The sequence below is a fragment of the Astatotilapia calliptera genome, chromosome 5 (assembly GCF_964374335.1).
Source record: "Astatotilapia calliptera chromosome 5, fAstCal68.1, whole genome shotgun sequence".
Taxonomy (NCBI): Eukaryota; Metazoa; Chordata; class Actinopteri; order Cichliformes; family Cichlidae; genus Astatotilapia; species Astatotilapia calliptera.
Genome location: NC_137426.1, coordinates 28,350,831 through 28,495,009, shown reverse-complemented (window position 1 = coordinate 28,495,009; position 144,179 = coordinate 28,350,831). Strand labels below are relative to the sequence as shown.

The window sequence follows — 144,179 nt, the reverse complement described above, 5'->3', positions numbered from 1 at the left end:
CTCCTGAAAGAACATATGCAGACATCCACTCCGAAGCCAAGGCATTACACGCCACTCGCTCCCCAGATTTCGAGCAGGTGCTGCTGCTGTTGTTTGTAGCAGCGTTTGGCAGCACAGTCTTGGATTGCAGCATTTCTCTCCATCTGTATCAGCTTGATACAAGCCGTTACGTGTTCCTGGTGGTATGCTGCAACTCACAGAGCCCAACTGTTCCAGCGCAGGGTTTCTCAATCTGAATCAGGAGTCATACAAATGTTTTATGACTCTTACAGAATGTCTGTTTGCGCATGACGCCATAGCTATCTAAATGTATTCAATATCTTTACACGTGTGTGCGCTTGTGTGCACTTGTGCATCCGCACACTTTAATGGGCTTCTGCAAGTGAATGTACAGCAAGTGAGGTTGTTTGTGCGGCTAAACTACGTCACCTTATGTGTGAAAGAAAACAGCGTGCGTTCCGTCAAGGTTTCTGAAAAGGAGTCACGCAGCGGCACACGTTGAAGCACTGCTGCTGATTTGTGGAGTGAAGAGAAAGCTGTAAAGCTCACCTTAAAAAAATAAATAAATAAAAACAAGCTTACAACCAAGCTGTGTGACCGGCGTAAAAATAGGCAGTTCTGTGTGCAGACTGTCTGCTTCTAAGACATTAAAAAGCAGATTATTTATTTTATTCATGAGGTCAGACGGGGGGTTTGTTCCTCACCCGTAGGTGAGTGAATATCTGCCTCGGATTGAGTGCGCTCATGCATGAGTGTGGAGTAATTTTCTCCCGCTTAGAGCCTGATGGGCTGTGCACGTTGGACTCGAGGTGTGCACATGACAAGTGAATGGTACACTAGCCTGTACCTGTATCCACAGATACAGGCTAGTGGTACATCAGTATCAGTATTGATATCAGCCAGTATTGCTGATATCAATACCGATTCTCATTATTTTAACCTATGGAGGCAGCTCAAGTACGGCAGAGCAGTGTGTCATGATTTATGAGATGATTCATCATCAATTTGCAAATTCTGAACACCTTTTAATGACCACGAAATCACTGAGATTTTTACTTTCCATAATAATTAGTTTCAACAACCACACACACCTTTAAGCTTTTCATGTATTTTGAAACTGGGCTGACCTGGAATGTAAATGTGTCTGTCAGTGCGCCCCAGGGTGGCTGTGGCTACAATGTAGCTTGCCATCACCAGTGTGTGAATGGGTGCATGACTGGATGTGTAAAGCGCTTTGGGGTCCTCAGGGACTAGACTAAAGCGCCATATAAATACAGGCCATTTACCATTTAAAGCACTTTGGGTCAATGTCTGATGTTTAAATATGCTATAGGTTAAAGATCAAATATAGGAAATGGTCAATACAAAAAAGGTTCAGACTCACCTGTCTCGCTTCTTTTAATGCACAGCACTTACATAATACACACTGCTAAAACAAACAAACAACAACAAGTAAACATCTCTGCAAGTTAGCATCCTGCAAACTAACTTGTGGCGGAGGCGTGGCCCCGGGCGCAGCTGCAGGGGAGGAGTGCAGCAGAAGGCTCAACAGGGCGGCGCTGCGAGGCCGGTAAGAACAGCTGATGGTGTTTATGTACTGATGATGGTCTCCCTCCGCTGTTTTTATAGTGAGACGGGGAGGGGCGGCCAGAGGAGAGATCAGCTGGGCTCGTGAGCTGTCAGACTGTACGACTGAGTCAGCTGTCAAAACTCAAAGCTTCAATAAATGTGGAAGTTGGCAGTACATACCTGTGTGTGCGTGTGTCTGTGCCTGGTGTATTCTACATAACTGTTTAACGTAGCTTCTTCCACACTGCTGTGTTTCTGTTTTACTTCTGAATTTTGAAGTTCTCAACTCTGAAATGATCAATAATTGTTTGCAGCACATACATAGCACAGAGGGATTTTGCAATCTAGGCATCATAATTTACATCTCTGTAAGGGTGTTTCATTTATTTAGCAGATTATGGAGTCAGAATGTCAATTAGCCTGGCATCGTGGTTCATATGCTGTTTCGCACCCTGCTGGAGGTGACACTTTCCAGCTAATTAACTGGATAATTGCTCTAGAAAACAACTAAACAATCAAAATAGCTAACGAGCACATGGTCTGCTAAATTACATCACTTTTTAATGCACAGTATGGATGTGCATAAGAATACCTACCTACCTTCCTCTCGCCCTCTCTACAGATTCTTCTTATTATCCCACAAAAAATAAGAAGTTTTTGTTGCATTCAGATGTCCAGAGAACAAGCCGTGACAAATGACTTGCGCCTTGTGTGAAGATATGTGGAAGATAATAGCAGTGTTGGAGCACAGAGGGATGAAACCACAGGTGTTAAACAGCTAAGCGCTTTAGCCGCTTCAGGGGAAAAGATGTTATTGAACCAGGAAGCTTCTTCCACCGGCCCCTCTCTGCAGGGCAGCTCAAAGCCCAGGGGTCAAAGGTCGGTGTCAGCAGAAATAGAAGCCATTTGTTTGGTTGTCGGCTCAACAGGTGAGCCCTGGGTGGGGGACTGGGCTTCTTAAAACATCTCATCCGACAAGAAGAAAGAAAAAAAAAGCTGTCTAAATATCAGGAATGTCCACCGCATACGGTCAGTCACTCACCACACACACGTCACAACAACCTGTGTTTACCCTTATTTCTGCCACTACTGTGTTTGCTTTGTAGCTTTGTAAGAAACTGTTATAGAGAGAAGCAGAAAAAAAGGAAAGAATGGCCACCATTGGTGCATACCTCAGTGTTTGTTTGCGTGTCACAGGGTCAAGTTTTGTTCTTGTTTCGTTCTTTTCTTTTTTGTGCTGAATGAGAGACAGCAGAGCTGCACCTGTGCTTCAAGAGCATGTGGTAGCTTTCCCCTCTGGCTGTGTTGTTTTGTATAGGGATCCAACCTGTGGGTTTGGGCCCCAGCAAGACACTGAACACATTTGTGCACACATGCCTCCTCCTTTAAGCCTATTGAACAAACTGTGTGGCCAGTGAAGCATTCTATATACAAGCACCACAGCTCATTTATGAAGCCGTGGGTGACTTACTGTACCGAGCCTCACAATGAAGCCTGATTGCTTAGTGGTGACAAGTCATTTAAAGCTAATTGTTTGTTATATCCCACACTTACGAGGAAATGATTCATTTCAGTTCATCAGTACATACAAGCTCTTTTGAACCATTCATAGAAAGGAAATGCAATGTCAAGAATACTGTAAAGAAATAAATACAGTCATGTGAAAAAGAACGTTTTTCTATGCAATCCCACGAGAAATAAGTGAGCACACTTTATGATTCAATAAACTTTTTAAATGCAGTGTCAATTAAGCCAATATTGATCTTTAGCCTTGTCCCATGCAGACAGAGATTTCTCCAGATTATCAGAGACTTTTGATGCTGTTATGTACTTCAGATGTGCTGTAGCTTTTCCATCCTTTTGTTGCCCTTATTCCAACTTCTTTTAGATGTGCCATCAAATTCAAATGACCCCCTTTTTTTGTTTAAAAGTACAATATGTTTTCCACGTTCTATTGTGAAAAAAATACAGGTTTATGTTTTAATACGTTTTGGCAAAACACAGCATTCTGTTTTTATTTCTATTTTACACAGCCTCCCAACTTTTTTATTTTTTATTTTTTTTGGCTAGTGTAGGTTCAAATAAAGTTTGGTAATAAATTGACAGAATAAAGAAATAATAAAAATTGAAGAAATTAAATCCACATGTGTTCATCTTGTTCAACATCTGCTGCTTCCAAGGGTAAGAGGCAATGCACTTTTACTTAAATAAAACTCTAGTGGCCGGGACTTTTATTTGAAATGGAGCAATTCTCCATCACAGGTCTGCTGCTTTTGCTTATGTGAGTGGTCAGGGAACTTGCACCACTGACTAACGGCTGTCAATGTATATGTACAGGCATCATACAAGCCCCTAAACTCAAAATGACCTGCTCTTTCAGACAGCACTAACAAGCATGAAGTTACGGTCCAAAGCTGAACACGGCAGGGCATTAGATGAATTATCAGAAGGGGCCTGTGACTATTACAAAGCTGTAAAAACAAGGAGGTACACATGAAAACATCTGCTGCGTGTGCTGGACTGAGAGAGTGAAAAATATAACAATTTAAGACCAAGAAAAATACTTGGAACATCATCATCTCAATTTTCGAGCAGTCCCCAGGCTCAGCAGCACATGTGAACGCGAACACACGTGCACACACGCACATACATACACACAGATGTCCTATGTTGTCCTGTCTTGATGGGCTGTGCAATGGAGATAATTATGTTTAAATACAGGCGGTTAAAGATAAATGAGCAATAGTAGGTAATGATGGCTTATTTCCCATCTGTCGGTGCATTGCAAGGCAGCTGAGCCTTGTGAATGAACATCACTGTTCTGAGCGCACACAACTACTTCTGAGCGGCAATTTATCTCACCCATTACGAGCACGTCATGTTAAGTAAACAGCAATTCAGCGATTGTGTTGTACCCTAGAAACCTTCCCGTTTTCTTGGGAGGAAATTCTCACCTTTTGGGAGAAAGATGTTTATTTCGTGCTTAATAATGTGAATGAAAAACAGAAAGCGTGGACTTGTTGTCCTTTGTTACCACAACAGTCTTCCTGGTTGTGCGTCACTGGCCTGTAAACCAAATAGTGAGAAAAGAGTATTTAAGGAGGGCTTTTAATGCTTCGCACGCTGACAGAAACCAGGTCATTGACATGCAGGAGAGCGTTGTTGGGTGATTGAAAAAGCAACTGCGCAGAGAGAAAATAAAAGGACTGAGCAGGGGGGAGGCCTCAGAAAACATCCTGCAAGCACTTTAAAAGAAACTTTACAGCTACTCCCAGAGGGAGTGAGGAGGAAAATGGAGCCTTCGCCGTGTCGATACGTTATTCTGTTTGTATTTGTCTAACTGTCACCTCTTTTACTGTCTACTTCCTCTAAATCTTAATCTCCTTTTTTTTCCTCCCCTCATTTTCCGTGGGGCGGTTTTTCTTACTCCCTTTTCACTCTTCTTGAACACGAGCACACACACCAAACACATCTAGGGCATGCAGGTGCGACGGTTGTGTAAGCGACTTATTCCAGGTGCAGCTGTTTCTGCTATGACAAACTGCATTTCCACATTCCAGTACATTATGAAGCTTCTGTTTCATTCTAATCATTTGAAAAGCTGAGCGCTGAACTGCAGATCTGAAATTCTGAGGCATCTGTTGTTTATGTCATGCGATACAGAGCCTTCAAAAGATTTCTTGACAAGGTTAAGCTGGCTGTTTAATCTGTTTGGGAAAAGAATGAAAAGTCATTTCTTACGTTTTCAGGTCAGTTGTGTTAAAGTAAACGTGCGCTTGCCTGGAGTTTTTAGGCAACTTCCTCACCAGCAAACAAGAGCACTCAGAGAGCACAACTCCCTCTAAAGGGCAAGGGCCATATTCTCAATCTTTGATGTTTTATGACGCTTTTATTACAGCATGTTGACGTCAGCCAGTTATGGTGTCATTGTGACGTCCTAGTGAGTCGTATTGACAAAATATAATATAATAAGGTGTGTCGTGCAGCTCTTTCCATGCCCCTTCATATAATATATTACACTCCATATGTTTTCTTGAAATTTTCTTTTCAAGGTCAACTTTGAACTTAATAAAAATGAGGGTTAAGGTCAAATGCTTAGCCAGCCTAGGTACTCTGTCTCCCAAGGCCTAGTACATTGTTGTAAAGTTTGAAGAAAATATATAAAAACTGTACGTAATATAAAGTTTTTAATTATTTTCACATTGGTGAGGGGAGACTAAACTAAACATGTCTCAATAAAAGCAGATCTGAGAGGTTTTCTGGTCTGGAGCATTTAGGTGTGTTTAAGACGATGTCAATCAAGAAAAGACGTCCACCATGGGGGATAAGTCTATTTTAAACTGTTTTTTTAGTCCATTATTCTACAGTGACAAAGAGGGGTGGTAAGTTTGGCTTATTTTGCAGTCACAGTACCTGCACCTTGCAGTCTTTGAGCCGACCATGCAGTTCTCTTCATACCAAAGAATTCTAGACAGGCAGATGTGAGGTCATCTGTCCAACAGCTAAAGCATGGATGAAACTGGATCTCGCAACAGGACAATAATCCAAAGCACAGCATCAAATCTATGAAAGAATGCCTGAAAACTAAAAGAATCTATGTGTTGTAATGGCTCTGTCAAAGTGCAGAAGTAAATCTGGTTAATCTGGAGAAAAAAGGCAAATAAGAAGAAAGAAAAAAGTGGACTTAAAGTCGTCTACAATGATATGTGAAACTGAGAAAGACACAGAAAAGGTGCAGAGTGTGTACTATCTTTTACTATGACTAACCAAATTACCAAAATAAAAATCATAATTATAATCATAATTTGATATAAATATTCAGGAGGAGCTGTTAACAACTTTGCTCACTAGTCACTAGTCAACTAGCACTACTATCACACTAAACTTTTATTCAAAGGTTTAATCCGCCAACAGTCCAATGAGCTAGTTTGAAAATGACAGCAGTAAACATCTGGAGAATTCACAGAAAGTGACTCAGTGTGCTAAATACAATACTCTTTGCCTGGGTGCCACCCCTCACCTAAAAGACATCGTCATCAGGCCTCTAACCTGGACAATCTGCTGACAAAGGGCTGGGACTCTTGACCTAATTCCCCTGACACTGTCTGTAGTTCATGTATGAAAAAGGCTGAGGTAAACGTTAGCACTCTGAAAACGCTAAGGCAACAATGGTGAGCATGGTACCAAAAATTATACCAGCATATTGACTTCAATAGCCTTTTTAGCTCAAAGCGCCTGTGCCTGACAGAGCAGCTAAGGTGGTTGTAGCCTACTGTTGTTTCCATTGTAATTTGCTGAACAGATTACCTAGCCAAAGCATTTTTTCCATCTCTTTAACAATCAGAAAGGATACACACAGCAAGGGAGTGTATCTCTTTACATTCTTTAATCTTCTCATCTTTCTTCGACAGCTGGCAGAAGCTTCACTAATCTTTCCAATCAGGCAAGCATTTCCTGTCTGATCCACTGTCAAACAGAGCAAAAAAAAAAAAAAAAAGAACAAAAAAGAAAAAGAAGAGGAAGAGGGAAGAGAAAGATGAAAACCCACTGTGAGACGGAATAAACTCTTCCAGGAATCATTGGTGTCATTATTGCATTTGACTGTGCACGTCTGCAGGCACGCAAGCACATTTTCACACCTGCAAATGGGTCTGCAACTCACAGAGCAAATGTTCCCTCACATGCCGGCATGTAAGCATTCATGCATGTTGACATACTGTGTATACAGACACACATAGCAGGCAGGGCATGTGGAGAAACGCAATACGGCAGGCACACACGGCCATAAAAATCTGAAAGACAGAAAAGGTAAATACACCGTACTTTCACTATGGAATCATACTTTCAAACTACATCAACAACAAATAGATGTCCCTTTTCATTAGGAAGAGCTCCAATTAATTTGCTCGAGCTAAGTATGATAGTGTAAGACGGGGCCCTCGTCCAAACAAGATGAAATGTGAGACGAGGCAATCAATCTGCTCCACTCGGTGACTGCCAGACTTAAGGGCTCCACATCTCACCTCAACTCGAAATGTGATTTCCACTGCAAATATCCTGCTATAGTCATGTTTTAATCAACTTTGTGTGTTTGACTTGGAAGCGAGTGATTATTATTAGGATATTATACTGACGTCTCACTACATGAGGGACAGGCAGTTGCCGGGACACTCAAAATGCCTGTTTAAAAAGAAAATAAAGCCAAGTGTCATTATAAAGATTTCATTTCCTAGTGCATCATCAGTCTTTACCATTACTAAGTTCGAACAGACCGAGGGAAACAAAGAGAGCAGGTTAGAAAACAAGGGACAGAGAGAAACTGCAAGTGTCTGTTCGGAATTAGATATGCAGAACTGAGGCGCATCTGTCCTGTCACGCTTCTGGTCTCCAACAGCCGGAGGTGCCCACGCTAAATAAGCACAACAAATTCACCACAGGAGTGTGTGTGTGTGAGCAGGAATGGGAAACATCAGGAAGCTCTGGCGCGTAGCAGCACCTTTCCGGTAAAAACAAATTCAGCTGGACGTGTCTGCAATGCCAAAGGTTAAACTGATCTACAGGAGTTAAGTTGGAGGTGGAAAAGATCCAGAAGAGTTTGAGTTTGAAGAGTTTGGGAGTTTGAACGACAGTTTGTCGCTGTCAGCAGCTGTAATGAACTAACGAGGAATAAATGCAACCTGTTGAATGAGCTCAGCTCTGAAGTAAAATGATGTTTACAGCACGGGCCTCAGATGTCCATATCTCACTGTCAGCTCAGATCTAACGTCTCTGCTTCTCCACACATGCAGACATCTGCTGCATGTTCATGGTTACGACGAATGTTGAGCAACCAGAACCACCAAGAAGCGACTAATTCGTGGGTGTTTTGTGGCTTTTTTTTTTTTTTTTTTTTTTTGCATCATGCCAAATGCTACAAGGCAGATGGAAGAGATCGTGAAGATGTTGTGCAATGCGAGATGTTAAGTTATTACATTTGAAGATGGGGTAAATTTGATTTTGGAAAATTTAGTTTGCATAGCGTTTCAAATTTGCACGATGCTGCATGCCCTGCTGCTGATTTGTTTATCTTTTCATCAATGATATTTTATGACCCTGACAGACTGACAACCTGTGACAGCTGAGATGGACTAAAGCTCCCACCCCTGCTGCAATCCTGAGTAGGGCTAGTGGTTAAAAAAAAGGCTGTATAGATGGCTGGATGATTTATTATTCTTGAATTTGACATGTGCGGCAGTGTGCAGGGAATGTGCAGAACTCATATGTGTCTTCAGGTGTGGATGATAGAAGTTGCATGTGTTTGTTTGCCCATATGTGAGTTTATGGAGTCAGGTTGGATTTCTGAACTCCAGCATTCTTCGAGCTCGAGCTCCAAGGGATTAAAGCGTAGGCGTATGATAAAGTGTCATGAGTGTCCATGCCTGCTCTTTTACAGAGGTGAGAGCAGTGAGAGTTTCCCCTTTTGAATCATTCCCCATCATACACATACCTACAGTCTTTCTGCGAGAACAACTGTCCCGTGTCGCTTTAAGAACAGAAAAAAAGCAAACATCTGTTATGTAGGTTAAAAAGCACCTTAAAAAAAAACACCTGGCTGAAATTCAGAAAAGCTCCCCAAGGTCTTAAGTTATTGTCCATTTTTCTTCCTTCAATAAACAGAAGCAGATAAATGGAACATATTTTCAGTGCCCTATAAATCCGCCTCTATCTCACTTGGTTCACCCTTCAGTAACAAGTGAATCCAGCCTGTAGAAGTGTCAGCGATTTTTTATCCAACATCTTACTTACCTCAAAAAATTACTCAAGTTTGTTTGTTTAAAAAAAAAAAAAAAACATCTATAAACTCTTATAAATGCTCCTCAGGGGCTAAAAACCCAGATGTCCCCAGCCCCGGTGCTGAAACGTTAAAGATAATTCACTCCTCCTGCAATCCCCACAAAGTAATTTTACATAATTTTAAAGACGTCCTGCATCCCCATCTCCACCCCCCAAACAGACAAACCAAGCACACACACACACACAGACACATTGACACACACACACATGTATGCACACAGCCCTCAGCGCTGCTCTGTGGGTCTTAAGTGTGCATAACATGGCAGCCATTATCCTATTAGCAGCAACAGTGGCCTGGGGGCAGGTAAGGGAGCAAAGGAAGGAGGAAAGGAACCGGCACTAAAGAAAAAAACAGGAGCTGCAGCCGGTGGAAGGAGGGTAAAGCAACAGTTCGTAGGTAAAGGGAGAGTATGAATGTAAAGTGCACGGGGAAGGAAAACAAGCTGACATGCATTTTAGCAGCTGTGGCAGCGCAGCAGTGTGGTTGGAGCTGTGGAAAGAAAAAAAAGATTAATAAGCGGAGAAGATAGATGCAAAAATTGACTAAAAATAGAAGCAGGGGTTTTACCCACGGCAATCTTCAGAAGAAAGAATTGGGAGGCCCTCTGTGTGCACATCATTACTTTACCTGGCATGCATTGGAAAGCTCTTTAAATGACTCATATTCTCTTTGAGCTTCAACAGACGCCCTGCCGAGCTTGATTTGGCCACCATTTGCAGATCCCAGCTCCAAAGTCAATCTCTCACTTTGAACTGCCCAAATAATGGACTTCAACCGCTTCACTACCGCATGCTAATTTCCTTTATGATAAACCAAGTTGCTCTTCTTCGCTGTCACACACCAGCCCCAAGAGCTGCGTGCACAGCAGGGGTGTTAGCGACGATGTGCTTATGCAAACCCCACATACCCTCTCTGCTCCCAATTAATCCCCCACCGCACCAACCTCCTCTTTATTCCCCCCCTTTCCTTCCTTCCTTACCTAACTTCCATTCCTCACTTTCTCTCTCATTATTCAGCTGCCCTGTCCAGGCTCTTTTCACAAGGTCTCTATTGAAGTCAGGGGAAAAAAGGCTCAGCAGCAGCTGGCCACTCTTTTCTCCAGAGCAGGTATAGAGGAGCTGAGAGCTCTCTGCATGAGCGAGCCCCATTCCTCCAGCTCTATTCAACTCTGCCTTTGCCTCCACTATTCACCAAGGCTCTACTTTGTCAAGAGCAAGGGAGCAAAGGAAGAAGGAAAAAAAAAAGGAGGGATCAGCCTTTTCACTCTTTGTACTCCACATGGCTATACAAGCATTTCCAAAGCCTCCACTAATGAGTTGGCCACAGCGTTGTGTGAGCGGAGAGAGAGTTAGAAACAGGTTTGCAAAAGAGAAAAGGTTTGATTAATACGGGTTCATTCTTTTCTCTGATGGAATGCCGGTCTTACGTTCATCAGCCTACATGGGTGGCTTCACTTTATAAGTCCATTTGTGTCACGTATAACCAGCTCCGGGATATTTAGAGGGAAAGCGCAGCAATTAAAGATGATAATAAATGTACAAGTGCAAATGCAGTGGAGTGTGATTTCACTCAATCACTGTAATTTATGTGGTTCAGAGGGAAAATGTTTTGTGCCCGAGCTGTGAAGTGGCTGGTAAACATGCAGTCTTTGTGGCAGCAGTTAACACGCCGTCTAATTGCCATTTCTCCAGTTAATGATACACTCAAGATAAAGTAATGATGCTGAATGAATTGCTCGTAAACATATACAACGCATAACAAGAGGGAGGCCATTTGGCTCACTAGTGAATGGGTATCCAGTTACTTCAAATAAATTGAATTTTCCACCTCTGGTCTGCGGTGCCATTGAGTGTGTTTGAAGACCTAATTGAATTGAGACTTTCAGACCATTCTGATTTCGCTAGCTAATTAAACCGCTCACTGGCTATCTAAATGCCAGGCCGGTGGGTAACCAGCCGTGAAATGTGACAGATCAAACGTAGGCCTAGCGATTTTAAATCCGTGGATTTGAATCAAGTCGTTTTAAAAGCTTTTTTGCTTTAAGAAAAACGTGCACGGTGGAGACAGGTCACCGAGTTCGGTAATTCCAACTGTTTTATAGCTATATTCCACACAAACAACAAAAGCTGTGTTTAATCCCATTCAGAGCCTGAAGAGAGAGCAAAAGACAAGGGCAAGGGAGAGAAAAGACAGAATGAGATCTCTTTTTTTCGTACAAACGTGTTTGCACTAAAAAACACAGAAACAAAAAGCGCTGGCAGACTGAAAGCTGTTTGGCTGCTGCAGCCCTGCACCACCTTTCAAAAAGTGAAACAAGCACATTCCTCTGCTAGGACAGAACAAAAACTGTTCCGGGCCATTGCTTCTTTTATGAAATATTCTATTGACAAGGCCTATTAAAACAACCACAGCCGAATACACAAGAGAGTCACCTTTCCCCACCCTGTCTGTCAAAGTAGCTGTAAACCGACAAGCCGTGGCTTCGACTTCGCAGGGCGAGGATGTGAGCAATGTAGACACAAGCAAACACCTGTTGAAAGGACCTGGAAACTAACTGCCATTTTGGGCCCCACTTTCAACAATGCATGCCTTCACTGCAGCTGACACTGTGGGCTTGAAATGTAAGCATAGTAGACAAGGTGTGCGCTTCTCGCCACGCCTACCTCGTGATGGAACAGGTTAGAGAGCTGGTATGGTTTGTCTCTCATCGCTCGCCGTTGGGCTGCAAAGCTGCGAGTCTTACCTACTGACAGGAACTTGGCATGGCACAGCCTGATTCACCCTCGTCATAAGGAAAACAGTGATGTGAACTGTGAAGGTTAGCTCACTTTCTATGCAGTGAGAAAAAAACAGGAGAATAGCTGGAGCTATGGTGTTTAGACACCTGCAGGTTGCACCACACTTGAAGCTTCTTTGTTATTGTCTTTCATATACCCGTGGTTTAGTTCATTATCTGGTGAAATACTGATTCCTCTCGACGTAGCTATCACTCCTAGCTTATTTCTTTACTACAGGTGTAAATTTCAGGGGTAGTGAAGTGGCACGGTGGTTAGCACTGTTGCCCTACAGTTCTAGGTTTAAATCCACCATGTCGGCATGGCTTTCTCTCAGTGTCTGCATGAGTTCTCTCCATGCACTTCTTCCCAACGGTGTGCCCTGCCTCTTGTACCTGAGTAACTGGCATTGGCTCCAGTAACTTCCCTTGACCCTGGTAAGGCCAAGTGTAGGAGATGGATGCATGGTTGTTCTCTGTGCATTTTCATAATGATAGCGTTTTACACATGAATATCTGTTTGGTTTGTTGCCAGGTCAGTGGAGACTGTACGGTGGCCCTGAAAGGTCAAACGCAATGCAACTTAACAACACCAGGAAATAGAAAAATGCTGTAAAAGCACGAAAAGTTGAAGTTGAAAAAAACACAGCAGAAATACAAAAAAAAAAAAACAACCCACTGTGATCATAAAAAAAATAATGCAAAACTAATGGGGAGATGATAATGTAACTGAGTAGCTGGGGAAGTGACAATGTAGCAGTAAAAAACAAATAGCAAGCATGTATCTAAAGTAATTGTGCAATTAAAACACACATTACCTGCATCCTTTTCTCTCTCACAGCACTGAAAAATGCTCTACTCCATTAAATGTATGTGAGTGTAGCCTGTCGCATGCTTTGGTTTTATATCTTTACATTTATTTACAACACATATCTTCTTCAGACTTTTAAAATTTATAAAAATAAGTAGTCATCAAGTAATCAGTGATTATTCCTAATTTTGAGGAAACCCTAAGGTAGATCAGAGTCAAGGCCAGAGTCTTTCATCCAAAATGTCTTGCACGTGGAGTGTTTATAGACATCCTGCACCTTCTTGCCTTTACATTTTTCTTTCTCTGCATCTGTCACGCTTTCCTCTTCCCCCTCTTCACTCACGTCCTCTGCCTTGTAGGCCACGTAATCACGCCACTTAGCAGGCAGTCTGGTATCGACACAAGTGCCCAAACTGTTTCTGCTTCCTATTAGCCAGGCATCTCTGCACTCCTGCAACACCCGTTAGCCATCTAGTCCCAGTTTGATGAGTTGGCTGCGTTTCACGCCTCTCCACTTTATAGTTGATGAATAGCTGCAGCAGATGGTTTGTTATCTTTGAAGATTCCAGTAAGATGAGCGTGATGAATCGCTCCAGGCCTCGCACGTCCACCCCTCCTCTCCCCTCCTCTCGCCATCACGTTACCCCTCCAGCACTGAAATAAAGTGAAATGTGAACAATGTGTATTTGACTCATCGTGAACACATAAGAAGCTACTGCCTGCACTTCTCATACCGGCCCTGAAATCTGTGGACGTGTCTTTATGGACACTTTGATTTTGTTCCAGCTGCATAAACACCAATATGAATGGTGTTAAAATCATAAAAAACAGATATAAAAAAGAAGAAGACAAGGGCTCATCTGGTGCAATCGTTATCTTCTTTAGAATGGACTCTCATGACAGGAACATGTCCACTAACACAGACAAGAATGGGCGTGGGGTGAGTCTGAGGAGTTTCCCAGTTGTGATAGAAAAGGCCGTTAATGCTTTTCTTACAATGTAACATCGTTGTTTGACTGTCAGTTTAATGAACGGCAAAAGTAGTGCCAAAACATATGCTATCAAAGTAAAGAAATATCTGCTACTGAAATAAGAATTTGGAGGAAAAAATATGAGAAGAAATATTTCTCATTAGTTTAACTTGCTGTCTGCCTGCTGCACTAGTAGACATTATATGACCAGATAAATCACATTAAGAGACAAGTCAACAGTCCACTCAAAATAGAGCCCCAAAGTACCTGGTCCACATACCCTGTTTGTTGGGCTGGGCATTTGTGGCATTGCTGCGATGGTATATATGAATAAGGACATTTAAATAGCAGTTCAGTGGCTGGAAGTCCAATATAATAAACTCTAGCAATTTGATATTTATATATTTTACTATTGATATATTATATTACTGAGTATCAATTAAAAATATACTGAAAAAAAGACACGATTTAATACTACACCATATATTCCTAAGAAATAGAATTATATAACTGGAATTTACTTTCTAAATACATTTCTTATCAAACGAATAGATATAAATACCATATTATATTTTAAAGTTGAAAGTTTGTGAGATATCAAGCATTTAAAATATTTGAATGATTTTCACAACTCCAAAGAACAGTCTAAAAGAAATGCAGTTTCTGGACAAAACTATAGAAATTTGCAGTTCTCCATCACCATCGAAGTCATGTTTTAACAGTGTCTCATTTTGCAGATATTTTCCTCGCTTCCAAGAGCCAGAGGCCTCACCTGTAGGCCACAGCGCTCACTCATACACATGGTGCAATGTGAAACCTTTGCTTATTCACTGGAAAGGAACCGCGCTGCTAAACTGCCTGCAGTGCTCCAGGTGTGAATATCTATGTCCTTGCTACTGTGATTAATAGCAAAGAAATCTGGGACTTCTCCCAACACGAAGCGATCACAATAGCTCCGACAGAGTCAATCAATACTTATCTTTCAGTGCTGAGAAAAGAAATGTGATGAGAAAAAGAAGAAAAAAAAGCGTACAAGGGGCCGGGAGGCTGACGGGGGCATTGATTTATCACAGATGTGCATTTTTGAGGCACAGGGCAAATATGATTTCAACATTTGGGAAAATTTTTCTGCTATCATGTGGCCATTACTGGGCATGCTCAAATGGTGAACGATTATTCTGGATGGACAAATGACACACATGTGTATGGGTGTGTTTGCAGGCCCATACACACATACAATTATACACATCCACTTTGCGTGCGATTGTGTATGCAAATTGTCAGGTACATGTACACAAAACATTTGCAGCTTTTCGCGGATGGTTATGAAAAAGGTTCTTTACTTAATCACAACTAATTTTAAAGACACCCCATTCAAAGTCATTGTGCAATATTATCAACAAGATCGAAAATAAATCGATAATTTAATCACATTATGTTAAGAATTTTATAAGAGGCCTTTCAATTGCTTACAGCGTATGGACAGTGTGTCAATATGGAGCCAATTTGAGCTACTTGGAATGTAAGTAGGCTTTACTCATGCACCGAACATTCATACATTTTCGTCCGTTTATCCAATTCAGGGTCACAGAAGGGCCTGTACAAACCTATACCAGCTGTCATGGAGCAAGAAGCAGGGTAGACTCTGCACAGGTTGCCAGTTCATCACTTTCTACCAACATAGGGACTGGCAACCATTCACACTCACACCTACAGACAATTTAGAACCACAAGTTAACCTGTGGGATGAATCTGGAGTACCTGAGAGAACTTAAATACAGTTATATTTAATTATGCTTTTACTGCACTTTTGGTATTTTGACTTTACACTTTTTTATGCTCCACTACTAGGAAGCAAATCCAGTATTTTTCTCCAGTTTTATTTGTAAGATGTTATTATTTAAGATTAAATACATTTAATTATGATTGGATTAGAATTAGAATATAAAATGATTAGAGTAGATTAGATTAGATAACATATACATAGGTGGAATCATCACCACAGTCACCGCCATTAATGATCTTTGCACAATCGTCTATCGTTAAACAGAGTAATATCCAACCACCTTTCCATCAATTTTCTTAATCGCTAATCTATTTCAGGGTGATGAGGGGTTGAAGACATTCTCACCTATCACTGGGTGAAAGTGGACCAGAGTAATTAGTATATTTTATTTTGACATTTTGATAGCAATTAATTTAACCTTGATTTGAGCCTGATAAGTATCTACTTTCACTAGGAGTATAGCATTTTTAAACTTGCAAATTTTGAACTTTATAAACAAAGTATTTCTGTAGTATTGTTATTTTTAAGTGATATAAAATGTCTAAATTACTTTCACAGCAACACTCACTGCTGGATTCTATTCTTTATCTGAACACCTGCAAAGTGCAATTGTTCTCTGAAGCGGAGTGGAGATATAAGGGTTCTTCTTCTTCTCCTTCTTATTATTATTATTATTAGGCAACAGTCGACTGAGGTGTTCACTTGGAAAGAGAAATGTACTTACTATTCCACAATTGTTAATATTCATGCATACGCAAACTTTACACAAGCAAATGCACATGCACAATTCAACTTTCTCCAGCTGGAACTTTATCGTATTTTACAGAAACTCCTTCAAATGCGCGTGGCTGAGGGGAATACAGCCAATTGCTTATAATCAGCTTTCCCGCTCTTTCTTCTGTATGTAAATCTTGATGTCAGCCTTACTAACAAATACTTAAATCGGGCTTTCAAACCAATTATGTTATTACGGCTTGTTATAATGCGATTACAGAGCTTGATCTGGGTGATTGTCTCTTTAAGAAGCAGTGAGAGTGAGAGGAGGTGGTGCGGTTTCACACCCCGGGGTGGGAAACATGGGCGGGGCCAGAAACCGCTGAGTGACAACTGCTCAAGGGCTCTCCAACTTCGCGAGGCAGTGAGAACCCGCAACGACCAATGAGGTTAGGCTGTAACCCGGCCGTCAACTCTCACCAGCCAATCACAAGCGAACCGGGGGAGGACCATTGAATTGCTGTTGTGTTTCCAACATGGGATTACCGAAAGGTCCCGTAGGAAAAAAAAGGAAAAGTAACTGGGTAAGGGGGAAAAACTCATGGTGGTACTGAACGCTCAGAAGGAGGAGGAGGGGGTACTCAATTTAGCTATTAATCGCATCGTCGAGATTTTGTGACCACAGACTGTACCTGATAAGCAGCTGGTGGAGAACACCGGGCGTGCGGGGGGTTTAAAGTTGGATGTATTCGACCGCCGCGGTATGGACGACATGCAACGTTCGGCTTGAGAGACCAGCGCTGGAGTTTTCACCACTGTTCCTGCGAGCCCGAAATTATTTCCTACATATTCAAATTTCTGGTTTCGTCTGGCAGTTTTCTTTTGCTTAGTGTTTACTTTTTTGTGCTACTCCGCTGATCAACTGTTACTTTGAGAGGTGTACAGGCGCAGTGTCCTTTAACGTCTGACTGTTGCATGTTTTCAGAGGTCGGCAAAAGCAATATCACTACTGACAAACTACATTTAGCCTTTTATGCACAAAGTTTGGAGAGTTAAAGGAGTTCGCTGTAGCAGAGTTTCGCTGCTAGTCCGTGATTTACCTTTCATTATTTTTTTAGCCCGCCTCGGACGCTAGAGGAGAAAGTTGGAAGTGGGGGACTTGTGTCAGAGATGAATGTTTCTGGGACGGAAAACATTTGGCTGCCCCAAAGTTGTCCGTGCTAGCATCTTTAGTACAAGAGGACAATTAATGCGTTATAACGAGCTTTCGTTTTTTTTCGTAGCCACATTAAAGACACCAGGTTGTGGGCACCGGGAGAGAGCTCAGCAGCCGCGCTATTAAAACTGGATACAAAATGGCGGCCTTCCTGGGACGATTTGGATATCTGTCTCGGTGTATTTTTTATTTAATTTTGTCGGTCGAATTCTTTCAAAGTTACGGATTGAGTTCAGACACACCATGTGCCCAGAACTGTACCTGCAGTGGCGACTCAGTGGACTGTAGTAATCTGGAGCTGACGGCGACGCCTTTGGACCTTCCAGTTCGGACTGTTTCCTTGTAAGTAAAGCGCTTAGTTGCTCTAACCTATTTATTGACCAGCCCATAACGGGATAACAGTGTAAAAATGTGGACAGCAGCATAGAGTGTTAGGGCTTTATTTGCTTAAACACGCCGACAGCACGGCTTTGAAGCAGAGGACCCCTGTTGGTACGGGGCTTCTCCCCAGGAATCCCGTCAGAGAAGATTTTTGTGGTTCTGCTTAGAGTTGCATAGTTTTGCTTATGAACTAAAACAGAGGGGGGAGTGACGGGCAGCTGTCATAGAAGCTATGCCCGTGCCTCCTTTCTAACTGTATGTAAGCAAACAAAACTGCCCCCCTGCCCCGCGCGTTTTGTTTTCAGTTAGTTACCCCGTCAAAGTACTCCGGAGGCCCCCCGCGCCTCTAGAAAGTGACGGAACATTAAAACTTTACGCAGGTAGACCCTGAACATCATGTTGTAACTCCACTTGAGCTTTTTTGTTTTTCATGCTGTTCGTAAATTAAAGTCGCATAATCTTTCACAACATTGTACCCCCCCAAACAAATAAAAGCATCTGTGAGTTTGACACTTGGCCAGATGCTGTGTTGAAAGACTTTTTGTGTAGTTCGGGCATTCCCTGCTGATGTTTTTTTTTTTTTGCTTAAATAGTCAGACTTGGGGAGTTTTATTCAAAGTAAGTAGGTTAACAGGTGTTTTTGTTATCGCGAGAAGAGCCACGTGCGCAAACGTGTATTCCAAGTTGTCTGCACTTAAAAGGGTGTCAAAGGCTTTGCTTTGTGAATTATCGTTAACTTCAAGTCATTCTGTATTTTATAACGCACTTACTTTTAGAGATGTGATTGAATGTTCCAGGCTCTGGTTTATCTTCATGCTTAAAAAAAAAGATTTATCTTTCTGTGCCTGGCACATGTGCCTTCGGTTGCATCTATCTGAAGGTGTATTCATGTTTCCAGTGTTAGAGTGAGCAAACAGTCCCTGCAGCCTGAGCAAACAAATAGACCCAAACATGTCATAACAAATTAACCGTCATTACTCAGTGAGACTTATGACAGGTATCATCCTGATTCCCCTTTCTGTCTCGCTAGATTCACTTCATAAATTCAATTTCTTGGGAAAGTCACCGGCTCCTGGAAGTAAAGCTGACAACAAATGAAACTCTGTCTGCCAGATCATTTAGGAAATGAGCTAATTTGGCACATTTTTATAAAACATCCCCCAATGTATGGGGAACTTAAGCACTTACCAGACTGAATTAGATAGTTTACTTACAGACAACACTGCTCTCTGTCCTCCCTGTTGACATGTTGTTTCTCACTGGAGTATATTGCACCCACTGTTTCCAGTGACTTTTACAAATCCTTAAACTTTTGAGATTTTTTAGTGTTTGTGTGTGTGTGTGTGTGTGTGTGTGTGTATTCCTGGGAATTTAGAAAAAAACGGCCTTAGGACTGTTCTGGCTCCCAGGTTCCTGTTTGAGGCAGTTTTTCTTGCCCCATGTAGTCAGGAATGCAATGGCTTTAAAAAGTCCTCAGAAAACACGAATAATGGCACTTGTGCCTGAGTAGCCCCGTTGCCCTGAAGCACCTCTTAGCCATTCTCAAGTGCAGATGCTGTTTATCATGCATGCACGCAGACTCACAGTACTGCCCTGTCCTCTTGGACAATGATCATGTATTGTGGGACAAATGTCCCATCTGAAACTGCTGCACTGGACCTTTTGGTTTGTGTGAAGACAGGGTTCCCCGCGCAAGCCCTGTGTCGCTCCAAGTCGGCTTCTGTTATCTCGTCCAAACCTTATCAGGCAGAGATTTAAGGACCCGCAATCTTTGTTGTTTTCAAAGGGAATGGCTTTATGGCTTTGAATTATCTTTTAAAACACCTAGGTTGCATATTTCCACACCACTTGAGATAGTCACATTGTGCTGGCGGCTAACTCAAAGGGAACCAGCTCTTTGCCTCTGGGGTCCGTAAATGAGCCAGATTAGTGGATGATTACCGTAAACCCAAAGAGGCAAGTACGGACAATTTCACCTGTGGCCCAATGTGATCCCATCATAGTGAACCCTGTGCTAACTCTGTCCACTTATGTGAAAACATTTTATTTTATTTTAGGGTATGCAGCAGTTTGGAAGGTTATTTTTTTATTTCTGTGCACTAGAGCTTGTCTCGTGTGTGGTGCATGATGTGCACAGCTGAAAGGGAAACTTTGGTATTGTTGAAAAAGACAAGATAGAGCAGGGGCTGTGGTACAGTGCAACAATAATAGTTTTAGCCTGTCAAAAGAGCTGAAAGAGTCAGTGTGCACAGTCCCTGGTTTCAAACAAAGTGTGCTTGTCTATCTCCACCTTCAGGCATCTTAGCCAAGTAATCAGTGTGGAATCAGTTCATTGTTATGATTTCCCCCTGGGGAGGGAGCGGCAGTGGTGGTGCAAGAAAAGGCAGCATTGGTGGTTGTCAATAAACACAAGGCACCCACACCAGTTTTCTTCTCTCACTCAAGTGCGCAGTGCAGAGGCTTCCCATAAAGGAAAAATCTCATCATCACCTGAGGTAAACGAGTAGAGGCTGTTAATCCACAACAACAAGCACCCTCCGTTAGTCAAACATACAGCGTGCATGCTACAGTCGGAAGCTTTTAACCCTTCAACCCTCTGCTCTGCTGTCTGTAAAATGAACATGGTTCAAGCAGCAAATAAATGAACATTTCCCACCCTTTTGTGTGGGTGAAGAACGATAGCGCTGTCATTTAGCTGCTGCAGTTATCCTCACACAGGCGCTTAAATTGGGATTACAGTAATGAACCATGGCTCTTATGACACAGCAGCGCACTCGAGGAAGCTGCTCTTGGAGAGAGTTATCATACCTTCACCAAGATGGAGAATTTCAAAGCTTTTAGGCAGCAAATGATTGCAGCAACATTTTTCTTTTACACTTTGTGTTAATAGAACTGTATAATGTCAGGTTAAAGCCACAACCAAAGCAGCTCTTGCAGTTGTTCCCTGTGTTACAGAGTCAGGGAAAATGGATGAAGAGTGTAGTTTATTAGAATGGATCTGGAAAAGCCGATGAGCTTTTTGGCCAGTCAAGACAAGTGGCCAGTGGACCGGTGTTATACTGCAGTTCATCCATTACTAGCAGCCCCAAGTCCACAGAGTCCACATCCCTTGGTGGAGAGAAAACAGTAATGCTTTCCAGTTGTCAAAATAATCTCTCCTCAGGATCTTGTGAGAAAGTGGCCTTGATGGTGCATTCAGGGAAACAAAAGATGTTAGCACATCCTGCCTGGGCCACAGAAAGAACAGAGACAAATAAGACTCAAACTTTTAAGGGAAAAATGGGTGATTGACCAGGTGTGGAAATGTACCCTTAAAAAGAAGCGTATTAGCTACTTTTTGCTATTTTAGATCATTGATTACTGTATCGCAGTAATATTGATCACTATTGATCACACTAGAATGCTTTATTGCCCCCCCCCCCCCCCCCCCCCCCCTTTAAGCACATGAGATTCATGAGTGAATGCCTAACAGCCTGGACATCCAGCCTCTTTGAAACCTCTGTGGTTATGAACTTCTTCGTTGCACTTGTCCTTTCCTGTTTTACATCAGTGCTTGTAACATTTAACAAACTGTCCACCACTCTCAGATGTTTGCCTATTGTTTCTGATTGATGAATAGCCTAACAACATATAAAGCAAGTTTACTCTCACAAAGTCACATATTCCCTCTCAGGAGTGGTGTCTTATCTTATTTGCAGCCACAGTAATGTGTATTAAAAGCATTTTTGCCCACTGTGCCACTGGCATAATGGGATTTTGCAAGTAAATAAAAGCATGAGCATTACAGATTTTGGCTGCGATTGCGTGCTGGGATAGAGATAAAGCAGATGGAGGGTGTCTGTTTGCCAGCGTCTCTCCGTCTTTTCTTTTTGCTATTTGTTGTTATGGAAAGTTCCATCTTTTCTACATATATATTTTTCACTTGAATACTGAGCCCTTGAATCACTCACCTGCTCTCAAATGACCCCCTGTGTAATGTGGCATTTTGCTAGTGGTTTCCCAAGTTTTTACATGTGCTGGCCAAACTCTCTGCTGCAAGTCATCCCCAAAGTGTAGCCTTCAACCTCACTTAAAGCCTTATTGGTAAACGCTACCCCCAACAGCTGGTTTTTGGCTTCTACCTCAGGAAATAGGTTTGTGTTGGTGGTTTCGGGATGGAGAGCCCAGATGGTCGATTGCAGACTGGTTACTGGGGGGGGTGTAACTCTGGATCACCTGGCCTGTGGGAGTAGGAGTTCGTGGAGAGGGATGCATTAAGCGGAAGTGTCTTGTTAATGCCACAGTCTGCTTCTGCTTACTGAATCTCAGCTCCACTAGTTGGTGAAAGTCCTCTCAGTGGTCAGAAACCTCAACCACTGTCACACATGTTGTAACACACAGTGGAAACCCAAAGGAAATTGCATGTTACACAGCCGTTTGCTTGACTGCCACATATATGCAGAAATAACACTTTTATTTTCAGGTAGTGTTTTGCTTCATCTAAGCTATTAATAGACACACAAAATAGGTTTAACCACTAGTACTATGCTTGCCCTGGGTTTACTTTTTCCATCATGGCCATTTATACTGTCAGGGATTTTGGATTTTATGTTGGGACTGACTGATGTATAAACACCACAGTGCAGAAATGTTTCGTCTCTTGCTTAAACACATCAACATTTGAGCAGCTGGGGCAGAGATACAGCAACAGCACTCAGCAGGGCTGAGCCCTTTGTGGTTTCTAGGGCATTTCTCGCTACGCAGCCTTGTAATCTTGTGGTATTGGTGATTATACCAAGTTTGTTTATTGTCATAGTTTTGCTGGCCTTGCGACTTTCATGTCTGGTAGATATTTTGTAGACCTAACTTGTGTGTTTAGAAGGCTTTAGGATGATATTATCATTGGAGGTGATCTTTATCAGGCCCACGTCACTTTTCCTCCCACATCAGGCCATTAGATTTTCAGGTTAGTAGAAGTATTGGTGGTTCTTAGATGGAAGATTAAATAGAAGTCTTGTTTTTTTTTAACCGGCTGAGATGATTCATGTAACGCATTAGCTGTGAACAAATTAGGAAGAAACGGCTAAAGCTTGATCCTCTACTCTAATAAGAGCAGATAAAGTCTGACATTAATATGGAGATATGGAATGAGCTCATAGCCTCACGCTGGCTCTAATGACAATCAAACAGCTGCTGCCACAACTCATTCGACAGGAATTCAGTCAGCAGAATAGATGGCTCTTTTGTGAAGACACTTTAGGGCGCCAAGTTTTTCTTTTTTCTCTTTTTTTTCCTCTTTTCCCTCTACCCTGAAGTCAGTATCTACAAAGTGGGCTTGATCAGTGAATCATCTGTGAATTCTGTACATCTGGTAAGAGTTTGGGAATCTGGAGAAGATGTTTGGGGGAGAAAAAAAAAGTGTGACTTGGAAAGAGTGAGAGGTACTGCGCAAGTGAAGCAGCTTCACCCCAGAAAACAGACAGCCCTTCGAGACACAAGGGGAGATTGGAGTGCTAACTTGGGCCAGATTTTTTTTTTGGCCTCTGTACTTTCTGATACTGTAGAAAACAGCATCAACTTAAATCCCAAAACAACCACATATTCATGTGTAATCATTATTACCATGGGTAATTATTGTTCTGCTAATAAAATAAACATCACTGGGGAAGGAAATTAACGAATGAAAAACTGTCTGTCTTTTTCTTCACTTTGAAGTTAAGAGCATTAGGCCAGACTACTAGACAGGAGTACAACAATACAGTGTTTATGTTATTCTTCGAGATTAATTTGGGACACTCATTTCCCTGTACTCGGAATGATCTAACATGGCGCCATTTGTAAAACATTACACTGTTATCACACTAGACGGCAGGAGCATGCTCCTGCATTAAACCCTTGGTTTGCCTGCTGTGCAGACGGCATCAACGGGTTTGTGCTTCTCATATGGAGTGCCCAGTCTCGGGTCTGTGGGCCCAGCCGTGGGTTCAAGCAGCGCCTCGGGCTGCTGCAGAAACTTTCCCCAACCTCGTCCTGGTTTGTTTGGAGTGCGCTGCTTCATCTCCTGCTATAACCCCAAAGCGGCAACACTCACAACGGGGCTGCACATGGCCCCAAGATGTGCCTGCATCGGAAAACTTCAGAGTCACGCTCCCTGTCGGGCTGATTTCAAAGGCAGGAGCAGCCTCTTTGAGTTATGTGTGTGGGGGCAGTGAGTATCTGTAATGCAAATGGTAAAATATGCTGAGCCCATCAGCACTACATCTCTCTGATCTTGCACCTAAGTTCTCCTTGCCCCCCCTTCCAAGGATCTGGTATTTACTGTGTTTCTTTGCTCCGATTTTAACGAGTCAGATTTATCACTTTTATAGTAACGCTTGTCGGCCAGTTTATGCTTTTAACCTTGTCGAAACTGATAAGATACCGGCCCCACTTCTCATTCGCTGTATGACTTGTGTGTAAAATGGTGGCCGGGAGCTGGTGTTAGCTTTGTGTACACTCTCACTGCAGTTGCCGGGCTATAAACTGGCCTTTAATGACAGGAAGAGCAGCGTCGGTGTGTGTATGTGTGTTTGTGTGTCTGTGTGTCTGGCTCTCTGACACGCAGGTTATTATTTGACCAGTTTTACGATGCCATGAAGTCGACCACATTAAAGAGCTTTTGTCTCACAACTGGGCTACAGAAGGCTCATCCCTGACATCACTTCACACTTTGAGCGAGCAAAGTTCACACTGCATTTATCTACGATAGAAATGGGAAAAGATAATGATGATGTATCTCTGTATGTCTAAGTCCCTGCACTTTTCCTCCCTCCTCACATCTCCTCTCCCACACACAGGCTATGCGCTGACTTACAAGTGTAGTGTCATACGCTATGACATCACTCCACTACTCACAGGCTTCCTCTACTCCCACAGTACCCATAACGAAGCAATTTTTTAAAGCTTTTTAATGAGTTTTATGTGTCACATCGGCTACACAGTCCAGAAGTGATGGTCTTCTGCAGGCGCTAGGCTCCATTTTTCTTTCTAAGACACCTGCTCTATGAAGCAGGCTTTTCATGAGTTTATCATGCTTGCTTTTGAAGCGTTCCTTCCCAGGTATACTCGGATTGAGTCAAACCTTCCAACTAGTTGTTAAGGCGACCAGCTTAGGATGTTGTCAATTGAAGTATGTCTGTTGCTGTTTCATAAAGAACCTTTGATATGTTCCATCTTTAAGTGTTTTAGGGTACTGGTACTGGGCCAAGTTGACTTGGTGGGGTTGTTGTGAGCAAAAACTAAAATTTTTAGGTGCAATGCACTAGAGACGGCAGAGTGAAAGTACATCCGAGTAACTAAAGAGGCAGCAGATTGTATTGTTCAGTTATTTATTTGGAGGATAAAATAATATTTAATAATTGAAAAAGCTGTTCCTCCACATAAACTCGCCCACGCACACCAAAGGACTCAAAATCTGAGGGAAAACATTGGTAGACTGTGTGATGAATGTTAATTGTGCCCCTTTTTGATTATCCAAAATGCTTTACTGGCATCAGCACATTAATCAGAACAGATTGAAGTCATTGCGAAAATTAGCATTTGATTCAACGTTTAGATTTTCCCACACTTTTTTTGGCTAACTACCTGGCTGAGAGTGCTTTTGAGTGTGATCCTGCTGACTAATGTCAAACAGTCCTGCCCATTATGAAGTAGTTGTACCACACAATGGAATGCAGTGTTTGAACCACTCTCAATTTTTTTTAAGGTAAATTGCAGTAGTGTTTGCCATGTTTAATAAAACACAGCTACACTTCGTTTTCCAGCTGGTTGAACTATACAGCATAAACTTGCAGAGCTTTATGGAACGCTAAACCCAGTTTAGCATTTGAGAGGATATTTGGATAGTTCTTTTTTTTTTTCTTCTTCTTCTGAGCATGTTTGTTTCTGTTAGTGTTGGCGTCTGCATCTCTCCACTCGCGGAGCAGTCGAAAACTCAAAGACTTGTATTTTTCTTACCCGATGCAGCAAATTCTTTCAGAAACTGCATGAGTGCAAGGTCACTTTCTGGAAAGCATTAACAATGCTTAAAGCTGGAGTCACATTCCCTCCTTCTTTCCTGCCATATGAGGGAGTGTGTGTGTGGTGGCGATGGGGGTTGGAGAGGGAGAGAACCCAGCCCTTATCATCACCATCGCCTCCTTTACAGTAGGTGTTAAAATACTGTGAAACTTATCTCATCTGATAGGCAAGAAAACAGATTTGTCTCAATGAAGTGGGAAGGAAAAGACGGAGTTGTGTAAATACCATAGGTGACTGAGGAAAAAAAGGCACAGGCGTGCTTGCATATACACACATAAAGGGCCAGTTCTGTTTGCTGCTGTGGCCTTTGGCACCAACCCGACAGGTTTACCCCCCAACCTCGACTTTGTTCCTTCATCCTGCTTTATCCTTCTCCTTATTTTAAACCTTGAGTATCATATCTGCAGTCAATTTTCTCTGCTTAATTCAATATTAAATATGAAAGTTAGAAATTCACAAAGCTCCATGATTGTGGCGTTTTTGGATAAATCTTTTACTTGCTTGTTATGCAGCATGGACTGCTGAAATTTCTTCTGCTATTTTGTGCCAAATGCAGGTTGATTAGAAACTACTGATAGCTTGTCCAGATGACGGCACTGCCTCTCATGCTGTCGGTGTTGGGTGTATCTTTGGCTCATTATACCTGCCTCTAGGCAAAGGCGATCAATGGGGACTCTGTGTGTGTGTTGTTTTTTTGGCTTCGTCATAACAAGGTAATTTCCTCCCGTTGCAGGGAACAATAATTTAGCGATCTAGGCCTGAATGGGAGGTGCCCCAGTAAATGATCATGACATAGACATGCATACACACCTCTCTGTCAGCCCCGAGGGCAGACACACGCTCTGCTATTATCTCGTCTCACACACACACTTTGAGAGAAAGAAATGGGGAAAAAGACTGTCATTATCTGCAATTGAGCACAGAAGACAAGAAAGGGAAATCTGTCAAGTGAGATGGCTATTGAGACTGATGGGCATAAATTGTTTAAGAGAAAGTGTTGTGAGCATGAAGTATGAAAATGGCAGGTTTTTTGTGTTTGTTTAGCTTCAAATGTATCTTTTAAAAAAATATATGTCGCTGTCCAGTCTGTGGGCTTTTAAGGCCACTGTGGTAAAAGCCCACTGTGGGACAAGAGCAGAATGAGGAATGCGTTACATCAGGTAAAAGTGTCCCCAGACTCTGGGAACAAGTAGCCATCTCTCGGCAGGCCTGTGAAACATTCCTGGGCCGTCTCTCACGTCTGGACAGAGGGATGGAGGGGCGGGAGGCAGGCGGCTCGGAGCTGTGGGCTCCCTTTGTCTCGCCTAGCCTAGCCCCACCACGCAAACACAAACAGCGCTCTCACTGCGGCCTGCTCTGCCAACAGGCAGGCGACATGCCAGCTAGGCAGGAGGCAAGTGTGTGACACAGATAGCACTTGTCTACGCGAGATAAACTCGATTCATACGGCGTGGGAATCTCGGTGAAAAAGCAAAGGTGTGTTAGCTGTGTTTTTTTTTTTACCTGCACTCTTAACCGCAGTAAGGCTGTGTCACTGGACAAATCGCTCACTAATAAGCTTCTGTACAAGTCAAGTGCCAGCTATTAAATACACCGTTAGCTGAAAGTGCAGATTGACTGCTGCAGATGAATGGCCTGTGGGTAATGTTTGGAAAGTGAGCCAGGAGAGAGACGCTCTGTATCGATGGTATCGATTCGGGCCCTCCTTGAAGGCTGGCGTAAATTTATGTACTGCAGTGTTTTCAGGCATACTTAATGCAGACAGATGAGGATGTTTGTCAAATGGGAAACATAATTGCTGCTATTGATTAGGATCCTTATTTAAAGTGCTGAAAAATGCCAAGGACAAAAGCAATAAAAGATGTGAAACACCATTGCCCTGCAGGTATTTCAAATAATTGTTGTTTCCTGTCTTGTAATGAGCAACTTTTTGTTTGTTTTCAGAAATCTTGGCTACAACAAACTGACTTCCATCAGTCCTGAAGCCTTTGCCAACCTTCCCAACTTGAGAGAGCTGTAAGTAGTCACCCGCAGAGCACTCATGGTTTCTGCTGACAGTCTCCTTAAAATCTCCTAAACCCTTTTCAGTAAATGTGTTTGGCCCTGTTGGATTGTCACCTGAAGTGTCACCTGTTTTTTTGTTTTTTTAAAAAAAAAAAAAAAAAAATCAGTTACTTCATTCTGGCTAACTCCCATCTTTGCCGCGCCGCTTCCGAGCAGCATTCTCATATGTGTTCCCTTGAACTAAGTCCAATTGAGAATTAAGTGGTGGTTTTCTATATTAAGCCCTTTCCCCCACCACCTGATACTGTGGCCAACACTGGCCTTGTAAATATTTTATATGGTGAGGAGAGGGCTTGGTTTTGTGTCACTCAGCGCCAGTACACAAGGCACACACACACACAGATACAGGAACGTACTGGTGATACACACACTGGTGACATCTTTGGCAGGCCAGCGGGCCAGTCATACGCTCCCGGACATCTGTTTTACTCCCATGTTATTTTCAGTTTTTAAAAGGATGACTTGCCACTTGCTCTGCAGCAGACGTGAAAAGTCCTATATGTTGATTTATACGTGCTTTGACTGAAATGAGTTATAACAACCATATCTAAATATGTGTAGATATCTGTGCACACACACATCTATCTATCTATCTATCTATCTATCTATCTATCTATCTATCTATCTATCTATCTATCTATCTATCTATCTATCTATCTATCTATCTATCTATCTATCTATCTATCTATCTATCTATCTATCTATCTATCTATCTATCTATCTATCTATCTATCTATCTATCTATCTATCTATCTATCTATCTGTCTGTCTGCCTGTGTGTCTGTCTGTATATAGTCAATTTTCAAGGGTGCTCCTTTATCAGCGGTTTGCTTCTCTAACCCTCTTCTCTCTGTGTTTGTAACTTTCAGTCGGCTAGACCACAATGAGCTGACCTCCATACCAGATTTAGGACAGGCTGCATCCAAGATTGTGTCCCTCTACTTGTGAGTATTACTACACTTACTGATTAACATGGCACCAGAAGATCTGTATCCAAAAGAGAGACCTTTCCCTTGTAGCCTGTGTGTGAGGTGCCCCTGTGTGTTCACAGCTGCAACACACACACATGCCCAGACTCACAAACAGTGACAACAACAAAGAGAGTTAAACGTTAGAGAGTGCGGTCACACTCACGTCTGAAAGGGCACAGCAAATATTGCTCTTTTAGTAATTTTAACAGATTGATGAAGCCAGCCATGCCTATGTATCCCATGTCTGCAGAGGGCTTCTGTTACTGTATTCTTAGGTCAGTTGCCTCACTGGCGTGCTTTTAAATAGTCTGTTGACATATGTTGAGAAAGAATAGGCCTTTGCATCTCATAAGTAATGTTGAATTCATGTGAAGGTAGCCAAAAATTTGACTCGACTGCATTTAAATTAGCTGGTGTCAGTACGAATTTCTGTCTTCACGGATTAGCATGTGATGGAGTGAGCGACCAGTCCTTTTACCTTTCCATGTGGGCTTGTCTGCCGTGAGTGGTGCTGGCTGTTTGGAGTGTCAGCTCGTATATAGTTCTAAGTCGTTGCTCCCAGTTGTGAAATTGTGGCGGCGGGGGGGGGGGGGGGGGGGCTGGCATCTTGCTGCATATTTACAGCCGTATTTGGAAAGGGCGTGGGTGCACTTGTGTTTGTCACAAACGTGGGCTCAGCAGTGTCTTTTTTTTTTTTTTTTTTTTGCAATGGAAGGAAATTGATGAAGTGGGGGTAATTCAGTAACTTTATTCATGCTGCTAAAAGATGGCGAAAGCAGTGATGAGGCAAGCCCACAGAAATATGTGATCTTTTTATTTTTAATGTTGTTCATAATAAGATAAAGTTAATGCAATGCAAAGTAATTGAAGGAAATAAAAGAGTTCTGACACCTTGTTTTCTCAGGATGTTACCTAAAGCAACTCATAATGCAAGAGACAAAGGTTTTTAAAAAACCGGTATAAACTTCAACAAAGGTAGTGATTAGTCACATGGCCACAAAGTGCAGCAGTTTCCCTGAACGTTTGTTAACAAATAGAAATAATCAATATTCTGAGGATGTTTCTCCTCGTGAGTGCTGAGCAGCGGTGGCCTCTCTGCACATGCTCCACACATGTGCAGAGCATGTGACGAATGCAGCGCCTAGCCCCTCAGCTCAGGGTACGGGGGCGGGGCTTGCCAAAAGGGGTTCGATAACAGCAAGGAAAAATATGCCATTATTGTCCTAAATTGCTTGTGTTTTAGTTAATTAAAAAATTATAAATATGTATACAGTAACAGTAATGGAACCAACAAAACGAGCTGAACTACATAATTCACTGTGCAAATATAAATGTAGCTGCAGTGCACTTCTTCCCAACACCTCCGATTGGGGTCAACAAGGCAAATAAATGTGGGTAGTGATGCTGGCCTGTGAATGGATATGGCAGCGTTGTGGTTATTGCGGTATCCACAAACATTCTCACAACTCGCTCAGCCTGAAACGAGCAAGTTAATCGGCCATCGTCGAGTGCGAACCATTAGCTTCACTCTGTATTTTCTTTCACACTTTGCTGGCATCCAGGCGGGCTGCATGGTAGTAAAGTACACAGCTGCTGGTTCCTATTACATTGGTCATCGACATATCAGATTCAGCGGGGATCTTTGTGGGAGTCACACGTCCGCCTCTCCCTGTGTGTCATCTGCCTGCTTCTCAGAATTTATCGTGATGCACTGATGTGGTCAGAATATTACTGTAAGCTGTGGACAGTTGGTAAGGGAAGCATCTGTGGTTTGATTATTCAACTCTAACAGATGTCTGTTGACGTGTATCAGAAGTTTGACCTTCTGTTATTGTGTGTCATGGTTTGTTTGTTTGTTTGTTTGGGGGGGTTTTTTGGTCTGTATCTTTAAGTTTTAGCACAGTCTCATGTTCACTCTGCCTCTGATATAAAACAGACTGGAGCAAGTTCACCTTTACTTGCACAAACTGTGTCCAGTTGCAGGCCCTGCAAATGATTGGGGTGTCTTTTTTTGGGTCTGACTTGCAGCCTGTTGCTAGGGGAAAGGCCAGTAGTGCTGATGGGAGTGGAGGCTGGTGGGAGGGTCAGATTTTTACTAAGCCATGCAGCTGAAGTGAAGGCCCACCGAAGCACTTGCAGCTGCAGCTGTCAGTCACATAGCTTACAGTAAAATGGGTGAGGGTAGGGAAGGGGAGGAAGGATGAGAAATCAGGGAGGTAGTAATAGATCGTAGTATCAGAGCAGGATGACACCATCATATATCGAAAGAGGAATGGTTAAAGGAGAAGTAGTGGATGAGGCAGCAGGAAGGGTGCAGAAAAGAAAGGAAAAAGGAAGTGAGAAGTGATCTTGGGTTCAGTGTCATTCCCAAAAGTAAATCCAATGTGCTTTAACACACCAACCACTAAGTCCTCTGCAGTGTGTGTGTGTGTGTGTGTGTGTGTTCGCGCGCATGCACCTTGGCAGACACAGCAGCTCGGGCTGCTGGGCGGTGTTCCCGTGCTGTTGGTTGGAGATCGTCCGGAATGTAGTCTGACTAGAAGTTTGTGTGAGACAGTGGCTTGCATAAACATACAAACACCCAGGGAAGCAAATGGACAGAGAATCTGTCTTCAGCCGCTCATCAAACAGTAAACTCTCCAAAAGCCCAAGAGCATTTTATATGTGGTTGCTACTGACTGACAGGCTGACTCCCTCCGAGTCTTCTAGTCTATCGAATGACTTGTTGCAGACAAGGTATGCAGTCATGAATAAAAGGATCTATCCAGAAGGTGTCTTGACACAGAACCTGAAATAAATGGTGAGCTCCTAGTAGGGCTGGGCGATATATCTTTTTTTTTTTTTTTAAATATCCATATATTTTCATACGAGATATAAGATGTGACAATATCGTTTATATCGATATAGTCTATGTTACGTTATAATTATACTTATGGAGCCGCAAGTTTGCCTCTCTTTCGTCCACTTTTGTCTCTACGCAACGTTACTCGGCCTCGCCTCTCCTTCACTGAACACAATTTCCCTCCCCCATAGCTTCACCTGCAGGCAACGACAAGATGAACACGGCAAATCTCCGTTAACGAGTTACCGCGGATCGCCCCGTGCGTGGGGCTGGACGGCGTCAATGTGTTAGCGAGCTAACCGCGCTAACGACCTAAAATCCTTTCATTTTCTCAAAAATCGATAGTGCGCCTTATGTATGAATTCTGGTTGTGCTTGATGACCGCGAACCAATTTTATGTGGTACACGGCGCTCAGCAATCTGTCAAAAAATGTTTTAGTACGACTTTGGTAAGCTATGGAGCTGCACCGCTTGATGGATTGTCGGAGCATTACGGCTACCGTAGTCTGGAGCCTCGCTGAGTGCACGTACTGTGCTTCAACGTAATATTACCGTATTGTGTGTGTATAAGGGCCATAAATGGCACCTGTTAAGAGACATGGTTGCAAAGGCTATGTCCACACGTACCCGGGTATTTTTGAAAACGGAGATTTTTCTATGCGTTTGCACCTTTCGTCCACATGTAAACAGCGTTTTCGGTCACTGAAAACCGAGATTTTTAAAAACGCCTGCCAGGGTGGATATTTTCGAAAACTCAGTTTTTGCATTTACATGTGGACGAGGAAAACGGAGAAAACGCAGCGTCAAAGGTGTGCGCCTTTTTTGATGTCAGACTGTGCGCCATGTTATTGTTTCGGTGAAATGAATTTCTACAATGGGGGAGACTGTTACTGTTAATTTTACTCTCTGCAGTGTTTAAATGCTTACACATACACACACAGTCACTGTCCCTCCACACATAGGACTCGGTTCTGCTTCTATGCGCCATCTTTGTTTACTATCTCCCACCGAGGCTTCTAGACTTCTGATTGGCCAACATTTCTACACGGTTAGGAATATATCGCCACCTGTTGCTTTGGCATGTTCCTAGCAGCGTTTTCCTTCATTTTTGCGTTTACGTGTGGACGGGATTATTTTTTAAAACAAAAATGGAAAATCTCAGTTTTCAAAAATACCCGTGTACGTGTGGACGTAGCCAAAGAGGATTTCAAACTCAAGGCTGCCAGCCACGCAGTAGAACTTGGGAATAGAGCAGCTGTGAAATCTGTCTGTCTTTGTTATTATGCTCATCGTCTTTTAGTTTACATTTTGACTGCACAATTGTGAGCTTTTTGTTATGCACAAAAACAACATTGCTTTCTTTTATTTATGGAGAATTATTATTTAATAAATGCTGATAATTTATTTTTGAGTAATTTCTTCATGTACATCTACGCTGTATGTTAATAAGTGCCTGTGTGACATCTGGGACACAGCTTTGACTAAGAACTCTCTTTTTGTTCTTACCTTGTGGCTTTAAAAATATACCGAGATATATACCGTATATCGCCATCCAGCTAAAAAATATCGAGATATGAATTTTGGGTCATACCGCCCAGCCCTAGCTCCTAGGATTTTTGGCATTATAAATTTCTGCCAAATGAAGAACAATAATTGCAAAAATGAACACTTGTGGGGTTTTTTTTTTTTGTACATTCATTATTCACCTTCACTGGAAGGTGAAGAACGAAACTGCTGACTGATTCATGTGGGTGTGCAATATACAAAATGAAAAACAAGTACATCAGCCTGGCTTCAACGGAAATAATAGGAATGCTAAAAAGAGACGAGTGGGCAGGTGAGTTGCTTTTGTTCTCAATGTTTTGTTTGATTGAGAAATGACTCAGACTCAAATTTTTGGCCTTTTTGGTGCCTCTTGTAGCACTCTCCCTTTGGTGCTTTCATCCTTTCCGTACATGTCTGCGAGCTCTGTTTTTTGCTGCACTTTTTGATCGGGTACAGACAAGCATGGCGGGGTGGTCGAAACTTGTGGTCACTTTCAATTTGATTAGATGTCCATCAATCATCACATAAAAGACATGAATTACTATTAAGTCATCTGAGCATGTCAAACTTTCTGTTAAATCATCCAAAGGCCATATGCCAGGCACCCACAGTTCCACAATACAGTTGGCGAGCCTGCTGATGTCCTGCAGGCTCCCAGAAAGCCACAGCAGGATGACAAGCAAACCAGAAGCAAGTAAATGTTTTAAAATCAGAGTGTCAAAGCGACAGCAGAGCAGCACAAACTTTCCTATTGTGCTCATCGCCTGCTTCAGAGGGGCTCTTTAACACAGCTTGGGATAGAATATGTATGGCCCACTGGATGATCTAATTTTCAAATAATTCTCCCTTTGTCCTGACAGTGGACTTCAAACGGAAAGAGACGGGCCAAACAATCGACTTCAGAGATGGCACTGGAAACAGGAGAATGGGCATGCTAGTGTATCCCCCCCAACAAATGCACTTTCCATACATCAAAAGACGTGTCAAAATGAGCCGGGCTCATGATAATCAGATGGTCGATGGGGCAGGGTAATGAAATTTGGAATTAAGTGGAATCAAAGCGAATAAGGAACTCCTGGACATCAAAGGGAGCACGGGTGAACCGAGCTCCTCTTTATCAGAAATGTCACTAGCCGTATGATAATCAGTTTTCATGATCGCTACTATTGTATGTGCAGACTTCAAACACGATGAGCGCCGAGGCTTTATCCGTCTCTCACACGGTGCAGCTGGGCTCTGGCTGTGGGAGGGGAAAGTTTGATTGGAGCGGTGGAGGAGGAACGGGGGGGGGGGGTTCAGCCTCTCCCACCAGTTTGAGACTGATCTGTTTTTCCACAGTGAAGGTCACCAGCTGTTGACCTCGCCTCACCCCATAATCCCCCCTCATTTTCTCCTCACCCCTTTGCTTCCTTCCTTCTTTCTTTCCATCCCTTTCTTGCTCTTATTGCTCACTGTTGCCACTGTCTGTTGCTCTGGCCCATGTGTGCGTTTGTTATTTGTGTTGTGTGTTTGCGCATGTGTGCTCATCCTTAACCATTTCTGCCACTGTTTATTCAGGTGGGCCACTGTGGTTTGAACCCTCCTACATCCCATACACCAATAAATGACTGTGTGTGTGTGTTCATCTGCTGGCTGCAGGCTAGAAAAAGAGGAGGGATTGACCTTGTTTTGATGAGTTTGACTGGTAGAGCACCTGCCACCTCACACTTTCCGTGAAGCACGCACACGCACTGCCCTTTTAAATATAACACTATCAAACTCTTAAAAGGTCAAGTGAATTGATTTAAAGATGCTGCACGTGATTTGGTTAAAATCTCTCTGTCCCTGATGTTTGATAAGTAATAAGCTGCCTAACTTCCAAGAAGACCGTGACCTTTTATTAACCGAATTGGTTCGACAGACATGGTGATAGTGTGTATTATCAGATTTGGAAAGAATCTACAGTAAATCTGAATGAGGCAGGCCACGTGACAGTACTCTTAGGTTTGGATCATAGACTGTGTTTAAAAGCCACTGTGGATTTTTGAACGATTAACCTTAGCATTATGAAGAATGTGATGTGAAAGAACACTATTTTAGACCAGAAGGTGCAATGCTAAGCTATCAGCTACTGTCAGCTAGTGTGAAGCCTTAAGTGGGGTTTTGTTGTTGTTGTTGTTGTTGTTTTTCATTGCTAGTTTGCTGTTTTGAAACCATACATAAGATGTGCTCCTTTCTGAAAAACCGTTTTGTTTAATTGTGGCCATTCTAACTTAATATTTCATTCATTATTTCCTGGAATGAGTGACTTAGCCTAACAACTTATCGGGAAAGTCTTGCCCCCTCCCTGATCAGACGATTGGCTTCATTTTTCAGACCTATATCCGTGCTGCCTATCGCTGTACCTTCAGGGTTCGTACGGGTGCTTGAATTTGACCCTGAAAAAGGCGTATGAACCCTGTACCTTACAACAGGTTGCATCGTCTACCAGAGAATTACATTAAGATGCTCCAAAAAGCACCAAAATCCAGTACTGTGACTGGAATTAGGAGAGATGCAGCTTTACAGACAGTACCTGACGAAGGAGGGGAATTAGCTTCCAGCTATATTAATTTCATGATAGACGTTCAGCGATTAGCATTATGATGCAGCAGGACTACTTTTGGAGCCATGAGAGGAACTGTAGTTTTGTGGCACTCCAGACAGCTTTGTTTAAATTCAAGAGAAAAAAGAAGTTGGTGTCATTTGCTGGAAAAAGGCTCTTGGGAAGTTGTGATTAACTAGTTAGAAGCATCAAATGGTTTTGCCTTACAAGGTGATGTCAAACACGTTGCTTGTGAAAGCTAAAAAAAAAAGCCTCCGTCATGTAGCAAAGATCTCCCTTGAGTGGTACATGTCAGATGATGAAGTGGCAGTTTGCTTATTGCTCTGCCTTTTTGTGTTACTCTGTCGTGTTTCCTAACTTTTTAAATGTTTTGTTTTAGTTTTGTAAAAACAATGGATGTGGTACTAAATGGATCCCCTGACCCTAGTTAGCACCTAGTCATGTGTCAAACGTGTCATCCAGCAAAAGCTTTCATGTACACTCAGATTACACAGGCCTTCAGTCTCCAGACACACACACACACACACACACACACACACACACACACACACACACACACACACACACACACACACACACACACACACACACACACACACACACCACTTTGGTTGCAACACGGATAAATGTCAAATATCACACTCCATCAGTCTATCTCACTCTTTATTATATCACTGTCTTTCTCAACCTCTCTGTGTGGAACACGTCTGCTCCACAAAATAAAGTCAAGTCAAGTCAACTTTATTTGTCAATTCTGCCACATGTACAGGACATACAGAGAATAGAAATTTCGTTACTCTCAAAGAGCACAGATGTGGAGGAGGTCAGAATAGGGTAAAGAGAGTCACCCTCATTTCTGAACAAGAGCTCTAAACAGGACAGCCTGAGAGGAAATTCAGTCTCCTTTCAGGCTTCTGGCTAAACCACTGACAAAGCTCGGCGGAGATCGAGGTTTCCTTGTGTGAAAACTCCCTGGGTTCATTAGGACCTTTAAAGTAACTCCTCTCCCCATTTCACAGCATACCAAGATTTTCCTTCAAGTGGCTCTGGTTCATCACTGAGGCCCCATCCATCAGACAGATTTTGTGGCTGTTTTTTTGTCCTTGGGAGTTGTTTAAAGAAGACCAGCCTCTGTTTGGAAGCACTTAAAGTACTACATTTTGTGGTGGATGAAGACCACTTTGTTCTGTGTGTTGTCATTCTCTCACTCTCTCTTCCCGAATGGGCTTACAGAAGCCAGTGGGATTGGAGTGGCTTCCCTGATGGGAAGAGTACACAAAGTTTAGGTAACAGTGAGGACCACACCTTATGTCTTCTGTTTGTGTTCTTTATTTTTCAGACATCATAATAAGATTCGCAGTATTGATGGCAGGCGGACTGGGGAGCTGCTTTCTGTGGAAACCCTGGACCTGAGCAATAATGACATTACTGAGCTGCGAGGACAGTGCTTCCCTGCAGGCCTCCATATCCGAGATCTGTAAGTAGCATCTCAGAGGATTCCTGTGGCACGTCATGCACCAGCTATTTAATTAAAACAAAATTAAATAAATTAGTAAAGATAAATATGTTATTTATTATATGAGGAAACTTTAGTTCTGTAACTAATATTAAGTGATGTTAATGGACATGCACATGCAAAATAACATGTTTTCCAAATATAAGATTTCTAACAAACCTCACTGTGGCTTCCCTTTGTTCAGGTACCTCAGTAACAACAAGATCAATGTGTTGGAGCTCGGAGCTCTGGACCATTTGGGCGAAACCCTACAGGTTCTACGACTGAGCCGAAACCGCATCAGCCAGATCCCCGTGAAAGCCTTCCAGCTCCCGAGGCTCACCCAGCTGTGAGTGCCACTGGATTTGATCAGTTTTAACAATGTAGGCTAGTGTGCTGACAAGCTTGAGCTTTGATCTGTCAAAACAGTTCACCCTGCAAAAACATTACGCTGTTGTCATATCATATTTAGGCTGAAAACCGAGCGCCTTTCCCAATTGTAGTGTTTGGAAACTACACAGAGATGAGCCTTTTCCCTGAGAAGGAGCTTCTAGTGTCTGCTGATTGAGCTGTGTGTGTGTTTAACATTTAGAGTGCTGTTAGTGTGAGCTGTACCACTAGGGATGGATAAGACCTGACTAGGTAAACACCAGAGCCATATTATTGGTGATTTATTGCCTTCTTCCATATCCCCCAAAGTGGTTAGTTTAGTCCCCACACCATGCTCCTTTATCTTCGTCAAACTTCCCTCTAGCATAACGGTGAGGTAGACCCATTTGTAGCTCAACGCCTCCATTCTGGAGAGCAAAGGGACTCGCGTAATGGGAGTCTCTCTCCATTGTGGCTCCAGTAGTTTCCCCAGGTGCCTTTTGTTGGACATGGGGCCCCAGTGACACTGTATCACCACATGCTAGAGGTGATGCACATGAGACACAAAAGAAGCTTTGTGAATGTTTATCTTTGAAAAAGCTGAAGGCTTTTACAGCCTACACACACGCACACACACACACACACACACACACACACACACACGCACACAGCGGCTGTACAGATTCATTGTTACATCCACAGGCACCTCAGGCTTTTTATACAAAGAGAAAATGAGTAAAGTTTTTAATCATCTCACTCTGTCTTAATTCAAGGGGTAATAACACATGTAGTGTACAACCCTGGCCCCATACCACCACCAATGCTTGATAAATGCCTTTGCTGAATAAGGGCAAAACAAGGGGAAGATGTTTTTTCTGCTGCTTCTCTTTAAAATGGTCTTCTGTTTACAGTTATCTGTTTTGTCCTACCACCTTTCAGTGAGCTGAACAGGAACCGTATACGCCAAGTGGAGGGTCTAACCTTCCAGGGTTTATCCAGCCTGGAGGTGCTCAAACTACAAAGGAACAGCATCGGCAAACTGACTGATGGAGCCTTCTTTGACCTGGCTAAGATGAAAGTCCTGTACGTACTAAACATGACCTTTAATCATACCAAAGAGAATCATTTATTTAAAACTATTATCCGACTGGTTTTGTTTTACTTTCACAAGTTCTCCTGCACAGCAGAGGACAAATCCGAATAGTTGGAAAAAAAAAATCTAATTTAAAGAATTTGGGTGCTGCAGTTAGTTTGGAGCGAGCACTATCTGATTGGCTAATCCTATTTGCACTCATTTACTGCCATTACAGGAATACTCACTGACTAAAAAAGATCTTTTTGTACCCTTACTGGAACTTTCTCACAATTACACTTTTCCCCCCTCCACCCAGAACTTTTACATAATCACTTAAATTACACGCAAAATAACAGAGTAATGCTCACAAATTGCATTGTAATTTATGTCACAGTAATGTGGTGAAGTGTTGTGAGATCAACAGATTCTCACTGCAGTATCTCTGTGTCATGCAGGCACCTGGACTACAACAGCCTGACGGAGGTGAACAGTGGCTCGCTTTACGGACTGACTTCCCTGCAGCAGCTGTTCCTCAGTAACAACTCCATAGCACGCATCAATCCTGATGGGTGGAAGTTCTGCCAGAAGCTAAGGGAGCTGTAAGTACCAGCATTCAAATTAGCCCGAACGCACACTCTCTTGCCAGATGTACCGCTAAAACGTTTCACCGGAGAGTGGTTAAATATCCGAAAAACTCAGCTTGGTAACGACAAAAAGCGTATATATCAGTGCAGTTTGCATTTTTTAAAATAAAGGTTTAAATGCTAGCTCTTAAAGTTTCCACTAACACTAAATGTGGATTCTTAAAGCCTCGAGAGCCCAACTCTTTTGACCTGCCACCCATATCATCATCACCATCTCCCTTTCAGGGTTAAACGACATTTTGTTTTAACACTCAGTACGCTTACACTATTCTTAGGATTAAGCCTGTTTATCCCATAATTAGAGCTGGGCTCAACAGCACTCGAGCGCTTCGACATGAGTTTTTGTGCTCCGTGTGTAAACCTGCGGCAAACCGGCGTGTAAATCCTCCGCTGGATGTTGTGGTAATTACACTGAAGGATCACCTTCACTGCCTTTGTCTGCCGAGTTATTATCTGAGAGTCTTTCCTGCACTGTTGACACGACTGTCGTAATGCCGCTTTAAAGTGCTTCGCTCAGCTGAGGCGTTGCTAACTACGAGGTAGCCGGGGCTATCTGTGGCGCCTATGTTTGTTTATGTGTAACAGTCAGAATGGATAAAGTGGTAGATGGTGATCGCGCTAGTTTGCTCTGGGTATCTCAGCGCCGCTTCCTGTACGCTCCCAGCACACGTTTCTCCCAGCACCACACCTTTCCACCAGTTATATGATTTTATTATCTGCGTTTTGATGACCCTCACGGCTGATAGAAGTGAGTGACTCGTCTTTATGAGAAGCCTTGTTATTGCATTCCCGATTCGCCGGGCTGAACTGGTCATCAGGGAGAATCTCTGCACACATGACTAGTCAAGCAAACCTGAGACAGACAGAGAGGGCAATAAAATGCACAATACTGCCTTTGAGCACTGTTTGAAAGATACCGTTCTAAGATTTATTATCAGTGGTAATCAGGATTTGCCATAAAAACCACGAAAAGAGGAAACATTCTTAGAAGTCTCTTCAAGCTGTAGTTTCATTTCTTTTCTTTTTTTTCCTTTTCTTTTTAAGATTGCAAGTAAACCATCTCTCTGAATTCCTAAAACAGGGGAAATCCCTTGGAAACCCATGCAGTGTCGACACCCCATTAGTATGTTCCTCAGGCCTTTTAATAAAAAAGAAAAGATTTAGAGGCTGGATGTGAATATGAGCAACATTTTGAGGGTTCCAGGACACGAGTAGCAGTTTATTCCCCTGGGGTTTACCACACGCTTAAGTAGTCTTATAAACGGAGGTTGTAGACATGCTGAGTCCCAACCCAGAATTTCTTTTCTTTCCTGTCAGACGATGCGAAGCTCATTTAAGCTCTGACTTCTGCTAAATCCATTCTCCGTTAACATCATGCGGTGTGGAAAACCGTACAATGGAAAAACGCATCATAAACTGGCAAATGGTCATCGAATGGGCTTTGAAACTGAAGTATAATGATGTCGTGAGCGGTCTCAGTGGTCTGCCAACCTTCCAGACCTCACACAGAATATTTCTCTCTGTCTGTTCTGTTTTTTTCCCTCACTTTCTCTCTGTCTCTCCTCTTCTGTCTCTATTTCTTTCTCTCTCCAGGAATTTGTCTTACAACAACTTAACTCGTCTGGATGAAGGGAGTCTGGCAGTGCTCGGGGATCTCCACACCCTCCGTCTGGGCCACAACTCTATCAGCCACATCAACGAGGGAGCCTTCAGAGGCCTCAAGGCTTTACGCATCCTGTAAGTACACCAGCCCACCCCCAACCACCATTACCAAGCCCTAAACAGACCCCTAACTCACACATTATGCCCCTGCTGACCATAAGGTTAAGACGTGCCACTTGGGAGCAGTGAAAATTGAGATGCTTAATTTTGTTTTTTGCCTGGGTGACATTTGATAGTTAATCTCATGAAGTCCCAAGAGGGAGCTGTTGGCTTTCAGTGAGGGTTTACTGTCATTTGTATTCATGTCTTTTACAAGGTGTCTATTGTCATGGTTTCTGTAGCAACTTCTTACTTTTTTAGTGCCTTTTTTCACTTTGTTTCTTCAGTTTTGTCTGGGGCGTTTGTTTTGTCTCCAAACACCCAGCAATCTTGGATCTAAAAGGGTTCTGTGTCACTCGGCTCCCTTGAGATCCTTCCTGGCTTTTTTGAAGCCATGAATGAAGATAGAGGATTTTTTTTCCTTTCCCTGATCCACCATGTGTACAAAAAGCCCAAAGAAAGAAAAGGGGAGAACCACAGGGAGAAAGCCGGTGGATAAATCCAGCAGAAAGACTTGGGGGTCTTGGTCCCTAACCAAGGTCTTCTTGGCTGAGCTGTTCACAAGAGAGCCAGAGAGGAGAGTAATACCAGAGCTTGCTAGAAAGGCTCTCTGACAGCAGGGTCAGAAGCCAAGGCACATAAGGCTTCTCCCTCTGCTGGCACGCTGGATGCCAGATAACTAGCTACAGAGGGTGGAACAGGGAGCTTTCACTGCCATATCTCAGCCCTTCTCATGTTTTTCTTTCTTGTCTTTAATTAACCGCTTTGTTTCATTTGGCTGCACACTTTCAAAGCCCTCTTAATGCCCATTTCTTCCCCTCTGTTATTCTAAGTGTGTTCTGTCATCTCCTAACGATATCCCACAATACATATAATCTCTGTCTTAATTTTGGAATTTTTTCCTCCTCTCTTGTACTCCTTCTGCTCGGTGTCTTTGAGGCAGGCCTAATCTAATCAGCAGTGGGGAGGACGTGCATAGGCTGGGCCCTGAAAAGGAGCCGGGGGAGCTTTAATTGGGCCGGAGTGGCTGGTTGCGCTGGCATGGGGCTGGAGCCTGAAACGGGGTGTGAAAGCTCCAAACAAGCCAGCCTGCCCTCTAATTCGGCCACGGGGGTCGTTGGCTCATCGGGGCCCCCCTCTCCGTGCCCCCATCTCTCCCTCACTCTCTCTCTCTCGCTCGCTCCTCTACTCTGCAGCCCCCGCCGCTGCCCTTGCTTTAACAAGGCAATAGCCTTTAACATCCACCCAGCCAGAAAGAGTAGGAAATTGGCAGCTCCAGTCCAGTCAAACAGACACAGTCGTCAGCACAAAGTGAAAAGAACCAAAAGGGGATAAGAGATGCTTGGAAAGCAAATGGGAGGAGGAGTGGAGGTGGCTATTGTGGTGGGGGCGGAGGGGTGGGGCTGACCATTAACCCCGAAGGCCCTTTCTCAAGTTTGAGGAAAGTCTTTTTTTTTCTTTTTAATGGCTTGGAGAAGTTCTCAGACTCTGCCGCTTGTTCTTTTTGATCACCATGCAGCAGGGCGGAGCGGTGGCCCCTCTGCAGCTATGACTTCACTGAAAGAGGTAGCTCTCAAGCAGAAGCATTCAGCAAGTGTTCGGAAACCCCCAACTTTCGTTCACTCAATCTCTTCTGTCTTTGTCTGGCCATGACTAAGCTTGGCTGCTAACCCCGTCGGCACTCTTGGCTGCGCCGTACCTGCCAGCATCGGACTTGCAGTCCGAACTGTCTGGCTTCTGGCATTGTGTTCTTGCCAGTCCCTCTACGCCATCATGAATTATACATGTTTCCCTGCACTAGGGTTTGCCTCAACACACCAGCGCGCATGCACACGTTTTCACACGCACACTCCTTCTCCACCCCTCTAAGGAAAGAATATGCTTGGTTGGCAGAGCAGAGCGGGAGAGGGGCTCTTTAAGCCAGGTGCAGCGGGGGCGAAGGGGGTAACCCGTGACTTCCAAGAGCAGCTTCTGCCAGGGCTGTGAAGCGCTTCAGCGCTGCCAGGACCAATCCCTGTTCCTCTCCTCAACCGCCTTCCGCCGTTCTTATCCTCCTCTTTTCTCTCATTCTCCACAGGGAGCTGGACCATAACGACATCTCAGGCACAATAGAGGACACCAACGGGGCCTTCTCTGGATTGGACAGCCTCATCAAGCTGTGAGTGTCTCCCCTCCTTTTCATCCCTCAGCCGTGGCCTGCCACTGTCTCTCTGCTCTCTTCAGAAAACAAAAATAGAGAAAGCGAAGGGAGCCGCCTCCTTTTCTTGCATCCCAAAGCCACTCCAGTTTAAGTTTGTTTAGAACTTTGAGACACTATCACGACCCCACACTTTACTTTGAAAAAAACATGCTCACACTGAGCAACAATTTAAAGGTCCCCTCTTTATTTAGTTTATTAGTTTTTTTCTCCTCATCCTATAGAGGCCACTTTCTCTTCAGTTCATTCTAGCGTTCATCTTGTGATTTGATTGTAAGCTTTATGGGCAAACTGGGTTCTCTTTGCTGATAATGGCTGGAAAAATGAGTCATGTTTTTAATTACTCATTGGTGCTTTCAAACGGCTTGTATAAAGTTCAATATCAAAAGTTAGTAAGCTTAGAAATTACAGAGGCGTGAAGTTTCTGGCAATGAGCAGCAATCATCAACCCACAGGATGAAAAGATGATGTCCAGCCAAGATGGTTCCCAGTGTGAGCACCGCTGAAAGAAAGAATGAGAGAAAGAGGGGAGAGAAAGGGCTTTTCTTTGAGCTGGCAGGGGTTCGCTCCCCAATAGGCGAAGGACTATTTCTCCTCCATAGCCGCACTCCCTCTCATCCCCTCATTCCCAGTCTCTGTTGTTAAGAGCTGAGAGAGGGTGAAATTGAGGGCCGCATTCAGTCATCAAACATCAAACGCCTCATGAGCCCCGCCCTCTGACCGTGCCCCTTTTGTCACGCCGTTGTCGGAAGCTGCCTGATGCATCCCAACGCTGGCAAAGCGAGCCATGGGAAAAACAAGAGAGAGAATCTTACATCAAAGTGTCCATTACACACACAGAGTTCCCATTTTAAAACTGTTTTTAAAAAGCTGCGTGGGAATGCCGCCACATGGGATGGAAGTGGATCTTACTGTTCAAAAGATGATTTTTGGATTTGATTCAGTTACAAGTGCATGTGACAGCTTCATTGAATTCCTTTAAAAACAAAAAATTATACCGTTATCTGTGTGACAAGACTGCCATTTGTTTGTGTACATGTGGACGAGTTTGAACACTGGGCTCTTCTTTGTGAGCCAGCCAGCCATGTCTCCTCTTCCTGCGATCCAAAGGCTATGACGGGTATGAAGAGGTGGCAGTGGCGGGATGAAGGAAGGGGATTAAGACCCCAAATCAGAGCAGCTAGACTTTGGGCTTGACAGACACTGAAATGATTACACGTATGTCCTGTTCGCGGGGGGGCTTTTAGATTCTAATAAAGATAAAAGTGGTCTTTGAAGAGCAGCACAGAGCCCAGGTGCCCCCGCCCACCTCCACATCCCTGTTCCATCCCCTTTACCCTTCCTCTTGGCTAATCTCCACACAGTTCAGGTTTCCAATAACCCCCCCCCCCGTCAATCTTATCAGATTCAAACCGGCTAATTGTGCTTCTCTCTCTGTTTTGTTCTCTCTTCTCATCCCCTTTCCCCAAAATGTTCCCTCCTCCCTCTTCCTCTCCCCCCTTCTTCATATATTGACACCCCTCGTGTTTGGAAACGGCAGGACTCTGTTTGGAAACAAGATCAAATCCGTGGCCAAGAAGGCCTTCTCTGGCTTGGATACCCTGGAACACCTGTGAGTATCCCAGGAGAGAGAGCGGAAGAGGGGAAAGAGGGGGTGGAGTGTAAGGGGGTGTGGGTTTTGTAAAAGTAGTTGGCAGGGGGAGGCTGCTAGCGTCGTGGTGAAAGAGAATGATATCGGTGTGGGTAACACTAATCTGTTCACACTTGATGAAACAGTATTTAATATTTCAACAGGAACTTGGGGGAGAACGCTATTCGCTCCATCCAGCCCGACGCCTTCACTAAGATGAGGAACCTCAAAAGCCTGTGAGTTTAACACGGATCTTTCTGGTTCTGAGTGTGCTTACAGAACCTGCCTGCAGCAACTCACTCACAAATACAGAAAAGGGTACAGTGCACGTGACATATGCTTGTCTGTTCCCTCTCCTCCAGTCTCATTCAAAGCAACAGCTTGCTGTGTGACTGCCAGCTCCACTGGTTGCCCGACTGGTTGGTGGCACGTGGTTTGCAGGTCGGTATCAATGCCACCTGCGCCCACCCGGAAAGTCTGAAGGGAAAGAGCGTCTTTGAGGTTCCGCCCAGCAGCTTTGTGTGTGGTGAGTGTGTGTGTGTGTGTTCTCTGGTTACATGGCTGTGTCATTGCTTTGTGATGAGTAGGAGGCGTTCAAGGCACAGATGGGCCACATACATGGGCTCCGCTGTCCTGTTATTGACACATTTGCATGTATTTGGGTAGTGTTTTTGTTTAGTTCTGTGATAAACTCTCCAGCAACATGATGTCAGTTTTTATTTTCCCTTTTTACATTCAGACACCTGCTGAGCAACGCTTGTGATAATATCCTCACGCTTTTTAAACACACTTTATTTCACCCGCTGCCTTTTTTTAGACGACCTCCCCAAGCCTCAGATCACCGTACAGCCGGAAACCACAATGACAGTCCTCGGCAGTGACGTTCGTCTCACCTGTACAGCTGCCAGCAGCAGCTCCTCCCCCATGACCTTTGCCTGGCGCAAGGACCAGGAGCTCCTTCGTAACGCTGAGATGGAGAACTACGCCCACGTGCGTGCTCACCACCAGGCCGCGACACCAGATCTGCCGGGCGCAGGAGGAGGAGGCGTGATGGAGTACACTACGATTCTCCACCTGCGCCGCGTCACTTTTGCCCACGAGGGTCGTTACCAGTGCATCATCACCAACCACTTTGGCTCCACCTACTCGAGCAAGGCCAGACTCATCGTCAATGGTATGTTACGTCGTTAATAGCTTCTTTGGGTCACTTTTATTCATTTATTAAAACAGACGAATTGTTTCAGCTGTTTATATTATTCAACTGAATTTCAAAATTATAGGGCCCACAGTGAGTTTGTCTTTCGCTACAATAAAGTCCCCTTCCTCTCTCTCACTCTCTTGAGCGTCCTCTCCTCTAGGCTGATATTTGGAACAAATTGATTTAGCTGCATGTCATCGCTGACAGGCTTGATCTATTCTGCGCTCTGGCAGGGAACCAAATTCTGAATAAATACTGTCCAACTGCAGAAAAGCAGTGTGAAAAAGCCTCCATCAGACCTCTTAACCCTTGCTGTAGCCAAGTGCTCGCTCACAGCAGATCCTGTCAAACTGAATTTAGCATTTTGGCAGTTATTTACCTGGTTGTTGCTTTGGCTTACTCATGTATAAATAAAGGTTTCCTGCTTTTCTAACTGAAAGTTTCTTGATTTGAATGTCAGCAGCAGCTGGGAAAATGAATGAGCAGCTCTGTAATCCTTTACAACTGCTGTTGCAGTTCTACATCCTGCTCGGGTAGACTGCCTATATGTTTGTAAATGAGGAAATTACTCAAACTATGAAGTGGATTGTCAACCTTCCTACAATATATAAAGGTCATATTGTTTTGATCTGCTAATACTGAAGGAATTTTTCCATCCGTAGTTCTTCCATCCTTCATCAAGACTCCCAGGGACAGCACCATCCGAACTGGCCACACCGCCAGGCTGGAGTGTGCTGCAGAGGGTCACCCGGCACCTCAGATCGCCTGGCAGAAGGACGGCGGCACGGATTTCCCCGCCGCCCGCGACCGCCGGATGCACGTCATGCCCGACGACGACGTCTTCTTCATCACGGACGTCAAGCCGGTGGACATGGGCGTGTACAGCTGCACTGCCAAAAACACAGCTGGCACCGTCTCTGCTAACGCCACCCTCACCGTACTGGGTAAGAGCTGGGTTTGGTCAGTCCGAAGCAGAATGAGAATCTTTATATTTTGCTTTCTCGCCAGCTGTGGCCTTGCTGCAGGTCAGGGGTCAGAGGTCACAGTTAGGGGTCAAAGGAGGGGATCGAGGGGGATCACAGAGGGGAGTTTGTTAGGCATTTACACCACACACACACACACACACACACACACACACACACACACACACACACACACACACACACACACACACACTCTGTGAGGGACAGTCATGGCTGCTTCACTGCAGGCCTCAGTGCTCCCAGTTTATTGGCTGTTTTACACTGTTAAACAGAACAGAGCTTCTCTCTTATAACCATCTCAGCACATAGATCATCATTGTCCTTTGTCTTTGAACTGAGCAAAACAACCCACTGTTGTATACAGATGGGATATATTTTTACTTATACATTTTTAATTGACCTTTTAAATTAATCTGTAACATACCCACAAACATTTAAAACACTGCTTTAGCATAACATTTGCATGTTGTCAAGTTTTAATCTACAAAGCACTACAAAATACTGAAACAAGATACCGTAGAACCACTCTGAATTTCTAATGTTTGAGTTTAAGTGACGGAGAAGGAGGGGTAGTGTGTAGTCAAGGGGCCCCTAACTGAAAGAAAGTGGTGGGGGAAGAAAAATGGGAGCCAAAGAAGAACTGCAGCGGTGGAGTGTGAGTGCGCATATGTAGGGGGAGGAGGTAGTTAAAAGGGATTTAGAGAAAATAAGAGGGAGGGCAGAAAGAGAAACAGGGAGAAGGAGGACGAAAATATTGATAGACGAGAACACAACTGAAGTGGGTTAAGTGAGATGTCTTAATCTGTGTACATCCCACTGTGAAGGGAAGTGCTCACTCTGAGAGGAGAGGCCACCCTTAACACGCACACCATCGCTCAGTCCAGTGTGCTTCATTCACTGAAATGTGAAGCTGGCAAGGAAACAGACAGGTCCTCTGAAGAGGATCCTGCCCCAGAGGAAATGTTTGTGCTCCAATCAAAAAGCTTTTAAGTTTCAGGAAACTTCGGACTTTATCAGCATTGTGTTTGAGTAATAAATATCAGTCTTAGAAGACGGATAGGCTTTCAGTGGCTGGACATGTCCGTTTGTGCTCAGGCTGTCCAGCTGAATCACCACAATCCGGTAGTCTGTCATCAATACAGTGAACAGAAAGGTGCTAAAGAAAACCGTAGAACCACCAAAACCGTAGTTCTAGAAATCCTTGGGCTCTTTTTATGAGGAAACTCATCACCCCACTTTTCCACAGAAACGCCCCACCTGGCTCAGGACCTGGAGGACCGCAGCATTACTGTCGGGGAGACGGTGGCGCTGCAGTGCAAAGCTCTCGGCAGCCCGCCCCCGCGCATCACCTGGCTGCACAACGACCAACCGCTGCGCCCCTCCGACAGACACCACTTCACGCCGGGAAACCAGCTGCTTGTCATCGGCTCCGCCTTGCTGAAGGACGCCGGGCGCTACACCTGCCTCATGTCCAACACTCTGGGCACAGAGCGCGCCCACAGCCAGCTGGTGGTGACTGAGCGCAGGAACGCTTGCGCCACGCCGACAGGCCCGAGCACCGTTACTATAGGGATCATCGTCATCGCTGTGGTTACGAGTATTGTGGTGACATCGCTGGTGTGGGTGTGTATCATCTATCAGACGAGGAAGAAGAGCGAGGAGTGCAGCGTGACCAACACAGGTGAGCTCAGAATGACTTCTTTTTGCTTTTTTAATTTGTAAGTTAAAAACACATTTAATCTAAAAATGAAGAAACCACTAAAACTTCATGCAGCCCACAGTTCTGGCTCTGATGTCTGCCTCTTTTCTCTCTCCCAGATGAGACGATCGTTCACCCAGATGTATCCAGCTACCTCTCCTCCCAGGGGACTCTGTCCGAGCGGCAGGACATGTGCATCCGTGTGGAGACCGGCGGTGGCCCTCAGCCCAACGGACACGTTGTAGACACCACAGGTACCGCTAAAGTTCGCTCTCTGCTTCCAAATGTTTGCGCTCTCCCCGGCAGTTTCTCCCACGTCCCCTGGTGGGTTACGTAATGATGAGACGAGCGCTGCTGTAAAGCTGTAAAGACCTGCTCAGTGTCAAAAATAATCACAGGAGACGCCCTCAGCACAATTTTGACATGCATTTGTTGACTTTCTGCCTCCAAATCATTTATTTGTTTCCCCGTGGCTGCCCGCAGGTTTCGACAGCACAGTGCTGTGCACAGATTGTATGGAGAATGGCAACAGCTACTCCAAAGATCCCAACTACCTGGCACACGGGTTTGGTCCTGCTGCAGGCATGGAGTACCAACAGCAGCTTATTCCACCACCCTACTCTTACTGTTACCCCGGGGAGCAGCACGACACTGGGTCACACACAACCCCACTCTGCAATGGGACCCCCAGCAGGATCCGAAAGAACTCTGAAGGATCAGTGTTTCCAAAAAACCATAATACAACACTGAACCAACACGATAGAAAAGGTACGGTGATTAGTGTAGTGAGTTTAACTGTACTTATCCAGCCTTATCCCATAAATCCACTACTCTTCTTAAAGCTCCACACTGCCCTGATGGAATAACAGTTTTATCAGGTGATGCCATGAGAAGCTATCAGCCATTCTGGAGTCTTCTTTCTGCAAGTGCCTTTGAATGTGATCTTTGATGGATTGTCTCCTACCAGCATCTGACACTGTATCATAGTTACATGCCCAGAGCCCCTCAGGATATGTATCTCCCTCCTGATGATGCACGCCCAGGCCTGTTCTGGGCTTCAGCTCCTTTAGTTATATAGCAGTGGTATTGGCCTTTGAATACCAATTCTCACCTCCACACAGCTCTACACACACATTCCACTGACTCGCTTTCTTCCAAAGCCGAGCACATATTTGTCTTTGTGCGTGCCACGTCACTGACCCCGCCTGTTCCTTCTCTGTTTCAGCAGTGAGCAAAGCGGGACAGACCAAGACATCGCAGGAAGACTCCTTCCACAAGCCGGTGAAGCTGGCCAGCGTGACGAGCCACGGACACATCGACACGGACTGCGAGCCTGAGCTCAGGCAGACTCTGCTGTCCAATGGACACGCCCTCAGAGCCTCTCAGAATGAGAGCGCCTCTCTAAGGAGAGCCAGTGACTAGCAGCCCCAAAAATGTGGACCGATATATACAATAATTTTTTTTCTTGCACTGGGAAATAACCTGCTACCTCATATCGAGGCAAACGGTCCCGAGCCTCCTGCATCTGAACTGACGGAGGAGGGGGGATGGGCATCCGGAGTTTGAAGGCGGAGCTTGTGTGGGGGGCGTCCCATCTGAGCGTATCAGCTGTACATAGTTAAAAACCTTCCTTTGGGAGGTGGCCGCTAAAAAAAATAAAAATAAAAATTTTAGCTGCAAAAAAGAGGAAAAAAAAAAGAAGAAAAAAATGTGACTTGCATTTGAAGCATGTAAATGTGGGGAATCTTGTACAATATGTATGTGCAGGGGGACTAAAAAGAGAAATATGCCTTTTGGACTTTTTTTTTGACTGTACATAAGAGTTTTCTTATATATTATATAACTTTTACAAAAAAGAGTGTTTAAATATATGTGCATGGCAAAGAAAGGAGTGATGGTATTTTTATTTTTCTTACAACAAGAAAAAAAAAACAGCCTTTTTTCAGCTTTTACCAACATTCAGCTGCAGTGCCTTATTGCATGATCAAAGAAAACTCAAGTTGTAATAGCATATATCCAGAGACTGTTTCTGTGAGAGATCCTGGTACACTTTTTATCGCAAACAAAACACTTGATCGCACTTGAATGTTTTACCTTTTTTTTTTTTTTTTTTTTTGCCAGCTATGGCCTTACGGAAACAGCTCGCACCACCGTTTTTGTATGAAGGAAGAGCTCGGATGCTGATTATTTAGGTACGTTAGATGTTGGTGCGAGTGGTGGGATATCAGTTAAAGCACTTTTTTCTTCACTTCACAAACATGCAGACTGTGTGTACACGATCCACCGGCAGGAATGCAGTAGCCTCCTCTCTGAGGAGACGTTCCGCATATCTCGACGCACTAAAGTCAACAGTACATACTGTACCCTTAAGGCTCTTCCACCTGTTTCACAACACTACACGTTTACTGCAAAGCCGCTCTCATCGGGTTGGGATGAATGCTTCACGTGTTTTAAAGAGGACTTATTATGCTTTTTGGTATTTCCTTTTCATATGCAGATGTACGTGGAAACTGTTACAGTGTTGGATGCTCGTATTAAACATAGCCAAAGTTTTCACATAACGAGATCAGTGCATGTAGAAGTAATCCCTGTGAGCCCAAAGCTCAGGCTTCAGACTGCTCGGTTTTCACCCACCTGCTGTTCAGACACTCTGTTTGCCAGAGGATGATTTGAGGGGGCTGCACTTAGGCCCAGTGTACAAACCTAAATAATTGTTTTGAACTGTGAATCGTGCAAAGCTGCTCAAGTCAATGCCAATAATTTTTTACAAAATTAGATCAATCGATCTAGAGAGAGAGAGAGATCTGCAATAAGCATAATAGGTCCTCTTTAAGTTCGATTTTTTTTTTTATTTGTCCCAGAAAGTGACTTTGGTACAATTCTGCAACCACATGTGGCTGCTAACAGCTAACAGCTGTTGCTTGGAAGCTGCAAAAGCCAGTAATAATCTCTCAGTGCAACTGCGTGACACCTGTCATGAGTTACGGCCCACATTCGTAACCGAAGCTGCAATTTTTGGATGTTTAATTGGCCGGCTGCCCAACTGTTTTTTTTCTCTTCTTTTTAATAATAAAATCTGAATGCTATGGAATTAGCAAAAGATGCATTGTGATGTTGTGTCATTCAGTTACTGCTGTAATATGGGTCGACATCCGGGGGGGAAGCTGGGGTACGGGGTGGTGCATTTGGGAGCAAAAGATGGCCAGTACTCCACCTGAATCACTGCAGTTCAGTAATAACGATTCATGCCTGAGGTGGATAAAGGTGCAGCTCACTCCTGTGAACAGTTAGGGAGGCTTGTGAAAAGTGCCGTAACCAAACTTTGGGGGGTGAACCGTCACAGTCCCTGAATGCTTTGGTACCATTCAACATGAATACACCAGTGGCCTTATCAAGGTAAGCTGGAGGACATGCTCCTCTGGTTACACCTGATAGCACTTACTGAGGTGATTTTTACCAGCAAGACCAATCAGAGAGTATGTTTGTTTTTTTTTCCTCCTCTTCTTTGTTTTTTGGGCTTTGGGAAAGCAACCCCCGTGTAGTAGGTAAAAGGGACTCGAAGGAGCGAGGGTGCAGTTCATATCCTGAGTAATTTATTGATGCAGACTGTCTGAAACCGTTGTCCCAATGTCAAAGTTAAAACAGTGAAGTGTCTAACATGGCATTGAAGTGTCTAATAAAAATCCCATTTTGCTATTATTACAAGTGTTGGGCCTGTTTTCTTGCTCATATAAAAAAAAAAGCACACACATAGGGAGGATGTTTCGACAATATCACAAACAGCTGAGTTAGCATTTAACGCTGCTCTCCTGTCACAGCGGTTATGGAGAAGCCATCAATTCAAATGGAGCATGCACAAAGACATGAAATCCAGAGTCCTTGAGCTTCAAAGTAGTCAAGTAGCCACGCACGCACGCACGCACGCACACACACACACACACACACACACACACACACAGAGAGAGAGAAAGCTAATCTTCCAACCAGGAATGTCTCTTGGCTCCTTGGAGCTGCAAAGACAGCAGGCTTTTTTTTTTTCCTTCTGCGGGCTGTTAAAAATATTTGCTATCGAGTCGAGTCTGACTGAAGGTCAGGATGTGCATTCCAGATGGACGTTTGTCACCAGATGATTGACGTGCCCCTGGCCGCGGCCTACACCAATCACACTCCGACCATTGTTGTGCTACAGCCTAGTGACAAGCAGCATGACAAACAGTCCCACCTGTGAGGACATTTGTCTTCTCGTGCAGTTTTACCTTCCAGACCGGCTGCTGACAGATGAGAGGAGCTAATTCACTGAAAACACACTGATACCTAACTGTTCTTCCATATGCCAGCTAAATAATCCTTCAATAAGATGTATTGGAGCATTTTTTATTAAGTTGTCCTCTTCTTTTAAAAGCCTGAGGAGCAGGGAGGGGGTGCATGAATACTTGTAAAATTTAAAAAGGCCACACTGGAAATCACATCACGCAACAATTTAAATTAAACTCAGAGATTCTCTCATTCATTTCCAAACTTTTCTTATATCTCGTCCTCGTGGCCGGGTCGCGCAACACTTCTGTGGTCCAGGAGTTGGAAACCGCTGCTCCAATAAACAAGATCAAAGCCGGAGTAAAAATGTGCACGGCCTTACCTCTGCTTGATCCAGTCATGCAGATCGGTTCAGCTGTGGGACTGGACCGCTGATATCACACAACCTCAGCAAACAAAATCAAAACCATCTGCTTAAATGAAAGAGCAGAAAATGAAGCTTCTTTGTGAAATCTGGTGTGCTGATCCCTTCAGTGAGTGTATCAGAGCACAAGTGATTTACATAGCCAAAATCAGCATGTTTACCAGTTTCATGACTTCTAATCAGGTCGATCACTTACTCTAATTCTGTTTGACTTGAATGTTTGTACATTGTGGAGAATGCAGTTGCTCAGAGCGTCCCACAACATACAACTGCCATAAGAGGAAAAGCTAGCATGGCTTTCTATAACTGCCTATCAGCACCGCTAATGTGCAGCACTTGACATCAAAACATGGGGATGTTAAGCAAGTGCAAAATTTCAGAGAAGCAGCCATTTTTTATGCAAACTACCCCGTTTTCAGAAACTCAACAAGTGAACTGGTTTATAAGCAGGTTTCTAGCCCATGAAGCCCATTCCTTCTTTCTCTCTTTACAAAATAAGCAGATAACAGATCTGGAGTGTTTGGTTGCTGTTCAGTCGAACTTCATTTGAGTTCCAAAGAGACACTGATACTAGTGAAGGAGGTCAACAAAAGGTTAAAAAAAAAAAGCCTTACACAAACCTATAAGAGAGACAGCAAAATGCTTAAGCAGTGGCCGAATCAAAAATCTGATCTATTCATAAATAAAAGATCTGAAGAGCCGGAGATGACAAAGTGCGTGATTTTGTTAATAAAAGGCTTCTACTGTTCTGGGATTCTACAAGAAAAAAAGGACAAAAAAAAGGCTTTTGCATGTGGATGAGGTCAGCTTTGCTGCAGCAGGATTGTAACAATGGTGAGATAGTGCTGTGTCTCTCTGGTGGGTCTTTAAAGCAGGTGGCTTAGTCCAATAGAGAGGAGAAAACGCTAAAATGACCATTAAACTATGCAGAGTTCCAGAGAGTCAAAGAAAGCCCCAAACCTCACTCGAAAGATACAAAGACCGTTTTTAATCACATAACTCATTCTCTCACAAACACGTGAAACATAAATGGTCCCAGTCACTGCCGACTACAATGACTGCGTTGTCCTAGGTGATACAGTGTTGCTTCATTTCAAAAAATTCTGTGGTGTTTTGAGTGCCTAATCAATAAGTATGAATGTGGCACTCTGGGTAATGCAGTCATCCCCGTGAGCGTCTCCTCTCTGCCTCATTTCAAAGGACTCAGCAGGATGCTGGATCCTCCATTTCCAGAGACGATTTCCCTGCTGTTCTGGTTCTCTCCATCAGGTCATGACTCAGGACAGTCACAGGTCGTGCTGCTATAGCAGAGTGCGGCGGACCTTCTCATAGGCTCCGAGGAAGATGAAACCGCCCACGCTGATGAAGGTCATCCTCGGTATGCTGCCAGCAAACAGACTGGAGAAAGGGGAGAGAGCAACATGTGCTTCTTAAAAAAAAGATATCTTTGCAGCATTTGTCAAAATTGCGGTACAGTAATGCATTTGAGACGCTACAAGACTATCTACAGCGCTTCTGTGCAGGATGAATGGAGTCCTCAATATAAAGAGCAAAATGTCAGTCCACTAATGTTCGCTTACTGTCTAACAACGTAAGATTGCCTTGTTCGTGACACCCTGTTTGTGAGCTAGAGTATGTTTTTTAAAAAAGAGAACACTTGGTGTTTTGTGCAGCACACTTCATCCGTATTTCAAGGGCGTGGTTAGAGGAAGGACTAGATTTTCTTACACTCAGACGTGTGATCAACTCTCATAAAAGTGTGCTGCAGCTTAAATGACTGCCATGAAAAAGCGCTGTGAAAGGAGGAGCCCGGAGCGTCTCGTGTCCAGCTCTGCATGGTGTTTGGGTGCAGAGGGGTCGATGAGAGCGCCTCAAACATGAGGCCATGTTAGTGAGCCACTTTCACAAAGAGCAAAGGCTGGGGCCCGTGTTACAGCGACCGAGGCTCAACGAGGAGCTGCTAACATTGGTGGTGGTCAAAGGATGTGATGGGCCATAAGAGTCTCCCAAGATACCCCCCACCTCCTGCTACACACAGCTGTTTTTGGGATTAGGCTTCAAGCCTCCACCCAAGTCCTCTCTGGAGCTCTCACTCCCCCCACCTACCTCCTTCTCGCTCTCTCTACTCTCTCTCTATGTGACTGATGGCCAGATGACATCTGCACATGTCTCTCTGCTGTCCATCCATCCATTTCTCTGTCTCTCCGCTCAGCGACGTCCCCCTCAGCTGGCTCACTTGTTTGGGGATTTCTCCTCTGACTCCTATTCGTGCTGCGTCATGCACTTCTAAGACACGTGCTCACTCGGTCCTGTCAGTTCATCCGGCTTTTTGTGTCCGTCTCTCCATTTATTTCCCCCCCCGCTTCACTCTGTCTGACTTTCTCGCAGTGCATTTGCCTACCAACACCTTCTGTCTGCCAATACGCCCCCACGCTCACAAGGTCTGGCCCAGTCCAAGCCAGATGAGAAGTATTGTGTGCTGGTGGATGTGTGCTTGTGCTCGCTTGTGTGTGTGTGTGTGTGTGTGTGTGTGTGTGTGTGTGTGTGTGTGTGTGTGTGTGCGCGCGCGCACGTGTTTGAAAAAGACAAAACTGTCGACGCATGCAACATGTCTGTCTCCATTCATCATCCGTGTGGGTGTGTTGGCACTTGTGTTCCTGTCCACTTTCATTTCTAGAGAAACTTTTGAAATATTGCAAAGTTTAATTTGGTTTTCATCAGCCTTAAAAATGCTTCTTGAATGCAAATACATCACACACACGCACAAATCAAAAGAGAAAGAAAATAATTCTGAAGAGCTGACAACTTCTGGGCAACCTGACCAGGCCGGTTTTGTGCTTAGGCATCACATTTTTAAGGTTTCAGGTTTTCATAGAGAAGAAATTAAAACAGGACTTCCAGCTAGCAACTGAGAGGTAAAGTATGCAGATTATTTTCCATATCACATTTCAGAACTTCACACCAGCTTCTGCTGCAGAGCCACCCAGTCCAAGATTTGCTATTACTCACTATTAGAGGAAAAAAAAAAGCTGTATTAATGACACAGCTACTGCGGCGCTCCGCTGTGCATTTACTATACTGATGTTAGCATTTAGCTCAAAGCTCTACTGTGCCTAACCATCGGCCCTGCATGTTCAAGTGGAACAGAAGATCTTCCTACAACAGTCTCTGTGTAAGCTCTGTCATCTTCCTTTCAGTGCCCTACATGAAGCTTCTATTTCTGGACACACACACACATAGTTAAGTGCAGCTCTTTTGAGAAATTTGAGATCAGAGGCCATGACAGACTTCCTACTTATGATATTTTCACGTTGTCCGTTGTAAAGTTATACAAGTGTCCAAGCATGCCAGGGATCTTCCAAACATCCCAACCATTCACACAACTCCACCTTTAAGAATGCTCCAGGCCTAGGTCGCCCGGTCTCAACAGACGGCTTAGCTTTGCATGGCTGGCTTTGATAAGTGTGTGAAACCGAGAGGAAGTTGGAAGTGTGAGAGACCTTATACAAGTGTGTTTATCCAAGCATGAACCGAACTGCTGCAAATAAACACGGGACATTAGTCAGAGGCTGTTGCCCTGCCCTTCGACGTGCTCTTTCCATCTCGGCACGGCTATCTATCACCATCTGCTGAAACAAAAGTCGCAGGCTTGCACCGGGGGAGTGCTGTGCATTGCTTACACCCTGATATCAAATACAATCCAAAGCTAATCAAAACCCACTGACAGAAGTAACAGAGGGCAGGTGGAGCGCCTAACGACAACACAGATCCCTGTGTATTCCACTCAACCTTCTCCATCATGTGATGGTCCGATAGCCGCGCTGCGAGGAATGAACTAATTTTAAACTCAGCGCTCATGTTTTGTCTCAGCTCTCTGCTGCCGTTACATTTCCTGTCTGGGATCAGGCCCACCTGTGGACGTCAGAGCAGAGCCGGAGCTCAAATATTCCCCCTGGGACTCCTCGACATCACGGCCTGGCCATTCACAGAGAGCCGTCATCCCCCTATTGTCGGCCAATCGCCTCTCCCGAGGAACCGGGCTAAATATAGTTTCAAAGCTCGGCAGGACAGTATGGAGGAACCGCCGTGAGCTCACGCAAAATGTTTTGGTTGCGGTGAAGAAATATGCCGGTGCTGCTTAAGAAGAGAGCGAGGGAGAAATCTTCAAATGTATCTGACAGCAAATTTCTGGCAGACAGAATGCGTTCCATGAAAAAAATAAAATAAAAATAGCCGTCCTCGGAAACTCTTTGAAAGGATAAATTTAAGAGGAAAGAGGACCGACTCTAACATGTTTGGGTCTTCAACAAATCTGAGGAAAATCAATCTTTTTTATGTCCTTCTAGCAGGGAGTGGGTGTAGAAAAGTGGACGATAGCTGCAGAGACAAAAACAGACTCGAGCACACTTTCCCTTAAAAAACACTAAATAATCAGTGTCTGGAAAACAAATTACTCATCTGTAGTCACCCTGTTTCCTCTGTGTTATCTTTATCTGTTATATAACTATAACTGCAGTGATGGTGGACATTTTTCATCTGAACAAATAGCACAAACCACTGAGCCTCTAACAAGCACTTTCTGTGTTGTGTGAGTCCAAAACTATAAAAAAAAGAAAGAAAAAGAATAAGTGACATTTTCTTTAATACTGTTCAGTTCTCGTGAGAACTAACAAGTTTGAGACGTGGCTGAGGAATTCTGGAAGACAGAGCGCTACATGTATTTGATAAATCCTTGGAAATAACTCCCTCTGTAGTCAACACCTGTGCTACAGGCTGAATTAACATGGCATTCTAGTAAACATGGTTTCTCCCCACTTGTTGCAGAAGGAAACAACAGTCTGTAAAATGCTATTTAATCACTTCTGTGTTTCCTCAGCGCAGCGCCTAAGAAAAGTTTGACTCCAAAAGAAGAAGACAGACACCTTTTCCCAGAAATCCTATCTAAAGCAAGAATGTTCTGGAGTCCTCGAGATATTTACGAGACAAAAACAGGGACAGGCTTAAATGATGGGCGGACAGCTGCTCATCATTGTGTCTTTGCAGCACAGCTTTACTGTTTCCTGCAACACAGCACGACTCCGTTCATGCTGTGTTGCAGGACCAATAACAGTAAAGTACAATTGCACTTTACCACAGGTTTCTGTGTGTGAGGTGAGAGCGTGTTACTTATTTGCTTTTCTTCTATTCTGGTTTGCACAAGGAGCCAATCAGAGAGCCTCGAGGACATGTTGCCCATTAGTGTTTATTTTGACATGACTCATAGCCGTGTTTGGTTATCCTGCAGGTTAGTGGGGTAGGCCAGTGAGCTGCACTGCTCTCTCCTAACCCGGGCTCTCTGGGGCATGGCACACACATGGAAGCACTTTAGAGCTTCACTACACAGCAATTGGGCCTATTACCATAATTACAGCTTTAAAGCCCCAGCAATCTGTATCAGGCATGCACCAGTGCAACCACCGGGCCACCGGGCCAAAACAGACCCCCCCATTCCTCCCTTTGTACTTAAAAAAAAACTTTTTAAACACTCTCCTTTGTTTCTGCATTTAATGTGTCTCTTAGCTACTCTCTTTGTTCTCATTCTTCACCTTCTCTGGTTACATCGCATCATGAAGGAGAAAAAAAAAGTGTTTGTCATTTTAAGCTCATGGTCCTTGTTCTCTGGGTGCAGCTGAGACACAGCTAAGCCCAGGATGATGATACAATGAGTAGAAGGAGAAGAAGAGGGAGACAAAAAAAAGATTTCCATGTGCTGCAGAGTTGGAGGCTGTAAACAGTTCTCCTGTGCTCCAGCAGGGACAGTGGGACTTGTAGTTAGGGTTTTTCCACGGGGGCCTGCCAACTATCAGCTCACTGAGATTTAATCAAGTCTCAGACGTGATCTTTATTAAAAATGATGCCCAGAGTGTTACCAATGTTTGAAAGAGGTTTTTAGGGAATCACCCTTGGCTCTGATTGGATTCCAGGACTGTGTCTGCTAAAAACAAACACAAAATTTGCCTGTGTGTGCGTGTGTTTGCGAGTCAGGGAGGGTGGAGAGCATTATCCTACTAGCGTTTGGCCCAGCCCCAAACCAAATCTGCTGCGAGCACTACGCCGGGGTGCATCCCGATTAAGCGATGGCAGCCTGTACACAAGCAGGCCTATTACTCACCGGGACTGAGGGTTTGTTTTAGTGCTGGCGGCCCTCTGTGGACCCCATTAGACCTGGCCTTTTGTCCAGTGCGCATCATAAACACATCAAAACACTTAAATAAACCCTTTCACTTGGCCCCTCGTAACACCTTAATCAATAAGGCGCTGCAGCAAGTCGTCAGGAAAAGCTTTTATACAGCTCATTTTTCAGCCGTGGCTGTAAATTCACGCTCCCTGGAGGAACCGCTCTATCAAACTTGATTACGCGAGGGATCGGGAGCCGGGTTAAATCAAATCATGTAAAATACGAGCTTTCTAAAGTGGCCTGGGATAAAATGGTTTGTGTAAAGAGGCTGTTTGGTTTTAAACAATCACAAGGGTCTTTGAATGTTTCACCAAAATCAAGATACACACACACACACACACACACACACAAACACACACTCACCCTGCAATGCCCCTACTCCTCCACACATCGTAGAGCACCAGTGGGATGTTGCCGCTCGCTGTGGTTGAGCCGGCCTGCAGAGAGGGAGAGAGAGGGAGAGTGAGTGAGTGAGACAGAAAGAGGGACCTGGAGAGCACAAATAGAGGTGCGATGACTGATAAATTGTCTCCCGTGCTTCCTGCTCCTCAGACAGACACCCTGTTTAGTCTTTCTTAGCCCAGCTTCCTCCAGCCTCCCCTTCCCCCCTCTTTCTGCTAATGGACAGCTGTGTCAGCGCAGGTGTCACCTCCAGCACCCGCTCAGAAACACACCCAACCAGCTGCCCACCCAAAAAAAACACACTCAACAAGTTCTCCTTGTCTCCCTCTCCTCCTGCCAGTCCGGTCGTTTTATTTATACTAAACGGATTAGCTGGCCAGAGAGTTTTGAATCCATCAGCGTGGAGCGTCACGGGTATGAGAGCGGCACGATAAGGCCACATTGGGTTAAGTGATGGTGGGTGGCTTCAGTTTAAAAGGAAGGAAGATAAAAATGGAAGAGGCAGTTGTGAGATTCGAATAAGCAGGAGGGAGCTGAGCACAGGCTTGAGGAGTTTGTGTGTTGGTGTGCGCACAGCGATCTATGCTGCAGCTTGTTGAACATGTAGGAAACAGTCTGCAGCATCCGCTGTAAATCTAGAGTAGGATTCATGCTTCTTTTCTTCACGGAAATGGGAAAAACACCCCTATTTCTTGTGTTTCTGTTGGAGACAGGTGGTTGAGAAATGAATCCACCACCGCCCCCTCCTCTTCTGGCCTGACAAGTTTTCTTTTCCTTTACTGCTGTGGAATGGTGGAACGAGGGAATGGAGGAACAGGGTGTCCAAAACACACACACACACACACACACACACACACACACACACACACACACACACACACACACACACACACACACACACTCCCTGTCTAACTTATGCTGACATACAAAAATATCTTTATGCATCTCAGTTTATGAGTTTCTTCTCCCGATTCGTGTTTTTTTTGTTGTCCAAATATAAGATTTAAAAGTGCTTCTTGATGTGTTTTTCTGGGTTTTCTGGCATCCACTATGCTTCCTGTGAAAAGTCTGAACAGTAACGGCTGCTCTATAAAGTGTTGCACTGGCTCCTGTCTTTGCCACAGTTGGTTTCAGTGGATATTAGTAAACATGACACTGATGGCAGCACTGTGATGAACAGGCAGAAATCTCCGACTCTAAGAAGACCAGTGTTGTGCGGTAGCAGCATAGGAGGTATGAGGCAGCTCTGTGGTACAACAGGCACGCTGCCACTGCTGCAGGCAGTCCTGTCCTGGAGGGGCTTTGCTCCTCCAGCTGTGCCCTGGATGTCGGCCTGCCTGGGTCTCGGTTGCGCTAGGCTGCATACTGTACAACGCCAGTCTTTCATTCTGTGTCCTGTGGGAAGAAAACTGATGTGACAAGTTCCAACACCCAGTTTCCCCCCATAGCCCGGATCTAAAGCGTCCACAGTCAACACGAGCCCTGCTCTGTCTGTCTTTCTTCAACGCTCCTGCCTGGACTTGTCACCCACAAGGAGCCAACCGAGCGACACCAAACCTGAGCCCCTAAAAATGAGAGTTTAAGATCACTTGAAAATGTATGTTGCATAGTTGGATCTTAACAAGGTTCCAAGTAGAGCTTCAACATGCAACAAGAAAAAATGGGAGTGAGACAAAACATTTTTTGAAAACAACGCTTAAACTGGAACAGGTTGTTTTACAGCTGATCAAAAGTTTAGGACCAAACCCGCCCTTAGTCATGAGGGATGCTCTCTATAACATCTGGACATAGCCAGCGGCCGTTTGACGCCCCTGCACCTCCTGAAGCTCTGTTGTTCCACTGAAGGAAAAAACACCCCAGACCGTTATGGCGCCCCCTCCGCTGTGGCACATAGAAAACATCTCTGCTTGTCATGTCAGTAACATTGGAAACCATCAAGGTTACATTTTTCTCATCAGAGAATAAAACTTTCTTCCACCTTTTATTGTCCCATGTTTGGTGCTCGCTTGCAAAGTCCAAAAGTCAGCTCTGTGGCATTCAAGGAGATTTGTTTTTGAAGCCCTTCAGTTTCAGATGCCGTCTGATGGTTATGGGGCCTTAATTTGGCTCGAGGATCGTCCGGTGTCTTGATTGACAGCCAATTGGATCCTCTGGCTCAGTGCTGGTGAAATTTTTTTGGGTCTTCCACTTGACTTCTTCGTTCCATAACCCCCAGGATCATTTAAGAAATTCCAAATAACTGTCTTACTGTGTCCCACCTCAGCAGTGACGGCGCGCTGCGAGAGACCTTGCTTATGCAGTTCAACCCAACCACGTTCAAAAAGGGAACGTTTTTTTGCCTTTGCCATCAGAACGTCATGACAGTGTGACTACCTGACAGAAAATGACAATGAATCCACATTTTTGCACAGATTTGGCCTTTTAAATGCATGTGGTCCTAAACCTGTGATCAGCTGTAAAACAGCCTGTTTCAGTTTAAGTGTTGTTTTCAATAAACTGCATGTTAAAAAAAAAAAAAAGTTGTATCTCACTCCCATTTCTTCTTGTTGCATGTTGAAGCTCTACTTGGAAGCCACCATGCAAAATATAGCTTTTTGCAGTTTTTCAAGTGGTCTTGAAATAATTTATAATTTTCACAAAAAATAGTTTACAATTTCATTTTCAGCACCACTTTAAGAACTATCGGGACCACTGGTTGCTAATTTGGCTGACAGGAAATACATCACAGCCATTAAATATGATGTTTTTCTGGGGGGGTTTTCAGTAATTTAAAAAAAAAAATGCCAAAGATTTGTTGTTTCCAGGTTGGTGAATATAAACTCAATATCACAGCTTTAAACTGTTAATCATAAATAGACATTTATTGGCATTATTATCACTTTCTCCTAACTCCTAAACATAATGATTTGAGGTTACTGGAGAAAAAAAATCTGCAGCTTAGCTTAGCGATTGATGTTCATGAAAATTGAAAATCCAGTATCTCAAATTATTAGAATTTTTCATTTAAAGTTTGACTAAATTACAATTCAACAGTATTTATACTCAAAGGTAGTTCAGTGCACGCCGCCACGATTGGAAAGCCTGCTGACCTAACCGTTGTCCAGATGATTATGATGATCACTGACACCCTCCATGTGTAGGATGTTAGTAGAGTGCTGTGCTGAAGAATAAAAAGCAAGTGGACTGGAAGGGGAAAGTGTGGCAGGAACAAGCACAAGCTTCAACAACCACTGCTGCTCAGCGGCCCAAAGTCTTATTTTCAGATCAAAGCACATTTTTCCTTTACTGAAAAACAAAGGTCCTGGAGTCTGGAGGAAGCATGCAGAGGCACAGAATCCAAGGTGTTTGAAGTCCAACGATTCATGCAGACTTTTCACTTCAAATTAATATTAATTCTACAGCACCAAATTACAACAACCGTTACCTCCAGGTGCTTTATATTGTAAGGTAAGGACTCTAAAATAATACAGAAAAAACCCTAAAGATCAGATTAGCCCCTGTGAGCAAGCACTTGGCGACAGTGGGAAGGAAAAACTCCCTTTGAACAGGAAGAAACCCTCCAGCAGAAGCAGCTTCAGGGAGGCCATCCGCCACAACCAGTTGAGCGTGAGAGGAGAAAGACAAGACAAAAGACACACTGTATAAGAGAGCCGGAGATTAATAATCACTCATTTCTGAGATATTGAGTTTCTGATTGTCATGAACTGCAAGCCATCATCCTAAAATTTAAAACAAAAAAGGCTTGAAGTTATTTCACTTTACATGTCATGAATATAGCATATATGAAAGCTTACATTTTTTGAGTTCAATTACAAAAAATGAAAGTCTGAGATGCACACATTTAATCCTCCTTGTAGTAAAGTGGATGTGGACAGACTTTAAACAGGAAGTAGAAGCGCTTTAAACGGCATAGCAGCACATTCTCGTTTCACTCTCCTTTTCTCACCTGTGGCGCCTTTAGTGAATCAAAGACTTGGCCTTATAAAGTTATAACTGAAACTCGATGCAGGCCAAGTCCTCTGCTGGTGGTTAAATTACAGCAGCTGTGTTTCAGATAATGTTTACAGGAAGCTTCTGTAACACAGTGTTCCACCTACAGCCAACGGCTTCTCACCAGAGATCAAGACTGTCGGAGTCTTATGTTAATTCCAGTGTCTCATTAGTTAGGACGGGGTGGGAATGGAACACTGTGTCTTCTCCAAGGACAGTGTAAGTGTGCACGTGTGTGTGTGTGTGTGTGTGTGTGTGTGTGTGTCTGTGGGGGGCCGATTGAGGTTACTCTGAACTCACTACCCTTTATACACACAAACACACACACACACACACACACAGGACAAAGTGAGGGAAGCCAGACATACAGTTAGAGCGAGCCAGAAGAGAAAAAAGGTGGCTTGGAGAGGGAGGAAGAGGAGGATTCGCAGAACACGAGGATTTTGGGGGGGACGCCTTGGAAGACGGACATAGTAGGAGAGTTAACCGGAGGGACAATGGGCCTCTGCTTCACCTCTCAGTGACAAGCAGCCTTGGGATGGAAATTCTCCTGAAGTAGTAACATGTCCGCACTCTTAACACTAACCATTCGCACAAACAGCGTGTTCCCGAAATGGTCCATATTCCAGGTGAGGTGATATATGTGCACACAGGTGTCACTAATGTCCCGGCGCTACCTCGGCCTGCTCCGGTCCTGCATGCTGACACTGTCAAAACGTGCTCACGACCACTGCGGGGGTCGCTCAGCTCCCCGCCTGCGAGGCATCACCTGACAGCAGTGTTTATGAATTCGCTGCCAGAGGAGGCGTTGTGCTGTGTGGCCGTGTTTAAAGTGTGTATACCTTTGCGAGCATGATCCTGGTCTTTGCCACGTCAAGAGGAGTGGTAACAAGCGCGGCTACTGCACCTACAGAAAGACACACAAACGCGCTCAGCAAAGTGAAAACATAAGAGGCCTTTACTCTATGCTCTCAGAACAGACTTTAAATATTAAAAATAAACCCATAAAAGAGACCAATTACTTAACCACAGTTACAGTAATGTATTAATTCAGCAATAAACACAAGAACTATTGGCCCTCAACTCCATTAAGTTCATAAAATCATAATATTCCAAGTCCCAGACCTTCCCCTGTTATTAGACCACAAAAACCAGAGACGCGCTTCTATTCCCAGCACCCCCTTTTCTACAGCTTCGTCCAGCCTACGTCTTCCCCTGAGCTATAAACACACACACACACACCTGATTACATGCACATGCATGCAAAAAAAAGCCACGCAGACCCCCTAAAACACACACTCACTCCTGTGAGCTTTATAGAGACGTTCCACCCCAAATTCCCTCCCAACACTCCAAGTTGGAAGCTGGATAGGCAGCAAAATCCAGAGCAGCCTCCAGTGAGCAGAAGAGTGTGTATAACTGAGAAAGTGTGTGTTACGTGTGTGTCGCCCTGACACAAACATAGCAACTGTTCTTGGTAAACATATCTATATGGGCCACTGAGGAGCAATGTGACTGTAAGTGAGGTGGAGCTGCAGGAAAACCGCGTTAGGGTTTAGAGTTAATAGCTAATTATAATAGATGGCTTTTGTTCTCTGCTGTGGGAGGGGGATAAGTTCAAGAATAAAACAGTACAGCTGTCTTACTGTGGCATGCTTTACTACGATCATCCCAATAAATAATCTCACATGTCTAGCGCTCAATTAAATAATCTACACTTGGTAAGTGGGGGACGTGAAGGTGATGAAGGTGACTGATATGATGGTGTCTACACAGGCTGAAAGCTGCCATAAATCAACGCAGGATACTCATAGAGATATCTGGGATGATTAAACACGCATGCGTGAGCATTTCCAGCGTCAAGCAGATTATGTATGAGTGAGAGAGAGTGAGTGTGAAGCGCAATGTTAGGGGAAGTGACTGAAACTTGAGGATCCCTCTTGGACAGCAGCTTGGTCACGTAGGGACGTGAACTTGACTCCTACCCTGGACCCACAGCACCCTGCCCCCCCGATCCTTCACCCCACATTGTTCTCTCTACAAATACATATTCTCAAACCAATGACCAGGCCGCCTGACTGCTTAAATACTCAAATACTATTTGCATATAGTGAACAGTGCAGTCTTGATCCACTGATTTTGTATTATTTCATGAGGAACTAACGAAACAAGGAATTAGGTGCAGCAATTTGACATCATTCACAATTACTAGCTGCACAAGAGGTTCAAGCCAGCTCGTGCAGAAATCCTTCAATAAATCCAAACGGGGTTTCCTCTTTAAAATGACACCCACTGTCACACTTGTTTCTTTTGAAGCATCTCTATCTACAATCTTCCTTTCACTGAGACCACAGCCCAGATGGGGGATGGCTAAAGGCCACGTCCCAATTCCTCAGGGTGCTGTGTTGTGTGTTTTCTCTAAATCAGTCACACTTCAATCTCAGCATCACGCCCCCAGATCACCTAACCTCCATCTTCCTGTCCTGTCTGGCATGCTGTAGCATTTTAAGAGTTATGGACTGAAAGCTGTAAAAGTCCAATAAATGCTCCACAGACTGAACTACAGAATTGTTCTTTTGCTGAAATATGTCTTTACATTCAGGTTTTAATTTTTTTATCTCAAAAAATGCAAGACTGGGTGGAAAGACAGATGTTGCTGCAGATTTTCTTCCATGAAGGACAGCGCTGCCGCTTTAAATGGCCCCGGGTCGAGATTTCTCTCTCTGGTTACACTGAAACTCCAAGTACGACAAGTCACTATAATAAATACAAATAATAAACAAACAAGCAAAACTCTTTAAAATGATAACAGAGAATCAGTTTTACAAACTCTATTTAGTATAAGCCTGTCGTGTTTCAAAGTTCCATTTATTCTCCAAATGAATTGAAACCCTACATTTAATTACAACTAGTACAAAAACAACATGCAGTAAAATGTATTACCTCCTGAAAATGTTTTGTTTAGTTTAATTTTGTAAAATCTTTGTAAAAAAACAAACCAAAAGAATTTCCCAGATCTGGGATAAAGAAGGTGCATCCGTACCTCATTTATTTAAAAAAAAAAATTCTCATTGTGAATTTTGTTCTAATAAACTGTCTAATCTCTTTCTCCCTTTCTTAAAGCAGCTTAGGCTCCAGTGCCCAGGATGTCACAGCGGTGCAGGGGCGCGTGGCCAGAAACGGCTCCATCTCATGCTTCCTGTCCTTTCCTCTGGTTGTCTGTATATCCCATTCACCCAGATCAAGACAGAACAATAAAGTCTGCAGTGGAATAATAGTCACTAGCTGAATGAGCCGACAACTGTGATAATGTGACTTTTCTGTTGTGGAAACAATCCAGGATCAATGCACCGAGGACTGCCAGTTTAATGCCATCTGTGTGTAAGAAAAATACTGGAATTCATTTTCTCATTTTCTCCTTAGTCGTCTTTAGCAAATCCCGGGTGGAGGAGAGAATGGGATTTGTCTGCAGAGCTCACACTTGAGAAACCTTGCAATAATGTGGTTTTGGGTAAACTTGTGCTGCCCTCCTGCCCATCTATTCACCTATCCTATCTAACATCCATCTGTCCATCCATCCATCCATCCCAACCCCTTTCCCTCCCCTCCTCCCTCTCTGCCTCTTTCCCAGCACAGCATATAATCCCCTGCACCTGCAACAGCTCCGCACACTGCTGACTGCCAAGAGTAGAGCGTGTGACCTTGCCTCGACGACCACAGAGTCTGGGAGAAAGAGAAGAAATGTCAAGAGAGAGGGTTGCAGATAGAGGAGGATGATGAAAGAGAAAGAAAATGGGGGAAGAGAGAGAGAGAGAGAGACACTGCAGTTAGTGGGACTATCAGACACATTGAAAACATATTGTGAACCTTGGTCTGGTCTGGGGTTTAGAGCCCACAGCTGGGAAATGAGCTGTCCAGCTATTTTTGTGTTGCCTTTTCTCCCCAGTGATGTCATGCTACTTGTTTCCCAAGACATGGTGTGGGATAAGAGGGAGGCAAGAGAATATACTTAGTACAACAGGTCATCTCATACTCAGATATTCAGTATAATTATTAAATTATATTAGGATATACTGACACTTTAGTAGTTTTACACCAGGAGCTCAAAATCAATGTACTGACCAAGCAGCTGTGTCAGTAAACCCCTACTTAAATGCTTCTTTACATATTTCATGGAACATCACAGTAGCAGATTTATTCTTAATGAAAAGATGGTTAGAAGTGTTTCACTATTGTCTTTGATTTCTAAATTTTTTATTTAAAATCAAACCGCTTATAAAGGTATTACTAACATACTAACACATAGTGGGGAGGATTCTAAATCCTCTAATTAGCACTAAATACTAAGTACAGTTAAAGGTGCTACAGCTTACAGCCTCAAGCTGTACTTAGCATTTAGCACTAATTAGCAAATGTTTAAGCTAACAGTATGTTATTAGCCTGCTAGAACACTATATTTGCTAAATGGCTTTAAATCTCTACAAGTGTTCATCTCAGACAAATGACTTTATAATTTATTTATTTTGTGGCCAATATACTCATTAAAGCTTTCTTTATATAAATGTTCTGTTGAATATTGGTATGCAAAATGTTGATGTTGTTGGTAAAACTGTCCAAGGCACTAGGCCTGCGGTTCTTTTTCAAATTTCAAAGTCGGTCAAGGAATTTTGGTGACTGTTACGTCTCCACATATAGTGAATGTGAAACAAATGCAAAATACCCCACAAAAACAAAATAAAAAAACAACACCTTAATTAGGTTGTTATTAAGGTGTGGCTAACTCATAACCAACAACAGCCTTAGCAACGCTATATGATACTAAACACAAAAGCTTGCATGAACTTCACAATATCCAACATAAACATTTAAAAAATTGAATTAAATTAAAATGAAAACCCACAAGTATCTCATACAGTAAGAATGGATAAAAATCCCCCCCAAAAGAACTGAGTGACTCACCAGCCAAAAAAAAGCCTCAGTAGGTTTTTTTCTGAAGCAGATGTTAAAAAAACTGACCATGACAGTCCCTAAACTTTTCTTTTTTTTGTTGTAGTATTTGCAAATACCAAAGAAATGTTGAATCTTTAACTTTATGTTTTTTTTAATATTTACTCAGCAATGAGGAAACTTTTGCATGCAACAACAGTTTATGTAATTAAACTAGATTTTTTGTGTGATTGGAGCTATATTTATTCTTCCCCTTAAATATCCTAAAAGATTTGAAAATTATTTTAGCGTTGCAATTTTACAGACCGAACTACACGACAAAAAGCAGCCCAGAATTGTATCAATAGAATATATTGTTTATATTATATAGATAAGTGTATTTTCCAAGTACTTACTGTGTATAAAAACTCTCACAGTTAAGAGTGGCTACTGAGTGAAACCACCTGATGTTTCTGTTTTAAGATTAAAGTCAGGATGAGAAGGGAGGATGTCTCTTTTTCTGCCCTCACCACTTTTGGCAAAATGGCGAGGAGCCCAACTCTGCAAGGTTAGCCTGCGTATAAAATACATGTGGACAGCTGGGCTGCTTCGGGTGCTGCAAGTAATGATTACTTCTCAGTGAGAGCAATTGAGCAACAGCAATTGCTCTCATATTTTCTTTGTCTATTCACTCCTTCACAAGTTGAATCTGTTTCATGTTAACTCATTCTACTCTTTTTCTCGCACACGTGTGCACACACAAACAAGTAAACACAAAGAGAAAGATAGAAGGAAGAAGCAAAGGCAGAGGCCGTGGATGAGCTCAGGATATGTCATGTGTATTTCATTAGAGGGCAGATTAAAAAGGAGATTTTGTTTTCCACATCAAAGGCCTCACGCTGGGGGATTCCTCTGTTTCTCTCCTATTCCGACTCTCCCCCTCCCTTACTGCCCGTTTCATGAATAAATAATAAGGAGTAAACCTGGGAAAACAAACTTTTTGACCTCTGAACCCTTGTGTCAGGATCAGCCTTTGCACCTGGTTGCCTTCCCACAGGAAAGTGGGCGGTGGGTCTGTGTATATCACGTGTATGTTCGAATTTCTGTCCTGGGAAACGTCCTTTAGTAAAGATGCAATGCTGTGAAAAAGTCTTGAGCCATCCCTCTTTTAAAAAACCCCAATATATCTTATTAGGAAAATGGTAAATAGGTGCAGGGGTTAATACATGTGCAAAACAGAAGTGGAAACACAGTATATAGTGTAGCAAGCTTGAAAGTCAATATGACCACCTTTAATTTTCAACACAGCTTTCCTCTAATTTCCTTAAGTAGCCTTCAGGAATAGTTCATCAAGGCTGAAGGACATTTAAAGCTCTTTTTTGGATGTTATATGCATTTTGTTCCGTCACCAACCCACGGGCCGGTCCGTGAGTCGTTTGGTACCAGCTACCAGTTGAGGCTTGGGTGTGAAATTTATGGTTTTCAGGGTTTTTATCATTAACTCGGCTTCCCTGGGTCTTTTCCCGTGTTGTAGTTGTGTGTCTTATTTTGAAAGAAATATTTACGCCTTACCATAGCGACCAGACAGCATTAAGGGGCAGACAGGAGGATGTTACTCTCAATGTTGTTGGCTCATTTCAGAAGGACGCTGCTAATAAAGTTACACAATTACACAGTGAATTTGCGTTTATTATTATATTTACAAAATACCAGTTTTTGTCTTGTTCATTTTATTTTGTTGTACAGTGGTCCCTCGCTATAACTTTTTTTTGGTGCAATTTTGCATGATTTCGTTTTTCTTACAGCGCATTGTATTCCGTTTCCTGATTGGCTGTAGACCGTTGTCAATCACTGTCAATCTCGTGCCGTGTCTCCTTTACAGTACAGAATGCTTCAGCTCGTCAAATTTACATAAATTGTCGATCGCTAGCAGTGTGACTCTGAAGTGTTACATTATATGTTTGTAAGTTGTTTCCCCAACAAACACAACAATGTCGACGAAACGTTTTGCACCCTAAGGCAACTGCGTGTGCCTTTGGTTTCATTCTATAACACTGGACTTATTTTTCTACGAAGGTTTGAACATTGAAAGCGTTTAAACAAGAGAGAAAAGTGTGAAAATGTTCCTGCCTTTCTGAGAAAAGTGTCTAAAGTGTGTAGTGAGGGGTTTTACAGCCTTAAAACCAATATTCCCTCTAAGCTGCGCGCGTGTGCAATTGCGCACTGCTGGCACGGTCTCTGCGCACAGAAAATCTGCTTTGCGCACAAAAAAAAAAAATCCAACCTGAAATGACATTAAAATTAAAACTTTAACAGTTCTGTTTTGCAGTGTTAGTCAGTAAGTGACTATGGGATTAGAACGATACCACCTTATCCCATAGTCCAGCCAATAATGCGATTCACATCCGTATATACGCAGCTAATCAACGTCATTGACAGGCTAGGACAGCGTCCTTATGTGCAGACACCGGTGTTTCAGCTAGCAAAGCGGCGTGCCTGATATGGAGTGAAGCCACGTCAATGACAACGTGTACAACCATTGGAGATGTTGTTTATATTTACTGTTTTATAAGGAAAACGCTCAAAGCACTCTCCGCCTGTGAGCAAAAACAAAACCAAAAAAAAATCCCACCCTTTCCTATTGGTGGAAAAATGTATCATGTTGACCAATCAAAAAAATGATATGGCAACATGGCATTTAGTTGTTTAGGAAGGGGGAAGTTTTAGGAGTGACGGCAGTGGTTTGAGATGTGAGAGATTTGCAACGTTTAGCGCAAATCTTGTGTAGTTAGCGTGTAGTGTAGTCAATAGTTTTGTTGTGTGTGTCAGAACAAGCTGATTGTTCTGTAAATAGTTTGAAATGTTTATTTAAAAACACTGCCTTGGCTGCATTTTTAGGTAAACAGCTGCAAAAAACTTTGTTGTTTGCATAACTCAGTTAACTATATAATGAATTACCCAACATTGGTCATTATAGTGCGATCCTCTATGCTGTTGCATGCTGGCACGTTCAGTGAGAGACTGAGATTACCGAAAAGCACCACTGAACGACACAGGAAATCTTTCCTGCCTGTGGCCATCTCCCTGTACAACGCATCCACTTAACACACTGTTTGCTGCTATAACTACACATGTTTCTTGTTCAGCTATTTATTTATGAGTGACTTATGTATGTATGTATGTATGTATGTATATATATATATATATTGTACTATTCTTAGTTAGTGTATTGTCTGTCTTGTCTTAATGTTGGTTTATAATGGAGCACTGTAACAAAAAATAATTTCCCCCAGGGATCAATAAAGTATTCTGATTCTGATATACTGTGTTTTGCAGACAGAGAGTTACAGGACTCTCTCCAAGACCACAGACTCCTAATACAAGTCAGAGCTTTATTTAAAAAAAGAAAAAAAGAAAAAAAAAAAGTTGTGTTTATAAATTGGAGTTCAAGTTATTTTTAGTTCCAATAGTGTTAACATGCTGCACAGGTCAAGAACAAGATTCTTTTTTAAAATTTTCATTGTAAGTGGGCTAAAGCACTTAATTAAAAGTAGTCTAACATAAATGCTGTAATTTGATTATTTTAATAAACCATGTAACTTTGATGGATTCGATGCTGGCGTGACCACAGTGCACACGTCTAATGTTGCTCACAGCGGTCCAAGAGACCGCTCAGGGAATTTGTGTGTTCGCTCCGACACATGAAAAATTAGAGGGAACATTGCTTAAAAAATCTACAATAATTGTATAAATTAAAGCTGGCTACTTCGCGGATTTCACCTATCGCAGGTTATTTTTTAGAAAGTAACACCCACCCACGATAAACGAGGGACCACTGTATTTACCTGCGACACCTTAAAGGCCGGTCCATGAAAACACTGTCTGCCATTAAACCAGTCCGTGGCTCAAAAAAAGATTGGGGACCGCTGAACTAGATGATTGGAGTCCCAAACCATGACAAAGCCTCCACCAAGCTTTATAGACAGCTGTAGAGACTCACTGCTGTAGCTTTCTCCTGACCTCCTCTGTCCACATATCTGATGATCATCTGATTTCAGTTTCAGCAGCAGTAGATGGATCAACTGAATTTTCTTAACGACACGTTTTACACCACGCTGACATATATAAAGCTTTCAGCTAATAGCTCTTTTGGAACCTTCTTGTTGGAGCAAAAATACTTATTTTTTGGCTGTGAAACTTATTTTTGTTATTTTTATAGACTGGTTCTTTGCTAAGTTATCTGTTATATGTAGACAACACTGGTTCATCCCTCGAAACTCAAGGAATGGAGAACTATTGCTCAAGACACTTTAAAGAACAGAAGAAAGCATAGCTCCTTGGAAGCAAAATATTAGTAAGGAGGAGAAATGACTCCAGATTTTTTTTTTTTTTTTTTAAACAGTGCTATATCTCACTGGCTCGTTTTGAGCTTCCATCATGCCTTTGACTCCACATTCCCTGGATTTTTTGTGGGTCTAAGTTGGTGTTCAATCATAACCTAAAAGTGTTACACCCTCCTGTTTTGCTAATGTTATTTTTGAGGTCAGAACAGATGGAGCAAACTGTGCACTTTATTCTGCAGATGCTGTTGGGAAAACAACTGCGGGAAAACCAAAATATTGTGAAATTAATGTGTGAAAGAACCGTGAGAATTATTCACATGGATATTGAAATCTGGCGTGGAGAAGCTTTAAATCTCAGTGTAGTGACCGATTCCCTCATGATTTACTCCCTGACTACTTGTGTCTGCAAAATGCTGCCTCTGTGATATGCAGATATTTAGATGCTTGGCCATTTTACGACGAGACAACAGCACTGGGTCGTGGGTTTTCTTCATTTGGCTCTCTTTTCTTCCCTCCTTCTCTCTGACAGCTGTGCTGCCTCCATGTGAAATTAAAAAGGAAAAAAAAAAAAGCCATAACGCAGCACATTACTATGCCGTGAAGCAGATGGGAAACCATGCCACACACATGCACTGTCTCAAATTCCTTCGGTTTAGCATTTTTTAAAAGTATATCACATTATTTTTGTTGGAGAAATCCTCTTGAACATCCCTGTGGTCACTGAAGAAACAGCAGTAAAAACTTGCTTGCCTCTAAGCAATTGCTTTTTGGGTTTTTATTTTCATCTGTTTTCTTGGCTAGTCTGCCATTAGAACTCAAAAACGGCTCGAGAGGAGAGGTCCAGATTCCAGCAGTTCATTTCTCCACCAACGGATGTGTCCAGATGGCCTGGAGAGAGGAGGCCTTTGACTGAGGGACAAAGAGACACTTGTGAACGACAAAATCTAACTCCCGCAAATGCACAGACACACAGAAACGCATACACACACACAGCTGTGCGCCGTATTGTTCGCCTTCGCTCGGCCGTTAGCTCCCAACATTGATGGAATGTTTGACTGGCCGCCTCTCGCACCCTTGAGACATGATGTCACTCCAACAAAACGCCATCTTTTCAGAGAGAAATGGCTTTTTATCTGTGAAACGCGAGGGGAGAGCAGCGACATGGGGCAGAAAAAGACATTAAGGACGAGAGGAAGCAAGAAAAAGCTAGAGGAAGAGCAACACGGCTATTCTCAGAGCTCGTGATAAATCGAAAGGCTGGTTTGATGACAGTCGTGACAAGCCATTAAACCGGGGTGCAAAGTCCCATTTTGGCCTGCCACAATGATACAGGAGAATGCAGAGGGTGAGCGTGCTGTAAATGTGTGAGTTTTGACTGTACAGTGGATTTATCCTCGACATAATTTTCACTGGAAATGATGCTACTCTGATAAAATAGATTAGCAATAAAGATGCAAAAGGGAATAAAATAAGAGATAGATGCATACCTTTAAATATTCCCAAAGCGGAAACTGAACCAGAGAGAATGGGATCTGAAAAAAAGAAAGAAGGCAGAGTGTTAATCATCGTCATTATGTCAGCATTAGTTTTTCATTTTCTTTAGGTTCAGGTTTCATCTTTAACCTCTAATCTCTTACACTTGTCATTCCTGCCACCTTTCTCTATTTCCTCTAACTCGTCTGACTGCTCCCTTGTTCCTTCTCAGTGCTGATGATTAATGAATGAGACGGGCTGTGGTCTGGCAGTCCTGACAGACGGATGGATGGATGCATAGATGGAGCAAAGTTGGAGAGAGGAATAGAGGGATGAGGGGATGGTGGGAGTGTGTGTGTTGCTGCTGGAAAGACTAAATCGGCTCAGGCAGGAAGTTACAGTGGAAAGAAATCGATGGCAGTGCCAAGGCGAGGTGCAAATGACACGCAGTCAGACCACACACACATTCTCCCTTTCTCTCAAACACACACAGACATAGGAACGAGTATACTTTCTCCATTTGTGTACTAAGCAAACAAATAGAGAAAACACACACGCGCACATATCCTGTCATCCTGCAGTGGACGAAGACAGGCAAGACAGGAAAAAACAAAAGCAAAGGAAGAAATAAATAAAGTGACAGTGAGTTGTGTCATCAGGCTTTGATCACACATACAACAGGATCGTTCATCCATCCGAACCACCCCCTCCAACATGTTCCATCAGACCATGTTAGCACATTGGCAAAAACTGAGTCAGCCAAAGCACAAAGACAATGCACCAAGTGTGTTTACGCCACCTAATGAGCTTAGTCCAAATGCACTGACCTCATATAAACACTCATTCTGAAGTAGATTCAATTAAAGGGCATCTGCTTTTTAAGAGTTTAATATAAGACTTTTAAAGATCTTCATAGAGGCCCAGAGTTTTATTAAAGTAAAGACATAAAGCTGTCAAATTGAGTGCAAATTCAACTAAGTGGAGGAAATTGAGTTTCTGAGATGAGCTGATAAAAGACCTAATGCAAGTATGACAAATAAAGAACATGAGATAGTATTACGAAGGGGCAGAGGGTGGAGGGTGGAGGTGGGAGGGGTACAGATTCAAACTTAAAGAAACACCTACTGAATAAAACCAGACATCCATGACAGGTTAGAGCTGTTACTGATACATTTGTACTCCACTGCTTGTAAAATGTTTGTAAGTAATCCCCATAACACTGTCCCACCCACACAGGCACTGCAGCTACACCTGAACTCACCTAGACCCTTAGATTTAAATGCAATTCTGCATTAGTGTAGTTACTACTCAAGCGTTAAAGCTGAAAATACTGCAGGCGGCTTTTGACTTTTCCTTGATAAATGGGCCTGGCATGTGCAAGGTCAGAAATCTTCACCCATCTGGTCTATCTGTGCAGACAGAAGCAAATTCTCTCACTCCTCTAAGATTATCTAAAAAAAATTTTTTGGGACATACTGGAAGCCTGGTATCCAGCCCCCAGAAAGTGGAGTGTTATAAAAGTGCACCTGTGTTTTATTACCACCCTGATGAGTTCTGCTATTCCAGGCTGGGAAAAGAGACGGACAGAGAGAGAAAGAGGGAGTACAGGGATGTTGGAGGGGTAATGGGTACTGCTGCTGAGTGCAAGGGGAACATGTTGTACTGATATGAGTCAAAGTAAACTGAGAGTCAACCTAAGTAAACACATCCTGACAGGTTTTATATTTATATTTTATACTAGAATTCTTGTGCACATAAGTGCAAAACTACTGTAACGTCACCTTAAATAAGGCACAGATAGATGCAGCACAGATAAAGCGACAGTAACTTCTGTTTACAAACTGAAAAAAGCATTAATTATCAAAAACTTGTTTAAATTTAGCCTTAAATGCAACTGACAGGGTTTTTTGTTTTTTACTACATATTAATTTACAAAATTTCATCCAAAAAATACAAAATCTTTGGTTGCAGTGAGTGCAAAGACAGAGAGAGCAAGCGAGACAAAGACAGATGGCTTCAGCAGAGGATCTGGAAAGAATGATCCACCGGTGATTTATGGCTCGCTTTGACACTCCTGGCACACTGAGCTGGAGAGGAGTGCTCGTTTTTTTGAGCGCGTTGCCCGGCAAAGATGAAACATCTGAAAAACCACATGAGGTCTGATTAAAATCGATGAGTAATTTCTCATTAAACCGAGGCAAACCGAGGAACTGGGAAGACGTACCAACCTGACTCCATGTGACATTTAGAAGAATGTCTGCTTGAGTTACAAAATCAAGAACGCAGGCTGGAGGGCATATGAGCTAACGGCTATAGAGTTGTTTCTACAGCATTAATGTGAGGTTCTGCACTTCTACTGTAATGCTTTAACCTGAGGTTGCTGTAGTGTCAGAAGGAGATCAAAGAAGGAATAAATTTTGAAGATAGGTAGAGACAGAATGGGAAGCTGAAAACAACAAAGGGGACTGAACATGTGTTTCTGCTTTCCCTTCTGCTTCTTAGACCATGGAGAAGAACTAAAAACACAAGCAAGACTTTGGGGGAAAAAAAAAACAAAAAAGCCCAGAAGAGAAATTTATTTTCCATTGTTGGGAAAAGACAGACATGCACATCATGTCACACCTGACTGACTCGCTGTTACTCACAAACTAAGTGAAAGTTCAAGCCACTGCTGAGTGGGACAAACTGTTTTAAACTCTGTCCCGTATAAAGATCAAGTCTGATGACCTCCTCTGTACCCTTAATGATGAGTTTTGACCCTCGATATAAATCAATGCAGACGCAGTTGGACGTCTTTCTTGAGAGGAACCCTCACTAACAAGCACATCCAGTCAGAAACAGTTTCAAGGGTTACAGAGTTGAATCCTGCACCATGTTATAGAAAGGGTGAGAGAAACCTAACATATTCTATAAGTCACAATTTCACCAACAACACTGTAATCAGATAAAGAGGGGCCTAAAATATTCAACTGCTATCCTCTGGAAAACATGACTATGACTATTCTTCAGGGATAATGTGTGACTGTTATTATTCAGTTGGATCATTGTGCAAGTTGGGAAGTACTATTTTTACAGATTTTTTTTGGAGCGTTAGCCCTCTGCAGTGCTGGTGGAAAAACTTAAAAAAAAGCCCAACTGGCTTTTATAAGTGAAGGAGGGACAGTAAAAGTAGCATAAAAACAAAATTACCATTAATCCCTCATGAAAATATCTTACACTTAACTCTCGATATTGAACAAATGACTGTTTAGTGTACTGTTCTGTGCACTGCTGCTTTTAAATGGTTGCAGGTGCTAAATTTCATGGCACACTTTACCAAAGTGTTTGCCAGTGGGCAAAAACAGCATGGTTTTGATATTCTGAGTTACAGACGCGTCTGCCACAAGTGTTGAGGGCACATTTAGACCTCAGCTATGTCATGCTAGACTAACACAAGGCCATGCAGGCATCCCGGGTTATTCTAAGGCTGGTTAGGATGAAGGCAGCCAAGCTGCATAAACTCCATACTCCCCCACGGTGCTAACTGCTCACTCTGTCTCATCCCACCGCCTCATATAATGCCTCAGCTACCATGGGCTATTCAGCTCTGTGAAGCCAAGTTAACGTGTGCATGTGTGTGGAAGGTCCAGGGCTGTTGTGATTATCCTAATAAACATGACTTAATGAATTCCTTTAAATGGAAAAGAAAGTTAGGATTATCAGGCCACACAGGCGAGGAGAATCGCATCATTATCTCATCAATTAAGGTTCAATTTAAGAGCTAATTAAAAAGAGGACATTTCTATCTTGTTTCCTTGTGTTTTTTATTTGACATGGAAGTCACAAATGAGTAGCTGTTTGTTAAAGTGGGATAAAATACTTCCCTGAAGGCTGAGAACTAGTATTGTTTATGTCCACTGAAAAAGACTGAGGTTTTTCTCTGCTTGCCAACATTTTACTAGCTCAACCCCAGCTTGAGCCAATCAGTAGACTTCTATGGCTGCACGGGCTACAACCGAATCATAACCATGGAGGCGAACACACCCAGTGCAGTAATCACGTTGTTGAGGTCTACAAACATGAAGTATCACTCGACATTAAAATAAGGACACACATGCTTAAGGAGCAGAGGCAAATAATTTAAATATTTTAACCAGAAAACAGATCATAAACCTTCCAGTTTATGATGTATTTCCAGCTCTTCCTGCACTGCCCAACAGTATCTACTCATCTGTACATTCAAGTAATCCTCCAGGGACAGGACTCCACGCCTGACAAACAAACAGGGCCCTCACTCAGACCCGTTATCCTGCATATGCATGCCTTAGTTGTTGTTTTTTTGTATGAATACATTGGCGTGCTTAACCATATTCTTGCTTATGTGTGCGCATGTGTGTATGAAGAGCAGCGTTCTGTTTTCTCGCTGATGTATTTCACAAATGATCAAAAGTGACAGTGCCACTTGCTGTGACTGTCAGGTACGATATAATGCAAATATGGAGATTGCGTCTGCTGTGTCATTCTGCTGACAGTGCTCGTGTTTTTTGAGTGTGTACGTGTGTGTGTGTCCTTGCCAACTGTATTAGTCCTAACGTTATTAGTATTCAGAGAGGCTCCGGGCTGTCACAGGTCCTTAGGCACTCAGCGGAGGGCAGGAAAAACACATGTCAAAATATATTCACATTGAGCCTGATTGCAGGCAGGCCAGTTGGCTGCAATTTGACAAATGACTTTTAATAGGTCATACTGCAGCCTCTGCATACTGATGAGCATTTAGCAGGAGAGAAATAGTAAGTGAGATGGATACTGAGACAAGCAGACACATGTATAGATGGCCAAACCAAGCGATGAAAGTCATGGTTTATTTTTTCCAAAAGCTTTCTTTCCAAAAAAAGTATGTCAGCCCTCAACGTTGAATGCTTTCCTACTTTAGAAACTGGGCTACTGGGCTACTGTGGGTTAGCACTCCAAAATCAACTTCACTTGAGGCCAAACTCAAATCTAAAAATTTGCCTTGATACGTCTGACATTTAGCATAATACACTAGCCAATGAGATTAGTGTGTGAATTTGATGTACTTTGATTTAAACTGTTTGGAAGATAGTACTTAGTAACAAATATCTGTCTATCAAACTGTCTGAAGTCTACTTCTGTTGACAAAGTTTCATAAATTCTACACACAACACAAATTTACAAAAGCTCCACTTGGAGGTACGCTAGCTGTAGCATGTTAGCAGTGTTAGCCTTAAAAGCTACATGGTTTTCCCTACAATTTTAGTCAATCAAGCCATTTCCACACAGAGCGTGTTTTTAAAAAATTTTCAGATACAAACTTGTCCAAAAACCTCACTGTGAAAAACATGAAGTCAATATCAAGCCATGATGAGCTGGTCCTAATGTTTCTAAACAAGAAACCAAGATTCTGGTTTCATTCAATTCTCATTAAAAGGCAACAGCAGAGAGTATTTCTTGGTTTGATACAGAAGTTGAAGCAATGGTACATATTTCAGGATGTCAGTGGGGCAGTTTGAGCTCTTGTTAGCAGAGTTGGGACACATAAGGAAGCATAGGAACAATGTCAGAAAGCTGATTGACCCAGAGCAGCGTCTAGCTGTGTGTCTGAGTTTTAACAGCATTGTTTTACTATCTATATATTCAGTACCGGGCCTTTTTGAGCTACATGTACACTTCTTGGCAAATGCAGTGGCCTGATTGGTCACATCTGTTTATTTGCATTTAAAAAAATGTGGAAAAATTAAACTTGAGCAGAAAAAAAAATGCTGCAAATTTGGTATGAACGTGTTTAATGCATGAAATATTCACATACACATCCGATGTGTAAATGCTTTTAGAGCCAGATTTACTGATAAAACTCTCCTAAAAAGCTACACTCTGTGTTTACTAAACACTGGTTGCAGCTTCCCTTCTGTGAGCCTTTTTCTACTGGAGGTTTCATCCTGTTAAAAGGGAGTTTTTCTTTCCTACGGTCACCAAGTCCTTGTTCAAGGAGGATCATTTGATTCTTGGAGTATATTATTTTTGGGTCTTTACCTTACAATATAAAGCAACATGGGGCAACTGTTGTTGTGATTTGTCGGTGTATAAATACATTGAATTGAACTGAGTTAAAAGAGACATAGTTTATGACTTTCAGTCACGAGCCAAGTATTTTTTCAGCTGCCTTATGAAGGAGCTTTTGTTTCCAAGTGCAAAATGTTGTGTGGCAAATATTTTAAAAAATTACACAAATATGATTTACTAAGGTTTGCTGTTTACTTCTCTCTAGTATTGGAGCCATTTCAAACATACTAAAATCTCGGACTAAATCCAGCTATTATTTTTATGAGACTGTGTTAGCGTGTTAGATTAAGGTCTGAATGTTACAATATGAGAGAGAGAGAAAAAGCACATCCACTGAGGATTTATTGCCTAATGCATACCTTACTCTAATTTAACATTTATTACGGTGTTCCAGTCCAAGCTAAAGTGGTGACCTGGAACACACGCTATCATTTCCATCCATAAAGGCTGGGATTGGACCGATTTAAACGCAACTTGTGTTTAACTGTGGCAAGTGGATAATTAACATCTGGTGTATCTTTCCCTAAGTGGATCACACAGCTTGGTTTAATTATCTGTGATACCAAAAAGCATATTACCAGTTGTGCAAATTTGATTGTTCACACTCCACTAGAGCTGATAATTCACTCTTGGTTGAGCCTTGTGGAAACCCAGCTTCAGTTTTTATTACCACATTACTCTCTCCCTCTCTCACACACGCACACACACACACACACACACACACACACACACACACACACACACACCAGGTTTGCCACCTTGCTAAAAATGTGTTCAAACACACAATTCATGGTCTCACAAAAAAAAAAAAAATGAAAAAATGAAAAAATGAAAAAGTAAAAAAGCCCGGGTGGTCTTGATGACACTGTTTGCCATCATCACAATGACGGTAAAGGATGCTCTCAAAGATTTTTACAGTTACATTTTGAAATCCCAGACACAAATAATAAATACTCACATTGTAACTCAGTCAAGACACGGTGGTGCAATCTTGAACTCCCCCCTACCCAATTCTTGCCACCAGATGTGGAGCAAATGAGCAAAGAGCAAATGATTCATGAGGCAGAGAAGTCTAGCATATCCTCAGTTAGCACTCGATACTCAACGACCATTCCAAATCCATTTGGCAAAACCTCCTAAATCTGTGGATTTGGAATTTACCAAATGTACCATTTCAAATGAGACCACGTATGTTACGTCAAATTCAATTTATGCACAAGTGAAAACAAACATAAGGTCTTTTCCAAATGTTTAAATAGTCATTTTAAGAAACAGTGAGTCACATAAGAGCTGTAGCTGACTTTGGATGGTCCAATTAAGAAATAGGAGGAGAGGAAAGGAGAGGAGAGGAGGAACCTTTTTAAAAAAGAAGCAGATGGAAGTCAGATGGTGAAGCATTCAGTAGGAACCTTATTCGAAGGGAAGAAGGACTATAGACCTCTATGGACCATTTTCTCTCTCTCTCTCACACACACACACGGGTTATGCAGGCGCAGCAAAGCCCACAGTCTAAGTCCACATTTATTACCTGCTAATGCAACAGGGCTGCAAGCCGGATTCACTTTCCAAAGACACATGAGCGCGTGCATACGCTTCTCACACAAACATCGAGACACACCCACATTCCATCTGCTGTGTGTCACGAAAGTATGACGAGGAACTGACTGCGGTGACACGCTGATAACAAACAGACAGATCATATTTTAATATGCTGAAAGTCGATAAAGTCATTAATCATGTCAGACGGGCAGGTGGTGTTGGACGCTTCTGTAGGTTATGGTGCCAAGGGCTCAACCACAGTCGCTAAAAAGTCACTGAGCGAGAAGAAGCCAGACCTGTTGGACTATCTGCTGACATAAAAAGTAGGTCTGCGTGCAAGGGCAGCTGAAGACAAAAATACGAAAACAATCGATCGCTTAAAAACAAGTTTGTGCATGCCTGCGAGAACGAAAGAACATTGAAAAAACAAACACACTCACCACAGGCATGCTGCTAGTTAGTGCTGTTTTAACGAAGTATCACTGACATGCGATATGGATGCATGTTGCAATGCCCTGAGCTTTGAGCACACAGCGGGCCTGTTTTAAATACAGGTCAGGGGATGCGATTGATACGTATACATGTTCCAGACCAGTTGGCTACAATTTGACGAATCAAAACCCAAAGTAAAACTTGTAAAATGGAAATTTCTACACTTCGCTAAAGCCAGTCGTACTTATATTTCTATCCAAACAACAGTTAAGTAGTGCCATGATTTAAAAACAGAGCTAGCTAACTCCACCTGGCCTTTTTTTTAAATCTTCAAGGGGCTGTTAATTATTTTCCTCTTCTGCACAGGCTCCACACCATGCATGTAAACGCTGTACATCTGTAGTAATGACACAGGTAGTAAGTGGAGTGATCACACATCTCACATCCTGCAGTGACGCAGCAAAAAAACAGAAAACAACAACCACAAAAAACCTGCCTTGGACTGTGAGAGGAGTTTGAATGTGTACAGTCCAATAAGAGAGATAAAGGGATCCTCTGTGTGTACGTGCGTGTATGCACCTAAGTACACTCTAGGGACAGAAAGGTTCAGGTCTTCTTAAATAAATAAACAAATACACATTTAAAAAACACAAACAAACGCACACAAACACACACACACACACACACACACACACACACACACACACACACACATAAAAGTAAATCAATAGAAAGAGCCTGATCTGGCTCTCTGGGCCTCTGTTTGGCCTGGGGGTGGGGGAGCGAAAGAGAGAGGCAAACGAGAAGGCTCGATTACTTCTCTCTTGGTGGTTGTATAGTCCCGGTTAGTAGAAGCCAAGGCCTGCTCTCTCAATTACAGAAAACAGACTCCCATATGCTTTGTCAGTTGAGGCATGCATGTGCATACATACACACCTGTCTCTAGATTCCCCTGAGGCACGCTTCACACAAATCATAAGCTTATCCAACCTAAACCTACAACACAAAAAAAGCAGGACTTCCCTTGTTCTCAGAGCCTTTCCACCAAACCTAAATTTGTCACAGATTAAGAGGGTTGGAGGCCGTACATCTGCCGTGCATCCGGCAGCAGAAGCGCATGTCCCTTTAAGGTCTATACGGCGTAAATGCGAGGAGCATTCAGCCGCAAGCGACAAGCGATAGCTCATCCCAAAGTTTCTAGCCCCTGTGCGCTGTAAAAACTAGTGTGAGTGTGACTGCACTTGCTGAAGAATTCCACCTGACAGTGTTGAATGCCAAGGGCAGCGAGCGTGTGTGCGTATGTTTAAACAAGCCAAAATAGGGAGAGGTTTAAGCGCCGGCACATCACGCTGGAGCCAATCAAATGGCAGCTGGAGTTGGGTTCCCATAAGCTGCCACGGCCCACCAAAAATCTCAGCACAGCGGAGTTATAGTCCTGACAAATTAAGACTTGTTCGAAGCTGGAGAGAGAGAGAGAGAGAGAGAGAAGAAGAGAGAGAGACTGAGAAAGAGTGGAAAAGAAAAGCCTTAAGGAGGTGGTGGTGGGGAAACAGTGTGCTGGCAAAGATTCAAGAGAGCAATTCCATCGACATGAGAGAAATGCTTCCCAGAAACTGAATAATATTTATGTTGTGCTGGAGATCCCCCCCCCCCCTTCCTCCCACCTGTGTGCAGCTTTGTGCAGCTTGTTGCTTCAGACTGGACACACGATACTGCAGAACACGCAAAAACACAAAGGGTCCTATCAACGGATACCCGATGCTACTCGGCCTTTACGACGTGAAGTCTAGCCCACTGCAAATGCAACACTGTTGTGAAGCAAAGGCATCCACATATGATGTCAAAAGGAAAAATATATAAAATTATTGCAAACTTAGTTAAAAAAAAAAAAAAAACGTTGAAGATGTTGAGTTGAACTTGTTATATATGAAGTAAATGTCATACTTATTCTATGGCTGGCTTAAAAGCATGATGGTTTGACCCGCCACAGCCATTGATGGATGACATCAATAGCAAAGGGCATATTAGCCAATCAATGGTGATGTGGTGTGATACAGGATGCCCTGAGGGTCGACCAATTAGCTGTTGACAGGAACAGAGATGTATTGCTGCCTCAGGACTTCGGTCTGAAGCTGAGCGCGAGACATGAGGGAACAGAGATAGAAAAACATGTTGGTGCTGGGAGCTGAGGCGCAGGCAAGGAGGCTAGCTGAGGCTAGAGAGCTGGACACTTGGTACTTGTCTTCCCAGCACACTATACAGCAGGGCAACTGGAGCAGGCATGTTCAAAGTAATGACCGACACACACGCACACACACACACACACACACACACACACACACACGCACTCTTTTCAGAGGTTTCTGGTTGACTAAACTCATTAGAATTCAAATGTACATCTCCTTTGTCTTCTTCATATGATAAAGTAGCTCAGACCAGGCGAGCATTTCTCTTTAATGTCAACTATCTCACTGTTAGCACCAAAGATAGCTGGTGTCAAGAGAAGCTTCCAGAGATACTGAGATCTGAGAAACCCTGGGTAGATAATATCTGATCAAAATCAAAACTATGACACACAAAACAGATGTGGAAGGTCATAAGGGTAAAATATTTTAAGTGTATCTGCAAAACTGCCATGTGACTCAGCTAAAACATTTCAACGAGGATTTTTCTGGAACCAGTCAACATAAGGCATCGTTTAAGATAGTAGGCTGATATGATAAGATTAATCTCACAATGGGGAAACTCACATTATTACAGAAGCAAAACAAAAAATACATGCAATATACCCTATAACACCAATACTACACAACAAAAGAAAAATATGAACTACATAAGGTAGAGGAGAAAAACTAAACTACAGACTGTAGAAAGAAATATAATTTAAATACGTGTGTTTATATTTGATACAAAGGATGACATTAAATTGTTTTAGATGCTTAGTAGGAGACAAGATAAGAAGCTTTGCACTGTCTGACTGAAAACTATTGCACATTGAGATATAGCAGTGAGTGCATATGTATATACACATGTGTATTTATACATGGGGTCTGCAGCAGCGGGAAGGAACCACCTGCTAAATCTCTCCTTCACATACCCTTGGTACCACAGCTTGTCTCTGAAGGAGCTGCTTTTTCAGTGACAGGCTAATTCAAGCTGGTTACAAGCATGAAGTATTATAGGTGAAGGAGTAAACCTGGAAATCACGATGCATCAGTGACACTATGCAGGAAAAAGTAAAAAAAACAACCAATTGTGCCAATTTCAGTAAGGTTATTAAAGTAAGAGCAAAGCACTAAGGTAGGTCCAGAACAAGGCCGCTTGCTTTTATATCTCCAGCATGGCACTCACACATGCCCATCTGAAACCCACATAGCAGAGGAGCAAACACACACTGTGCTCTCTGGGAGCAGTGCCCACGGCAATAAAACACAGACCAGAGTCATTCCAGCTAACCAGTTGGCCAGCTGAAAAGTAACACACACACACACACACACACACACACACGCACACGCACAAGCTGTACCTTATCAGCTGGGAATCAGATAAGCACAGCAGCAGCACAGCTGGAAATAACAGAATCTCCACAGTGAGAAAAGTGCATACTGGCAGTGACGCAACTATTCTGAAAAAAACACACACACACACACACACACACACACACACACACACACACACACACACACACACACACACACACACACTCACGAGTAAAACAAGACCATGTATGGGCCTGATTGATCCGTTGAAGGGCTTGACAAAAGGCAGCACAACATAATGCTGAGATGAAACATCGTTAGTGGAAATAAAAACACACACCCTTCATGGATAAGACATCTTAAATCTTAGTTCAACTAACACACCCATCATTATTCAGTCTTCATGCGCCTCAAAAACAATAAATAGTACAGATATCCAGTTACCGGATCACCCAGAATGACATTAAGACGGTTCCTTTAATTCATTTCTAATTCATCATTTACTCCAATACTGGCTTTTGTTTTAGATTTTCAGATGACTGGGCTGAGCTGTCTTTTTTTTTTATAACACATTATAGTTCAGGTGATATGTTTACTATGGTCACTATAGTATACTATGGTATAAAAGTATGAAACTTTTCTAATACTTGTTTACTTGTTCTTGTAATTCCCCATTTACTAGTCACCTGAATGAGATTCACCATCACCTGGGATAGGCCCCTGCAAAAAATAGATTTTTGCTAACTAATCCTAAAAAACAACTTAACTTTTATACACTTGGAGCCCGTTTTTTATAAAGACACAATACATTTTCAATATTTGATCTGATGATGGAGTTATTGCAGTGTGACAGCTAAAGTTAATCATGTGGTTAGGGATGGGTACCGGTATCCGGTGCCATCTGACTTAAACGATAGTAACCAGACCGAAAAGCAGCGGACATTTCGGTGCTTTATTTCGGTGCTTTTTTTTCCTGAGCTGTTATACACTTTAGATTCTAGCCAATCATTTTACGTTTCCGAGGATAGTAGGCGGGTCCAGGTACGCATGTTCTTTTAGAGCAGAGCTACAGATTAAAAATGCCCAAGGTGAAGCGGTCAAAAGTCTGGCTGTACTGCACAGCAAAATATACAAACTGCTGCGGTTCCCAGGTTTTTTCCTCCCACCGGAGCCCGCAATGGCCAAAAACTGCCTTCCCATGTTCCCAGAATTTATCTGCGAGCTAACAGCATCATGGGACAAACCTCTGTCTTCCCGCGTCACTGTGCCCGGCTATGGACAGTACATGGAGTTGGACAGCGCCGAGGAGGCTAGCTTAGCGAACCCACCCCCTATGGAGCCATCTATGGCTGCTTATCTGGCCCCGTCCCATAACCATTGTGTCGGCGGCCCCACAACTCTGCCGTCCAAGGACTGCAGATTCTCTGCTTTGCAGCTGGAGAAGATTTATCGGGCAGTGCTCACGCCATGAGCTCCATCTCCATGCTCCGGCATGGAGATCGGCGCCCACTGCTGTAGTGTGCCACCAGCAGGAACACATCCTCCGGCCCGACCTCCATGCCAGTCAGCCTGGAGCAAAGGCCCACCCTGGTTGGACGTTACAGCCCCTTTGGTGGCTCATGCTGTCCTTTCTGCTGGGTCTACCGCTCACTAAGGTGGTGGTGGTCTGATTCCGGTTCGGTGGCTGCTCTGCGGGGCGTGTATATATGTCCCATACTTATGTGTTGTACGGAGTGAATCGACTGAAAGGGAACAAATAGTTATGTCTATAATTTCTGTTCCCTGAAGGAGAGGAACGAGTTACAACACAAGGTGGCCCCACTGAGCAGTTTGGCTCGGTGAAGAGCGGCCATCGAACTGAGGGATGACTGTGATGACAGCGGCTATATGTGCAGGCGGGGCCGTGCGCGTGTCATCAAACGTCATCTGCCTTAAAGGTGTGAATAAAGGTTTCTTCAGCCAGGACACGCAAGGGCGCGATATCTCATACTTATGTGTTGTACTTCATTCCTCTCCTTCAGGGAACAGAAGTTATAGACATAACTATTCAATTTAAAGTCAAAAAGCCAACTAATTTGACAAGGAGCGATAAGTTACATTTTGAATTGAACGTTACAGTAAATCCACAGGAAAGAGAGGTGGTTGGCTTTGGAAAGGAAGTGAGGGGAAAGGGGAGGAATAAGGATCTGCATCACTGGTTTTCACGAAAAAAAAAAAAAAAGTTAGGTTAACCTCTAATTATGGGGTGCTTCCTCACATCTGGCTTTTACACAGCACTGATTTATCCTTCTTCCACTCCCACAGCTCTCACTCTGTCCTGTCACTCCAGGATAAAGTGAAAATGAGACACTGGCTATATAGAGTGGATCTGATTGATGAGTTGCCTCATGTAAACATTCTTTTTCAGCAAATGCAGTAACTTATAAAGTGCTGATTGACTGCGATGGGTGTTAGAGTAATTAGGCTGTTGGGGTATTATGTCACTTAAATACCTGCTAAACTCAAGTGGAACAGGCATCCAATTCAAGCTAAATCTGCATTACAAGTATGGCTGTCAGGGGAATAATGCATCACTCTCAATCTTGTGTTATGGCACCAACATACAGAAGCACACTCCTGACACTTATTTCCTTCCACATGACATCCAAAACATAGCCATCGCTTTTCCCTCCATTCCAGACCCCCACCAATCCCACAAATACTCACAGACCGTAAGTCCCTTGCCAGGCTGTCGGCTGTGTGTTATTAGAAACACATGTGGATTACTAAAGGTTTTCTGCCTGGATTGAGACAAACATGCATAAAGTTGTGGGAAGCAAACACAGCCCCAAGACCCCGAGGGATTCACTGACTAACAAGGCCACTGTGGTCATGAATGCAGCACTTACACAGGCACTATACACCGGAAAGCTACTATAGCCGTTAAAGGCAACAGTGCCTTTTTCCTGGGAATATGTTTGGCAGATGATATCGGTAATAAGTCTCAAAAATGCACAGAGTAGCCGTGCATGATGAACTGCAACCAGAATGATGGATTTCGGAGTCGTCGTCAACGGGGACCAGCGTACTTAACATAAGTGTGTGATCCATGGCTCTCAGTGGTACAGGCTTCCAATGTATCATCCTAAACAAGCCAGCAGAGAAAGCCCGGTGCTGTCCCCCAACCGAACTTAGCAAAAGCCACACGTGGGGGTCTGACAGCATGGCAGCTAACTCCTTTAGCCCTACTGACTGCAGAACTCATCAATAAGACCACATGTTGATCTAAGGAAGGTTACTGAGGTTTAGTCAGATTTGCAGCAGATGTCCTACTGCCACCTCAGAGGGACTGGATATACGAGTGGGCTGCAATACGCTACGTGCATGCCAGTATGGCTGCATTAGGAAACACAGAAGAGGAAAAATATATAGATATGATCATATTCACAAAGGCACATTGATGGGAATGACAGGTGCAGCCAGAACCGCATTCATCCGTCATCCATAATGGCAGTGGGAGGAAAACCATTATTCCCTTGAGTGACATCTATGATAAAGTGATACAAATCATCCAGCGACAAGTGGATCGCTTAAGAAGGTCATCACTCTTCTAACAAGAGTCAGCCTGACCTGGAAGCAATGCAAACAGGGGCAGGATTCAAAAAGAGTATCCCATAAGTCAAGAAAGTTGACAGTAAAGAAAGGAATGATACGAACCGAGAAATCAAGCTAAGGCCTCCAATCGTGTATTCTTTAAATTTATTTTATCAAATTCACTGCTTGTCATTAAATGTTCTGGAAGTCACTCAAAGCCTTCTGTTAATGAACTGGCACTTGCAAGGACATCCCCAACACCAATCACCTAATTTGATTGAACATATGGACGTTTCAGCTAGCCACTGGTGACAAATTAAGGTAAACACCAAATAAATCTACATCATCCTCCCCTTACTTTCTATTATCTTCTTTAATACACACTATACAGTCGTACTTTTCTTTGTAATGATAGCTGGACTTCCTGTGGAACAAACTGACTTATTTTGCACTTTTTTTCTTTAGGACATCCTTGGCTATTGGTCCTATTTTTAAATGGTTCCCTATATTATATTATATTATATTATATTATATTATATTATATTATCCATCCATTCGCTTCCGCTTCTCCTTTTCAGGGTCGCGGGGGGCGCTGGAGCCTATCCCAGCTGTCATAGGGCGAGAGGCAGGGTACACCCTGGACAGGTCGCCAGTCTGTCACAGGGCCAACACACAGGGACAGACAACCATTCACACTCACATTCACTCGCACATTCACACCTAGTGGCAATTTGGATTATCCAATTAACCTATCCCCACAAGGGGATATTATATTATCTTAGTATATATTATATTAGTATATATACATATTATATGGGGTGGTCCAACTAATTGTTGACCAAAACAGTTGTAGTCAAAAGTTTACATAGACTCAGTTTGGGTAATTTAGGCTTTTCTGTTTCCAGTGGTACTTGAATGCTGCACAAAGTGGATGGAATAATGCAGGAAGACAACTACCTCTACATTTTTCAACCTCACCTCAGAATCAACAGCTAAATAGTTTAATCTTTACACAATTGTATGTTCCAACATGACAATGATCCCAAACACACACGAAAACGTCTACAATGAATAAAGCAGGGTGACACTAAACTTTTGGAAAAGACTTAGAAGATCCCCAATGTCAATCCCATTATAAATTTGTAAACTAAACTTAAATGCCAAGTCAGTACCAGGAAACCAATCAATTCTGCCAAGAAAAGTAGTGACATATTTGCCCATGAAGAGTGTATGCAAACTTCTGACCACCACTGTGTATGTATAATGTAAATATACTTTGAATGTGTACTCTGACAGTTCTGACTCAAAACACCAAGATGGCAGACAACCCTCTACGGTTCCTCCATATCACAGGAGCACACGCAAACACACACATATAGCCCTTCACAGGTCAAGGATCAGATCTACTGAGGTCAACAGGCTTCTTCAGTCCTCTTAGCCCGCTCACTGATCACAGAGTAAACAGATAACACCAGCAGCTCCCACTCGCTTCTGATGTGAACCCATCGGAGCAACGCTCCATTTTATTAATTTCAAAGGCTGATAAAAGTCTTATTCTATAACTGTATAATAGCAAACAGTTATGAAATGAAAACGGCTCACACAAACAGTGCAAAACGAATCAAGAAAAGGCCCAAAATAAGTGAACACATTCATCTCACTAGTGAGCCTTCTATTTCATTTTCGAATGACAGCTTAATATTTTCCTTGGCTTAATTTCTCTTTTTTCCAGTGCACTTTCCTTCTTATTTAATCCAGTCTTGTTAAGCTTTTAAAGGCGTTGAAGTAATTTAAGAGTTGGTTTGCTCTCTGGGTCTCTGAGACTAGCGGCAGCTGCTCCGATGAGCTCCAACTCTAAAGCACAACGCAGGAGGAAGCCTTCACTCCTTTACACGTGTCACACAAATCCTACCTTTACATATTAGAGGAAAATAAACAACCTTCGCTTCTACTACCATTTCTTTTTTTCCCTCTTTTTGCTCTGTCTCAGTCATATGAGGGTATATAAACATGAGCCTCTATGGATCAGTGTGCACAGACACAGGATATAGAGTGATTCCACTTTTGAACCCACATCAAGGGTGGAGGGTGGACACAAAAAAGGGGGGGGATGGGGAGAGGGTTCTCACACACACACACACACACACACACACACACACACACACACACACACACACACACACACACACACACGCTCTGCTGTGTGCCTGTTGAGACAATTTCAACCTTAGGATTCCACCAGAGGAAGCAGCATCCACCCCCACATTGTTTCTGACAATTATAACCCAGTGTACACACCACAAGACCTGAGCTGTCAGACATGTAAACATGGTACACGCTGAGTTTCCTAAATGACCCTAGTGTGGTTACCATTTAAACGCAATTACTTAATGATCATTATGACATCAGAACACTCAATGTAACAATATATTCAAGCAGAGTTAAAGAGAACTCTGTTTAAGCTGGTCAAATTGTGGCAAAATGCGGTCTTTGGTTCATGTTTTTCTCTCATTTGTCACTTTTCTGTAGATCAAATACAAATCAGCTCCGATTTGTATTTGATCTGTTGGTAACAGTTAAATCCCAGGTTAGCGTGTCTTTCCTTACAGCTAAGCCCTCTGCTGGAGAAGGCGGGGGGCGGGGGGGGGGGGGGGGGGGGGATCGGGCAGCAGATTGAAGAGGAGATGGATAAATAGAAAGCAGAGCTGGGATGGGGGAGCCTGGATGGAGAGGTGTTTCATAAGCCCAGCTGCCAGAGCCTGTACTTTGCATTGCCAGGTCCCAGCTGCTGAAGTGGGGAAGCTTTGAGGTTGACGGAGGGGTTGTATTAAGCAAACTATATGTAATGCTGGTAAAGGGAAGTCATTCTAACACCCGGTTTTGCTTTAACTTAGGTGGCTCAAATGCCTCCCCTGTCTGTGTGCTTCCTAGATTAAATGTGTTTATTAAGAGCATTCAGAGCAGACACTTTCCAGAACATAACTATAAGTGATTATATGTAGACTGGCTGTATGTCAGAGTCACTGAGACAAGGTGCATTTTACAGAGCCAGCTTTACTTACACCTGCCACTCCGCAACCCACACAACACTGCATTACTAAACACTATCTAATAACCCACTTAAGACTCAATTACTCAATATTGCCTCAGAATATGTTGGATCAGAAAAAAAAGGGCTCGATATTTAAAAATCAGTAACTGCTGTGCATAAATGTCATGGAGCTGGATTGGTACTGATAGGTGAGGAGAGGGAGGAGGGGAAGTACAGATTGTGTGGAATTCAAACAAAAGTCAGGCACAAGCTTCATAAAGGCAGTACCAATCTTAACATGCCATCTAGTGGAGAAAGATGGTACAATCCAAAACCGCGCAAGGGCAGGAAATCCTGACGAAATGAGGACCACTACTACTGATGACATATAATTAGAGTCTTGATTAGACTCGGAAGATTACCCTGTGTGTTTTCATACAATGAATGCAAATGAACACACAGACAACATCAACAGCTTATGTGGGATATGGGGCAAGTGTAGTCTCTCTCAAAGTCCTGAGCAAAGTCTTGCTGGTGTTAATTAAAAAAGGTCCTTGTTTTTCTAGAGCAGAATAAAGTAATTTTTCACCGCGCTCCAGTTTCCTTCACCCCAATCTAAATCTCAGTGATTTCATGCTCTGTTCAGTTGGAACCCATAAGATGCCAACTCAGCAGAAAACTTGACAGAAAGGGTATACCGCAATAAAGATTAATGTGGTGCAAAATTAAAAAGAACTGAAATCCTATTAATCAATAATTTAGATTTAAGTTTTAAAGACAACTTTGGGCAAAGCCGGGGTGTGCTGGGCAAAAACCGCCCGTACATGTAGGCTGGCGCAACAATGACAAACGGATCACAACTGACGTGACACTTGTACTCCTTTACTCCACCCTCCAAGATGATCAAAGTGGATTCTTGCACACTGGGCGCTAATGCGATATCATACCCATCAGAAAAGGTTTCTGAAGGCTGCCTAATGAATATATAGCACAGATAGGACCTCAATTAGTGGGCCAGTGAGAGCAGGGAGGCGCCATGCCGTACCACATAAACAAACTTATCTTGACAGGGTCTCTTGGCCAAAGGAGCGAGATGGGCGGATAGCGACGGAGGCTGAGAGAAAATGAATTACCTTCCTGACACACGTCAAAGCCAATCACCACGAAGCATCCTTTGCCGTTCCCGTGCCCCAAATCCCTGCCGCCACCGCTGCGTTTCATCTGCCAGTGTTAGTATGCACACAGGCCGTGCGCCAGCCTCCAAATGTATTCATTTATTCAGAGCCCCTCGGAGAAATCACAGTGTCTTGTTGTCCTTTTTTTCCCTGGCTGTCCAGATGGAATTTGCGTGAATAACATCAGTTTAGTGAGGCAGAAAATAAGTACAGGCTAGCACAGCAGAGGGGACTAGATTACGCCCTCACCCACCTCCCTAAAAAAAAAAAAAAAAAAAGACAAGTGTCACCTTCATATACTTCTTTCTCCCTCTCCATTTTCTTTTTCCACTTCTATTGAAACTCAAAACACCCATACAATGCTTCCCGCAATTATTTTGCAATATCATGCACTGCAGGTGCAATTAGGCAGAGGATCATGAATCAAAGAACTAGAGCTGCTTTTTTTTCTCCATTACAAAAAGGTGAGCGCCTATCAAGGGAGTTTAGCCCAGAACTCATTTATCCTTGTTTTGTTTTGCATTTATAACCAGAGTAATTGAATTAATTAATCAGATTTAGCTCTAAAAAGGAGAGCACACATCTTGTGCAAGTAATTGACTGAATTGAAAGTGAGGGAGGAAAAAAGAAAATCTGTAAATCAATACTACAAACTTCAATCCAACCCCAGAGAAATTAAATTGTCTTCAGTCACAAGCGTGGAAAGCCTCAATATCCGTTCAACCTATCCAAAAAAATCCACCACACATCTTTCAAAGAGCTGAGGAGCTGTTTTTAGTATTGATTTCAATATGATCTGTATGACATACTTTGTAATTACCTGGAACTAAACTTTACCAAAGACAGACATAAGTGCAGGATCTGCTGTGGAACAGGTACTGATGATGGTATCAACAGTGGATGACAGACACAAGTGAGCGACTGAGTGTGAAGTTAACCCGTGAATGAAACCTACCTCTCTGAGAACCGTACTGCCATATCCTCTGTACAAGCCTCGAACCCCCTGCCCCGAGAAACAACAGGAAAAAAAATGTTTAAATCTAACGTATAAAATCTAATTTTTGCTTTAATGCACATCAGTCAATGAACAGATAAAGCACTTGTATAATTCATCTGTGGGAACAACGTTTATTCAGCTTCTTCACAGATTATAGCAGCACATAACTGCTGAGAGCTGTTAGGGTTAAGGCGCTGGTATGCTCCAACCAAAGCACTCGTCTTAAACCCCCCACCCCACACACCACACCCACCCAACATCATAATGTTTAGATGGGAGCGGCAGAGTCTAACAATTTATTACAATTTATGAAATCAGTGACCCAACATCCACACCCATTCAGAACAGTGATTGGTGGATCTGATCGGTACATCTGGCTCAAAGCAGAGGGGACTTCAGAAACTTAATTTACTTATATGTTCAAACATATGAATATGGACAATACACTCATTTAAATCTTCCCCACCTTGATCTGCTACCTTTTGGAACTACTATCAACACCTCAGCCTTGAATCATGGCTTCACATGAACTAGCAGTACACTTCATTACTTGTAAACTCACAGTGCGAGTACTTTAGTTCTGGATTTCAGATAAGTTTGCTTTTTGATAATCTGCTTGCATTTCTTGGCAACAGGCTTGTTTTCATCAATGGCCTCAGATCCCATATCTCAGCAGCGTTACTGATATGAACGACAGCCAAAAATCACACACACATAAACGCAAAGTTAATGGCCAAAAACGAGCTTCTGATTGCCACATACCTCTTCTCTAAGAGTAGCCAGCAGTATGTTGTAGGTAGAGGATGAGAGGGAAGCTTGGGCCCTCTGTTTGACCACCTCTGTGGGTACCCGGATCAGACACGCCACCTACAGGATGAAAAAACAAAACATTAAAGGCCTGAATTTGTAGTTGTTGTATTACACTATACTTTCATTTTATAGACCCTTTATATCCATGTTGTGCTTAATTGGAGGTTAGGAAACCCACATCTTTGTGTGCGCACATACCCACGCCACTCCCCTAGATGCCCTTTTGCTGTACATGATATCACCTTCTGTATGTTTCTGCTACGTGGCAGGTGGCCATGATGTGGCACGGCTCGAGGAGAGCAATTACATGAAGCTGGCAGGCTAACGACTGCTTTAGTTAGTGCGCAACTGGGCCAATTAACAAACTGGTACACAGAGCGGACATGACACCAGAGCAACAGTTGTCATGTTCGCAAAAGGTCATCAGGCTGACTGTGTATCTGTGTCCAAGGAACATGCTACCGTCAAACACCCTGATAGATCCAGACACGCATGCACACCCCAGCAGCCACACTCCCTGCTCAAGTCCCAACCCATCCACCATATGTCAACAAAAATATGGACTGCCAACAGCTAGTGAAGACAGACATGAATATTTATGCTTCATAACTCCCATGGTCCGAAAGGCAAGGAGAGGCAGGCAGGCAAGCACAGCTGCCCACCTGGCGGCTTGATTTCCCACTTATCCTGCACCGGAGTGGAAAAACCGGCTAACAGCAAGCAATCTTTGAGAGCGATTTGTGAGCCCCCCCCCCACCACCCTACTGTGACTTCCCTTAGTCGCACAGATGCCAGACGCCACAGCAACACCAAGCTAGTAGGATAGCAAGGAGAGAAGGAATGTTAGAGGCAGTGTATTAAAGAAGCTTCCCGTTTTGCTCCTTTCCCAGTTCAGCTGTCGCTATAGTGATTTAGCATTTGGGCTCTTTAGGCTCTTTTGGGCCATACCCTGTAAATAAGAAGGCAAAGATACACCGCAAGCTGTTAAAGGGTTCTGGTGGACACTTGCTCTCTCTGTCGTCTCTTATTTTTCTGTACTGCTATAATACCTGCTGACTGTTGAGCAACAGATGGACCAATTCTCAACTTTGTTTTGACTTTCACTACATCATGTTTTCTGCAGGCTACGCAAGTTGTTCCTCTTTTCAGCACACAGTGAACACAGCAGCCTTAATCTCCATACATAACAGCAAAAACAAACGACTTGAATGTGCCTCTATAATTCTGTGCAGGCTGCTGGTGTTTCACATCAGTGTGTCCAGCTGCAGCACAACCACGGAGCAACACTACCACCAAGTGCCCAAACTCGCACCTGCATGACCCATTCGCAACAACTGAGCTTGCTGCATCTGCCTCTGAGATCTCATTTACCCTCCCCCTTTGGTCAAGTTAGAATTTCTAATACATTGTACATCATGTTTACCCCAAACCAACTCTCCAAAGGAGCAGAAAACGGCAGCTAAATGGAAAGAAAGTGGCTATGACAAGTAATTACTGATGTAATTGGCTGGGGGTTTGGACTTAAGATGGCCTTTTCCTTTCCTGTCACTGCAGCGAGGAGGCCAGAATGAGACACAGATTACACCAAATAAATGAGGAACATTGTTTATTTGGGAGTAATTTGTGCAACTAGAGGTGGCGGCGATGATGCTGAGTGGATAAAAGATCGAGTGTGTGGTCTCCGAGGCTATTTCAGATACAGTATCAGAAGCGGCAGCAAACGAGGGAGGGAAATGAGTGATGCTGAATGAGGACACAATGAGGTATGGCTGGGATGAAGGAAATCTAAATAATGGCTAGAGATGCGGAGGTAATATCTCATCGGAGAGCAAGCGAGATACAAAGAAATCAAAGCAGAAAAAGAAAAAGAAAGGAGCACAGAATCAAGAAGGGGAACGAAAGCAAGCATGCAAGCATTCAACACTTTCCTCCGGCTCGTAAACTTATTAGAAATCTGTTGGTAGCCTTTTAAATTTCTGCTACCATTTATCTTTATTTACAAGCTGCTGGATATGTCAAGCAGCCTTCATTAGGAAGCTGCCTGTCTGTGTTTGAAGCTCTTCAGTTTGGCCTGTTGTCGTTAGTCCAAATGACAGAGTATGTTTTCTGTTTGTAGTGAAAGTCCAGCACTCAGTCATGGGAGAACCACAGTAAGGGATGGGAAATTAGCAGAGACTCGTAGCACATTAGAGTCATTAAATCCCTCCATCCGGCAAGCCTTTGCCCCCATGCCTCTTTTACCACGTCTGGCCATCAGGACACGGTGGTCGGTCAGTCGGGACCGGGATTGCCGTTTGGCACCATAGCAACAACAGGTGGGAAAACATATAGGCTGTAATAACTGCATTGGGCCTAACTTATTTGGATTTATTCATCATTAAAAAACAGTGCGATCACCACCAAGAAACAAGATTGCCCTTTTGTGGACAATAGTAAATTTTAATCTTTTTTCTTTGTTGACATTTGGCTGCAACTATAGTGCAGTTAACACAATATAAAAAATAAAAAACAAACAGTAAGAGTGCCTTGAGCTGCCCTTTCAAAAAGACAATACTGTCTGTAACCACTGTTTCTTTGGATTTCATTATACTTCAAATGCATTACAGTATCGCAAAGGATAAAGTAAGCAAGGAAAATGGAAGAAAGAAGGAAGATGGAGAAGAAAAAGGTCATGGAGAAGAAGGGTAGAGATGAGGACACTGCATGTCTCCAAGTCTGAAACAACAGCCAATAAATCACAGAGCGTGGCGCTCCTCGAAGGCGATGCATGGATTATTTCTCAGAGCCAAGTTAAGTGGCTGCCAGTTTCTCCTACCTCCCTCCCAAAAAAAGAAACTCCTCCCTTGTGCTCCCTCCTTCTCAATGTCCCCCCTATCTTGTCATGTCACACTGTATTTTCCAGTACATCCTCCCACAGATGTGTGGCAGTAAGAGGGTGTGGGGAGGGGGGGTTATAGATGCGAGAGAAGCCTGCTGCCTGGCCTTGACAAATGAGCTTTCAGGGCAGACGTCGAGCGAATGGGAATGAAGATAAATCTGATCTAATGGCTGGATAACAGCCTGCTAGAGCCTGACAGACGCCATCAGCTTACACATTCTTTATGGGAGCGTCCCACCACTGCGGTCGCACAAACACCGAGGTGTTTGTGGCAGTGGGGATTTTCTCTCATTGTCTCGACCCTCTCGAGTTCTTTCTCTCTACAACTCTCTGTTATTGCCTGCAGGTGAATGCAGTGGTAACTAGGTTAATATAGACACTTGAAGAGTAAGATTCAACAGCTCTAGTAAATTTCTGGCTTCGTCCACAAAGACTGTGCACTTGTTAGACCAAAGGATTTTAATTCCACTATCATACGTTGGTACAGAATAAAATCTGAGCAGCAAACTCCCTTTGGTATGGCTATAATAGATTTAGTCTACATTTATTAATAAGATATTGCTAAGTCAAGCACACAATCCACTGAGCTTGGACATCAAAGTCGCAAAGCAATAAGTGCCCGTAAAACATCTGTAGTGAACGTTGTGGAGTGGAAACAGTTGGTAAAACACACTAGCCTCCTGGGGGAAAGGATCGTAGACTGAGTGGGTTAGAGAGGGGAAGTCAGGCGAGGACCAAATAACAAGTTGCTTCTTCTTTAAGTTGTGTGTGTTACACAACTGCTGCTCTGGTCTCCACAAGAGAAAACGAGAAGGAGGTAGAGCAATAAGGAAACAATCAAAGCGAGTCACTCTGATCTACAGTCGCCATCCATCCCACCATCTTAACTGCTTACTAAAGTCAGGCCTGTTTGTAAAGAGGGAAAAAAATGAAGATTGATTAGATCTGGTTAAAGATAGGTGGTCATTACGATCTGTTTGACATATTACATTTGGATGAAAATGGGGAAGCTGCACAGTTTTCATAAAATCTGTTTGTGAAATATTTTCCTTGATCCCTCAAAATTTTCCTTTGGCAATTTGTTGCCTAATGTCCTTTTTATTTGTGGCTTAAAGGACAAAAACATTTTTAGCACACTGTATATTAAATTATAGCACATATAAGTGCCAAAATAGAAAATAAAGTCTTGTGTGACTGTGTTCACTGTGTTTTTCTGTCACCCATCTCACACACATCTGACAGAGCTGATGTGCTTCTGCTTTAACCTGTTGCCTGGCACTGACTCATAAAACATTTGGACAAGTGAAAAACACACCTAGCTATGATTGGCCAGTTATGATATAATCTCAGCTCAGATGAGATGGACTATTAAAAAAAGGAACTTTGGATGAAACCAAGTGAATAACGTAAGATTCAAGTGACCCTGTCAGCAGATAAGAATTGGGTTTTATTTTATTACACTGGTTATGGCCTCTGTAAGGCCATGACCAGTGTAAGGAGAAGAGAGAACAGTCATGAACATTCAAAAGGAGAAAAACTACAGGAGAGAATCGACAAAATCAAACTAAATGCCCACAACATTATATACATGAGGACTAGAAAATAAGGAAGGGTCAGTACATCATGGGAAGTCCTACAGCAGCCATAGCAGCCTAATTAACGGATGGCTTCAAGTTTACTTATCAAGACCAAACTATAAATTCAATTAAAAAGAAAAGATTTATGCTCATCATAAAAGTAAAGAGGGTGTCTTGTCTCCTGAAGCTAAATAAAAGAGTGCTAAAGTAAGTCAGATACACCTCTCATGAAACAAAACTTCAGGAAGTGAGGATTACCAGAATGTTTGTTAATCACGCATTTTCTGCTGCCTGTGTTATTAATTATTTTCTTGGCAAATACTAAGAAAAGTAAGAAATTGTCACCACTTCTGTCAGACACTCAAAACAAGACTGTTATAAAAAGTCATTAGCACCTACTGAGACAAAGAATCATATTTGGCTGCTGTTGCATCACAGTGCAGAAGTTTAGGTCTTGTATCTAACTCGGGGCAGCACTAGGGTAGGCCTTTCATGGCTAAGCCTGAAGATTAGCCTCTTTGAACAAGACGATCTCAGCTGGCAGAATGCAGGAGGATACCGCCCCTGCTCTGCTCGGCTCCATTCTGTGGATTTGTGCCTTTGATGTGCTCAAATCCACAATGAGGTTAGAGGTAGTGGCAACCTCTGCCTGACCTTTCACATTCAACTTGACTGTAGTATACATAAAAAACCTGAAAAAAATGTTCTGATTGTTAAGTGTTAAACACATACGGTAACCCCAATAACTGATACACAAATTCTGAGAACTAGGGGAAGATTTGCTAATCTTCGAGTATCATTATGTCCTCTTGCGAACACTGTGAGGCCTGAAAAGTTTAGAGACTCCATCTAAAAAAGGCAAAAACTTTTCCCTGATCCAAGTTTGGCTACAGACTTCTGTAAATTAAAAAAACAAAAACAAAACAAAACAACAACTTGTGTAGCACCGCGCTGTTCTCTGTGCTTTGCCACACTCGGATCGCTCCCTCCGGAAGTTCTGTTCTGTAAGCGCCTTAAACGACCCGCGCTGGATCTCTTCCACCAAGTCAAAATGTCAAACTTTCAACTTGAATTTCATTCTGGGAAAGAGGAAGAAACATCTGCATGATGCATCAGATCAAGCTGCTCCTAGGAAACTCTCCCACTAGAAGGCTTGTTGGGCTCTAGGTCTTAAACCATGATGCCATGCTTCGCTCCGTTCTTGCAGAACAGGCTCAGTCTCAGAACTTTCTGATCGCACCTCGTAGGTAACCTAAAGTACAGTGAACAACCTGCCATGTGGAATAATCCCATTTCATAAACATGCAAAACCTGGCTAAATTACACCCATCCAAAAGCCATGAATACTGAATGTCTAGCATTTTGCAGACAGCCTAGGGTATACCAAGGGGGGCATCCTATTTTCCATATCCCCCATTTCATGCCAGTGTGAATACCCATGGCCCCCTTATGGCTCAAATCCTGCGGTTCACTACAAGTGACTGGGAGAGGATTCGGCTGAGGAAATTGCGCTGCTTCTCATTGGTTTCAAGCGTGAATTCCCCAGACTAAATTGTCAGAGTCTGGGGTACTGAGATGGGAAAGTAGATGAATCAATAGGCAGTAATGAGGTCTTATTTACCCAGCTGGTTGAGAGAACTGCTGGGACAGTACCGAGGAAGCCCCCTTAACTCACCCAGCTGGACCTTGAGGCCTACAGCCAAAACCACATACTCCCTCCCCAGCTACTCCATTGAAGAGCGGTCTACGAAATTTAAAAGGCGAAAACATTAAGAGACATGCCATTGGTTTTCATTTGGGACATACATTGGTGGGAAAGAAACAACAAGGGCAAGAACACAGAAGAGCAAAAATATGCATGTAAAGACAGCTGGCCTTCTAAAGATGGAAGTGCTGGGAATCATTTAGACCAACAAAAGAATACAAATGACTCAACAGTTTACTGCCAGAGTGAAACAGGGATAGAAATCCACATGAGCGGAGACAAAGGATGGGAGAATGAGGGACAGGCTGACTTACTACTTCTCCCAGGGAGGCGGCCAGCATGTGAGTGACAGGTGCCACATGTGGTAATGCAAACACTCCACCGGTGCCGAGAAGGGCCTTTGTGTATTCGTAGGTGACGAAGAAAGCAGCGGCTGAAACCAAGCAGAACCACAGGCGTTTAAGGCCCATTAGTCAACCAGCATAGAGCAATTAATATCCCTCACTACCACTGACAGGGGAGGAACTGAGGTGTGTGTGTGCGTGTGTGTGTGTCTGCCTGCACTTAAACCCAAAGAAAGTTAACACATTCTGCAAAAGTATACAGATGAAATCATCAAAATCACTCTACTCTACTCAAATAAAGAGATGCTTATTGTATTTCCAATTTCTGACTGTGAGAGTGGTAGACATGCAGAAAAAACATACTTTCTTTAAACTGATGCTCAAATATTAGGTACGTTGGAGCTGCTACCCTGTAAGACTGTGCTTGGCACCTTCTCAAATGCTCTCCTTGACCAGGATGCTGCCTGTGTGGAAAACACTAAGCTACAGTTAGAGAGGTTTACATCTATAGGCCCTTTATAGACCACTTCAACTACAAGGCAATTCAAAGTTCCCAAATTAAATCCTAAGAAAACAAACAGATATAAAAGGGACATTTAAATAGGATTGTAAAGCAAAATAATTGATCGAAATGCTAAAAGGAGAGCATCATTTAGTTTAAGGTTCCAGTGAATTCAAATAATCACTAAATTTTCAGAAAGCTACAGTGTTATTTGTGGTAAATTCTTTGAGTGCATGGTTAATTTGCTGCAGCTCAACAAATAAATGAATCAGCTTCAGTGTTATTAATGTTACTTTTTTCAGCAACTGTTTAAAGGAGTAACAAGCAATTGGCAGCACTTAAAGTTGTGAGAAAAGCATAAGTGCATTCCATGGAGATTTTGAAGGGTTTTTTTTTTAACATTTGATCCTCTTTGAAGCAGTGACTGTAGAAAAAGTTAGAAAGCCTGAACACAAACACTACGAATATGCAAAAAACACGCGATAACCTTAAATGAATGTCATGTTTTTAATTCCGCTCCGGACTCATGAATCTCAACCCAGCAGCAGCGGTAACGTTTGCACGTCCTCTCCCGTTAATGCGGCAGGTAAATAATCAACTAACAGTGCATATTATGTTAGCACGATCTGCCTTATTACAAAACCTGCCATTACTGTGCATTTAGGTGACCATGATGAGAGAGACGGACAGAGTCTGGCTGGCTCAGATGCTGGCAGTTTTCACTGCAGTCTACCGTTAGCGTCTCCTTTCAGGCCAGGATAGACGAATGTCACTGAGCAGTGACTAAGTTTGTGGTCAAAGGCTTGAACCCATTTGCCACAGCAGATGCCCCCGATTTTCAGTAAGTGAATGTGTTTAATTGTAGGCAGGGACATTACTGGATATTCTTGTGTAATTGCTACAGAATAATTTATGTTATACTTTGTTATTGCTACAGAAGAATATTTATTTTATTATTTTACATTTAAACATTTTTTTCCTGGGGACCCTGTGACACCCCATTGAAGAGCCGTAGGCCGGATCTCTTAAGATCTCACTGTTGGGTTTGTAAGGCCATGTTACTCCTAAATTTCTATCTTGTTCGAAGAGAAGATATAAAACAAAGTTCTAAGCTAATCGAAAATGCCAATACTGATAGATTAACAAAAAACTAATATCGACTGACAATATCGGCCCACTGAAAAATCAGCTGGCCTCTTATCAAACTAATCTGATTGTGAACTACCAAACTAAAATATCCAACCAGACGTCTATCAGAAGAGCAAAATAAGGTTATGTGTGAACGGTGAAAGATTATACTACCAAACAGGTAAGTTCTGTTAAATGCTGACAGGTGTAGGAAGTGTAGGAAAAGATATGTTCCAAAACAACTCATGACCAAGACATAAGCTATGATTGCAGTTTGGAAGTTTTTCTTTTTGTTGTTGTTTTAAAAAAAAAAAAATTAGATATATGTTGCTGTCATTTCTGGTTGCATTACTCAGTAATCCCTCCATATACATGGACACAGAATCAGGTGAGATTAAGGTAGATTTTTTTTAATATGAGATATAATTTTATATCTTCTTCAAGATGAATGAGCTGAATAAGTCACGGTGTAAATATTATTATTATTTACACCGTGACTTATGTTTACAGATACACAGTGAGACACTGACAGAATAACACAAGAACAGAAATAATGCAAACAATAGTTCAGAGGGAATACATATCCAGCTGTCACAATTTAACATCATACCATTGGGGAAGGAGCCGACAGCAGCAGATGGGACTCCGGCGTAGATGCCCCTAAAGCCTCCAGCCTTGTAAAAGCCCTGCTGACTCTGAAGTCTGGTCTTTATTGTGTCGAGTGGAAACAGGGTCAGATCCACACACATCCCCGCACAGCCACCTGCCTGCGGTGACAGTCACATTGTGAGATGTACAGTAATGCTGCAACACTCACCCACTGTCCACTTAAGAAACAGAAAACACTGCTATATTGTCACGTTAATGTCTAGCAAATATTTAACTGCAAAACAAGGAGAGCTGAGAAATGTTGGTTGTGTCTGTAAGAGTTCATTTAAAATCGACTCTTCAAGGTCGGTTCAAGTCTCCACAAAACTTCAACCGAAAACAGACTGGCTAGAAGATTAACTGAAGTTTATCAATTTATATTTATCTATATATTTATATTTACATTATAATAACGTTTACATATATTCATTTCAGTACCGTTCTTTTATTTTCTCGAGCTAAATATAAAGCGTCATGGACTTTTACCTGTTCAAACAGATTTCATTATACTGTCTGAACAACAAGGAACCGGCAAAGTGGCGTTTTTTAATCCAGATATATGAGAGGGGGGTTAACAGCTTATATTTGTCTGTATTTAAAGTACGACTCTGTGTAAATAAAATTATCTTACCACCAGAGACGCCACGAACTCTCGCCTCTCCATGTTTCCGCTCTCAAAGCTGCCCTTGTGGTCTTTTAGCTCTTAAAAATGCAACTGCTACACATTATCTGACACTTCAGTGAAACCAAATCATGCCTGTGAAGGACGCAGCCATCTTGGTTAAATTACTTCCGCATTGCGTCACGACGCATATGACGTCGACCGCTTGAGCCGAAGCTTCACGTGCGTGTTTGTTTTTCGGAGAGTGTCTGAACGAGAGGGAAATAAAGCAGTAAGACAGACTCTCTGACTGTAACATGCTCTATAACAGTATAATATGTGCCTTTTAATACCTGTGGTGTCATTTGATGAGCTGTGGTAAGTCCTCCACGTGTTTGAGGCTCTGAGGTGTTTGAGGGATGCTGTAAAATTACTTAAAATTATAAAAATTTCCCCACTTTTCGATAGCTCGTTTCTATATTCTGGCTAGCAGATTGGCTCCTGCTGGCCGTTATTGCCTGCTTAATTGAGGAATATCTAAATATTAAAATAATTAAAGACTAATTGAAACAAAAACATACTCTGAAAATGTCAGATAACTCTGACAAACAGCTTGGCGCGTTTGGAGGGGAAAAAAGCGCAAACGCAACAGCTGTCCTTGTATGATGGCCATTTTGAGAGGTAATAGTAGGTAGACTACGGTGCTGCTAATCACATTAATTAAAGTTCTGTTGTAATTAGTGTGATTACTAACACATGTACGAATTCATATCAAAATGACTGCAGGGAAAAAGTTCGAGGCTTTAAAAGAAACGTGGTTACAGCTGGGTGACCATGTGTGATTGTCTGTAAGAAAGCTGTAAAATGTGACGATTTGGACCTTTAGCTCAGATGAAATGAACACCTGACAAATAGTCATCATCTACAGCCTAAGTGGATGATTGCAGGTTTGCTTTTTCCCATAAGAAATAAAGAAAAAGGGAAATTGCTCTGTCCTCAGCTCCCCAGAACGCTGCTCAGTCATTATGATGACCTGACAAAAACACAGATGAACTGGTGGCTAATTTAAGCCACCCTAATGTGGTTTGAAAGTGTGGCACAAATCCTGTTTGATCTTTTTAATCAGACCACATAATATGTGCTAGGGAGCAAATAATTTGAGACCTATCTTCACACACTCGTGTTGTCATTCTGTGTCTGTATGGCCTTGTATTATTGCACCCTGCTTCTCCCTTGTGGTGCCCGTGAGTGAGTGAGTACGCTCAGGTGAGTGTGTTCTTTTCCAGTGACACGTCGACTGGGTTATTTATGGGCTGCTGTCAGCCAGGCAGCACCTCCTATTAGGGAAGAGCAGGCGAGGGGCCACCACCTCTTTATTCAGCCCGGACCCAATGATGTCTGGGCTGGGTGCGCCCAGTTTGAAGCTCGGCGTGCGCCATCCATCTTGTTGAAGGTGGTCTCACTGGGATCCCATTGGATGAGAGCCCCAGCTGGATCTGGATGGACTTGTTCTCTTCATCCATGGGCCTGAGGATGGCAGTCGCACCACTTACTCTTTCCTTCTTGTGCTTATGTTGTCTTGATGGAACACTTTAAAAAACATGATGAATGTGTAAGTTTTTTTTTTTTCATTTTTTTAAATTCTGGATTTCATTTCCACAATTAAGATGTGAATGATATCCTGTATTTTGGGGATTTTCACCTCACAGCCTAACCTGGGGGACTGAGGTGAGGGACAACAAAAGTTGGTTGTCCCTCACCTCAGACAGAACCTAATCTCGGTTCTGCCTGAGTCTCCAACCACAGTTTTCCCTTCTGTAGCATTAGAAACTAGTTTGGTTTTAGGACCGCAAATCTCCAACCAGATACATTTCGGTTTGAGGCAGACAAGAACTTAGCAACGGCCTGCGCCAGTATGCTCCATGTTTCTCGATAAAAACAGTGCGAGCAGGAGGTGAATTTCTCCATAGGAGTGGATGCAAAAGCTAGCGGCAGGATGAGAGTAGGAGCGCTCAGTTACCCCCGTGTAAGGTCAATAAGAATCACCCAGAGTCTGGGCAGATTTGCAGGGAGCACCATTGATCTTGACCCACTCAGAGTATGATCTCAGAGATAAAAGGGAGGAGACGAGAGGGGAACTTATTCACTGTCAGCCACAAGTCAGCAAAGGGCACTTCTAGCCCGCAGGCTGTCTTTAAAAACTGAAGGGCAAAAGTACGGAGGATTAAGCCACGAGGTGGGGAGGGAGAGAAATGCAAGCAGCCATGAGGTTTATTGCAATAACACAGAGCTAACATCTATTGGTTTCACTCCCCTTTAGAGGCGTGCGCCGGTGACAGCCAGAATGAACTCTGAGTCAAAAGGTTATGTGACTTGCACAGGTGAGAGGCTGCTCAGAGTTCCAGCTGAAGTTTTATATACTTTTTCTTGCTTCTGTGTGCGTGTGCGAGGTTTTTTAGACAGGACAGGTTGCTTACATTTTAATAGTTTAAATAAATTTTCATTTCAAATGCCTAGCTTATTCTTTGGACACTGTTATGGAACAACAGTTGTCTTCTTTTCTTGGATGTAATGTGAGAAAGCACCATCTGTAATGGTCGCTGTTTGAGAGCTGAGAGAAACACACATCTTGACTCTGACACGGTGCTTTTATTCATGAGGCGGCAAGGTGAGCTTCAGCCCAAACATAGCTCCTGCTCATTAGCTGGCCTAACATTTGCATCATTAGGACACCACAACAGCAGGGGTAGAAAGAAATGCGACTAAGCACCTTTCGTATAACTCTTTGTTTTTACTCTCGGGATGATAGGCTACATGAGCCTGTGACAGGGTGGGGTGGGTGAGAGGTGTTGATGCTCTAAATGAAGAGAGGAGGGGAGGTGAGATAAAGGGAGCAAAGGAGAGGAGAAAGGTTAGAGAGAAAGTGGAGCATAAAAGAACATTCATTATAAATTCACTGAATCGACAAGCTGTCAGGCTGCCCCGTGTCCATGCTGCATTTAAGTGTTTGCTAAACTACTGACTCCTGCGTTACACACAAAACTTTTCCTTCCTTATCGCCTCTGGACGCATCCCTATCACCTGTTTCTGCACCACGCTTTGTGTTTTGACCCCCCCTAGAGCCTTGCAAAGCCATGTCATCATCCCATCTTTTCCTTCCTATTTCTCCCCCCGTCTGCTTTCTCATCCCTGCCGGGCCACCAGCGAGCTGCCTGTAGCATATTGATCCCATGCTTTGCTCCTGCCAAAAGACAGACGAGGCAGAGAACGGTCGACACCTTCTTTTCTGCAGAAGCAACCGTGCCAATGATTTCAGTGGTTGATATTGATTGTTGTTATCAATTTTACCACGGCGCACACTGTGCATTTGTTATCGTTGGGTCAGCATGTGCAGGTAAACTGAGAGAAGGGCTGTCACACCAAGTGACCTGTGATGGATTTGGATTGGTTGGAAGGTGTGTAATCACCCTTGCGTTATAGCTGTTCAGTGGCCACAGTCAAAGCATCACCTGTCAGGGCCATGTTCAGACTTTGCAGATAAAATCTTTGTTTAAAACCTTGTTTATACAGCAGAATGACTACAGTCGTTATAAACGCATGAGTTCTGCTCTTCCAAGTTGTCTTAGGTCCTGCCCAGTATCTGATCAAGTTAGGTTGCTACTTGGCTAATTTTGTTTTAACTTATGAGAAAGCTTAAGCCTTGAGACCTTTAGTGCAACACATGCAGGACTAAGCCACTCTAACTTTGAGTCAGTCTTATCTCTTAGACAGCGCAATCCCTGTCAGCCTCAGCTACACTTTGTGCTTGGTGCAAGCAAATGTGCTATACTTCCCAGCTGTTTACCATCGGCATGGTTGTATCGTCACTGTGAGCATGTTGACATTAGCTCAAATCACCACGGATGATTTTTCATACTGAAAATTATTTACATTGTTGGCATTTTGACTTTTAGTATCATTAGTCTGCAGCACTTGTTTGCTCTGCTTATGTACAAAAACACAGATTCATTACAATTTATTAAGTTATTCTTTTCATCTTCATTATATCACTGTAGATGTATATATCTGTTATTGTATATTTTACACATGTTGGTATGGGATATTGTATTTGTTTTAAATGTTATATACTTATGTGGTATGTGTATTTTGACTTTTGTTGCCATGATGCCAGGTCTCTCTTGGAAATGAGATTTTTAATCTCAATGAGGTACCCTGAGCAGTTTATATAATAAGTTTCATCCACATTGATTAAGTCGTGTAGGAGGAGTAAGGGAACAGACAGCCACACATATATATGACTGTTTTGGGTCCAGTTTTGACTTCCTGGAGGCTGTAAACATATAAACATTTAACTTTTATTTTATTTATTTATTTATTTTAATATCAAGATTGAAACTTGACTAGGACAAACCCCTTAAATTTTGTGCTTTACTTTCTTGGTGCCTCACAGTCAATCAGAGTGCTATTGCATATAATAAATAGCACATCATAACATCTTTTAATAAGTTCTTTAGGAGAATCTTGTAGTTGTCTTAATGCAACCCACTTGGTTTCTTCCTTTGGTTTTCATGTAGTAGTGTGCAGCTGTAAATGTTGAGAAATGGGAGGAAGTGTGATCTCAGAGAGACGCCAACAGCCTGAAGTTTCCTAGAAGAAATTTGCTGAGTGGAAAAATGAAAACTGAAAAGAAAGCCACGAAATTACCTTAAAGAATATATGGTATCTATTCATCACAACTAGTGTGGCTGAATTTCCCCCTCTGCTGGTATTAACTGACTGGCTTTTTGCTGTTTTGGCTCATAGTCACAGATGACACTTGCATTTGTCATTGCCTGAGCGTATCGAGGGAGAAGGTGAGAGCATCCAGACTAGCTCGTGGTACTTGGGAAAATGAGTCACAGCAGCTTTGTTTGCAGCATACTTTTTCCTTTGATAAATATGTCCACCAAGTCTCAATTCTTTATAATTCTACCAGCTGCTGGCTCTTGCATTTCCTATTCAAGCACACCTTTCTTCTCTGCAGTATGGACTGCACACATAAGAGATCAACAGGGTCACTGGATTTCATAACAGTCAGATTGAACATTATTAAAACACAGATATTTCCACCCTTTCTCTGCTTTCTACAGTGCATTATTCTCCTTCACTACTAAAAAGTAAATAATAGTGAGTCAGCCACGTATTTACTAACGCAGTCTTTGCATTTTCCTCTAAATGGCCCTCTAGTGGCTGAAGCCCCTAAAGTGGAAAAAACAAGAACAGAACAAGTCTGGAAATAAGATATACCTTTGTGATGCATTAAGCCATAATGGACTCATTAGCTACTCCCTCTTGAGGGATTAAGAAAAAACACACACACATAGGTGATGCTGAAAAACTAGTTCATACATGTGTTACTTCTAAGCTGAACTTATTCAATATTATCAAACTAAAAGTTCCCTGAAAAGCCTCCAGTTGATGTGTGGCCTGCCGATAGGCCGCGCCGTGCCAGAAACAGACCAGATGTGACCACGAACAGAGGATTTCATCTTCTCTGGCAGTCATGCCCTTCAGGGAACTGCAGATGGATCAATAATACCGGTCCCCCGTCTCAGCCAGAATGAGAAGTCTTGGAGTGGCTGTTGTAGAAAAAGCATGTACAAAACCATTCACTTTTTATGGATCGATTCAGGACACGCACATCAAATAGGAGCAGAGCGCTGGGATAGTGTGCACATGTGCATCCGTGCATGCCCGCCATACTCTGCGTAGGCCTCTCTATCACCTCTGTTGGCCAATGAAGATAGAGAAGTTGGATTACAATAAAATATGCACAAACATGCTTGTCAATCCAGTTCTATCTGTTCTGACTGCGGGGCCTGATAGAAATCGGCTCTCATGCAGCCCCTGTCAGACTGACATTTGATTCATCCCTTCATGAGCTTACACTCTGGCTCCAATTTAGTCACATGAAAATCATTTTCATGCTGTTGAAAAACTCCTAAAGAGGCCTATTATCTGGACACAACAGGAGAGATGACACTTTGACGTCATGTGGCCTTCTCTTCTCACCACATTCACCTTAGGTTACATTGAGAAACTTTGCGAGGGTCTAGAAATTAGAGTGTCATCTAAACTGTGATAGTGATCAACTCTTCACCCGGCTGCAGACAGTGATTATGATTCAGCAACACAAATGTTACATCAGATTGTCCTCTGCCTGCAAATGATGACCTTTAAATAGCAGAGTGAGCGCTAAGGGAGAAGCTAACCTTTAGTTTTGAATAACATCTGGACAGCTTGGGGTGCTTTACTACAGTCTCAGAGTGCCACCTAGTGGTCAAATGGTTCACTGAGCCTGTGCTCTGGCTGTAACCTGAATAATATTTGATTACTCAGTGTGGCCATCTGCAGTTAGCAATTATTTTACACTTTAAAATATGCATTACAGCTCACGTTTTGGTAAATAATTGCATAATATTACTCAAGGACACAGACATATTACAGTAAAATGTGTCTAATTTGATTGAGATGCTCTTTTGAAGTCAAAATATCATGTAGCTCCATTATGCCTGCATGTATAATTCATATTATTTCAATTTATCAGCTGTTGAACATTATGTATTGTGCCTTTTCCCCTCTTCAACACAAGGGAAAACTTCCATCAAACGCATGATAGAAGTCTTTTGGGACCAGTGCACTGGATTGTGTGATAATAACCAATTAACATGCTAATTTCACCATGCATCACTGCAATAATTGCCTCCATCAATATAATTGAGACAGTGCAGCCTTCATCTGTAGAACTGGATTTTTTTAAACATCAATTATGATTTATAATGGATGGCACAGGGAAGGGGCCGATAACACCGTGAGTGATTGTCTTTGTTCTTTGGATGAATTAGTGACTCTAGGATATCTATTATTCATAACATAAAAATGCAAGTCCCAGTGTCTCAAATTGTGTCTTTCTCACTTTTCTGCAGTTGTCATATGCAAATACCTAATAACCTAGTAGTGTTAAACCTAGTAGTGTTTTTTTTAGTACGAACAAGCTTCTCTCATGTGTTTCTGAACTTAACAAGCAGCCTATGACCACCACAGTAGTCAGAGCCAGAGGTCTGCAGGATCTTCTAGGAATGGTAATGCTATTTTTCTGTAAAATTGATTGATCAGTAGTGCCGGTGGTTTCATACCTGCTGATCTCTAAGCTGCTCCGTAGCAAGTTTGGTTTGCATCATAAGTTACCATGGCAATGTAAGAAGTGATCCACGTTTATACACCTTTTCTAATATCACAGTTGATATGAATTCATCACGATAGCCTCTTTTCTGTGATGGCTAACCTCCTCATGAAAGACGTGAGCTTCCATATACTGTGGTTGACTTCTTCTAAATTGCTTTATCATCACTGGTGAAAATCCTGAACAGAACAGGCCTTATTCATCGATAAACTGCTCCACGTCTCTCTGCTGGTAAGGATTAAACACCCACTTTACTGAGATACAAAATTCTGCATGTTTGCATAACTTTTTGCTATTTATTTGTCAAATTATAAGCTGTAACCTCAAGTGTTGTAATCCAGAGTTCTTCCTTGTTGCATTTTTCTTCCTGGTTTGAAAGGAACAGATCAATAGATGATGGATAAATGGAATTGTAAACTCTGCTCCAGGCATCCATATTTTCCAAACTTTTTTGAAAGACTTTTGTTTCTCAATCCAATTTTAATTTACTGAGATCAGCTAAATATCAGGGGTTATCAATCAAAACAGACAAAGAATCACTACCATCCCATAGGCACAAAAGTAGTATAATAGTTCTCATTCTAGCGTCAATGATGCAAATGGAAAAATGACACATTCTTACTGTTTACAGCAGCACCAGATGTACTATAAACATGTGCGAAACCATTTAATAAGATTACAGCTTTACACCAGCATGTGTATGGCCACCTACATTCACTAACCACAGAGTTTACATGGCTAAACCCAGCATCAATGTCACACATTAGAGACCCTCATCATGGAGCGCAAAGAGCATGGCGGCGTGAGCAGCTTCGGGAGGGCTTCAGAACTCACAAGGAACTTAACAGACCTGAAAACCTGGATTGTTCTATCCTGATGGTGGGGAGAGTGGGAGTTCCATCCTGATTGCCAGTTTATCCACAGGTCTAACACCAACCACACAAGAACCAAACCAAACCATAAAGGTTTGAACCACAGTCCTTCACGCTATAACAGCAGTGCTAAACACAGCTCTGCTATGCCTCCCCTTCTCAAATCAGCGAGTGAAAATGTTGCTCTGACTAGATGATGTAGTAACCTTTTCAAATTTGGCCTGTGACCTTTTGATAAGCGATATCCCTGGGTTGTGTTTAAATATACAACAGTTAGATACATAATATAGATCAGTGCTCTATCAGTAGCATTGTAAAAAAAAAAAAAGTCTACCTATTTTAGTCCTTTCCTTTCTTACCCTACTGTTGCATAAGTGGGGTTTTAAATGGAGGACTTGTCATGTAATGGACTTCTTCCACCACTGTGACTTACCTGCCTGCCAAACTGACAGATGATGGATTGACTGTGTAACTTACCATTACAGACCCATTTCAGCTCTATTATTGAGTCCAGCAATTTGAAATCACGTCTCCAGGCCACGATTCACTTTGCTGAACTGTGCATGTAATTGCATGGCAATAGTATTATTAACTCTACTGAACAAGGCGAGGCCCCATTACCTTAAACAGCTTGTTTGCAAGCATCACAAATTAGTGTTAATGGCTTGGACAGTAAACATGGCTAATTACACTCTAACAGTAAATTTCCCTAGCTTTTTTTTCTGACTGAGGGACTGCCATATGTCTTTCCATCCTAATTGGTCCCCCCATCATCTCCCATCTTAGGAAACTGCTGCCATGTAATTTTCCCAGTGGTAATGTTCCCAGACGCCTGCAGGCCTACTGAAAATGACTTCCATGATGTCTTCAGTGATTACTGAATATGCTCGGCGCTTTGCTGTGGTTGAGGGAAGGCAATCAAGACGAGAGGCATTAGATACATTAGAAATGGCTCCTGACAGTATAACTGTGCAAAGTAATATTAATAATGTCTCTTGGGGAGGTGGGGGATGGGGTATTGTTTAAACTAAATTACAAACATTCTGCTTTTCTTTTACTTTTTCAAGGTTAAAATCAGCAGTGCAGTAAAGTTATTTCTCATAAGTAAAGAGTTCCCCTTTCGATCTCAGGGCTTGTACATAGGATATTTGTCGAAAAAAAACTTTAAACATTCATTTTTTCCACTACTTTTGCTTTACCTGTTCACTTTTGAAGGTCCCTCATGGTATTTGTATAGTGCAATGCATAAAAGCACCAGCAGGGAGGGCCCATGTCATTCTGTTGCGATGCTGAATCCGTGCAGGGTGAAAGGGTATTTGACTACATGTGTTGTTCCTCAGGCTGTTGATCCAATTGACACCTATGCATCATGCATTACCTGGCAAACAGAAAGCTCTTTCGGATCACAACATGCTCTCAAATGCAGTGCCCATGCAAAACTACGTTTTGGGGGGAAAACAATCCTTGATCCAGTTTCTGGCTCAGTCTGGTCTTTTCTTGATCTGCTTCAATCAATAGTCATAAATGTTCGTGTCAGTCATTGAAGTCCCTTGAGCAGAGGGATGAATGAAGATCTATTTTTCTAGTTATGGAGAGGAGGTGACTCCTGTCCTGAACACACACACACACGCCGATGTTAGGAAAACAAATCATAACTGAAGATTTACAGCCATCTGCCTGAATCGAAGGTTGATGTAAGGACAGACAATAAAGTCATAATCCAAAGGCTGACCTGTGGGACGAGAATTAAAAGGTCTAAATGCAATAAGTCAGCAAGGATGGAAAAGTTTCTCAGGAGAAAGCTACGAAGGGAGTGATGAGAGGTAAATGGAGGGAAAGAGTTATAAGCAGAGGCAATAAAGGTGAGATAAAAACAAGATCAAATTTCTTAAAAAGCTGCTGCAGGAGCAGAAAGAGTAAGAAAGTTGGCTTGAAGTTGTGAAGGATGGGGGAGTGATTTTTCATGCCGTGCCTGTGGCTAATGGAGTCAGATAATGGCTTGTCCCTGCTTTCATCTAAGCTCCAGGTTGTTTAATTAGATCAAAAGCTGATAAATGAGTCTTGACTTTCAAATGAGCTCCTGAAAGGGTTGGAGGTGGAGAGATCTCTATCCACGCTGATAATAAAGTTGGGTCTAATCTGCAATTGATCAGGGCCTCTGCAGAAAACTGGGGAGGATTTGTTTACAAACACATGTGCTCTCAACCACACGCACAGAGTCCTGAAAGTGCATTCATGCAAACTGCGATCCTACACAGCTGATGCTATGGGGCAAATTCATCTTTTCATCACTGTGTTTTACTTTAGTAAAATACTGCTGTTCATCTAAATGTATGCCTTTATCTACACACAAACGTTCCATGGACACTTTCCTGTGGGGCCTGAGCATTACATCATAATACCACAGGCATTTAATCTGCCTCTCTTGCTCCGTTCACCTCTCATCTCAGCTTGTCTCTACTATGGGTCTAATCCTCTGTGACTAATAGGCTGGATATGAGGATTATTTTATACCTGCAATAGGCACAGTAAAAGGAGAGACGAGGGAGAGATGAATGGATATGTGAAGAGCTGATCTTTTAATGGCATGACAGAGCTGTCACCGTCCTGCTCCAGAGTCAGTTGGAGTGTTCGCTTGCTGAAATAAAGTCTGAAAGCCAGAACAGTTTCGTGGTTCAGTTACGCAGGCGTTTTGCCTAAAAAGCGTTTCTTCTCCACTAATAAATTTCACAGATTTTTACAGTACGAGTTGAAGGGACTGACTTGGGTTACAGTCACACGAATGAAGACGTAAGTGCAGTGAGACAGTTTAGCGTACGAAGAGATTAATCTCTTTCATCTCCAATCCACTCTCCTTCAAGGATTCATGCTTAATTTAAAGTATCTTAAATACTTACGGTGTACTTTATAGTTCTGTTCTTTTCATATTAAGAAAGTCAGGCATGATATGGTAAATCTCATGGCAGCCACATACTAAACTGCTAAAGCAAGTCTACTAGCATGCTACTATGGAATAAATTCCTGTAAAATAAATAAATAAAATAAGAAATGTGCAGTAATGTACCGCTCTTTGTGAATATGCTGAATGCTGATGCATGTGAGGAAAACGGTAAACAGTGTTGGAATTACACAGTTTTATAACATCTCTGTTAAATAACATCTCTGATGGACAGAGTCTCCCACCCCATGCATGTAAATGTTGCTGAACTGCAGAGCTCCTTCAGTGACAGACTGCTGCATCCTCGATGCATGAAGGAGCATTTCCGCAGGTCCTTCCTCCCTGCAGCTGTCAGACTGCACAATCAAAACTGCTCCCAACAAACACAAATGTTTACATCAGCGCTGTAACAACTGCTACTGTTATAACTGCACATTACTTTTCTCAGCTTATATATACACTAACTTATCGGATGTTACATGTCTACTTTTTAAGGCACAGGTAAAATACACAATCTTTCTAATTATTCTAAATATTCGTAACTATTTAAACATCTTTCAGTATCCTGCTCTGTTTGCACACTACAACCTGGGTTTGCCACTTATCTGTACTCTAATTTTAATAAGTGTACAGTACTCTGCTTTGGTAACTATTGTCCATGATGTAAATAAAAATTGTGTTTCTGTTCTGTTTGTATATGTGTGGTTTTTGTTGGGTTTTTTGTTTTTTTGCTGCTGATACAACCAAATTTCCCCTTGTGAGACAATTAAAGGATTATTCTATTCTATTCTATTCTTTTTTTCAATGTAGTTCAAACTTGAGTCTCACCCTGTGTGGTTGAGAACATTGTAAGGGTTGTGGGCCAGCATCATCTTCTTCTTTTATGGATTTTAAAGTAATAAGTTGTTTATAGAGACTATATTCAAAATACTAAAGCAACAGTGTTATGACAGCTGAAAGTATTACATTGTGAAACGTCCATTCTATAGAGCACGGTACATAGTATATTTTAAATAGAGCCAATTTTGTTGTAGATAACATAAGTTGTAAAATAAGTTGTATAAATGAGTATAAAGTTGTAGTTAGATGCTATAATGCTTTCAGTTAAATTCTGAGATAGAAATGTGTGCTCAAAGACAAAGATACAGGTTAAGCAGATACAGATGTTTACTATAATTACCATAATTATGTCCCGGCTCGCTGATCCCTGGTTTTTCATCTGTGGGTTTTGAGCTGCTTTGGAGTCTTTGTGGTTCTTTTTGAGAGTTTTCTGTTCATTATCAGTGTTGTTCTAGTTTTGGATTATTGATAAGTTGAGGTTTTGTTTCTGGTTTGGATTTCAGTATCACCCTAGTAATCTTGGTGATTACTTCTAGGTATTTGACTTCCACAGTGGTCACAGTTTTGGACCTGTGTTTTGACTTCTTTTATTCTGAATGTGAGTTTAGTATCTTGTGGTATTGATGAGGATCTGATTTCCGTCTTTGGTACTTAGTTCCCCTTGGGAGAAGTTTCTGTTTTGCATTCCTGTGTTTTGGAATTTATTGCTACAATGAGTTGTAGCCTAACAGGGTTATTGAAGTTCTAGTTACTGTCAAATTTCCATGTTCATTTTTCATGGAGTTGTATTTGCTTGATTTACTGTTCTAGTAGTGGCTGTGATTTCTTGGTCTTTATGTACCTTCAGTTTCCATTTATACTTGGTTATTACGTGTGTGTAATAACCAACTCTAAGTACTCAGTGTTTCTATGTCTGTTTCTTCCTGTTTCGTCTTCCTGTGTTGATGTTATCCTCCTCCTGTATCCCGTGTAATGTTTTTTTTTTTTTTTGTTTCCGTTTACTATTTGTCTTTAGGATATTTCCTGTTTTACTTTGGTTGCTTTTCCTTCATGACTTGTGTCAGTTTTGCTTCCTTCTTTATGATAGTCCTGATTAACTTCAACCTTGTCTCGTTCCTTTCCTGTTTGTCATTCCCAATCAACACTGTATAGTGTATAAATGGTCCCACCTCACTCTTTCTCCATGTTGGATTATCCGTCATCCTTCCTAGTTGTCTTTTTCTGTGTCTATGTTAGATTTTATTCTGTCTTTGTCTTTTGGACTGTTCATTTTTGAAGCTTACCGTAGACCTTTGTTAATCTGTTTTTGTCCAGCTTTTGAGTTCTAACTCTACAAATTATGAGAAATTAGTAAAAAAAAGAATAGGCCTAAATTTGGGACCAATGGGAATACCATGTGGCAGGCATACACTTGTGTTGGACAAATATCAAACAGAAAAGCTGATGAATCTGTACAAAATCAAAATGATTGCACTTTAATGAGTCTGAGGCAAAGTTTTGGATCATTCAGAAGACTGACACTGCATCTCCATCATGTGGGTAAAAATACTCCCAAACCTGATCTAAAGAAGAGTTCTATTGGTTTATGTGACTGTTATCGTCTCTCATGTGGAGGAATTCCTCACAGAGAGCAGCACTGCATCACCGGGTGTCCATTTTTGCATGCTCCAAGAACTAATTAGAATATTTAAAGACACAAAGCTTGCTGGTCAAACCTTTCTCATGCTCTTTCTCCATGTGGTTCCCTCCTTTGATTTCAAGAGCATTGGCTTGTTAAGGCTGCATCGGTGCATAAGCAGATTGTGCAAAGAATGAGCCAGTAAAGCTTTATGTCTCAGACTGATGGGACACAATAAAGCCAATCTTATTAAACAGCTTCCATAGTAAATATATGCAGTGATCCTCCCTTGACTGGTTCACATTGTAATCCTATCACAAGGCTGTGGACAAAGAGGGGAATGTGGTCCTCTCTTGTCCAAGAAAGATTCACTAATTTATTTCCACTTGAGAGGGTGTTGACAGGATTTGGGATAACTTGTCTTTAACTCAAGGCATCATAATGGCCTTTGGATTGGAGTGGACCCCAAACAGAGAGCTAATATGAGGAAGAAACGCTGAATTTATAGCACATGAAAGAATAACAATAGATATAATGGTTTCTATGACATTCTTGCACAGACATAACCACAAGGACTGGGTTACACAAGCTATTCGTGAATCCAAACCCTTAAGTTTTCCTTAAATGATCTCAACTACTATTGCAGTGATTTATTGAACTGGATTGAACCATTCCATCTGAGGAAAGCCGATAAACACTTCAGTAACGTGTGCACTGTACACATCCTATCATTAAATCAGATCAGGTTCTCCTTGATATTTTTCCCCACGTTCTGCATGAGCCCCTCGCTACAACGATAACACTGTTGACTTTAAGATATCACATGGGATAATCACATTCTGCCCTGACTATCTCTCCTGTAGTATCAGATTACCTTCATGAGCAACTTCAAGTATGTCAGTGTTGCGCAACTGATGACAGAATCCTATAATACACTCATTATTCTCAACTATAATGTGTGTGACACAGAACACCAACATTAAATAAAAGCCCAGATTATTGGTGTTGAAATCAACTCTATGAACACATTAAAAGACCTTGCTCTTGTTTGTCCTTTTAATTTGTGCATTTATTCCATCCAGATGATTACTTTTGTAATCTTGTGCTTTAAAAGCTCTCTCTCAAGCCTCTTAGCTCTTTAGTCCTCAGGTTTCAGTCTGAATTCATTAGGCCTTATAACTACGCTATAGTTTGTGTTTGTCTGTGATCCTGCTTCTTGGCCATCTAGACTGCATGGCCATTCATAATTATCTTTTTATCTTTCTCTTTTTCATTGTATGTCATTGTCTGTGTTCTTACTTTTTACAGAGGTTTCACTGTATTATCACCTGTCATCCCCCACCTCTTTCCACATGTTTTACATCTGGATTTTTGCCTTCTAAAAGGTTCAGCTTCTCTTCTTGTTTCACCATCTCTCTTCTGTGAATGTTGTCCTGCGTCTGGACTTCTTTAAGTTGCTTGAAGACGTTTCACCTCTCATCCGAGAAGCTTCTTCAGTTCTAAGGTCAAATGGTGGAGAGTCCCAGATTTAAACCCAGTGGGAGTCTAAGGTCCGCCATTTGACCTTAGAACTGAAGAAGCTTCTCGGATGAGAGGTGAAACGTCTTCAAGCAACTTAAAGAAGTCCAGACGCTTTTCTTTGCAAGCTCCTTTGACTTGTCCTTATCTCTCTCTCTTTGGTTGTTTTGCTTGTTATTTTTCTCCTATAAGTACATGTATTAATGGTAAAAGAAGCTCTGAGGTTTTACATATCAGCAGATTAAAAAAATATCTTACCTTTATCCGGTTCTAAAATGATTTAAATACAGGACCGCATGACATAAAAAAGTACACACCATGATTTGGAAACTTTTAGACCGATCTGTTTTAAAGCGTTGCTTCAGTTCAGTAAAGTTTGGGGGCAGCTCTCTCCAGGTCCACAGCATTTCCATCAGGTTCCGGCTTGTTGATTTGCTGCTGTGTTAAAGCCAAACTCTAGCTATTAGACAGATGTTCTCACATTTGACACTAGAATACTTTGGTATCCAGAAGACTTCATGGTCGGCTTAATGACTGCAAGGTGCCCAGGTCCTGTGGCTGCAAAACAACTCAACTCATCACCCCTCCACCATCGTGCTTGACAGCTGGTATGAGGTGCTGACATGCTGCGTTTGGTTTCCATCAAACATGGCTCTGTGCATTACTCCCAAACATCTCCTCCTTGTTCCAGACGTTTATGGGTTTTTTCAGATGCAGCTTTGCAAAGCTATGTCATGCTGCCGTGTTCTTTTTAGAGTGGAGAGGCTCTTTCCTGGCAACCCTTCTAAACATGCCAAACTTGTTCAGTCTTTTTTGACTTGTAATGGTATATTTAACATGGTAACTGAGGCCTGTAGAGTCTGAGATATCGCTCTTGGATTTTTTTGCAGTCTCTCTGAGCATTGCATTGACCTTGGGGTAAATTTGCTAGGATGCCGACTCCATGGAAGACTAGCTGCTGTCTTGAATGTTTTGTGAATAATCTTTGTCACTGTATAAATATAGAGTTCAAATTGTTTGGTAATGGCCTTATAAACAGCAATATTTGGTTTTGCTCATGTCGGTCCTCTTTTGTGTTAAGATACAGATGAATGCTCCGGACCAGCAAACAGCGCAAATTTGTGTTTTTACAGAGGCAGACACACTTGCTGATTATTAATGATTGAAAATGCATTTAATTAGCAGGAGGTGCACTTAGTTTTTTTAAACACAGCTTGGCTCAGTTTTCTGTTAAATAAATGATGACATGGTGTAAGAAGTCATGTGTTGGTGTTCGTTTGAGCTCGTATTGAAATAATTTTAATACCTGCTAGACCAGATTTGTTTTTCAATTATTATATCTTGATGCATAAAACTTTATAATTGAAAGAGTCATGTTTTTTTCATGACTATTTTTGTGTTATTTTTTCATATCTAGGTAGAATAGCAACAAATGTTTGAGATGTAGCACTACATAACAAATTACTCTTCATTCCAAAGGGATATTAGCATGCTGACATAAACTTCATCCCTGAAAGTTTTTCTGGTCTGTTTGGTGCAACATCCATCCATCCATCCATCCATCCATCCAAACATCCAAACATCCATCCATCCATCCATCCATCCATCCATCCATCCATCCAAACATCCAAACATCCAAACATCCATCCAAACATCCAAACATCCATCCATCCATCCATCCATCCATCCATCCATCCATCCATCCATCCATCCATCCATCCATCCATCCATCCATCCATCCATTTGCTTCTGCTGAGACAGGCTCCAGGGGGGCTGGAGCCTGTCTCAGCTACCATAGGGCAAGAGGGAAACAGACAACCATACACAGTCGCATTCACACTTATAGGCAATTCAGAATGACCAGTTTAATCTAACCCCACTACCTTTGTGAGAGGAAGCCAGAATACAGAGAAAGAACCCACGCAAATACAGAACAAACACCACACAGAAAGGCTCCAGCCAGATGGTGTCAGAGTCAAACTCAGGACCTTCATACTGTGAAGCAACAGTGCTACAACACTGAACCATCGTGCTGTGTAATAATAATGGGAAGTCTCCAGCCAATACCTATCTTAAAACCAGGATAATCTTGAACTTATAAACAGCTAGTACAGCTGGCTGCTGAATTATAAATGAACACACTCCAGCAGCATCCACATAAACGGCCTAGCAGAGCCTAACATTTTTATCTGATAATGTATAGATAACACTCTGAATGACCCCTGTAATGAAAACAGTTTTTCAGGCCTCAGAGGAATTGGTCTGTTCTTTGAGCATCTACATTGATGACCAGTTTCACAGCAAACTCAGTCCACTGGGATCTCATTTACTCTGGGTTTTCATTAACTCCTGGGAATACCAATTGCATTTGTGCCCCCCAGTTTACTGCCTTATATAACTACTATCTACCACTCACAAAATGAATGCACACAACACACAACAGTCTGTTTACTTGTTCAACCTGTCTGGTCACATCTGGGTGCAAACCCCTTTTTGGTTAATGGTAGACTTTTTCATAAAATCCACATGCATAAAAACACATGCACTCACTTAGGGGTGTAAAATGAATAGGGGGTTAGGGGTTACCACACACACACACACACACACACACTACACACTACACTGTCCCCGATCTAAATCTACGATTCCACTTACCTGAAAACAACGAACCCTAAAACTTAGCTCAACATTAGCTCAGGCAGGCCATGAACTGGTCTGATCTGGTCAGATCAGCTGATCTCAGTGGTAGCCATCATTAGCTATTGGTTCAGCTGATACCTAGCTGATTCCTACATATCCAGCAGGCATATGTCATGTGGTAGTTAAGCTACTTCAATTTGCCAAGAGTGTCTGCACATCTGCAAGCTGCTTTGAAACCCACCTCTGCTCTTCCTTTCATGCAGTTTCTGGCTTAATCTGAGTCTTATCAGTTGCTATTGGTGTCTGCTCTGTCCTGTGGGGCTTCACTGCTGCTCTCGCCACCTCTGGCTTCCCATGTATACATGTGTAATGTCCCAATAAAAAGACATTCTGCTAAATATTTTGTCTTCAGATGGAAATGACTTGTGTTCAGCTATAGTTTACCTGACTGAGACTTAATAGGTTTTCATGTTGACTTGCTTTTTATCCCCTTGAGGAAGACAAGTCCCTGGTGTATAAAAATATTCTTCTTCTTTTGGTGTTCACACATGGTAGCCTTTCATACACACCCATTACACATCTGTTGTTTGTCTACGGCTGCCTTTAAGCTTCACTTAAAGGTGGAGTGCCTGAGATAAAGTACTCGTTTGCCCATTTCTTGAGCTTCTACTTTGATGGTGGCAGTGGGAGAATAAGGCAAAAAAAGATGAGAACAAGTAAATCTAGTAAAATGTAGTATTGAGATGTGAGTACTGACCACTCACGTACAGAAATCTAAACAGCAGAATCAAAGATGCTCCCAAAAAGCTTATTAGATAAACTGTGTAATCGCCAGCCACAGCCCCAGTGACACAGCGTAAGCCTGACAGGGCGGAAGGGTAAGAAAATGTGGAAAAACTAAAAAGACTTTTATTCTACTGAAAGGCCAAAACTTTGCTCCAAGACTCCAAAATGTGAGCTATAGAGGACATAGCCTCCATGCCTTGTACAAAAGTTTCATGACATAATAATGGTATTCCAGCTTTGTATTCTGTGATCTTGTTGAATAAAGCATTTTCTTTCCTCCTATATATGAGAGGCCAGACATGTGAATGACCTCAGGTCATGCCAAAATATTTTCAGCACAGCTACAAATTTACTTCAACTGCTGAAAACCTTCCCATAGGGTCAAACAACATTGGCTTTTGCTGGCCTTGTTATGTTCATACTACTTTCCTTCTCCGGGAGATTCCTGTAAAGTGCATCAGAGGCAATAGTGTCTTTAGTGTGTCAGTTACTTGTTTTTAACAGTCCATTTTCACTTGCCCTGGTATGCACCATGCACCATTCTGCGTCACCTCCATATAAAAGTCATGCTTGACTAAAATTTGACACCCAGTCTGTGTGAGATCAAAGTCATATAAGGATGCCCTCTAGACATGTTCAGAAATACTTTGCGCTCTGGCAGTTTGGCCATAAAATAAATCTGTTTGGGCAGAAATTATTATCCAACCAAAATGTCAAAAACCTATGAATATGGAAATATTTTTAATTTCAAAAGTTCATCTGGAGACAGTACTGAACATCTGTCCTGTTGCCTGAAGGACCACGATTGGGTTCCAAGTCCAATAAGGCTTGAATGTGCAAGTCTTAAACATGAAAACAAGCCTTCTGGTGTCAAACTCTGAACATGCATTATTCTGCCTGTATCCAAACATATAAGGGATGTAACTACGATCAAAACTTTTAAATTGTGCAAAACTCTGATGCCAACATGTGTACTAATAATTGAGAGTCCTCCAAGAAATGACACAATCATCACAACCTTCCTGCAGTTATAACAGTCTCTCACGTTGTCATGGTGATAAACCTTGACCTAAACAACTCACATTTCAGCAAACTGCGCTAATGCAGACACATCCTGTCTGTGTTTATTGGAACTGAAGCACACACAGACACAAAACCTACATGTTGAATTACACACCATCTACCAGTTCACGCGAATGTACAAGCACGCTAATGCACGGACACCCACGCACACACTGTGCATCCCTGAGTTGGTGCAGCAGCAGTGCCACTTTGAATCAGTCGTTGAAGACATGCAGTTCTGAAGCCCAATCCGCTTCTGGGTGAGGCAGATTCCTGCTGAGGACAGTAAACGCAGCACAGCGCAGTGTGACCAAGACGATCCCACTCAACACAGAGAACAACTGAGTCCTCCCAACCCACAGAGCTGCTCACGCTTTGCTGGCAGCTCACTGAAATGGATCACTTTGTTTGCACAGCCACACAAAAAAAGCGTAACAAGATGGGGGGTTTTTTGTGTGTGTGTGTGTGTGTGTGTGTGTGTGTGTGTGTGTGTGTGTGTGTGTGTGTGTGTGTGTGTGTGTGTTCATGCATTGCTGTGTCAAAGTGGACTCAAATGGCTTAGAAGCCCCTTTGTGGTGATGTTTAAGTAGGTTATATGTCGTCAAAAGTAGAAAAAGATGATGAAGTTCAATATCCCGCTCAATTTAATGATCTTTTTCTAACTTCTAATTAATTCCAATGAGAGAGAGGGAAAGGTTCTTAATTAGATACAGCTCTGTTTAGGGAACAGGTAAACAGCGTAGCTTTCTAAATCCGGTTACTAAATCTCACCTCTCGTAGCTCGAGAACAATCTTTGCAGCATTTGTAGTGTCATTCTTCATGGAATACAGCATCACTGATGAAACATGTCAGTCACAGTGACTTCCAGTAGCAACAAGAAGTGCTGAAATGCCCAGAGATTCCTTAGCATAATATATCTGTCATTTTCCAGGCATATGCAAAGAATATTCCTTTTTTTCCCAAAATACTTTAGAATGTACTGTTTCCATCTGAAAGCTCCTGCAGGCCTGTTTTGTTTTCTTTTATGACTGAATGCATGGATAGATGACATGGTTTAAAGTCAACATATCTGAAGGCCCTCTTCTGTTGGAGCTCTGTTTTGAATTATTGTTCACTTCCTGACTGTAGACTTCCCTGCCGTTGAATGTTCTCCCAGACTAGTTCCCTGCCTCTCCCTGTGAAACCTTATACAGCTCTGACATACAGAAATGTAGCATAGTTACAGCCAGGCACTCCCAGGTCCTCTGGCTCTCACCCCAGCAGCACACAGCCGCTATCTCAGGGGGACAGCTAGTTTAACTCCAACATCTCCTGGACTTCTGCCGAACTGTCATTCAACGTCAGCAGCAGAAGAACATTTTGACTATTGTTGAAGGCCTAAATAAGAAGCGCTAAAGCTGAACTGTAATTGCAAACTGCAGTACATGAACCTAAAGCTGTCCCTACAGATGTTATTACACTAACAACTGCTCAGAGTGACTACATGCACTGTGAAAGTTGCCACTCATACTGACACCCTTACAAAAATATTCCCTCTGCTAGTTAATATCCGCAGACACATTTTAAGAGGCAAATCTCTGCTAAACTAACTGTATGCAAAGACAAAGTCATCAAGTAGCCACTTAAAGTACACAACAGAGTTAATATTTCGCACTCACAGTTCCACACAAGCAATGCATCCTTGAACGTTTAGAGACATGCCTAACAGAGCTGAATGTGAGAATGGAAATCTTATTCTCCCTTCATTCAGATATTAAACTGTCATGTGTCCTGCCTCCAGTCCACTCTGCATACTGGAATTTTGTGTCCTAGCAGGAAGTCTACGCCTTAGCTACCTCATAACTGCAGACCCCTCTGAAACCCTTCGATCTAACTTACGGTTTCACTGGATATCCACCTCCCTAGAAATGTAACTACATGTCCGGTCAGTGCAGCCCATGCACAATTGTGACTGGCCTGTTTAGCACTGTTGGTCCTTTCCGGCTATTTTCTCATCTCAGTTTTTTGAGAGTGTCAATAATCAACTTAATATAAGGGAAAATAATCATAGCATTGATATAAGGACTTACATATGGCATCAAATTCCTTGAGGTAGATTGCTGAAATTATCAGAATGGGTGTGAGGTATCGTACAAAGAAGTGGAAAAACTAGAGGGTTAAATATGTTTGCCAAACAAAAAAATCCTGACAACAACAAAGGGCAGAGACCCAGGAGGGAAAAAAGTTACCGCGTGTTATATTACTGTCGGCTCACACCACATATAAAACACTGAGACACACGCACAAGGCAATTAACACGTAATGCACCAGCTTGAGCATAAATGCCAGGAACGACAGCAGCCAGTTATGTAGGTTACATTGTAGGCTCTGCAAAGACTCCCTGCAGAAGTCTAAATCAGGCCTTAGAGCCCATACCACCTTAATAACCAGTGTGCTCTGTATTGAAGGTGCAATAGGCAGTAGTGAGATATAGAGGACATAGCCTGAGGCAGACTGTTGTATGCTACAGATGAGAAAACATAATTTTGGACAACAACCTGTCCTAACTCAGTGTCCTAACAGTGTTCAGATTTAATGTGTGAAAATGGTCCGAGTGAACGCTAAACAGCACTTTGAAATCTGACAAATAAGAAGCCTTTTGCATCAACGACATTATGCATAACTTTGTCCAGTAGTTGGTTTGTCTTTGATGCTGGACGCCAAAATTTGTTACAGGTGCTTTATGCTTTAGGGTTAGCATTGTGCTAGCTTTAATTTATTATGACTGGGTCTTTAATTACAAAGGTTCAACACAGTACATAGCAAAGATTCGTCTGCAGCTCAGTGGCCTTCCATCCATTAATAAGAGCAAGCAAAGTAAATGCTTTAAGTGTCACCAGCATTTTCCAGTTGACATAGTGTTATATAATTTCAGTAATTCCACAAATTATACAGCTAACATCTTTCTTCCCCCCCCCCCCCCACCGAAACATGTCTGAAAACTCATGATGAGAGACAACAGGACATTCTTAGCCTAATAATCATCATCAATGGCATCCTTTGCCCCAGACAGTGAACCCATGACAACAATCTTTTTTCTCTCTCTCCGTAATCAGCACCGGGTTCAGGCACAAAGCCTGGCTCTGTGTGTTGAGCTTCAGACTGAGGATGGTTTGAGTGCCACACACTGCTCCAGGCAGGTCAGCTGAGTGGAGTCATGTTGGTCCATTGATGCTTGTCTTCATCTGTCTATATATATATATATATATATATATATATATATATATATATATATATATATATATATATATCAGTTGGTATTTGCTGTTGGATTGCAATATACTACTCTGACTTTTAATGCTTACCAGAGAGTGAGCAGAATGACTTTACACTTTATTGTGAAATGTACATATTTATCAACTTGCGACAGAAAAATGATCAACTTTGTTTCTTTTTTTTTTTTGCATAGAAGAGATGTAGCCTTTCTGGATCAGTTTCCAGCACTGTGGAACAAAGCTTTGTTGTCTATTTGATGGAGCAGGTCCATTCTGCTTGAGTTAGCAAGAGGGGAACCACCTGCACTCCAACAGAAGGGATCGTATGCTTCCTCCATTAGAGTGTAATAAGCACTCAGGCTTTGTTCCCCATTCTGAATTCATGCCAGCTTAAGAACCCTTATAACCTGAACACATGTTTTCATTTGTGACCCTGTCTTTCCAGCTAGTCAGTCTACTTCAGTGGAAAAATATTGGACCTATGTGCTTTCATAGATGGGACTCCATTGTTTCTAAACAACAAAGAGAGATTTGAAAGTCTGGATTTAAGTCCAACTTGGTGCACCCAGAGGTAAATACTATTAGTGACATAATACGTGAAGAAAATATAAAAATTATTCTTTTCATTGTGCACTAGACCCCAATCCAGTTTCCACTGGATTCAGTGTTAAGTGTGCAGGGGCTCTCCTGACATTTTTGCCCATGTGTGTTGCTGTGTTTAGAGGGTCTATAGCTGAATAAAATACTGAAAAGTGCAGAGCATCAACAATGTGAACATTACACACCTACTGTAGGAATAACAGGATATCAGTTACAGTTTGCAAGCTGATACCAAATATAGCTTAAACATTGAAGCTTGGCATGTGAAATCAGCAATCGGTCATTGTAATCCTGGGACTCTGAGGCAAGTTTCCCACCAAATCTAAACATAGCAGTGGTGTGGAATAGTCACAACAAACGTGGTGTATATCCCAAGGCCACTGGTAGCTGCCTACCTCTCTTTCCCCATTGTGTATCGCGGTTTTTCGTCATCGAGAGTAAACCCAGCAGGGTCAAGCAAACAAAGGAGCACCTGGACACAATAGCAGCCTTGTTTGGTGCCACATGACAGCATGACAGGTATTTCAAGGCTCACACTGACAGCAGACTGGAAGAAAGGTCCTTTGGAGTCACTGACATTTGAATAAAATCACAGACTAGCACAAACACAGTCTATCAGTACCAGGAAACAGCCCATGTGAGAAATGTAATTAGTGTGAATGCTTGAAAAGCATTCACAGTATTGTTGTTGTAATCTTTATTATTATTAGTGTGAATGCTTGAAAAGCATTCACAGTATTGTTATTCTAATCTTTATTATTAGTGTGAATGCTTGAAAAGCATTCACAGTATTGTTCTTCTAATCTTTATTATTATTATTCTATTTAGTGTGAATGCTTGAAAAGCATTCACAGTATTGTTATTCGAATCTTTATTAGTGTGAATGCTTGAAAAGCATTCACAGTATTGTTCTTCTAATCTTTATTATTATATCATCTTCCGTACGTTTTTTGGCATCTAACTCCTTCAAAACCGTTCAACTTAGAAAAACCATTCAAACACCGTTAGATTCCTATTATTTTGGACATGACTGCTTCTATTTTTCTCATTTCTAACATTTATATTTTTAATTTTATTCAACTTTATTCAACAAAAATTTCCCATGTATTTCAATGGGGAGACCCTTCAAATTCTCATTCAACTTACTCATTTTTAAACGCTTACTACTTCCACATACATTGACATAGAGCCACCATTCAAACTTTAAAACGAAGACAAGACATTCAACTATTCAACTTGTATTTATCTTTTCAATATCTATTATACTTTTTCTTCAGTTCCAGTTTAAGTTTCATGATGTTTTTTCACCCGTTTCAGAGTTTATAATGGGTGTGTATGGGACGGAATGTTGGGGCTAGAGTGAGACAGCTCAACTGCTAGAGTGAGAGGAGCAAAAAAAATAATCTTAAAATCTTTTTTAAAACTGCTGCTGTGTCCACAGCGTTTGCTCTACAGGTATGATTTTACCCTCAAAACGTAGCCATGGCTGTCCTCTTTCATCCAATGTGTTTACTATTGTACTAGGTGTTATGGTTCTTTCATAAATGTCACCAATGCACAGCCTCCTCCCTCCAACTCTTCCATAGACTCTAATGTTAAAATGGCTCAGAAGGTTCGTTTGAAAATCAGAAGAGCATGGTGTCTTTCCACTGTCACCACGTCCATATAATAAACTCCACAGACATGAAAACTGAGAATTCGGTAGACTAGACATTGCTGTCGCTCACAGTGAAAGAATTTCGTCAATACGACTTTTACTTTTCATTTGGGAGCGATTTGTTTCGGCCTGACTTTTCTGTTCATTTTAAGCAGCAAAAGTGAGGCGCATGTCTGTGTACGTGTGTATGGAGCCATTGGGTGCGGTCACTATAGCAACCAGGCTCACACCTGCCTGCTTAACGAGCTCTGCCTGCCACTGTACCAAGATTCATCTTAAGCACTTCTCTTTCAACTGCTGCTGTGTCCACAGTGTTACAGCCATCATTTTACCCTCAAATTGTCGCCATTATTGTTCTCTTTCCAACACCGTATCTTTCAAAGCTCAGGCATTTAAACTTTTTAAACTGTGTGGATCAAAGTGGAGGGATCACATTTGAGTCATTCAGTGATTCAAAGAATATGACCTTTTAATATTCATTCAGATGTTTTCTGACTCTAAATGTTCTTTTCTCATTTCTTAGGGTTTTCTAATTTACATTTAAAACATTTTCAGTTTTTTTCCAACTCCTTCTTCTGTGTAACCTTCAGCTTTTAGCAGTTCAGCACCTTTGTTTTCAGGTTAAATTCGGGTTTTTTTTTGTTTGTTTTTTTTAATCTCATTCAATATTTTTAACTCAAAATTCAGTAATTAATTCATTTCAGTCCATACATTCAGATTCAAGCATTCACACTGCAGTTTCTTCAGAAAATGCACTTTCTAGTTATTATTATTATTAGTGTGAATGCTTGAAAAGCATTCACAGTATTGTTCTTCTAATCTTTATTCTTATATTTTATTATCTATTCCGTACGTTTTTTGAAAGCCTACTCCTTCAAAACCGTTCAACTTAGAAAAACCATTCAAACACCGTTAGATTCCTATTCTTTTGGACACTGTTGCTTGTATTTTTCTCATTTTTAACATTTATATTTTTAATTTTATTCAACTTTATTCAACAAAAATTTCCCATGTATTTCAATGGGGAGACCCTTCAAATTCTCATTCAACTTACTCATTTTTAAACTCTTACTACTTCAACATACGTTCACATAGAGCCACCATTCAAACTTTAAAACGAAGACAAGACATTCAACTATTCAACTTGTATTTATCTTTTCAATATCTATTATACTTTTTCTTCAGTTCCAGTTTAAGTTTCATGATGTTTTTTCACCCGTTTCAGAGTTTATAATGGGTGTGTATGGGACGGAATGTTGGGGCTAGAGTGAGGCAGCTCAACTGCTAGAGTGAGAGGAGCAAAAAAATTAATCTTAAAATCTTTTTTAAAACTGCTGCTGTGTCCGCAGCGTTTGCTCTACAGGTATGATTTTACCCTCAAAACGTAGCCATGGCTGTCCTCTTTCATCCAATGTGTTTACTATTGTACTAGGTGTTATGGTTCTTTCATAAATGTCACCAATGCACAGCCTCCTCCCTCCAACTCTTCCATAGACTCCAATGTTAAAATGTCTCAGAAGGTTCGTTTGAAAATCAGAAGAGCATGGTGTCTTTCCACTGTCACCACGTCCATATAATAAACTCCACAGACATGAAAACTGAGAATTTGGTAGACTAGACATTGCTGTCGCTCACAGTGAAAGAATTTTGTCAATACGACTTTTACTTTTCATTTGGGAACGATTTGTTTCGGCCTGACTTTTCTGTTCATTTTAAGCAGCAAAAGTGAGGCGCATGTCTGTGTCCGTGTGTATGGAGCCATTGGGTGCGGTCACTATAGCAACCAGGCTCACACCTGCCTGCTTAACGAGCTCTGCCTGCCACTGTACCAAGATTCATCTTAAACACTTCTCTTTCAACTGCTGCTGTGTCCACAGTGTTACAGCCATCATTTTACCCTCAAATTGTCGCCATTATTGTTCTCTTTCCAACACCGTATCTTTCAAAGCTCAGGCATTTAAACTTTTTAAACTGTGTGGATCAAAGTGGAGGGATCACATTTGAGTCATTCAGTGATTCAAAGAATATGACCTTTTAATATTCATTCAGATGTTTTCTGACTCTAAATGTTCTTTTCTCATTTCTTAGGGTTTTCTAATTTACATTTAAAACATTTTCAGTTTTTTTCCAACTCCTTCTTCTGTGTAACTTTCAGCTTTTAGCAGTTCAGCACCTTTGTTTTCAGGTTAAATTCGTTTTTTTTTGTTTTTTTTTAATCTCATTCAAGATTTTTAACTCAAAATTCAGCAATTAATTCATTTCAGTGCATACATTCAGATTCAAGCATTCACACTGCAGTTTCTTCAGAAAATGCACTTTCTAGTTAGTGTGAATGCTTGAAAAGCATTCACAGTATTGTTCTTCTAATCTTTATTCTATTTTATTCTGTATTCCGTACGTTTTTTGTACTCCTACTCCTTCAAAACCGTTCAACTTAGAAAAACCATTCAAACACCATTAGATTCCTCTTCTTTTGGACATGACTGCTTCTATTTTTCTCATTTTTAACATTTATATTTTTAATTTTATTCAACTTTATTCAACAAAAATTTCCCAAAATTTCCCATGTATTTCAATGGGGAGACCCTTCAAATCCTCATTCAACTTACTCATTTTTAAACTCTTACTACTTCCACAAACATTGACATAGAGCCACCATTCAAACTTTAAAACGAAGACAAGACATTCAACTATTCAACTTGTATTTATCTTTTCAATATCTATTATACTTTTTCTTCAGTTCCAGTTTAAGTTTCATGATGTTTTTTCACCCGTTTCAGAGTTTATAATGGGTGTGTATGGGACGGAATGTTGGGGCTAGAGTGAGACAGCTCAACTGCTAGAGTGAGAGGAGCAAAAAAATTAATCTTAAAATCTTTTTTAAAACTGCTGCTGTGTCCACAGCGTTTGCTCTACAGGTATGATTTTACCCTCAAAACGTAGCCATGGCTGTCCTCTTTCATCCAATGTGTTTACTATTATCCTAGGTGTTACGGTTCTTTCATAAATGTCACCAATGCACAGCCTCCTCCTTCCAACTCTTCCATAGACTCTAATGTTAAAATGGCTCAGAAGGTTCGTTTGAAAATCAGAAGAGCATGGTGTCTTTCCACTGTCACCACGTCCATATAATAAGCTCCACAGGCATGAAAACTGAGAATTAGGTAGACTAGACATTGCTGTCGCTCACGGTGAAAGAATTTTGTCAATACGACTTTTACTTTTCATTTGGGAGCGATTTGTTTCGGCCTGACTTTTCTGTTCATTTTAAGCAGCAAAAGTGAGGCGCATGTCTGTGTACGTGTGTATGGAGCCATTGGGTGCGGTCACTATAGCAACCAGGCTCACACCTGCCTGCTTAACGAGCTCTGCCTGCCACTGTACCAAGATTCATCTTAAACACTTCTCTTTCAACTGCTGCTGTGTCCACAGTGTTACAGCCATCATTTTACCCTCAAATTGTCGCCATTATTGTTCTCTTTCCAACACCGTATCTTTCAAAGCTCAGGCATTTAAACTTTTTAAACTGTGTGGATCAAAGTGGAGGGATCACATTTTAGTCATTCAGTGATTCAAAGAATATGACCTTTTAATATTCATTCAGATGTTTTCTGACTCTAAATGTTCTTTTCTCATTTCTTAGGGTTTTCTAATTTACATTTAAAACATTTTCAGTTTTTTTCCAACTTCTTCTTCTGTGTAACCTTCAGCTTTTAGCAGTTCAGCACCTTTGTTTTCAGGTTAAATTCGGTTTTTTTTTTTTGTTTTGTTTTTTATCTCATTCAATATTTTTAACTCAAAATTCAGCAATTAATTCATTTCAGTGCATACATTCAGATTCAAGCATTCACACTGCAGTTTCTTCAGAAAATGCACTTTCTAGTTATATTTTATTTTTCCGTACGTTTTTTGTAAGCCTACTCCTTCAAAACCGTTCAACTTAGAAAAACCATTCAAACACCGTTAGATTCCTATTCTTTTGGACAACACTGCTTCTATTTTTCATATTTTTAACATTTATATTTTTAATTTTATTCAACTTTATTCAACAAAAATTTATAATGTATTTCAATGGGGAGACCCTTCAAATCCTCATTCAACTTACTCATTTTTAAACTCTTACTACTTCCACATACATTGACATAGAGCCACCATTCAAACTTTAAAACGAAGACAAGACATTCAACTATTCAACTTGTATTTATCTTTTCAATATCTTTTATACTTTTTCTTCAGTTCCAGTTTAAGTTTCATGATGTTTTTTCACCCGTTTCAGAGTTTATAATGGGTGTGTATGGGACGGAATGTTGGGGCTAGAGTGAGGCAGCTTAACTGCTAGAGTGAGAGGAGCAAAAAAATTAATCTTAAAATCTTTTTTAAAACTGCTGCTGTGTCCGCAGCGTTTGCTCTACAGGTATGATTTTACCCTCAAAACGTAGCCATGGCTGTCCTCTTTCATCCAATGTGTTTACTATTGTACTAGGTGTTATGGTTCTTTCATAAATGTCACCAATGCACAGCCTCCTCCCTCCAACTCTTCCATAGACTCTAATGTTAAAATGGCTCAGAAGGTTCGTTTGAAAATCAGAAGAGCATGGTGTCTTTCCACTGTCACCACGTCCATATAATAAGCTCCACAGGCATGAAAACTGAGAATTAGGTAGACTAGACATTGCTGTCGCTCACGGTGAAAGAATTTTGTCAATACGACTTTTACTTTTCATTTGGGAGCGATTTGTTTCGGCCTGACTTTTCTGTTCATTTTAAGCAGCAAAAGTGAGGCGCATGTCTGTGTACGTGTGTATGGAGCCATTGGGTGCGGTCACTATAGCAACCAGGCTCACACCTGCCTGCTTAACGAGCTCTGCCTGCCACTGTACCAAGATCCATCTTAAACACTTCTCTTTCAACTGCTGCTGTGTCCACAGTGTTACAGCCATCATTTTACCCTCAAATTGTCGCCATTATTGTTCTCTTTCCAACACCGTATCTTTCAAAGCTCAGGCATTTAAACTTTTTAAACTGTGTGGATCAAAGTGGAGGGATCACATTTGAGTCATTCAGTGATTCAAAGAATATGACCTTTTAATATTCATTCAGATGTTTTCTGACTCTAAATGTTCTTTTCTCATTTCTTAGGGTTTTCTAATTTACATTTAAAACATTTTCAGTTTTTTTCCAACTCCTTCTTCTGTGTAACCTTCAGCTTTTAGCAGTTCAGCACTTTTGTTTTCAGGTTAAATTCGGGTTTTTTGTTTTTGTTTTTTTTAATCTCATTCAAAATTTTTAACTTAAATTCAGTAATTATTTCATTTCAATGCATACATTCAGATTCAAGCATTCACACTGCAGTTTCTTCAGAAAATGCACTTTCTAGTTATTAGTGTGAATGCTTGAAAAGCATTCACAGTATTGTTCTTCTAATCTTTATTAGTGTGAATGCTTGAAAAGCATTCACAGTATTGTTCTTCTAATCTTTATTATTATATTTTATCTATTCCGTACGTTTTTTGAAAGCCTACTCCTTCAAAACCATTCAACTTAGAAAAACCATTCAAACATCGTTAGATTCCTATTATTTTGGACAACATTGCTTGTATTTTTCTCATTTTTAACATTTATATTTTTAATTTTATTCAACTTTATTCAACAAAAATTTCCCATGTATTTCAATGGGGAGACCCTTCAAATTCTCATTCAACTTACTCATTTTTAAACTCTTACTACTTCAACATACGTTCACATAGAGCCACCATTCAAACTTTAAAACGAAGACAAGACATTCAACTATTCAACTTGTATTTATCTTTTCAATATCTATTATACTTTTTCTTCAGTTCCAGTTTAAGTTTCATGATGTTTTTTCACCCGTTTCAGAGTTTATAATGGGTGTGTATGGGACGGAATGTTGGGGCTAGAGTGAGGCAGCTCAACTGCTAGAGTGAGAGGAGCAAAAAAATTAATCTTAAAATCTTTTTTAAAACTGCTGCTGTGTCCGCAGCGTTTGCTCTACAGGTATGATTTTACCCTCAAAACGTAGCCATGGCTGTCCTCTTTCATCCAATGTGTTTACTATTGTCCTAGGTGTTATGGTTCTTTCGTAAATGTCACCAATGCACAGCCTCCTCCCTCCAACTCTTCCATAGACTCTAATGTTAAAATGGCTCAGAAGGTTCGTTTGAAAATCAGAAGAGCATGGTGTCTTTCCACTGTCACCACGTCCATATAATAAACTCTACAGGCATGAAAACTGAGAATTCAGTAGACTAGAAGCTGCTGTCGCTCACGGTGAAAGAATTTTGTCAATACGACTTTTACTTTTCATTTGGGAACGATTTGTTTCGGCCTGACTTTTCTGTTCATTTTAAGCAGCAAAAGTGAGGCGCATGTCTGTGTACGTGTGTATGGAGCCATTGGGTGCGGTCACTATAGCAACCAGGCTCACACCTGCCTGCTTAACGAGCTCTGCCTGCCACTGTACCAAGATTCATCTTAAGCACTTCTCTTTCAACTGCTGCTGTGTCCACAGTGTTACAGCCATCATTTTACCCTCAAATTGTCGCCATTATTGTTCTCTTTCCAACACCGTATCTTTCAAAGCTCAGGCATTTAAACTTTTTAAACTGTGTGGATCAAAGTGGAGGGATCACATTTGAGTCATTCAGTGATTCAAAGAATATGACCTTTTAATATTTATTCAGATGTTTTCTGACTCTAAATGTTCTTTTCTCATTTCTTAGGGTTTTCTAATTTACATTTAAAACATTTTCAGTTTTTTTCCAACTCCATCTTCTGTGTAACCTTCAGCTTTTAGCAGTTCAGCACCTTTGTTTTCAGGTTAAATTCGGGTTTTTTTTTGTTTTTTTTTAATCTCATTCAATATTTTTAACTCAAAATTCAGCAATTAATTCATTTCAGTGCATACATTCAGATTCAAGCATTCACACTGCAGTTTCTTCAGAAAATGCACTTTCTAGTTATTATATTTTATTCTGTATTCCGTACGTTTTTTGAAAGCCTACTCCTTCAAAACCGTTCAACTTAGAAAAACCATTCAAACATCGTTAGATTCCTATTATTTTGGACAACATTGCTTCTATTTTTCTCATTTTTAACATTTATATTTTTAATTTTATTCAACTTTATTCAACAAAAATTTCCCATGTATTTCAATGGGGAGACCCTTCAAATTCTCATTCAACTTACTCATTTTTAAACTCTTACTACTTCAACATACGTTCACATAGAGCCACCATTCAAACTTTAAAACGAAGACAAGACATTCAACTATTCAACTTGTATTTATCTTTTCAATATCTATTATACTTTTTCTTCAGTTCCAGTTTAAGTTTCATGATGTTTTTTCACCCGTTTCAGAGTTTATAATGGGTGTGTATGGGACGGAATGTTGGGGCTAGAGTGAGGCAGCTCAACTGCTAGAGTGAGAGGAGCAAAAAAATTAATCTTAAAATCTTTTTTAAAACTGCTGCTGTGTCCTCAGCGTTTGCTCTACAGGTATGATTTTACCCTCAAAACGTAGCCATCGCTGTCCTCTTTCATCCAATGTGTTTACTATTGTCCTAGGTGTTATGGTTCTTTCGTAAATGTCACCAATGCACAGCCTCCTCCCTCCAACTCTTCCATAGACTCTAATGTTAAAATGGCTCAGAAGGTTCGTTTGAAAATCAGAAGAGCATGGTGTCTTTCCACTGTCACCACGTCCATATAATAAACTCCACAGGCATGAAAACTGAGAATTCAGTAGACTAGAAGCTGCTGTCGCTCACGGTGAAAGAATTTTGTCAATACGACTTTTACTTTTCATTTGGGAACGATTTGTTTCGGCCTGACTTTTCTGTTCATTTTAAGCAGCAAAAGTGAGGCGCATGTCTGTGTACGTGTGTATGGAGCCATTGGGTGCGGTCACTATAGCAACCAGGCTCACACCTGCCTGCTTAACGAGCTCTGCCTGCCACTCTGCCAAGATTAATCTTAAACACTTCTCTTTCAACTGCTGCTGTGTCCACAGTGTTAAAGCCATCATTTTACTCTCAAAACGTCGCCATCGTTGTTCTCTTTCCAACATCTTGTCTTTCAAAGCTCAGACATTTAAACTTTTTAAACTGTGTGGGTCCAAGTGGAGGGATCACATTTTAGTCATTCAGTGATTCAAAGAATATGACCTTTTAATATTCTTTCAGATGTTTTCTGACTCTGAATGTTCTTTTCTCATTTCTTAGGGTTTTCTAATTTACATTTAAAACATTTTCAGTTTTTTTCCAACTCCTTCTTCTGTGTAACCTTCAGCTTTTAGCAGTTCAGCACCTTTGTTTTCAGGTTAAATTCGTTTTTTTTTTTTGTTTTTTTTTAATCTCATTCAATATTTTTAACTCAAAATTCAGCAATTAATTCATTTCAGTGCATACATTCAGATTCAAGCATTCACACTGCAGTTTCTTCAGAAAATGCACTTTCTAGTTAGTGTGAATGCTTGAAAAGCATTCACAGTATTGTTATTCGAATCTTTATTAGTGTGAATGCTTGAAAAGCATTCACAGTATTGTTCTTCTAATCTTTATTAGTGTGAATGCTTGAAAAGCATTCACAGTATTGTTATTCGAATCTTTATTATTATTATTATTATTATATATTCCGTACGTTTTTTGGCATCTCACTCCTTCAAAACCGTTCAACTTAGAAAAACCATTCAAACACCGTTAGATTCCTATTCTTTTGGACAACACTGCTTCTATTTTTCATATTTTTAACATTTATATTTTTAATTTTATTCAACTTTATTCAACAAAAATTTATAATGTATTTCAATGGGGAGACCCTTCAAATCCTCATTCAACTTACTCATTTTTAAACTCTTACTACTTCCACATACATTGACATAGAGCCACCATTCAAACTTTAAAACGAAGACAAGACATTCAACTATTCAACTTGTATTTATCTTTTCAATATCTATTATACTTTTTCTTCAGTTCCAGTTTAAGTTTCATGATGTTTTTTCAGCCGTTTCAGAGTTTATAATGGGTGTGTATGGGACGGAATGTTGGGGCTAGAGTGAGACAGCTCAACTGCTAGAGTGAGAGGAGCAAAAAAATTAATCTTAAAATCTTTTTTAAAACTGCTGCTGTGTCCGCAGCGTTTGCTCTACAGGTATGATTTTACCCTCAAAACGTAGCCATGGCTGTCCTCTTTCATCCAATGTGTTTACTATTGTCCTAGCTGTGACGGTTCTCTCATAAATGTCACCAATGCACTGCCTCCTCCTTCCAACTCTTCCATAGACTCTAATGTTAAAATGGCTCAGAAGGTTCGTTTGAAAATAAGAAGAGCATGGTGTCTTTCCACTGTCACCACGTCCATATAATAAACTCCACAGGCATGAAAACTGAGAATTAGGTAGACTAGACATTGCTGTCGCTCACGGTGAAAGAATTTCGTCAATACGACTTTTACTTTTCATTTGGGAGCGATTTGTTTCGGCCTGACTTTTCTGTTCATTTTAAGCAGCAAAAGTGAGGTGCATGTCTGTGTACGTGTGTATGGAGCCCTTGGGTGCGGTCACTATAGCAACCAGGCTCACACCTGCCTGCTTAACGAGCTCTCTCTCTCACTCTGCCAAGATTCATCTTAAACACTTCTCTTTCAACTGCTGCTGTGTCCACAGTGTTAAAGCCATCATTTTACCCTCAAAACGTCGCCATCGTTGTTCTTTTTCCAACATCTTGTCTTTCAAAGCTCAGAGATGTCAACTTTTTAAACTGTGTGGGTCCAAGTGGAGGGATCACATTTTAGTCATTCAGTGATTCAAAGAATATGACCTTTTAATATTCTTTCAGATGTTTTCTGACTCTAAATGTTCTTTTCTCATTTCTTAGGTTTTTCTAATTTACAATTAAAACATTTTCAGCTTTTTTCCAACTTCTTCTGTGTAACCTTCAGCTTTTAGCAGTTCAGCACTTTTGTTTTCAGGTTAAATTCGGGTTTGTTTTTTTTTATCTCATTCAATATTTTTAACTCAAAATTCAGTAATTAATTCATTTCAGTGCATACATTCAGATTCAAGCATTCACACTGCAGTTTCTTCAGAAAATGCACTTTCTAGTTATTATATCATCTTCCGTACGTTTTTTGGCATCTAACTCCTTCAAAACCGTTCAACTTAGAAAAACCATTCAAACACCGTTAGATTCCTATTATTTTGGACATGACTGCTTCTATTTTTCTCATTTCTAACATTTATATTTTTAATTTTATTCAACTTTATTCAACAAAAATTTCCCATGTATTTCAATGGGGAGACCCTTCAAATTCTCATTCAACTTACTCATTTTTAAACTCTTACTACTTCCACATACATTGACATAGAGCCACCATTCAAACTTTAAAACGAAGACAAGACATTCAACTATTCAACTTGTATTTATCTTTTCAATATCTATTATACTTTTTCTTCAGTTCCAGTTTAAGTTTCATGATGTTTTTTCAGCCGTTTCAGAGTTTATAATGGGTGTGTATGGGACGGAATGTTGGGGCTAGAGTGAGGCAGCTCAACTGCTAGAGTGAGAGGAGCAAAAAAATTAATCTTAAAATCTTTTTTAAAACTGCTGCTGTGTCCGCAGCGTTTGCTCTACAGGTATGATTTTACCCTCAAAACGTAGCCATCGCTGTCCTCTTTCATCCAATGTGTTTACTATTGTCCTAGGTGTTATGGTTCTTTCGTAAATGTCACCAATGCACAGCCTCCTCCCTCCAACTCTTCCATAGACTCTAATGTTAAAATGGCTCAGAAGGTTCGTTTGAAAATCAGAAGAGCATGGTGTCTTTCCACTGTCACCACGTCCATATAATAAACTCCACAGACATGAAAACTGAGAATTTGGTAGACTAGACATTGCTGTCGCTCACAGTGAAAGAATTTTGTCAATACGACTTTTACTTTTCATTTGGGAACGATTTGTTTCGGCCTGACTTTTCTGTTCATTTTAAGCAGCAAAAGTGAGGCGCATGTCTGTGTACGTGTGTATGGAGCCATTGGGTGCGGTCACTATAGCAACCAGGCTCACACCTGCCTGCTTAACGAGCTCTGCCTGCCACTGTGCCAAGATTCATCTTAAACACTTCTCTTTCAACTGCTGCTGTGTCCACAGTGTTACAGCCATCATTTTACCCTCAAATTGTCGCCATTATTGTTCTCTTTCCAACACCGTATCTTTCAAAGCTCAGGCATTTAAACTTTTTAAACTGTGTGGATCAAAGTGGAGGGATCACATTTGAGTCATTCAGTGATTCAAAGAATATGACCTTTTAATATTCATTCAGATGTTTTCTGACTCTAAATGTTCTTTTCTCATTTCTTAGGGTTTTCTAATTTACATTTAAAACATTTTCAGTTTTTTTCCAACTCCTTCTTCTGTGTAACCTTCAGCTTTTAGCAGTTCAGCACCTTTGTTTTCAGGTTAAATTCGGGTTTTTTTTGTTTTTGTTTTTTTAATCTCATTCAATATTTTTAACTCAAAATTCAGCAATTAATTCATTTCAGTGCATACATTCAGATTCAAGCATTCACACTGCAGTTTCTTCAGAAAATGCACTTTCTAGTTAGTGTGAATGCTTGAAAAGCATTCACAGTATTGTTATTCGAATCTTTATTATTATTATTATTATTATATATTCCGTACGTTTTTTGGCATCTCACTCCTTCAAAACCGTTCAACTTAGAAAAACCATTCAAACACCGTTAGATTCCTATTCTTTTGGACAACACTGCTTCTATTTTTCATATTTTTAACATTTATATTTTTAATTTTATTCAACTTTATTCAACAAAAATTTATAATGTATTTCAATGGGGAGACCCTTCAAATCCTCATTCAACTTACTCATTTTTAAACTCTTACTACTTCCACATACATTGACATAGAGCCACCATTCAAACTTTAAAACGAAGACAAGACATTCAACTATTCAACTTGTATTTATCTTTTCAATATCTATTATACTTTTTCTTCAGTTCCAGTTTAAGTTTCATGATGTTTTTTCACCCGTTTCAGAGTTTATAATGGGTGTGTATGGGACGGAATGTTGGGGCTAGAGTGAGGCAGCTCAACTGCTAGAGTGAGAGGAGCAAAAAAATTAATCTTAAAATCTTTTTTAAAACTGCTGCTGTGTCCACAGCGTTTGCTCTACAGGTATGATTTTACCCTCAAAACGTAGCCATGGCTGTCCTCTTTCATCCAATGTGTTTACTATTGTCCTAGGTGTTATGGTTCTTTCATAAATGTCACCAATGCACAGCCTCCTCCCTCCAACTCTTCCATAGACTCTAATGTTAAAACGGCTCAGAAGGTTGGTTTGAAAATCAGAAGAGCATGGTGTTTTTACACTGTCACCACGTCCATATAATAAACTCCACAGGCATGAAAACTGAGAATTAGGTAGACTAGACATTGCTGTCGCTCACGGTGAAAGAATTTCGTCAATACGACTTTTACTTTTCATTTGGGAGCGATTTGTTTCGGCCTGACTTTTCTGTTCATTTTAAGCAGCAAAAGTGAGGCGCATGTCTGTGTACGTGTGTATGGAGCCATTGGGTGCGGTCACTATAGCAACCAGGCTCACACCTGCCTGCTTAACGAGCTCTGCCTGCCACTCTGCCAAGATTCATCTTAAACACTTCTCTTTCAACTGCTGCTGTGTCCACAGTGTTACAGCCATCATTTTACCCTCAAAACGTCGCCATCGTTGTTCTTTTTCCAACATCTTGTCTTTCAAAGCTCAGAGATGTAAACTTTTTAAACTGTGTGGGTCCAAGTGGAGGGATCACATTTTAGTCATTCAGTGATTCAAAGAATATGACTTTTTAATATTCTTTCAGATGTTTTCTGACTCTAAATGTTCTTTTCTCATTTCTTAGGTTTTTCTAATTTACAATTAAAACATTTTCAGTTTTTTTCCAACTTCTTCTGTGTAACCTTCAGCTTTTAGCAGTTCAGCACTTTTGTTTTCAGGTTAAATTCGGGTTTTTTTTTAATCTCATTCAAGATTTTTAACTTAAATTCAGTAATTAATTCATTTCAGTGCATACATTCAGATTCAAGCATTCACACTGCAGTTTCTTCAGAAAATGCACTTTCTAGTTATTATTATTATTATTATTATATATTCCGTACGTTTTTTGGCATCTCACTCCTTCAAAACCGCTCAACTTAGAAAAACCATTCAAACACCGTTAGATTCCTATTCTTTTGGACATGAATGCTTCTACTTTTCTCATTTTTAACATTTATATTTTTAATTTTATTCAACTTTATTTAACAAAAATTTATAATGTATTTCAATGGAGAGACCCTTCAAATTCTCATTCAACTTCCTCCTCTTTAAACTGTATCTACTTCCACATACATTGACATAGAGCCACCATTCAAACTTTAAAACGAAGACAAGACATTCAACTATTCAACTTGTATTTATCTTTTCAATATCTATTATACTTTTTC

General features: G+C 41.9%; 2 protein-coding genes across 5 annotated transcripts; one reads left to right on the top strand and one right to left on the bottom strand.

Moving 5' to 3' along the window:
* The first annotated feature begins 16,969 nt into the window (after window positions 1-16,969).
* lrig1 (leucine-rich repeats and immunoglobulin-like domains 1) lies at window positions 16,970-52,253 on the top strand. Of its 2 annotated transcripts, none has more exons than XM_026168666.2 (18): window positions 16,970-18,016; window positions 28,037-28,108; window positions 29,026-29,100; window positions 37,438-37,575; window positions 37,799-37,942; window positions 38,902-39,045; window positions 39,493-39,636; window positions 41,275-41,418; window positions 43,520-43,600; window positions 45,180-45,251; window positions 45,434-45,505; window positions 45,632-45,795; window positions 46,087-46,443; window positions 47,130-47,411; window positions 48,697-49,131; window positions 49,269-49,403; window positions 49,633-49,917; window positions 50,378-52,253. In XM_026168666.2, the coding sequence occupies exons 1-18, from the start codon at window positions 17,814-17,816 to the stop codon at window positions 50,569-50,571; spliced, it is 3,141 nt and encodes a 1,046-aa protein (XP_026024451.1). In that variant the 5' UTR covers window positions 16,970-17,813; the 3' UTR covers window positions 50,572-52,253. The 2 variants fall into 2 exon arrangements, with proteins under 2 accessions (XP_026024451.1, XP_026024450.1); XM_026168665.2 differs by having other exon boundaries at window positions 50,375-52,253.
* A 2,542-nt stretch (window positions 52,254-54,795) lies between these two features.
* slc25a26 (solute carrier family 25 member 26) lies at window positions 54,796-105,855 on the bottom strand. Of its 3 annotated transcripts, XM_026168664.2 has the most exons (10): window positions 105,688-105,855; window positions 105,019-105,175; window positions 102,749-102,867; window positions 96,227-96,331; window positions 95,423-95,470; window positions 75,193-75,237; window positions 68,090-68,159; window positions 65,279-65,343; window positions 60,408-60,481; window positions 54,796-55,225 (listed from the first exon to the last, which is right to left on the bottom strand). In XM_026168664.2, exons 1-10 carry the CDS (start codon window positions 105,718-105,720, stop codon window positions 55,129-55,131), a joined length of 813 nt encoding a protein of 270 aa, XP_026024449.1. In that variant the 5' UTR covers window positions 105,721-105,855; the 3' UTR covers window positions 54,796-55,128. The 3 variants fall into 3 exon arrangements, with proteins under 3 accessions (XP_026024449.1, XP_080158176.1, XP_080158177.1); XM_080302050.1 differs by lacking the exon at window positions 95,423-95,470; XM_080302051.1 differs by lacking the exons at window positions 65,279-65,343; window positions 68,090-68,159.
* Window positions 105,856-144,179: the final 38,324 nt, after the last annotated feature.

Excerpts from the sequence above, each read along its gene's own strand:
- lrig1 (XM_026168665.2), top strand. The coding sequence starts at position 17,814 with ATGGCGGCCTTCCTGGGACGATTTGGATATCTGTCTCGGTGTATTTTT. Across the intron at positions 39,637-41,274 it reads TGCCAGAAGCTAAGGGAGCT|GAATTTGTCTTACAACAACT; the intron begins GTAAGTACCAGC and ends TTCTCTCTCCAG. Across the intron at positions 49,404-49,632 it reads ACACGTTGTAGACACCACAG|GTTTCGACAGCACAGTGCTG; the intron begins GTACCGCTAAAG and ends GGCTGCCCGCAG.
- slc25a26 (XM_026168664.2), bottom strand. The coding sequence starts at position 105,720 with ATGGAGAGGCGAGAGTTCGTGGCGTCTCTGGTG. Across the intron at positions 96,332-102,748 it reads CCGCCTCCCTGGGAGAAGTA|GTGGCGTGTCTGATCCGGGT; the intron begins GTAAGTCAGCCT and ends TTCATCCTGTAG. Across the intron at positions 60,482-65,278 it reads CCAGGATCATGCTCGCAAAG|GCCGGCTCAACCACAGCGAG; the intron begins GTATACACACTT and ends CCCTCTCTGCAG.